This window comes from Polypterus senegalus, chromosome 14 (assembly GCF_016835505.1).
Source record: "Polypterus senegalus isolate Bchr_013 chromosome 14, ASM1683550v1, whole genome shotgun sequence".
Taxonomy (NCBI): Eukaryota; Metazoa; Chordata; class Cladistia; order Polypteriformes; family Polypteridae; genus Polypterus; species Polypterus senegalus.
In genome coordinates, this window is record NC_053167.1 from 3,338,889 (window position 1) to 3,483,067 (window position 144,179).

At 38.4% G+C, this 144,179-nt stretch overlaps 3 protein-coding genes across 7 annotated transcripts in view; 2 read left to right on the plus strand and 1 right to left on the minus strand.

Moving 5' to 3' along the window:
- The first annotated feature begins 9,004 nt into the window (after positions 1-9,004).
- hnf4a (hepatocyte nuclear factor 4, alpha) lies at positions 9,005-72,985 on the plus strand. 2 transcript variants are annotated; one of them, XM_039735703.1, is made up of 10 exons: positions 9,005-9,228; positions 27,791-27,965; positions 29,343-29,437; positions 54,203-54,309; positions 54,772-54,927; positions 60,789-60,876; positions 61,074-61,226; positions 64,649-64,948; positions 69,561-69,683; positions 72,076-72,985. In XM_039735703.1, exons 1-10 carry the CDS (start codon positions 9,114-9,116, stop codon positions 72,213-72,215), a joined length of 1,452 nt encoding a protein of 483 aa, XP_039591637.1. In that variant the 5' UTR covers positions 9,005-9,113; the 3' UTR covers positions 72,216-72,985. The 2 variants fall into 2 exon arrangements, with proteins under 2 accessions (XP_039591637.1, XP_039591638.1); XM_039735704.1 differs by having other exon boundaries at positions 64,649-64,885.
- A 13,311-nt stretch (positions 72,986-86,296) lies between these two features.
- On the plus strand, positions 86,297-110,382 carry ttpal (tocopherol (alpha) transfer protein-like). Of its 3 annotated transcripts, none has more exons than XM_039735671.1 (6): positions 86,297-86,383; positions 89,934-90,035; positions 91,250-91,703; positions 100,484-100,677; positions 102,404-102,514; positions 109,906-110,382. In XM_039735671.1, exons 2-6 carry the CDS (start codon positions 90,018-90,020, stop codon positions 110,182-110,184), a joined length of 1,056 nt encoding a protein of 351 aa, XP_039591605.1. In that variant the 5' UTR covers positions 86,297-86,383; positions 89,934-90,017; the 3' UTR covers positions 110,185-110,382. The 3 variants fall into 3 exon arrangements, with proteins under 3 accessions (XP_039591605.1, XP_039591607.1, XP_039591606.1); XM_039735672.1 differs by lacking the exon at positions 86,297-86,383 and adding an exon at positions 86,390-86,557; XM_039735673.1 differs by lacking the exon at positions 89,934-90,035.
- An 11,999-nt stretch (positions 110,383-122,381) lies between these two features.
- LOC120514783 (serine incorporator 3-like) overlaps positions 122,382-144,179 on the minus strand; it is a 102,676-nt gene continuing 80,878 nt past the window's right edge. For both annotated transcript variants that reach the window (XM_039735339.1, XM_039735337.1), the window contains exons 9-10: positions 143,799-144,026; positions 122,382-123,263 (exon numbers count right to left, since the gene is read on the minus strand). In XM_039735339.1, the coding sequence (XP_039591273.1) occupies positions 123,125-123,263; positions 143,799-144,026 (367 nt within the window). In that variant the 3' untranslated portion in view covers positions 122,382-123,124. The remainder of the gene's footprint in view (positions 123,264-143,798; positions 144,027-144,179) is intronic.

Below are 144,179 nucleotides of genomic sequence, written 5' to 3' on the forward strand. Positions count from 1 at the left end.
AAGTCGACTAGGGCATTTTACGCTATCGATGTTCTAGTTCAAATCAATCCAGCAATAGAGGTTTTCCTTTAATTTTTGGAAAACCTCATTCTTTAATCGATTTTTGCTTGAGCTTTCTGTAGGTCATTTGGCTCCTGTATGTTCTGGCGAGTGGATGGGGGTGGTACCCAGCCAGGACGCCCAGGAGGACCAGAGGAGGGCTTACGCCTCCTCCAGACCATGAGGGGTGACTGCCCTGGTGGCTTTGGGGACCATGGGAGCAGAGCTTGGAAGCTCAACCCTATAGGGGCCCGTGGTCACCGCCAAGGGGCGCCCCAATGCCTGAGGAGTCCTGGCCCTCAGCACTTCCGCCACACCCGGAGGTGATGTGGGGAAGTAGACCAGGGACACCCGGAGTGCTTCCGGGTGCGCAGCCGGTACTTCTACCACACTGGGGAGTGCCGGCGGAAGCTAATCGGGCGGCACCTGAAGCACGTCTGGGTGTGGATAAAAAGTGCCGCCTCCCTCCATACGATGGCTGGAGTCGGTGGGAAGAAGGCAAGAGCTCTGAGGAGAGGAATGGAGGCGGGCCAGAGAGGAAAGCATTGTGTGAGAGGCCTGGACTTTGAGGGAGTTTTGGGTTGTGTGCTTCACTTTGTACATAGGAATTATAAATAAACGTGCGTGGGTTTGAACCAACGATGTCCACCTGTCTGTGTCCGGGCTGTGTTCCACAATGTAAATGGCAAGGTGCTACACAGCAGACTGGGAGCTGATGTTTGGTGCCTTGATCCCAGTCTGAGATCTAGATCCACACTAAAATGAATACATTTGAAATTACATCTTTTAAATTTTTGTTACAATCCCTCCACACTGAAAACAACCACTAAAAATATTTTCAAATGTGTGTAAATTTGAAAATGACAGGTCTCACATAACAGTGTGAATGGGAAAAAAGGAGATTTTTGAAATTACGGACAATACTGTCATGTGATCAGACACTGACTTTGGTTTTGACACACGTGGTATATTCTTTACTGTCCACATTGTCCTTTCACAGGTAATGTGTCTTGAAACACTCAAATGTTCGCTCTATTTATTTCAACAGGACTTTTTGTGCACTGTATATTTTGCAAGACTTTATCAATCTTATAATCGTTTGTAACCTTAAAAAGCGGTTGAACTTTATTGTCTGTCCTCACAAAGCAGTTCAGTTTGTTTTTTCTTTGTTCTTTCAGCATTTTGCTTCACTTTGGATTAGCTCCTTAACTACACAAATATCACTTTTGTCTGATAATCCACAGATATTCAATAAGAAACATTTCTCGTGTTTCAGTGTGGATGTTAAACTTCTCCAAAAACCATATAAAAATGCTAGTATAGACAAAACATTTTACAAATGAAAACAGTGTTTTCAAATGTATTCATGTTAGAGCACTCTAAGCCTTAATCTGCAATCTCTCTTTTTGTAAGACTTCTTCTTCTCTTAGGTCAGCTATGTCTGTCACATCTCTGTCCTTGGTTTGCACAAGCGTGAATGATTATACTGTACATAATCTGGAGAGAGTGAGGTGCAGTTGGTGTTTGGAGAATATTCTCAATTGTATTTTTAAAAATACTAATTTATTGCATTAATGTCCTTGCTTCTGGTTAGGTTTCTTTTAGGAAAATCACAAAAAAGGAACATAAATTACTCATAGTGTAGAGTTAATGCTTATTTTTGAGTTAGTGCTTGGAACAATGCATGTGCCAACTATTACCTAAAAGCTGTGTGAGGGTGTTGGGCTTAAAAATTGCTTTCAGTTGCATTATTTTTCCTTTTACGTAAGCCTTCATCTCATTATATGAAGTTTCCATTGATTTTCAGTAGTAGGCTTTATTTACGTGACCTTAGAGCATTTGGGGTAATTGTGATGCATTTTAGGGTTCTGGATTATTAAAAAATATATTTTCTTTACTGAAAGTTTAATGCACAAAAACAAATGGTGAGCTATGGTACTAGATGATTAGTTCTAGTAGATTCCTAAATATCTGGCCCTCAAAAGGTACTTCTGTAGCACTCCATAAAATCATTTATATATGCAATATCTAATATATCTGTATATATAGTATTATATATCTAAAGTCACTGTTCATTTTTTAAAATATGACATTCAGCATATTTCCCGTACAAATACTCCTGAAAATGCAGCATTATGCACAGTAGTGAGCACAGAAAACCCTCCCTTATTGTTCCCAGGCAATTGAGTCTTCCTATCTTCTTCAAATGCATCTGAGTATACACAGGTAGAAATATACGCAAAATTGACTCCATCTCCGAAGCACCTGTAAAGCTGGATTTACACTTGACTCTCAGAATGCTAATGCACACGCATCATGGCTGCCACGCATTCCTAGCTCTCTTTTGATGCGTCCTCTGAGCACAGAGTCAGAAATTAACACAATATGTGTGCCAGTTGCAGTACCAGGAAAAATTTGTCGGGCGCATTTGGTTCAATGTGATGTCAGCCAAAAGCCAAAAAGTGCTTACGCACAGAAAAATCCAGATGCAGGAATCTGTACGTACTCCAACTTCCGCGTTCTTCCGCTCCATAAATCCCGGTCAGCATGAAAAGTAACGCTCGTGCATGCGTGTGCTGTCCCGCCCCAGTTCCTCCCAGAATTATGCCTCTTTGAATATTCAAATCAATATAAATCGCCCTTAAGCTCAGCGTTCTGTGAAAAGGCAATAGGAAAAGCACGGGGGAAAATATAAGAATTTCAGCGAATACCAAGAGGAGGCAAAGGAAAAACATACTATTTGTTGATTTAAACAATGGTATAATCAACAAAAGGAAGTTGATCGAGTGACATAGCGTGTCGGAGAAACTCGAAAGCTCAAGTTCACAAAGTCACACAGTGCCAAAATATGCTCTATGTGTGTGAATCACTATGTGCTTCCGTTCTTTCTCTTTTTCCGACAGGACACAGAATCCATTACATTCATGATATTATAGCTCTCTAAATAATTAAAATACTGAGATTTACAGTACAGGCCAAAAGTTTGGACACACCTCCTCATTCAATGTGTTTTCTTTATTTTCATGACCATTTACAGCACTCCATCACTCTCCTTCTTGGTCAAATAGCCCTTACACAGCCTGGAGGTGTGTTTGGGGTCATTGTCCTATTAAAAAATAAATGATCGTCCAACTAACCTGACTTCTGCACAACACAACTGCTGGTCCCAACCTCATTGATAAAGCAAGAAATTCCACTAAATAACCCTGATAAGGCACACCTGTGAAGTGAAAACCATTTCAGGTGACTACCTGTTGAAGTTCATCGAGAGAATGCCAAGAGTGTGCAAAGCAGTAATCAGAGCAAAGGGTGGCTATTTTGAAGAAACTAGAATATAAAACATGTTTTCAGTTATTTCACCTCTTTTTGTTAAGTACATAACTCCACATGTGTTCATTCATAGTTTTGATGCCTTCAGTGAGAATCTACCGATGTAAATGGTCATGAAAATAAAGAAAACACATTGAATGAGGAGGTGTGTCCAAACTTTTCGCCTGTACTGTATATGTGATATCATTTTCATGATGATTGGAGTGAAAACATGTTATTAAACATGGGAACACGATGGCTCAGTGATTGTTCATGTCTCACACAAGATGCTGCTGCGCCATGCACGACCTTCAATGAAATAATTTATTGCAGCAGTACTGTCTCTTTCAAACGTACTAACCTGCAATTCCTGTTCTTACTTTTATTTCCCCAAATACCCAATCGCCACACATTCAGCTCTGTAATAGACATTAAGCCATTTGTAAGCTTACAACGATGATTCTTCAAAACTTTTAAGGAACATTGAAATATCTTCATAGTATGTGTTTAATTATTCTATCCGTCTATCCTTCCAGTGTCGCGCCAGCCTCAGCAAATATACAGCGTGCAAGGCAGGAACAATATATGAACTTGCTAGCGCTGCAGCACCGTGTCCTGACATGTTTAATTATTAACAATACAGATTATTTAAATGAAGTTAAACTTTTATCTGTATAATATAATCAACATATTTTGCTGCATTTGATCATAAAAATGATATTGTCATCATATGTAAATACGCGCTTTATGAAGTGGTGCAGGATATGCAATATTATAACTGTAGTGCAAGTTTACAGTGGGGTGATTGTACTTATAAGTACAAACAGTTCTACAAGAAGCAATTGATTCAGTGCCCTTATAGTTCTTGGGATGAAACTGTTTCTGAACCGCGATGTCCGTACAGGAAAGGCTTTGAAATGTTTTGCCATGGCTTTGGCAGTGTGTGCTTGATGCTGTATACTGATAATTCTCTTTCCGATCAGCTGCTGCTGTGATTCCCCACTCAGATACAGTGATATAAATACTCCGAGTGGTGCAGTGAGAGTAATATAGAAAAAGATGATCCGCTGTGGCAACCCTTAAAGGGAGCAGCTGATAGAAGAAAAAGAAGAAGATGGTGCAGTGAGAGTAACAATGCTAAAGACGTTATGGTATTTGGAATACTATTGCTGTTCCCTGGACCATTATATTGTTACAAGTTAATTACAATCAGATGCATTACACTAATAAACAATATGCGGTTAGTTTCAGTGTATTTATAAGGCCGCATCAGAAATGCGGTTCTAAGAAATAAAGGGTAACCACACAGGAACAGTAGCACTGCATTGACGCTGGGTGCCGCCAGTCTGCAAAACCGAGCGGAGAACTTGAGTATGAGGTACCGTGGAAAAGTGTGTGGCTTTATGCCAAGTGTAGGTTTTATACATCACGATTTGAACGTGGAAACGTTCTTACGCAACATTTCTGTGCGTATGCATCGTTTATGCATGAGTCCCCAGCTCTTTGAAACTGGATGTGGAAATCTGCAAAACGAAAAGAAAGCAAATTTGAGACAGATAAATTAGTGCAAAGCTGAAAATGCCTGAGAAAAGAAGTGGGGATTCGGCTGTTTCAAGATAACGTAGTGTGACGGCAAGCTGTATCACAGCTCCAACAGAATCACTATGTATGCTTCGATATTTGATGAATGGTTTGATGCAGTGAAGCAAATTATCAGATTTAAATGCTGGCATGTGAATGCATTCATGGTACTTTTCTTCATCCATTTCTCGCATAGGTAATGCAAGCATTGCGTATTCCCTGTTGTAATAACGTGATATGTTTAAAGGTCTAACATACCATCATCATCTGTGTCACCGTCTTTTTTTTTTTTTTTTTGCACCTTCACGACAGCATCAGAATTCAAAAAATTTTATCTTTAACATCTTTCTTCGATCAACTCACAACACAGCGAAACCAGACATTGTTTTCTCACTCTGAAGATTTCTCATCCTGCCACCTGTATGTCCCATGTTAAGAAAATCCCCAGCCTAATAACATTTATTTATATAGCACATTTTCATACGAATAATGTAGGTCTAAGTGCTTTACATGATGAAGAAAGAGAAAAAAGACAAAATAAATAATTAAAATTAAGACAGCAATCATTACGAAGAGCATAATAAGGTGGGCATTGTACTACCAGTACAAACACAACACATATCACATGGTTCAACAAAATGTCTGCAAGTAATAGAAAATGATTTTACTTTTTTCTTTTTCATTAGAGACCTTTATTTAATTACAAAATAATAGACAGATGAATGCAGAATTAACTTATGAAGAATACATGATCCGATGAGCATCAATGTATGTTAAAAAGGTGTTTCAATGCACAAAAAACAATTGGAAAATGCTCATGAGTTAACAACCATCTATGTTTAAGGACAGTTGTGAATTAAAATCTTATGGGTCATTAGATTCACCCTTCCCCACATACTGAAACAGAACTTCAAGATTTTTAAGTGTTATGTTTATGAGATTACAACTTTTTACCCTCATTTTATTCTGATAATCTGGATGTACGCATACACTTCTACTCTCAGTTTGGTTTTCACAGTAATTAAAAGAAATTTGTGAGAGAGTAAATCCATTTTTAGTGTGTGTAAAATAACTGCTAAGTGCTCGCCTTACCTAATGGGACCCTTATTCAAAAAACAATGGGGTGATTTTGGGCGCTACATTTGCCTCCTCATTTTCAGGCATTTTAAGCAACTGCTGGGTAGTGTAGATTGGATGGCAAGACACAATTAGCCAGGCTAAGTGTGTGTGACCAGTAAAGGGCAACATGGTGTGACTGTGTCAACGAACAAACTGAGACATCATTAACTGCCGTGCTTGACCAGATTTGTTTTTACTTGAAGTGCTTACCTCAATAGAAATGAATATCCAAACATACAACTGTGCATGCAACCCTTGCTTTATCTAATTCAGGGTGGCAGGGAAGTTGAAGCCAGTCACAGCAACACTGAGCAGAAGACAGAAGAAAGCCTTTGCGAGGCCCACTCACACACTTATCGACACCAAACCTAACCTAACCAAAATGTGTTTGGTGCTGTGGAAGGAAAATCAGAGTGCCTGGAGATAAACCTACACAAAGAAGAGGAGAACATGCAAACGCCACACAGACAATGACTGCACATGGTCCTCAAACGCAGGAAGCAGCACCCACCAGAATACTATGCTTCAATTAACATAAATTCATTTAAATGAGTTTTTAATTTGCAATTATCTTTTAAACATGTTCTTGACATATACTACTTTCAACACTTCACTTTATGTTAATTCATAGCAAGTTTTACTTTATGTCATTCATTAAAACCAAACTTTACTTTAAATATGGCACTTTTCGATTGTTGCACCGATTTTATCTACAAAAGCCATTACAAATTCTTAGTACATGGAAAGAAAAAGTTTAATATTGGCATATGAAAGCAACTAAAAAGACAACATGAATAAACATAATTGCGTAAGCAGAGAGCACATGATATCAATTGTTGCTCTTTGAGGGCTGCTGTGTCTGCCAACTTTCAGCTACATCATTAATCAGAAAACTTGCTCCTTTTTGTCAAACTTTTACTCCACTTCATTACAGAGAAAGACACTCAGACTGAGGGGCACAACCAAGGGGCAGTAAAAGCAGAAATTCTAAAGGAGCACCAGGACAGAAAGATATTTGGTTAGTAGAAGTTGAACAAGAAACCTCCAAGCTGCAAAGTAGTAGCTGAGGACAAACTATCATCTTATTGAATTGATCAAGCAGAACACAGTCAACCACTTTAAACATGGATGAGGACATGCAGGGAGCTCTGAGGCTTAGAATCTTGGGTGTTCTTAGTCCAATGTTGTTTGTCCCAGATCTTACACCTAAAGCAACTCCAAGAAAAGATTTAAGGGCTTTGTAAGTTGCTTTGGTGTATTAAGTCCAAAATCAAGTGGTGAGTTGTGCAAAGGTTCACTGGTATGGAGGAACAAGGCCAGGCATACTGAGGGAACACTTTCTATCTATCTATCTATCTATCTATCTATCTATCTATCTATCTGTCTATCTATCTATCTATCTATCTATCTATCTATCTATCTATCTATCTATCTGTCTTGCCTACTATACTAAAATATCTATCTATCTATTAAAAAGAGGGAGAAAGAAGGAAAAAAATGTAAGGGCAAGCTTTTCCCCTCTGACTGACAATGTATGGTCTGGTGGACCAATGTCTGACAGATTTATGTTTTGTTTACTTTGATATTTTGTGCTTTCCCTATTGTCACCCCCTTTTGTGTTTCCTTTGTATTAATGAAAGATTTTTGTATTTTTAATCAAGCAATACAGAACCATACCACACCATGATATTTTCTAAGCCCACTAAATCCTGAGTGGGATCTTGGAAGCTGTAGCTGTCTGACAGTGTTACACATTGCTGAATGCATGCATACATTCTCAAATCTCATTAATACATTTCAGGGTCTCTGGGACTAGATCACTTCCTTTCTTCACTGGATCATTCCTGGACAGTCCATTGCTAACCACTCACATTCTGGAGTGACTAATTTAATTTTTTTTTTCCCAGGAAATGTTTGTTTTTGGCCTTTGCACCAACTTATCATATCGTTCTGAAACACACGAAATTCAGTTAAGGTCACAAGAAGCACTTGGTACAAGGCAGGAAACAGTTTGCCAGTCCATTGCAGAGCACACACACACACACACACACACACACGTACACATCTACATACACACACACACACACAATCACAAAGCAGCCAGTTTGAAATCACCAGAATCAGAACCCACTCAAGTTAAAGTAAAACATGTAAAGTCCACAGAGATAACATGGAGGATTTTAACCCACGATGCTGGGTTCTTGAATCAGCTCTAACCACGGCGTCACTCGTTTTTGGCTAATAATAGCTTTGTGTGTGTAAATGTTTTCTTTTTTTTTTCTCAAAACTTACATCTTGAGACTGGTCACAGTGTGAGTCAACTTATCAACTTCATGGCTATTAAACTTTAATAAAAGAAATCTAAAAGATGAAAATAACACATACTGCGAATATAAACTTAAAAGCCTCTGAAGATATTACCTGCTAATCTGACAGTTTTGAAAGACTTTTCATATTATTATTGGATTTAAATCAAGAAAACAAACCTAAAAAAACTGTAAAAATCTATTACAAAGTGGTTGTTGCTGGACAATTGTGTATTGGATAAAATGCTCACAAGGTAGGCCATCAAAAAGTAAAATTAGGGCTGCATTTAACATCCCTGGAAAGCTTATCCAACATTCAGTGTTTCTGCTTTGGCTGGTGTGCTTTTGTGGGAAAAGGAACAAGGTGGGATGAATTTGTAACCACTGTCCCTGTTTGTTCAAAAACTTGGATTACTTTGACAAATATTAAACATTCAGTAGCTGATATCAGCAAACAAGGCATTACTGAACTACATGTCATTAAAACAATAAACATCAAAAAAAAAAAAAAACTCTGTTCTGCTATCTCTCAAAAACAAGCTGATGTACCAAACTGAGGCAGGGTTAAATATTAACAAGCAGATCCCTCCACCTCTAAAGATTATAGGCCTAAGAACCAGCTGATCTCCTGAGTCAGAATTCAGTGGACAGCCTGTCCGCACAGTCAGGTCCAGAGAGAGTGAAAAAGAGACACCTGAAGCAGCTGACTACTGCCGCCTCCATAAGAGACAGCTCCAAACTGAGTGTGCCGACGGGATAATGCGTCTCTCAAAGGCCCTGATTGACATGGACATGCCAGATTACAGCGAAGCCTTAGACCCTGCGTATACGACTCTGGAGTTTGAAAACATGCAAGTGCTTGCAATGGGCAGCGGTGAGTGGGTCATACTGCATGAACTTTTCGTTTTTTATACCTAGTAAGATCAAGAGGTTTTTTGATTGTTTCCGTTATGCCCCTGCTGTTTCCCTCCACAGATAGTTAGATAAATAGATAGATATATAGATACACCTGCTGCTGCTTCACATCTAAAGCTTGAACATGGGGTTGGAACTTGATTACTTTGCAATTTTGAGTTGGAATTAGATTTTTTTTTCAGATAGATAAATAACAAAGATGTACAAATTAGGTTGATTGGCAACTCCATATTGGCCTAGAATGAATGAGGGTTGAGGATGTGTGTGAATGTGTCCATTGATGGGTTGGCATCTGATTCAAGGCTGGATCCTACCTTACACCTACTGGTACGATCTAAGATAGATAGATAGATAGATAGATAGAGCGTGCCTCCTAAAACCATCACAGATTTCACTCATATTTCTATTTCGCGGGTTGAATTCTGGTCATTACCTGCATGTTTTCTCCGTGTCTATGTCGTTTATCCTCTGGGTATTCCTATTTTTCTTCTTGAATCTCAAATCAGTGTGTTAGGTTAATTTGCTTTTCTAAATTGTCCATGCGCAGTATGATGAAGATAGTGTATGAGTATGCCCTGAAATCCACTAGCACCCTCTTTAGGGTTGGTTTCTGCCTAGGCACCAGCTCCCCTTGACTTCAAAAATGGATTAAGATGGATTTGTATGATGGATTGGTGGATGTGAAAATTTAAAGTTGCCACATCATTACAGCTTGTGGTGTGCAGAGAAAGTTTTCGACTTTCATTTCTAAAACTGACTAAAGGACAACACTAAAATCCTAAGTACTGTAATGCCAACCTGACCCTGTCATCTTTTTGAGGAGCCCCACATGTATTATTATTTCATATAAACCAGACACTTTTACTTGATTTTAAAATTTGATGGTCATTTCTAAAGCTACAGTTACAAGTAAATACATTTTACTTAAATGCCTTGCATATTGGCTTCTTTAGCAATCAGACATCGATTATCAGCTGCTTTTGTGGTTTATGTATTTTATTACTAAAAACATGCTTCAGTGTATGATTTTTTTTACTGCAACTTATTTAATATAACATAAATTTCCTAATTTCACTCCTAAATTGTGCTTTTCAATTGCATTTTCGTGGACTTCGTGTAGCATCCTTTTGTCTCCATTGTCTTGGGTGGGCCACTATACGGTGTTACCACAGACTGGCCCTGGCACATTCAAATGCATTTATATGGCAGTCAGCTGAAACCCCAGACCAATGATCTCCATTTAACTAATTCTGTGACTTGTAAAACCAAAGGGCTGCACCAGTGATGATTGGTGTCATATTAAAGTATATGAATTACGTAATGCGATTGATAATTTTGTGCTTTATATTTGTATTTAATTTAGTCTATTTTGCAGATATCCATTTTCACTTGAAATGAAATAGTCTTTATCTGTTGATCAATGTCAAAAAGACATATTTATTCCACTGTAATTCAAAGCTGTATAAAAATCACATTTAAAAATGCAAAAAGAAGGTAAAAACTTTTCATAGGCACTGCAAGTGACAGGCAGTAAGCAGTCTGCCTAGTAAATGAAAAGCTTTGTCACAAAATTTTCTTCACCACCACAGTTCTGTGCAACATCTGTTAAACTGCCACAGGACAAATTAATTGCCTTGGTCAATCTCACAGTTACCTCTGCTTCCATTTGTGAAGATGACTCTGAGGTACTTAAATTCCTCTGTATGAGGAATTCACCTTTAGGGTACAAGCCAGTCATTTCTGAGAGAGAACCATAACGGGGTTGCTAATTCTCATCCTACATTCATTCAAATGATCACTGTAGGTCACAGTCTCGTGAGACCATGAGGATAACGTTATCTGCAAGCAGCAGAGCTACAAGGTTCCAGTTCTTAGATGCACCTTGATAACCTGTCCATGAAAATCAAAACTTTAATAGCAGACAATCACAGTCTTAGTAGAGTTCGGTGCTCACACTTAATACCAAGCAAAAGACCGGATGGCATGCAACTGCTACTCCACAACTCCATATTATTGTGGCACCTTCACCAGGATAACACAGGGTACACAGTCATACACTTTACCAAATTCAGACAGCACATATACACTGAACTGACAAATTCTTGTGACCCCTCTGTGCATAGACAGAGATTGAACAATAGGAAATTAGAACAACTGTGATGAAAATAGGCCGTTCGTTCTAACAAATTCATCCATGCTATTCAACTAGATTGTCCAAAATAACATCAACTTGAGATATGAAAGTTCCTAAAGTTCTACTCTCCACTGCAGCTCATCTGTAATTTATTCATTGTGTTTATGTTTCATTTGCATGGAGAAAAATTGTAACATTTCTGTCAAATATGCACTCAAGTTTCCAATTGTGTCCCAGTGTTCTTGTAGTTGTTCTGCCACTCTGTATCCCTCACCTGTGATCAAAGATAGAGAGAGGTACAGATTTGGGGGTGAATGGGGTATTTTTATGGTGTCTGAGACTCTAGGCTTGCCACACCATTTGATAGTTTGGGCCCATAGCTTGTGTCATCAGGACCTGTAGGATATATCGAGTTTATTCCAGTTTTGTTTATTACAGAATTTGTGCTTTGCCTTTGATGGACCCTTTTAAGATTCTGTTATTTAATTAAACAAGCACCTATATTTACTATCTTTGACTGTAGTGGCACCTTCTATATGCATTTAGGTTCTGGTTTCTAGTAGCACCAGCCTTTTTGGTCCATTACTTAAGGATTTAGTTGACCCTGTCCCTTCTGCCGTACAGTCTAACCCATCATCATTCTTAGCCTTCCTTTTGACTTCTTTCCTTATAGTAAGGTATCCAGACTTATTTGGTATTGACCCTCCTTGAAAGTAAAGCCCTCTCCAGATGTATAAATGTTCTTCCTTCCTCAGTCTTATTTAGCACTCCATTGTTAGTTCAACATATCATTTGCAGGAGTTTCCCATGAACACCTCCCGTCTTTTGATGTCTTCTTTACTATACAGTTCAAAACTCATACTGCAGTCATATCACCTTTTTAATTTTTTTATGTCTGATTTTTGGAGAAAAAAAGATGGTTATAAACGTGACAAATGTGCAAGTCTTAAAATAGTTTCCACTCATAATCTGAACTCCATCTTTATGTGGTATAGGTTTGCAGAGAGACGCAGCTTATCATGGCAGCAAGTGGTTCAAGAAAACAGCTGGTCCTGGTTGGGACATCAGAGCATTACTCACAAAGTGATTTAGTTTTAGGCAATATAGAATTGCCAGTTAACCTTAAGGAACCTTAGTTCATAAGGAGGTGAATATGCAGACTCTGTCTGAATAGGGACTGGGTGGGGATTTCAAAAGAAATCCCACTCTGCAACTGCGGTAATGTTGACTTAATCAAGGAACACTAACGCTGTGGCAGCTTTAATTTTCAATTGATGGACAACAAGTACTGAAATCAGCTTCAATTACTTGACATCCAGTATAAATGATGATGTCTAATTAAGCCACCATTAGTATTTACACATCTGTTCAACATGCCATTCAAGAAGCAATATTCAACTTTTCTCAATTTTTTTTAGACTTATGACTTTGATGATTTATTAGATCTTCAGATTTTACTAATAGATATACAATACTTAAATGAACATATAACATTCAGTTTCGAGAATCTTCTTCTACTTTCCGCTGCTCCTGTTAGGTGTTGCCAGAGAGGATCATCTTTTTCCATCTCTTCCTGTCTTCTTCATTTTGTTCTGTTACACCCATCACCTGCATGTTCTCTCTCACCACATCCATAAACCTTCTCTTTGGCCTTCCTCTTTTCTTTTTGCCTGGCACATCTATCCTTAGCATCTCTTGACTTTGATTCCCAACCATCCAACCTCATTTCTAATCTTGTCCATCCTTGTCATACCCAATGCAAATCTTAGCATTTTTAACTCTGCCACCTCCAGCTCTGTTTCCTGCTTTCTGGTCAGTACCACCATCACCAACCCATATAACATAGCTGGTCTCACTACCGTCCTGTAGACTTTCACTTTCTCTCTTGATGATACCCATCTGTCACAAATCACTCCTGACACTCTTCTCCACCCGCTCCACCCTGCCTTCACTCTCTTCTTCACCTCTCTTCCACACTGACTGTTACTCTGTACTCCTGAACTCATCCACCTTCACCAACTCTACTCCTTGCATCCTCACCATTCCACTGACCTCCTTCTCATTTACACACATGTATTCTGTCTTATTCCTATGGACCTTCATCCCTCTCCTCTCTAGAGCAGATCTCCACCTCTCCAGGGTCTCCTCAACCTGCTCCCTTCTCTCGTTACAGAACACAATATCATCAGCAAACATGGGGACTCCTGTCCTGTCCATCACCATTGCATATAAAAAAGGGCTCAAAGATCCCTGATGTAATCCTATCTTCACTTAGAATTTTCAACTTTGAAGTTCCAAGAATAATATTATTTATTTTGTAATGGAAAGTCATCCAGCATAGAAGGTAATCTTCCTCTTTGTTTGCAGGTTCTGGTTGCACCACCTGTAACTACAATGCTTCCAGTTAAATGTGACAGATTGCTGTGAACACATTTCAGCCCCTCATTTAATGTTAAACTGCTTCTGATGTTTAATGTCATGATGAACACATAGACCGAGGATTATTGGTTATAAGATGGAGATTATTAAATGACTCAAGAATTGTAATGAGAATGAGACCAGTTCGAAACCAAAACAGGATCATGATCAGGCAACTAAAACAAAAAGGCAAGGCCAAAGGCAGTAGTTGAAGGAAGGAGTTCAATAAACCAAAACAAAGTCTGACACTATGGCCTATTTGTTTTAAAGCTAATTATCTCTAGGAAGACATTCAGAGAATTTATCCAACCAAAAGAAAAAGTGCCACAGAACTGACATCAAATTTATACCATCACAAATGTAACCAAATATAAATATATACATTATATCCTGTACCATATCTTTCTTGTCTGATAATTTCTGCCATAGTTACTGAAAGAATATATATATATATATATATATATATATATATATATATATATATATATATATATATATATATAGTAACAAGAAAGAGTCCAAGACATCATAAAGGGTTTGGGGCAGCCACCCATATATTGTTTATCCCGGCTGCAAAAGTTGAAATAAGTAGCACGATATGCACAGAACAGAGTCCAAAACAGAACTGATCACAATAGACAAAGATGGCGACTGTAAAGGCCTGTATAGGAAGTGACATCATCAAAAGGGCCGGAATCAGAAGTGATGTCGTCTGGACCAGAAGTGACGTCAGCAAAGGGCCCGGTGCCGGAAGTGATGTCCACAAAGGGGCCGGCTCCAGAAGTGATGTCTTCTGAGGTGCTGAAACCTTGAAGGATTTCCCGGGAAAGGCCTGTAGGGAACTGAGAAAGATAGTCAGCGCATTCCACCACACCCTGGTCGGATGTTTTATTACAATTACTCAGACCCTTCAGCTGCCTCCTACTCGCACTAAATATATATAGTGATAACGGCGCTATATAGGCACCCGACCCGACACAGACTGGACACAGAGGCACACGTAAAATAAACAAACTATTTATTTTTTCTTCACCTGTGGGCGCACATCTTCCCTGTGTCCCACAGGCAATACACAGTCCCAAGCACAAACACCAAGTACACCAAGCAAAACTCTTTTTCTTCCTCCACCACTCCTTGTAGGCAACCTCGTCCTCCTCCTCCTGACTCTGGCTATTGAGAGGTGGCCACCGGCCCCTTTTATAGTCCACCCGGAAGTGCTCCAGGTGGTTGATCACCAAGTTCCGGTTGCACTTTCGGGTGTGGCAAATATACTGCCCATAAGGGCTCAGGACTCCCAGCTGCAGCACCCCCTGACGGCACCTGCAGGACCCAATAGGGCTGCACCCAACTCCAATTCACATGGAGCCCTGCGGGAAACCGAGGCACTGCTCCAACCCAGGGGGGGCGGCCATCTAGCGTCCAGCGGGAGGTATTGCACCATCCATGGCTGTTCCCCGTGAGCATATAAAAAAAGGGGTGTCGCAGCCGGCCATACGCCACTATATATATATATACACCAGTTCAAATGTGTCCTGCATTTCTAAAGTACTACACATTCCCAGGGAGCAAGCACCCCCTGCTGGAGAAAACATCCTATGATGTAATTGATGCAACAATCACAGTCACATGACACATCCTACCACTTCATGTAAATTAAACAATGAGATGGGAACAAAAAACAAATGAAATAAAGCAAAACAATTAGAAAACTTCCAAAACAGAACATACAAAGTAAAAACCATAAAATAATAAAAAATAAATGTATAAAATGTATTCATCATCATTGCAATTAGTAGTTGAAAAATTTTCTACTCACTACAGATCATGGAAAATATCTGTCTTTAGGTTAAGTGTTTGAATTAGACTCAGCTGGATTGGAATTTATCTTTCTCCTGATGTCAAGACAATTTCCTCTTCAAGGTAAAAAAGCAAATGATCTGCACGATTTTAAGGCAAAGATTTTTAAAGGAAATTGAGAAGAGCAGTCAGATACAGCACAGCTGCTATATACTAAACAAAAATGTCCTTAATATAAAACAAAGTTTTTACATTATTAATGATCACAGCTAAGCATGTAAGCATCAACTCAACAGCATCACAGCAACATTGACAGCAATCACGTTAAATTAAAAAAAAAAAAAAACATAAATAAGTAAAATAAAAAATAAATCAAATGCTACAAAACAGCTTTTACATCCTAACAGTCTGGGCCTGTCTAATGGACAATATGTTGTATATTTTAGATTGTCATTTTGCTATATGACATATTTGTGTTTTAGCTTTATCTGATAGACCTGTCACCTTTAGAATTTTCAGACAGAAGGCAGAAGGCGTGTCAATTTTCAGTGATTGTGGATCATTTAGCAAAGTGCTGTCATTACACATGACAGGTGTCTGATGTTCTTATTTAGTTTACTAATTATTTTTCATCTAAACAGTTTTCAAATAGCCTGAAACATTCCATTTATTCGTCAGTAGAACATTTCTTACCAACCGGTAGAGTACTTTTTGGTAAATTCTTCTTAGTGGTTCCTGTCAGTTTTATTTCTAATGGTATAGTGGTGAACCTTAACTTTAGCCGTAGGCTTTCTAATCCAAGACTATTGTTTGGCAGGGATCTGCATTTTTATTGATTCTTCCATGCTATGTTTCTAGAGAGGGTTTTTGACAGGTTATCCAATCTTAGAAACAGTTTGTAATCTTTCTTATATTCATTGTTATTAAGGACTTTTTTCCTACATGATTTCTAGGAATAGGTTGTGACGCATTTGGAAATCTGTAAGGAAATGCTTTTAGCCTAAGGATGACAGAAAAGTTCATACTATTTTATAGGACAAAATTGCAATAATTACACCAGATGTGATCAGTTTGGAAACAGCCCAAGAGGACTGAAATATGATGTCAGAATGTATTTTATTGGATAAAAATAAAGTGCACACAAAAAAAAAAAAACATTTCTAACATTGTAGTAGCACTGGACTGCCCCTTTTTCAAGGGCTTACTCTCATTCACATTCTCATTCTCATTCTCACTGTCTCACCTCTCTTTCTTCTACCAACTGAGTGTTTGTTCCTACTACACTTACAACCCTCCACTTGCTTAACATCTGCTGAGAAGAGTATAAAAAGTGTGCAAAATACATTGTGGTAATTAAAAGGTCTTGTTAGTGTTTCCTTGATAGCCTAACACAAAAATCTTATCATCGTACATATTCTAATACTATTGAATACACAATTCACTATAAAGAGTACTCACAATTCAGATGTGCATATTTTAAGTAGGAAAATAACATTACACACAAATGCATAATCTACAATTGAAAGACACACTACTTCGTAATTCTAACTGGCATTACAGAGAATGGCCAATATCTATTACTGTTCTGTCGGGAAACCAACAAAATTTTTAAGATGCAAACCGGAAGAGAGACGAGAAACAGAAATTTGTCAAAACCGGGAGATTGATGAGTGCCAAAACAAAGCCAAAGAGCAGGATGAAAGTTAGAAGGACAAAAGCAAAGTCAGGAACCCAAGTGACAAGAAATATTCATGATATGTTTAGCAAAGTTTTTTAATCTAAAAAAGACAAGACAAACTGGGCTACTTAAACCCACAGCAGATGAAGAATATTTGTGCCACATTCGTCAACAACAGAAGGAGAAATACAATTCAAAAATATAACAGGTACACATTCAGACTTCTGTACCTACTCAATCACTATAATGGTGCTGATGCTTACTTCAACAGTAGGGAATCCTGTGGTTTATTTGTCTGTCTTATGCCATAGATAGAAAATGTCGGAAAAAATGTTTCAATTGGGATGAGGAGATCAAGAAATGAAACTCAAAGTCAAACAAACAAAGAGTTAAGAATAAAAAGAAAACCCAAATGAAAATAAAAAAAATGCTATGTAAGAGCTAAATGCATAATTTAAAACCAGACCAATACTTCTTAACCCAAAAGACATTAAACTGTGCACCAAATCCCTAGCACTATCCAAAACTTTGAATCTGAAATTAGTTACAAAAGGTCTTAACTCTAGTCTTTCAATTCAAATTATACACACTGAGAATTGCATTTTGAATCCACAATCTTGGACAATCTGGCACTGGTGAGCTAATGATGTCTTACATCATGACTTCTGGTTGTCTCATGGTGGCTATGGCAGCTGTTGATAAAAGCAAAATGATTATTCCAAGAATCAAGATGATGGTGTCCATGAATGACAATATCTGAGTGGGAACAACTAAAACATAAAAGTTTAAAAAAGTAACACCTTCAAAATGAAACCAAAAGTAAAACAGGATCCTTATGGAGTCAACCTAATTAAATTTAGCATGTTCCCACACACCTAGATAAAGACCTAAAGAATATAAAAATTTTGAAAAAAAAGAAAAGCCTTGAAAAAATCGTAACATTTTGGTACATTCACATTGTTCTTTTAGAACTTTTTAAAAGCAAATATTTTTTTTTCAGCAGAGAACGTTTTCCTTTCTTCATTTCAGAGTCAGCTTATGCTAAAGTGAACGTCATTAACACCACTCCACCACAGACCGGCACTGAAGCTCTAGTTAGTTCAGAGTAGGGCTCGCAGAAGCATGTCATGTCAAGAGTAAAGCAGGCTAAAACAGAAGGGAACACTCTCGAGTTTTTTCTCAGAATTCATATTTCAGTCTTTTTTCTGGTAAACCCATTAATGGACACTGATTGATTTGTAACACTGTGACAGGTTTTCAAAAAAATTTTTTTCATAATTTCAATTTCGAGTCTCCCTGTGTCGTTATGGGTTTATTAGGGAGTTGCACATGTCACACCTTGGGTGCAAATAAAGGGGATGTTTTACTTCCAAGTGAAGTACACCACTCAATGCTAACATCTTAGAAACCCCAGAACTTCTGTAAATTCAAGGGGCCTTAATTTGTTGAACATCACAGGCAAATCCTGGGAAATATCACAGCACACTGTATCTTTATACCAGGATGGGGGTCCTGTAGTAACCTGAAGATGTTTGTCCTTGCATTATCCCTTTTCCTTTAACAGAAGATCAAGACAACCTAAAGATTAGTTGGTCACTTGTCCTCCAGTGGCCAGGAGGTGTTTCCGTCACCTTATCTGTGGCTTGTACAAAAACAGCAACAACATTCATTTCTATAGCACATTTTTATACACAGAATTTAATTCAAAATGCTTCACAAGATGTCAAGAAAATAGTTACAAAGAAAAATAAATTAAAATAATGTAAGACTAGGGGGCATTGCCCCCTGCTCACTTCACTCACCAATCCCTCCCAGCGCTATGCGCCGTTGTGAAGAGGGGAGCTGAACGCACCCCAAGGACGGTGATACAATGGGAAACATATACAGTGTTTTTTTAACCTCCTCTTTGCTCAATCAGCTGCTGATGCCGTGCCGAGTGATCTGCATTTCGTGCGGTGCTTCCAACGTTTTAAAGCACCTGTCCGTTTCTCTCACTGCCTTGTGTGCAATCTCTTTTTGTTCCATTATTTCTCCTAATAATATTTTCCGTTTATTTCCGGTAATGTGATCTTTACTATTATTTTTTGAGACGTTCGAATTTTCCTACCTCTATTGTCTCTAACCTGCTCTGCATGTGTATCACGGGACTTGCTTCCAAAGGTTGTAAGTATGACGTAACTTGTCCGTCTCGCGTGAAGTGAAAGTGTCTCTCTGTATCTCAAAAGATCTCTGTTTAAAAAAATCTCTCTTCCAACTATCACGTCTCGTCGCAAGATTTTTTTTTATAATAGAGAGATAAAAATGAGTAAATAACAAAAAAGAAACTATTGTACACTTATTTAAGACTAGATGTCCCTCGTGGCTCTGCCCGCGTAGTAGTGAAACAGGACAGCGAGGAGGGTCTTGCCTGCCTGCCTACTTTTGACGTCATGCTTCCCCCTTCCCTTGGCCCGCAGCATCTGTCTCAGATTAGAGCAAATATATCACTCCTTCAAGCGAACTATGATACTTAGCACGATGGGAGAAGTCACAAAATCAACTGGAATGCTCAAGCAAATTCGAGAAAAAAAAACAATCTAAATCAGTTAAGTAATTCTCTCGTTCGCTAGCTAAGTGGATGTAAGATACACCCGAGGCTGACGTGTGAGCGAGGAGAGCCTCGTCCCCATCCTCTCGGCACACTGCGTCTCTCTTGGATTTGCGCAAATAAATCAGTATGGCAAGCGAACTATGATACTTAGCGTGCTGAAAGAAGTCACAATATCAACAAGAATGTTCAAGCAAATTATAGAAAAAATGCCTGATCTAAATCTGTTAAGCAATTCTCTCATGAAAAGTGGACAGACATACAGACAGAGAGACAGACATTGGATTTCATATATATAGAGATATATGTAATTAGATCAGATAAACTTTATTAATCTCATGGGTAAATTTCCATGCAAACATAAAAAACAAGGACACAGGCTCACAGGACAAATAATTATTGAAGAGTTTAATAAATAAATACATACATACATACATAAATAAATAAATGACTGAATGAATGAATTTTAAGCAAAAATTTCAAGATGAACTTACAGAGTATTTTGGCAGGAAACATTGAATTGCCTGACAGCAGTGAGCAGTAAAGACCCTGAGAGGCCCTTCTTAGCACACCATGGTGGAATGAGCCTATGGCTAAAAGTGCTCCAAGACAGCGCCTCCTGGAGGCGATGAAGAAGTGGAGTTCTTATAGAGTGAATTGTTTTTTAAAGTCTTTAAAGAGTACCATGATAAGGTGTGATGACCAGGAGGACAGAAAAACAGAAAAAAAAAAAAAAATTGGGAGAAAAAAAAAAAAACTAAATGTACAGGGGTTTCAAGGTGAAAATTCCAATAACTATTATATTAAGATTCTTGCCACCTGGCATTAAGGTTGAGAATCATCTGTTCCAGTTCCACCCGCCAATTACCTTTTTTTTTCTTCCCTGATATTGGTCCAATGTTCCTAGTGCCTCTGATTGAATATCAACCCAGTGGTACTTGTTTGTGCTTGCATTTTCCCCCGTGCCCACCACACAGAATATTTACTTGTCTTATGTATTTTCATTCAAAACTCATTATTAATTGCCCCAACTTGGCCTAATTTAGACCACATGTCTGATTACTCCACATAGCAAACAAATTCACTTACATGTCCTGTGGTAATCATAAGGCCACATACATTAAGATCTGGCTTGATTCAAAGGCAAAAAATATGCAAAAACCTGAAAGTGAAGAAAATGAACATGACAGGTGTACGTGTAAGTAACTCAATAAAATGAAAATATATTCAAGTGTTTTGTCTATGAAAAGAAGTTCTCCTAACACACGTGATGGAAAAAATGTTGGGGTTACTCTTTTTTAGAAGTAGGTACAACCAACTGACAAATGTTACATCCAGTTCACACTACAATGCTTAGTCGTACTTTTATTTTGAAACAAGTTATTCAAATTCTAGCTTCATGCTGTTCTGTGCCGCTGAGCACCTGCAATGCCTTTGGACTTTAAATCACGTGAGTAGTACTAGGGTGTTGTACTGTGTTAACCATTATGAATGTAGGGAAAAGCCAAGCAAAATGACACCTTTTATTGGCTAACTAAAAAGATTACAATATGCAAGCTTTCGAGGCAACTCAGGCCCTATCTTCAGGAAAGAAGTAATCAATCACGTGAGAAAAACTATTGTTCTCACTTAAACACATAGAAAATGATACTCATTGTTAGGTTGATTAACAATTGTCAAAAATTGTTAAACTGGTGTATGTCTGACTCTATGTTTTCTGCACATCTTTGCTTTTTGGGCTTAGGCAGCACAAAGGATGGAAATTTTCAAATTCATGGAGGAAACTTTTAAGAATGTGTAGGACATCTTTACAGCAGTTGTAAATTGTCCTTCTGGAGTATTTTTTTTTTCCACTGTTTTTTAAGCCGACAGTCTGTCTACACCATTGTGCAACCGGGTAAACTTACTTTTGTAAAACACATTGTGAAAGTTCTGTTCTGACCCCCCAGACTTGAGGCCATGACCTTGGTTACTATTAAATCAACTGTGTCAGGCATCAGTGTGCTTCTATGAAAGGGGCTGTTCAAAGTAAACTTTTTTTGGCAGTGAAAATAATGATAAAATAATAATAATACATTTTATTTATTTGTAAGGGCCTTTCTAAACACTCAAGGACACCGAACAACAGATAAAACACAGATTATAAACAAAGCTAAAATACAAAAATTAAAATCAGACAGAGCAATTGTAATCAAAGAGAAAAAGCAGTCTTAAACAAATGAGTTTTAAGTTTAGATTTTAAAAGTGAAAATGATTCAATATTTCTAAGCTCAGATGGTAGCGAGTTCCAGTGGTAAGATGGACGAAGGGGACAATCAAGTGGATGGAGGAAGAGGATGTAAGGGTATGGGAGGTAATGTCAACATGGAGGAGGTCAGATAGATATGGAGGGGCAAGGCTGTGGAGAGCCTTAAAAGTTAACAGAAGGATTTTGAATTGAATGCGGAACTTAACTGGAAGCCAATGAAGCTGCTGCCAAACGGGAGTGATATGGTGAATAGAGGGGGTCCTAGTAATGAGGCGGGCAGCTGAATTCTGGACCAGTCGAAGCTTATAAGGAGATTTGCAAGAAAGACCAAAGAAAAGGGAATTGCAATAATCCAAACGAGAAGTGACAAGGCTATGAACAAGGATAGCAGTTGTGTGGGGAGTGAGGGAGGAGTGAATATGATTAATATTACACAAGTGGAAATATGGAGATCGGGAGATGTTATTGATGTGGGACTGAAAGGATAAGGTAGTGTCAAGGGTGACACCCAGACTCTTAACCTGTGGGGAAGGGGAGACAGAGAAATTATGAATAACAAATGAAAAATTATCAGTTTTGGATAATGTTGATTTTGTAGATAGATAGATAGATAGATAGATAGATAGATAGATAGATAGATAGATAGATAGATAGATAGATAGATAGATACTTTATTAATCCCAAGGGGAAATTCACATAATCCAGCAGCAGTATACTGATACAAAAAAAAATATTAAATTAAAGAGTAATAAAAACGCATGTAAAAACAGGCAATAACTTTGAATAATGTTAGCATTTACTCCCCCGGGTGGAATTGAAGAGTCGCATAGTGTGGGGGAGGAACGATCTCCTCAGTCTGTCAGTGGAGCAGGACAGTGACAAAAGTCTGTCACTGAAGCTGCTCCTCTGCCTGGAGATGATCCTGTTCAGTGGATGCAGTGGATTCTTCATGATTGACAGGAGCCTGCTCAGTGCCCGTCGCTCTGCTACAGATGTCAAACTGTCCAGCTCTGTGTCTACAATAGAGCCTGCCTTCCTCACCAGTTTGTCCAGGCGTGAGACGTCCTTCATCTTTATGCTGCCTCCCCAGCACACCACCGCGTGGAAGAGGGCACTCGCCACAACCGTCTGGTAGAACATCTGCAGCATCTTATTGCAGATGTTGAAGGACGCCAACCTTCTAAGGAAGTATAGTCGGCTCTGACCTTTCTTACACAGAGCATCAGTATTGGCAGTCCAGTCCAATTTGTCATCCAGCTGCACTGCCAGGTATTTATAGGTCTGCACCCTCTGCACAGTCACCTCTGATGATCACGGGGTCCATGATGGGCCTGGGCCTCCTAAAATCCACCACCTGTTCCTGGGTCATGCTGGTGTTCAGGTGTAAGTGGTTTAAGTCGCACCATTTAACAAAGTCTTTGATTAGCTTCCTGTACCAATGAGGAGAACCTCAGTTTTGTCACTATTTAATTTAAGAAAATTTGACGAAAACCAGGATTTGATTTCTGGTATGCAATCAATAAGCAAGGAGGGTGGAAAGGAAACAGTAGGTTTGCTAGTGAGATAGAGCTGGGTGTCATCAGCATACCAGTGGAAGCTAATATTATATTTATGAAAGATATTTCCAAGGGGAAGGAGGTAAATAATGAAAAGGAGGGGCCCCAGGACAAAGCCCACTCAAAATAACAGCGGTGGGTTGGGATGTGAAAGTTTTAAGCTGAACAAACTGAGTGTGGCCTGAGAGGTCGGATCTGAGCCAGTCTAGTGGAGTGTGGGTAATGCCAATCGAAGATAATCTACTGAGAAGAGTCGTGTGACAAATAGTGTCAAGGGCTGCACTCAGATCAAGGAGGATGAGAATAGGAATTAAACCAGAATCAGCTGCCATAAGGAGGTCATTAGTAACTTTTATAAGTGCCATTTCTGTACTGTGGAGGGGACGAAAAGCAGACTGGAACTGTTCATACAGATTATTTTGAGATAGATGAGAATGAAGTTGAATAGCCACTATTTTTTCAAGAATTTTGGAAATGAAGGGTAGATTAGAAATAGTATGTAAATTACTGAAATTAGTCAGATCGGCACCAGTTTTTTTCAGTATTAGGGTTATTGCTGCAGTTTTAAAAGATAAAGGAATAGTACCAGTAGTGTGAGAAGAGTGGATTATAACAGAAATAAGAGGGACCAGAAAGGGGAGACAGGCTTTGACCAGAACTGTAGGGAGGGGGTCCAGTTGACAGGTGGATGGCTTAGACTTACAGACACGATCTGAGATTTCTGAGAAAGTAAGAAGCTGAAAAGAGGAAAATGAGTGAGTTGCTGGGTGAAATTCAAATGCAGTACTGGAGGAATCTGTTCAAAGAGACTTGGTTTTGGTATTGGTTTGTATAAAAAGGGATAATGTGCAAGATTTATTGTGGATTGTATGGCTGAATTAGGCAATGGATTTTAATTTTCACCATTGTTATTTATTGGATATTTAGGTGATGGGTATTCACTTCTCATTTAAACATTTTGCCTTCTCTGTGTTTCACTGGTCTAAAGCATTCTGTCTGCATGATAGAACAGGTCTTACATTATGCTTAGCATACGGTATATCCTACTACTGTTATTTATTTGTGCTCTGTGGAATGTGGGGCCCACAGTTTAATAAAAAGTACCTCACGGCCAGGTCGTCCATTCTCCAGTGTTTATAAATTTTGACTAAATATTTTCAAAAGGTGATTATCACTGCAGCCTCATGAATCCAATTTTCTGCGTTCCAACATCGCATCCACACCGTTATCCCAGAGGTTTTACACATTCTGCCTTTGCTTTTGTGAGTTTTTCTTCATAAAGACATGTGAGTTAGAGTTTAATGGAGGCACTGAACTGGCCCAATGTGATTGAATGTGAGTGTGTAAGAGTGTGTCCTGCTATGGAGTAGGTGATCTGTCTAGCATTACCTCCGGCTCTGTGCTCAGCACTACAGGGAAAAATTCTGGCCAACTGTAGCCCTAAATTGAACAAAGGTTCATGCTTTTTGCTGGATACTGCTGAGAAGCTCCAGTCTCCTGCATCCCTGAATTGGGTTAAGTGGGCTTGTGAATGATCTGCATGCAGCACACAAGTAATGCTCCCCAGACTCCTACATTGCTGCTAATAAATTATGAAATCATTTATGGGGGGTTGCAAGGGCAGCGGGATGTACACATTTCAGGAGAATTGCTCCTTCTCTTTCACATTTCATAGTTGATATTTATTAACAAGCTCACAGGGCTGTACACACACACACACACACACACACACACACACATATATATATATATATATATATATATATATATATATATATATATATATATATATATCCAACACCCATTCTTCTGATATGAAAATGTTGGAGATTTTTATTTTTTCTTTAGGGTAGTGATTTTTTTTTAGATTTAAAGCTAAGCTCACTGATGCTATAGATGATGTAAAATATAAAAAGACTTTAATAGTTCTTTGAAGTTCAAACTCAAAACTTTATGATCACACTTTATAAAGTACATCTACGATAGATAGATAGATAGATAGATAGATAGATAGATAGATAGATAGATAGATAGATAGATAGATAGATAGATAGATAGATAGAAAGAAAGTGTTCCCCCAATATGCCTGGCCTACTTCCTCCATGCCAGTGAACCTTTGCACAACTCACCACTTGACTCTGGACTTAATACTCCAAAGCAACTTACAAGCCCTTAAATCTTTTCTTGGAGTTGCTTTAGGTGTAGGAGTTGGGACAAACAGAATTGGACTAAGAACACCCAAGATTCTAAGCCTCAGAGCTCCCTGCATGTCCTCATCCATGTTTAAAGTGGTTGACTTTGTTCTGCTTGATCAATTCAATAAGATGATAGTTTGTCCTCAGCTACTACCTTGGAGTTGAAGGTTTCTTGTTCATCTTCTACTAACCAAATATCTTTCTGTCCTGGTGCTCCTTTAGAATTTCTGCTTTTACTGCCCCTTGGTTGTGCCCCTCAGTCTGAGTGTCTTTCTCTGTAATGAAGTGGAGTAAAAGTTTGACAAAAAGGAGCAAGTTTTCTGATTAATGATGTACCTGACAGTTGGCAGACACAGCAGCCACTCAAAGAGCAACAATTGACATCATGTGTTCTCTGCTTATGCAATTATGTTTATTCATATTGTCTTTTTAGCTGCTTTCATATGCAAATTTTAAACTTTTTCTTTCCATGTACCAAGAATTTGTAATGGCTTTTGTAGATAAAATAGGTGCAACAATCGAAAAGTGGCATATTTAAAGTAAAGTTTGGTTTTAATGAATGACATAAAGTAAAACTTGCTATGAATTAACATAAAGTGAAGTGTTGAAAGTAGTATATGTCAAGAACATGTTTAAAAGATAATTGCAAATTAAAAATTCATTTAAATGAATTTATGTTAATGGAAGCATAGTACTCTGGTGGGGGCTGCTCCCCGCGGTCGAAGTGATCATAAGGGGCTACGGACTAACCACATACTCCAATTAATGAAGACAAATTAAGAAAAACGTTAAGACAAAATGACTGATGTCTCACATCTGGGGCAGCCTAACCTTGCCAGTGTCCTGTTACTTGAGCTTAGACAGCAAATAATTCTCTCCAATTGGGGACCCACTTCTGAACAATATGCACTTATTTAATTATTTCTTCACTTATTTATTTCAGTGACATTGCATGCAACATGAAATACACAGTGAAATTAAAAGTGTCAAATTCATCCATCAAGGTTTAGAGGGTGGAATCTAATGAGAGCTATCTTATGATTGGTGAATCGTCACTGAAGAGCTGTGACTGTGGTCATCTACGGCAGATACAAGTTAAGGAAATGTTTCCAGAATTACTGCATGAAGCGGCTATGTTAATTTGAGATGTTCTGAATTCATCATTGGGAGTTTGCATCTGAAGTGCCTGCTGTAAATATGGCTCTAGGTTGTCAAAGATTCATGTCTACTCTACTGACGATTTACCAGTGAAAACACAATACTCTGTAGAGCCCACTATCTCAATTTTGACGGGTGATAATAAGAGTTTTTCATTTCATTATGCATTTCACATTGAATGCAGCACCTCTGAGCTAACTAAATGAAGTAATAAATAAATACATGAAAAAGTCAACCACATACATATTTCATGAAACATTTAACTGTTTATGCTCACATATCATTGTGTATGTATGTATTTATTTATTGTCATATTTTACATTTATTTATTTATTTATTACTCAAATGTTCAAGCCTCAGTGCCTCAGTCTCTATTTCTGCCAGAGTCATGTGACAGACCGATCCACCAATTGGGAAACATTGCATCTAAACTGTTCTGCCATAGCTTTGTGTTAGTGATGTGCCTAGGGGTACAGTAGTGTTTGTTGTAAAAAGGCACTGTAAAAAATAAATGTTTATGCACACTTGAAAAGTATAGTAAATAAAAGATGTTTTGGACTTCCGTTGAGCTTGTGCATTTTGGAGCAGCAGGCTTAAACACCTTAAAACACTTTTAGTTAAGTCACAGTAAACGATGAACTTCCTCAGGTCTTAGTGCCCATAATTCTACATTTTAACTAAATGTTTTATCCCTTGTTCAAAATAATATAAGATGAATTACACAAATTTTGTTCTTTTTTTTACTTCCAGATTCCTCACCCACCGAAAGTTCTAATATGAATACCTCCAGTCTCCTGGGCACAGGCTCTTTGTGCGCCATTTGTGGGGACCGCGCAACAGGAAAGCATTATGGTGCCTCCAGCTGTGACGGGTGCAAGGGCTTCTTTCGAAGGAGTGTAAGAAAAAACCACATGTACTCCTGCAGGTGAGCATAAGGGAGATCTTATACTGTCACTTAAAACTGAGGGCTGCACGGTGACAGGGTGGTCTCACAGTTACAGAGGTCTCAGTTCAAATCTTGCCAACATAAAAAAAACACCAAAGATGTGCATATCCTCAACTAAGATAAGGCGGTCACAAGGGAGGGTGGTTGGCATTGCCAACTTTATTGGTACTGAAATGTTCTATGGAGAAAACACTTATGTGCATAATGGTGTAATGTAGTGTTTCTTCATGTGGAAAATATGTAGCATGTATCATACTTAACAGACATACTGCACCACTAATGTAAAGAAGAGACAAAAATAAAATTGATTTTGCCAATATGGTATTGATTACATAATTTACACAACTGCAGAAAAGAACACAGGTAAACACAGAACGAGGCTTAAGAGAATAGAATTTCTTATTTTCCACCCAAAAACAAAGCTTTAAAAAACTGAGTTTTATGTTTCACGATTGCAAAATCATTTGAGAAATTAATTTTAGCGTCGGTTTCACAAACCTGTGTGTGAATGAATATTTGATGTTTCATTCCTAACTGGCTTAGCATTATTTCAATTAAGAAGAACTGATTAAAATGACACTCAACAATGTACCAGATCCTGCACATCAAACAAAAGCTTGTATGTTAAGTGAATTTTACAAGTATAATTAATGACTTTGCAGCTGCAAAAGCTTGCAAGTGGATTCTGTAGAACTTACTTGAGTTAGGTAGGGCCTGTTATTTATTATATTTGCTTTATATGAATTTGTTTGTTCATAATTGTTACAAAATATGCACTTAAAATAGTATTTTGCAATTTATTTATTTATTTTCTTTGGTCTTTTTGCAAGTATTTGCAATTTTTTTGTATTTGGCTTGAAATGGTACAAAATACACATTTAAAGTTATGTTAGTTACAATTTACTTAAATGGTTATGAGGCTAAAGTGCAGCCCATTAGGACAGTACTGTCCTGGGCCCTGACAAGTATAATGACACCCATGGGTGGGAGTGCTTTAGAATGGAATTGTGCCCAATCCAGCTTTGGTTATTGGAAAACCTGTGACCCTGAATTTGATTAGGAGAGTTTAAAATGAGAGGGATGGATCTGTGATTTAGTACTCTTATAGTTCTCCAGCCAGTGTATTATCATTTGCAAGTTACTTTGGACAAGAACGTTTTTTTTCAAAAATATATGCCATTTTAAATACACCAATATTTAATTAACTTGGAAAGTTACATTGTAACAGTTGGTGTCAAAAGAAGGGCATTTACAACACTCCTACCCAGATGCCAAATTAGGTCAAAATATATAAAAAATATTTTTAGAGTCCTTGAAACAGCAATGTAATTAAGGGATTTTTTCTCAATGTTTTAGGTTTAATCGACAATGTATTGTGGACAAAGACAAGAGAAACCAATGTCGGTATTGTCGACTAAAGAAATGCTTTCGGGCCGGAATGAAAAAAGAAGGTAAGCATCAGTGGTAACTTTTATGTCTTACTAGCATAACTGAAATCCCTGCCGTTCCCCGGGAGGAAAATAAAGTGTTTTTTTTTTTAATTGTTTGAGAAAAATATAATTAAATAAAATAAAAAAAAACACAACTTAAAATTAAAATAAATTAGCAAACAATGAAGACTCACTAATGTGCTTGTCTTGTATGTATGTTATCATCCAGTTGACACTCGGAACCGGCCAACTCTATTTAATTTCAAAAGCAACAGGGCGCCTGGTGCACAAACATAAAGAATGCTGGCAGTCACCTCCAGTTCGCCCTCTGGTGGTCTTTCTGAGTGTCAACTGGATGATAACATGCATACAAGACTGCAAGATCACCTCCCACCCTACCCAGAAGGGGGTGGGTTAGGGTTGATTTCACCCTACAGTATTTGTAGTCGACCAATGAGAAGCATGTGTACCAAGTTTGATGAAAATCGCTCTAGCCGTTCGGAAGTGATGCTGGAACATCATGCATACATACACACACATACTGTACATTGACTTTTATATACAGTATATATATCTATATATATATATATATAGAGAGAGAGAGAGAGAGATTCTTTCCCTTTGATATATAAGAGTAAATACTGTCCACTGGAGTATGTGCGGATGTTGTACAGCATCACTTATACTTCATTTCAAGTTGCTTGAATAAATTCAGTTAAATAAAACAATATTTGTAATGTTTCTGTCTATAAGAAGTTCCTCACTCCCCAGCTGAAGTATCTTTGTATTAGTCTTCATATTCTTGCTACTTAATTTGGTAGACTTTGAAATGAGATGTGTGGAGACAAAGCTAGAACATGAAGTGGACAAACCAATACATAATTCTCAAATCATACATTTCATTGTGAAACTGCTGGTATCGCCAATATTGCCTACTGTGTTTCTATGTGCTCACTTTCAAGAAACATTCACTAATTCATTTTCTATACTTGCCTATTCCAATACAGAGTGGTAACAGGGCAAAAACATGAGGATCATTCGTTGCAATTGTCTACAAGGCCTGTAAAGTTTATGCAGCCTTTGAATTTTACTAACTTAGATGCAGTATCGCCCTGCGGTGGGCTGGCGCCCTGCCCGGGGTTTGTTTCCTGCCTTGTGCTCTGTGTCAGCTGAGATTGGCTCCAGCGGACCCCCGTGACCCTGTGGTTGGGATATAGTGGGTTGGATAATGGATGGATGGATGGATAGATGCAGTATGCTTACCAAAATCATTTATGGGGAACATTTCCCTATTGGAAATCACTCTCTTACTTTCAATTCATTTCTTGAATTTGTTTTTAATCTATCTTAGTCGCTCAATGCAGAGAATCAGCCTTCACCAGATACCAGGACAAACATTGGACACTTTTATGAACACAGTTACATTAACTCATACAAAGCCAAATTACAGTTGCCAAGCATGGTCGGACGTCTGCATAGGCTGACCTGGGTTGCATTACAGTGCCCTGTAGGATACAAGGGTCCTGAAATTACCCAAGTTGCATGAAAAAATATTTGTTCTTTGTTTTTCAAAGTAATATTCCTTCCACTAGGCTGGATAATCCAGTCCTCTTAATTGCAGACTGTTATTCCCAAGTAAATACATCTCCAGTGAAGTGCAGTGGAAAGCAGCTATCCAACAGCACTTGCAGCAGCAGAGCGAGTCAAAAATGGGCTTTGGGAATGGAAGGTGTGTGCAAAAGGAATTGATTTGTGATGCTATAATAATGACAGTTGTTCAGTAATGACCAGAGACATCTTTACAAGTTCTTGTTCTAGTCAAATTGAAACATACAAAGCTGATGATTTTGCATGAACTTTAAACTCTGACACCATTTCTGAATTTGCTTGGTGGAATGAGAACTCTGGGCAACTTTCAGCATTGCTGTGTATTGATCTGTAAGGTGACAGGCAGATGTTTCAGGTACAGATGATCCCTAACAGAATTTTAGGCTGTTCATGTTAGGTGTAAATGAGTGCATTTTCATGCTGTGAAGGACAGCCGGGTCCCATGCCCAGCAGGGATGCCCCTGCTGCTTATGTTCCAGGGGAGCCACCATGGGCAGTCCAGTACCTCCCCCAGGACGCTTGGTGGCAGCCTCCCTGGCCGACGGCGATTCCCCAACCACCCGCAGGGCTCCATGGGAGATGGAGTCCTCCACAGCCTGGTTGGGGGCTCGAATGACTGCTAGGGGGAGCTGCATGGACTCAGCAGCCTGGCTGGATGATTCTTTAGCCCCTCCCGGAGGTGCAAACAGAACCAGGTGGTCAAGCACCTGGAACTCTTCCGGGTAGGTTATAAAAAGGGCCAGCCACCACCACTCAAGGAGCCAGAGTCGGGAGGAGGAGGACTAAGCTTGAGGAGGAGTGGTGGAACAGGAGAAAGAGAGTGTTTTGGTGGTATTTGTGCTTTGGGACTGTGTTGGGCTGTGTGGCACAGGGAAGACGTGTCCCAAAGCTGAAGAGAAAAATAAAACTTTGTTATCACTTTGTACGTGCCTCTGCGTCAGTCTGTGCCGGATCGGGCGCTATATAGCGCCTTATTACAATGCACACATGTAATCAGGTTAAGGCAGAAACCTGGTTCCTGAATAATCCACATTTAAATACGTTCTCCTTTGGCAAAACCCTCTGACGTCATGAAACTGCACAAAAAAAAAGTTAAATGTCATCATCAGCCACTGTGAATCTGAAAATCAGCATAACACCTGTGATGATTTTTTTGATTTATATGTTTAGTCATGTTTAGGAAATATGTTTAGTCAAATTACTGGACTGCATGTGGCAAACTCTTTTTTACTTGGCTATGTGATTGAGCCCTGCAAAGGACCAGTATGTGTGCTTCTTGCCTAATACTTAGTGATGTTGGAATAACAACAAAGCAAGTATTTTTATTTCAGTAAGATATACGTTAGGTTAGTCATTACTTTAGAAAGTGATCGCACCATGTAACGGATGCTGCTGTTAGTGTGTTACCCTACTGCTGTTAGTACTGTGATGCTGAGTTTAGCACTGTACGTTCAACTCATCAACATAAATTTAGCGATTTCTGAAACATTGAGACAGATTTTTTCAGCCAAGTGAAGGAATAAAACGATCACCTGAACATTTGCCTCAGGAAATGTATTTTGTGGATGCTTCTACCCATGTCTGTTGAAAGTGTGTGGAAAGCAAATACATGCCCAGGCTTACTGAGTGCTACGGATGTGCACAGACTATAAAATCCTTAACAGTAACCCGGTTATGGGTTTACTTGGCCACATAATCAGATTGTTCATAGTGAAATCTACCTCTGATAATCAGATTTCTCAGAGGCCAATAACCCGATTTCTGAGGTTTTACATGGCATTTTGGAAATTAGGTTTCTGTGACTAATTAGGTTATTGAAGTTCAGATAAATGCTGTAATTGTGACTGAGCCCAATGCTTGCTCTGATAAGCTCCAACTTCCCTACAACCCTCCTCTGGATAAGTGGGTTAGGAAAATGGATAGATGGACATGTATAACCATCCCTAAAGAAAAAAATTCAAAATACTCCAAGTGTGAAAAAAGTTGTCTAATTTGCTGAACATACACAAATGTTACACTATATGTATATTTTCTAACTTGCTTTCTTTAATATTTCACCATTTATACAGCTGTTTTCTTCCTTAATTGTTTGCAAACAGTGACAATCAACAAAAACTGAACCAGACACAGGTACTAATGTATGCTGAAGAAGAGTATTGACCTGTGTACTTATTAACTTATTTAAGCTGCTTAGCGTAAACTCACTTATTCATTAATTTTCCCAATCTTCTTATTTCAAAATAGGTCTGGGACTGCTGGAGTGCATCCCTACAGAACTGGGCACAAGTTAAAAAACACCAGCCCATTGTGAGATTTGCTCATTCACGCTAGGCCACGATAAGGTTTCCAAATAATAAACCACCCACTTCTTTGGGGTATTGGAAGAACTTGGATCCCATAGAATAAACTAATGTACATATACATAGGATATTGTTCAATCCCTACATTGACAGTGTTCAGGTAAACCCACCCTTTAAAATGACCCATGTCCCCAAGGCACTTTCTTACACTGCCAGAGTTGTTTTTGCTAATGACCAAAACCTGTCACCTACAGCCCTGAAGAAATGATACTTAAGCGGGCCCTCTCTCAATCACAAAGTATGTACTGTGGTCTCTGCCCTCCAGTATCTATCTAAATCTGTCAGTTTGTCTGGGGGTCTTCCAGAGGATCCTCTTCTGCAGAGATGCCTTTCAGTCTCTGCTATAGGAGTCGACAGTGTGTCTTCATATAGTCCCTAATTGTCTCTTGTCTTGTCTGGTGCCACATTAATTTCACTAATACCATGGTAATGCTCTTTATTCTTTACACACTGTCGTCATTAGTCAAAGGTTAGAATCCCACTAAAAGCCCTTGAATGAACTAAATGGACCCTCCAGCCTATCATTTATCTAGTTTTTTCCATCCATTCTCTGCATTAAATATATCAGCTTAATTTTCCCACTTTGCTACTAAAAAACATATTATATCAATAACATTTGTATGAAATTTAAGCTTTGATATCCAAGATATCATGATGTCGATATATTGGAAAACAGTTAACTGGAAGAAAATAATTAAGAAAATTAAACATGGCTAACATTTCTCAAATTTAACCTCCCACAGTCCCCTGCTCATTACATCTACATATTCAGCAAAATGATTTTCCTATAGGTCTACCATTTTCATGACCCTCCTTCTTCAAAAATATTTCCAGTTCTTCAAAATGTGCAATTCAGATTAGTAGACAGGCTATACCTGATCCCTAGAAGACCATTCGCTATGGGGCTGGCCTCAGATCCCTCCCTTCATATGTTTAGGTAATGTTGCTACCTTTATGCCTTCTAACTTTTTTTATGGATCTACCTCTATCATTTCAGATATTTTTGTTGCTACACTTTACACCCCTCTGTCTCAATTATGTGAAACAAAAGTCATTTACCCTTGGTGCTGTCAAATCAGTTCTGGCCACCTGTTGTAAACCACTAGACTCTCTTTTTCTTAATGCGTGGATGGCGTCTTTGTTCAATCTGACCCAAATAGAGCTCTTTTAGCAGCTAGGATTAATGGGTCACATGGGACCAACGTTATCAGGTGGTACAGCACCAACTATGAGGTTATCCTTGTTGGTAACTGAACCTGTATTCCATGGGACATGGGGTCTCCTGGGCCAGCAGAACCTCTTTTTTTCTTTAGTCAAATCAGGCATCTTGATCTTCAACAACAAGTGTGTGTACACCTCGAAGGAACAGGGTCAGGTTGAAGGTGGAGAAGCATCACAGGGTTTTTTATTTTATTTTTCCTTTTTATATAACACATATTTTTTTGTTTGATTGGGATAATTGTGTATTTTATGGCTGTATCTGATTGATTCTCAATAAACACTTGACCACAAAAAACTTTTCTCAAAGTTAAACTTATCGATTCATAACCAGGAGAGAAACATATCTCCCATCAAAGCCTTTAACAAGTAGCTTCTCTAGTAAAGTACTTCTGATTTAAACCATCCCATTACTTTTTATTATTGTATACTTGCCCATATTTAGTGTCATCAAGAAAATTGAAGTTTAGATTAGATAATCTGTCATAATCTTGCCAAGGACAAATGCATTCCAATTTAAGAACATTCCAGTTTTAGATATGAGTCAGCATTTTCTCTGACAGAGTAGGCAGGAGGCAATGGAATTAGCTCACCGCAATAACATCATCTTGAGACTATGGTTACTTATTTCTCAATACAGGGTTAGAGAGCCACAATGTCTGATTTTTTTTTGTTTGAAGCCAATCTAAATCTGTTCCTTCAGATCATGTATCTGTTTAACTACCTGTATGGCATGTTTCCTGGCTTTGTAACAACAGTGGAAAAGATAGAGAAGGTGCCGAATAATGAGCCTTTTGCTCAATGGATCTATGCTAGTGATACGAGTTAATATCTAAGTGGGTAACTAAATATTCAACATAAATTTATCCTTTTGCAAACCTTCCAACATTGAAAAGGGCCTGTGGGGCATTGGAGGCTATCAGCACTTAAACATGGGAAGATTTGTCTTTATACTTCTTTCTTTGTGCAAGCAACTGCTTTCTGGGATTGGGGGGATCATTCTCAACATGTCTGGTCTAAATGGGTTTGGTTATCTAGATTGTTAAAGCTGTGTGTAATGATGAAGACTTTTTCACATATATTTTTAGGGTTTTTTTTTGTAATTCTGCTTTGGAGGTTTTTGGGCCTTTTTAATATGTTTTTTAAAAAGTTTCATTTTTGTTCACATCTCGTTCCTTGTTTTTAAGCAACACGCTAGGTTGCATCATGTATGATTGCCGCATCACTTACGTTATTGGAAGTAACGATATAAATAAGGCCACAGTTCCATGGCAATTTATCTCTATGTTGGATACAATCCTTAAACTTTTATTAGCAATAGTTTGCTTCAAAACAAGTAGGCCCTAGTGGCAGGTTTTGTGTCAGTAGTTTGGAATCCTTTCTGTCTTGCCTTTGTGTTTGAATCTTTTGTCTACTTTGGGTCGCACTGTCATCCATATTCATGGCTCATGTAATTCATCCCCTGGTTATTATTCTCGTTCCTCACAATAATCGTTGTACTCAGTGCTTGTTGTACACTGTAGGCCACCAGACAACATCCCCTACCTCATATTCTCTCTCTCTTGTAAGTTTAATAGCCATTTTCTAGATTTGCCCAGGCTGTCCAGTTGCCTCTCCAGTTTTGATGGCTTTAAAACAGAAGGTTCTATGGTGGGATGCCCTTCCTGATGACAACCTCCTTTAGTTGCCTTTTACAATATGCAGAAGGAATGATAAGATTATTCTAACCACTGTACATACTGTATAGTTTTATTTATTATGATTAATTTTAACTTCAAAGTAAATTTACTAGAAAAACAAAGGGGCGTTGAATGAAGCTGTGCCCCCCCATAACCCAACTATATAGTTCATTATAGAAAAACTCACTTAAGCTGATCATTAGAAGCCAAAATAAATAGATGCAAAAATAATAACAAGAAAGAAAATAAAGGCTGCCCTTTTATTTGCTTCTGCACACGTAGCCCTATAAATGACCTACACCAAGCAAGCAGAACATCTGGACATTAAAACTATAGAATGCACTGTAGCAGGTGCTCAAGAAAGGAATTTTCTGGAGGGAATCAGGTTAAGGATCATAAGACTGATGGATTTGCACGCTAAATTTTCAAATTTGCATTTTTGGACTTATTACACAGAAATGTAAAGGAACTACAGGCTCCATACATCTGTGATGTTTCAGGTAGAAGTCTCTTATTTTTGAAATGGTCCCAAAAAAGTCCTTGGAGCAGACCTCAAGATGTGGCACCTGAACAAGCTGAGTGTGGAATTCAGGTTACTTTTGGATGTACTGTTGTCAGAAGTTACAAGAAACATAAATGGAGACCAGAGGACCTGGTGACCTGGCCAAACGACTAATCAAGCATACAGATGTGCAGCTAATGATCATGTATGTCTGTTCTGTAACCACAAGGGGGCACCAGAGAACCCCAAACCACAGACCCAGTAACACAGCACACACTGAATAAAATAACTAATATTTATTCCACAAAAGCACCTTTACACAATCTTCTCACCAGTTATTAGCCACAATACACAATGAATACTCTATATAAATCAATTTGTCCTCCTTCTCCACTAGTTGAGTGCAGCCTCCCGTCCTCCCAGCTCTGGCTCAACTGAGCCCTTTTATGTTTGACCCGGCAATGCTTCTGGTAGCACGTCATGTCTTGCGGGAAGTGCTTCCAGGTCATTGAAACACCACAACAGCACCCTCTAATGATATCCAGGGACCCTGACAAGTCTGCACTTCCGGACTCCAACTCCAAGCATCCCAACTAGGTTACTATGTGAGGAACACTGCCACCTATTGTATGGGGGTTTGAACTGCTCCTAATTCTTGGCTATTACTGGTCCATCCATTAACTTACACCAGCTGAGTAGAGTTATTTATCCACCAGCCAATTTGTGTGTGTTGTCGTGCTGGTCTCTCGTCGGGGTAGGGGATTCCTCTCTTTTCTGGCCAGGATGCCAGTTCTCCCGCTAAAGCAGTTAAAGTGTTTTGACATGCATAGTCCATTGCTTTGTGCCAAACCAACAGATGATTCTTTATTTTGCCTCAATCTCCAGTTGGTTCAGTTGTGTTTCATATGGAAAACCTTTACACAAGCAAGAGCATAAGAATAAATGCCACATGGGCATGTCATGGACTTCTTCCATTGTTAAAAAACTGTTTTTTTCAGGAAAAATCATCATGGAGGATCCACACCAGCTGTGTTTGTGCACCACCGCATTTGCAATAATTACATGGTTTGTTTACCAAACACACCTCTGTGAACGGAATACTAATTATCTGATAATCAGAAGAGTATTTGAAAATTATGCACTACATTGCATGTTACAGAAAGAACCTGTTTCTACCAGATGAGTCTACAGAAGGTGGCAAGCTCTGGTGTGGGCATGTATTTGTAATTATTCTTTTCCTCTTTCATCATTTTTTATGAATTAATTAAATTAGAGGACTGCAGAGTGGTGCCATTGTTAAGGCTACAGAGTTATGTGTTTAAATTGCATTTTGAACATTTATTTGTATGTTCTAGCCTTGTCTGTGCGGACTTTTTTTGAGGTTTTCCTTTACACTTGAGGATTAGCTTAATTGGCATCTCTAAACTTTAAGAATAATATAGGATTTTAAATTCAATAATGTTATCTGTTAATGAAAAATGTATTTTGAAACTTTTCAGACAAGGAAGACAGAGTTTTCAAGGTAAGGTAGGAATACTCACTAATCATGGCAGCAGAGAAATAAGAATTTCACTGTACTCGGTACGCATGGCAATTATTACCCTATAAAGTATAAACAATAAAGTGCTTCAATTTTATTTAGACACTAGACATATCAAGTGATTTTCTTTTGTATGTATGATGTTCATTCGTTATCCATTAGTCATAATATCTATCTATCATAACATAATGTCTATTTAGTTTATCTGAAATCACACATCCACAATCTGATGGACTTTTTATTTTGGTTAGCAATGTTCATCTTGGACTACTTGATTAACATTTACTAATATCATGATGTTATTCTCTCCTGGCTGAAGAGCAATTGTATCAATAGGACTCCCCACCTGCACACATCACTCATGCGGTGTAAGATTAGGGGGTTTGATCACAGAGGGCACTGCTGTTCATGTTTCGCTACTTCTGAACGTATTTTGATCAACTGGATGAGCCCTAGCAAATTGTTTTTTACCCAATAATTTATCTTATATATAAACGTCTACGTGTGGAAGTGTGTATGTCCGATAGGCCCAGAAGTGACAGGTAGAGACGGGGTAAGGGCTTCACCACCGAGGAAACAGAAGACTCGCTTAGTCGCTAATAACATAAGCGAGGTGAGCATGTCAACAAAACAAAAACCTCAGAAGAAAGACACAGTTGCTTAACCACTAACATCGGCAAAATGGTATCCCTTTTACTTTTCCTCCCACCCCTAATGCAAAGTGATGCGAGCACGTCGGCAAAACGAATCCTCACCTTACCCTTACCTTACATGTCTACATTACAATTTTTTTTCTGATGATTTCAGTACTTTCTAGGAACCTGAGCTTTTTACAGCATGGGCTTACACAGCTAGTAATGTATAATTTTTTATCGTTTTCTAGACTTTCAGATTTTGTGCATTCGTTCTTAATTAATTCACTAATTACTCTATAGAGATAATTTTATTTCTTAGACACAGCTGCAAATGATAACATATTCTGATATACTGTACTGCTACTCTTAACTAGAGAGAGCAGTAACAAATAGATGACTTACCTCTTTCCTAATTTCTGAATAAGTCAGCCTTAATATTAACTATAGAGCAAAGCTCTACAATCTAAATACTAGAAAAGAATGGTCACTTACATGTAATAGAGACACTGGACGTGATGAAAAGTAAAGCCAGGAGAATATGTCACTTGAAAGGGACAGGGCCATACAAGGTGAGCATGGGAGCAGTGTTGACCGGAACAGACCATTCAGCCCAGTATAGCTGACTTTTGCAAAACATCAAACAGTCAAGCTGTGAAAGCCCCCAAAAGACTACTTCTCTACCTTGTAACTTTTTCTTTTCTTCAATATGTGTAAAATTATTTGTATGAAGAAATTCTTTCAAATATTGTATGAAATGTAACCCTTAACCAGCCTCTGTTCTATCATTTTCTCTGTTTAAAGTAACAGATTGAATACATTTTACAAATTTCAGCCTGAAAAAAGAGATGGAAAAAAGGAAAGAGATTAGCTTAAAACAATAAAACATGCAAAATAAACACTGAAAAAATACAAATGTATAAAGTCTTCTTCTGTATGACCCAAGTATATGTTTTTATTGTTTTTTTTTATTGCAATATTGAATATGAAAAAATCTCATCTAAATCTAAATATGTGTGCAGTTTCCAAACTCTGCCCTGCAAGTTAAAGGTTACTTGCCCTTTCTAACTAGGCATGCATGTTGTAAACCTTGAGAGACATTTAAGAGACATTATACATGTGACTAAAGCCTTAATGACATTTAAGAGATTACCAAAATTTCACAAAATGACCATCGATACCAACAAAACAGGATATTTAAAAATCAGGAAAATGAACTGTAGTATCAGTTTCTGACATAGAGCTTCAAGATATGCATGCACCATCCTGAGACTGCAGTGAGCGGAAACTTACACGCCCTGCGGTGGGCTGGCACTCTGCCTAGGGTTTGTTTCCTGCCTTGCGCTGTGTGTTGGCTGGGATTGGCTCCAGCAGACCCCTGTGACCCTGTAGTTAGAATATAGCGGGTTGGATAATAGATGGATGGATATTTCTTACAATTACTAAAGGCAATTTATAAATTAGGCAGTTGGTATGTACTGTATATAAGTCTTATTGTTCATATTTAACAGTCATCTTTTGTGTTATTATTTTGTAATGTGAAAAAAACATTCTCTGATATGAAAATGCTATTCTGATCAAAGTGCAATCTGAGGTAATTGCCTCATCATCTCACCCCATGCGTCAGACCATAACTACACAGCATTATAGATGAAGCTTCAAAAGTGTATTGTATACCTTAAGAACACATTTCCTTGATTTGCTTCAAAACATAGTGCCTTGTAATCCAGTATCCTATTAGCCTTCTTAATGGCTACTACAGTTAGGTCCATAAACATTTGTACAGAGACAACTTTTTTCTAATTTTTGTTCTGTTCATTACCACAATGAATTTTAAATGAAACAAATGAGATGCAGTTGAAGTGCAGACTTTCAGCTTTAATTCAGTGGGTTGAACAAAAAGATTGCATAAAAATGTGAGGCAGCTAAAGCATTTTTTTAACACAATTCCTTCATTTCAGGGGCTCAAAAGTAATTGGACAAATTAAATAACTGGAAATAAAATGTTCATTTCTAATACTTGGTTGAAAACCCTTTGCTGGCAATGACAGCCTGAAATCTTGAACTCCTGGACATCACCAGATGCTGGGTTTCCTCCTTTTTAATGCTCTGCCAGGCCTTTACTGCAGCGGCTTTCAGTTGCTGTTTGTTTGTGGGCCTTTCTGTCGAAGTTTAGTCTTCAACAAGTGAAATGCATGCTCAGTTGGGTTAAGATCAGGTGACTGGCTTGGCCATTCAAGAATTTTCCACTTCTTTGCTTTAATAAACTCCTGGGTTGCTTTGGCTGTATGTTTTGGGTCATTGTCCATCTTTATCATGAAATGCTGCCCAATCAATTTGCATTTAGCTGGATTTGAGCAGACAGTATGTCTCTGAACACCTCAGAATTCATTCGGCTGCTTCTGTCCTGTGTCACATCATCAATAAACACGAGTGTCCCAGTGCCACTGGCAGCCATGCACCCCCAAGCCATCACACTGCATCCACCGTGTTTTACAGATGATGTGGTATGCTTTGGATAATGAGCTGTTCCACGCCTTCTCCATACTTTTTTCTTGCCATCATTCTGGTAGAGGTTGATCTTGGTTTCATCTGTCCAAAGAATGTTTTTCCAGAACTGTGCTGGCTTTTTTAGATGTTCTTTAGCAAAGTCCAATCTAGCCTTTCTATTCTTGAGGCTTATGAGTGGCTTGCACCTTGCAGTGCACCCTCTGTATTTACTTTCATGCAGTCTTCTTTATGGTAGACTTGGATATCGATACGCTGACCCCCTGGAGAGTGTTGTTCACTTGGTTGGCTGTTGTGAAGGGGTTTCTCTTCTCCATGGCAATGATTCTGCGATCATCCACCATTGTTGTCTTCTGTGGACGTCCAGGTCTTTTTGCGTTGCTGAGTTCATCAGTGCTTGCTTTCTTTCTCAGGATGTACCAAACTGTAGATTTTGCCACTCGTAATATTGTAGCAATTTCTTGGATGGGTTATTTCTGTTTTCGCAGCTTAAGGATGGCTTCTTTCACCTGCATGGAGAGCTCCTTTGACCGCATGTTGTCTGTTCACAGCAAAATCTTCCACATGCAAGCACCACACCTCAAATCAACTCCAGGCCTTTTATCTGCTTAATTGATAAGACATAACGACGGACTTGAACACACCTGCCCATGAAATAGCCTTTGAGTCAATTGTCCAATTACTTTTGAGCCCATGAAATGAAGGGATTGTGTTAAAAAAATGCTTTAGTTGCCTCACATTTTTATGCAATCATGTTGTTCAACCCACTGAATTAAAGCTGAAAGTCTGCACTTCAACTGCATCTGAGTTGTTTCATTTAAAATTCATTGTGGTAATGTATAGAACCAAAATTAGAAAAAAGTTGTCTCTGTCCAAATATTTATGGACCTAACTGTATACACTGTCTAGATGTGGACAGAGAATAGTCCACTAGCACGTCTTATGTCCTTATCATAAGGCATACTTTCAACTTTTAAATACCCCATTGGTTGTTCAAAACTAACATTTTAACATCCTATGTGTAATAACATACCTTTATTTACAATTAATTTCATCTGCTATAAGATTATTCAAGTCTTTTTGAACTTAAAGGACTTGATGTTTCAATCTCTGGCAGAGCAGCACTCTTCTTGGCATTAATAATCAGATTGGAGTATGAGGGCAGAATTGGCACATCATTGGGGTCATCAGGTGAGCATCATCCTTCCTTGATGTTTCTTTGACAAGCCCGTGACATATTCCATGTTTCACAAATGGAATTCAATTCTCCCTGAAGAATGCAGAACCACAGGAATGCACAGACATTTGTGAGGTGCACAGGAACACCTGGTGATACTAGAGATTATGAAAGATAATAGAAAGAGGGTAAAACGATTGAAAACTGATTGCATTTTTTCATTTTCTGATTATGATGCAGTTTAAAGGGCATTGCATTATCATTGTTTCTCAAACTGGACACTGTTCCTGATCACTCTATTCTTTTTGTCTACATCATGAAGCATTGCTGCCAAAGTAATGAAAAAGTGGCTGTGAATATATACTTATAGCTCTCTGCTGCACTTAGTGGGTGGAACTGATATTTTCAAGACACACGATGACAGCAAGGACAGCGCAGTGGGTAGCTGTTATGATGTTGTTTCCTATTTGGTATTTTCCTGACCTTTTTGTATATATCTCTTCTCACCCATTTAGGGTTTTTTGCTTATGGAGATTGTTTTTTTGTGTAGCTTTATTATGCTACAATTATTGGGAATTCTGCATTATTTATTTATTAGTGTCTTTTATTATTATCCATGGGCACTGCCATTTCTTATTTTGTTTCCCTAAAATTGCATGTTTAGTGGGTCAAAGGAATATAAGGTTGTCCTAGATATCCATTTCTTATCCAAGATTGCAGATAGTAATAAATCTTTAGCGCTTCCATTCTTTAGGTTTTGCTTTCCTGGTGTAAAACATGAGGAAAGACAGAAAAAGAGCTGGGGATCCACCCTGTATATTATAGACAATTTTAAGCAAAAAAATTATTAGCTCTAGAGAACTGTCCGGGTAAGCGTCCAAATAGGACAGGATAGGAAGAGAAGGTGCTATGCTTTTATAGTTGCAGGGGAGGAAGAAGCGGGTCGGTAAGGTTCAAGCTGGAAGTGAGGTCAGAAGGAGGTGTGGCTAGGAAGGGAGTGCAGGAACTGGAGGAGCTTTATGTTCAGATGATCTGCAGAAGAGGGAGAAGAAAGTTTAGTGCTCTTTGTCAATCCCTGCTTTCATTTTCTGCCCCCAGTTAAGACCTTAGCATGCCACCTAAGCACACGTGTGTGACACGGGCTAATAAAGTAATCTTCTAGACGTTTCGACTTTTATTTGTAGTTCATGTGTTTTTGACAAATTATTGTCCTCTCGGTTCTGATCTTTCATGACTCAAGTTTCACTGTCAGCAAGAACCGTCCTCTAATTAGGAAATTAGTTGGAAGGAAAACCTACAGCCACTGTGGCCCTCCAGGACCGTGATTGAGGACCCCTGCTTTAGCCTGTCAAAAATGATGACTTTTTTGGTACTCAATGACGACTGACTTATTTAAATTTCCTAGATCTGTCCTCTTGAAGTTGTGTGCTGAATTGTAGCCAACATGTAGAAATCACTCAGCCCCTGTTCCATTATAGATTGTAACAACTGTAAAGTATTTGGCAATGGGAGATTTTCATTGTGAACAGGTTGATTGATCAGGAATCTGGCATTTATCTCTGATCCATGTCATGCCATCTGTATGGATGGTACAATTAAGATGCTACCCAGATACATGTAATATCCTTACCATCAGGTTGAGCAAGCCAAGTTCAAAAGGCAATCTGAGGCTATTGCTAGTTTTCCTAATATAATTGGTGCAATTGACTGTACACCTGTTGGAAAAACGGCATCGTCACAGAATGAATTTGCTTTCTTAAACTGAATGTACTTTCATTTAATTTATATACAACTAATATGTGATGCTCAAATGTGTCTGACTAAAGATTTTACACGTCTCAAACCACGTTTACTTTATTTTATCAAATAGTAGTGTGGAAAAAACTTTTCAGAGTCATGTTTCTTGGTAAGTAAGTCTGATTGATAGGATTGCAATTAAGTTTGGTACATTACAAGCAACCTGCAAAATCTTTCATTCAGGTGACAGTGAGTACACCACAAGAGAGGAGATATAAGGCGCTCCTGTACACAATTGAATAAAGAACAAATCATTGGTTCATTAAAAGTTAAGTGGCGGTGTTTGGACTTAACGAATGGCACAATACTGTAAGGCCCTGAAAAATGTGCTGCATTGTGCTGGCTGGTGCTGTACCATACAACACAGTGCAGAAGATCAATGAAATGGCAATATACAGACGTTTGGATGTTGTATATTAAATTAACCTGTAATTGGATTATATTGCAACATTGACATTTACTTGGAAAAATGACAGTATTTTATTTTTTTATAACTTCAAAAAGAATGTTCTTAATATTTCACAGTTCTGCACCTACAATCTTCAATAATTCACACTCTGCACTGGCAGTGGTCTGGGCACTACAGGATGGTATAATGCTTCTGTTCTTTCCACACAGCTGCTCCAACTCTTGTTTTTTTCTTTTCTTTGTAATTCCTGCAGAGAGACCAGCATGATCCAGAGTAGCACCTCAAGTTCACTTCACTTAAGTTTCATTTTCTGCCTTTTTTCCTCCATTCTTCCATGGTCTGTAGTAAAGAGTTCGTACAGAAACATAGGTACATTTACATGGTAATATTTCATGTATATTCAAAAAAGGCATCTTTATGCCTTATGGTTACTGACATGCAGTGAATGGGAGTAGCAAAATGCGTGTGCCCATAGGCATAAAAACTATTTGAGATTTATAAAGGAATCTGGTGTGGTTCTTATGCTTTCATGGCTTCATTCTGTATTAAGCCATCTTAAAATTGTGTACCAAGGTCGTTCAACCTTTTTCTTGTGGGGACACTAAGGAGGCAAACTTTTTCCTTCTCTTTATGTAGGTTGAGTTTGCCCTGGAAATTTTGTGAACAAAATGGGCATGGCTTACAGGGGTTTGCTTCCCCTTTCTAACAGTCTTTATTGTGCCATTCAAGAGCTTTTATGATTGAAGGGGCAGAAGAGAAAGTAATGCTGGCAACTGGGATTTTTTAGAGAGAGAAAACATCCTATAGTTTCACTGCTGCTCTGTGGAAAGAAGCTTTGTGGGCAGCATCTAGTCCATGGGGTACTAGTGGATTAGCTCTGTTTAATGCTATAATCAAAAAATAACATCAGACACTGAAATTCTACACTTGTAGTTGATGTGCTGTAAGTGACAGTAAATGTTATGTCAGCATCACAAGGAAATCAATCTCTTTCCTTCAAATCATCAAATTGTTGGTACTGTGTCTCTTTGGAGAATCCTTGGGTACTGCTAGTTTGACTTTGTTTCACGGAGTTCAGAATGAGGCACATTTACCTACATTGTGAGGGAGCGTCAGTTACGGCACTATGGTCATGTGGCGCGATTCCCCAAGGGTGATCCGGCTCACAGGATCCTCATTATTGAGGAACCAAGTGGCTGGACCAGGCCAAGGGGATGCCTGCATAACACCTGGCTGGGGCAGATGGGTGGGACTGGACTGCGTGTCTGCCTGTGGGGTTGCCAACCAGGATCCCGAGCTGACTTTACAAATCAGAAATGTATGTACGAGGTCCGACACAAAAATAACCAGACTGGGGTTGGGGCTTTCCTGGAAAACAGTCTGGAGGTCAGCTGGACGTGAATCATAGAACTATAACCCCTCTTACACGCCCTCTCAAACCGCCGACCGGCTAGGTATATCCTGTGAATAGCCCAGCCAGTATTTGCACAACAATCGCTACACGATTTGCCACGATAATGTCACGTGAAAAAATCAAACAGTGAGACATACAAGACAATGCTCCCGCGCACAATGCTTTTTCCGTAAAGCAGTTTTTGACTGACAAAAACATTCCTGTCCTCGATCATCCTCCCTATTCTCCCAGTTTAGCTCCCTGTGATTTTTACTTGTTCCCTAAAATCAAAAGTGACCTGAAGAAACACATTATTATTCTTCAATGGATGAAGTGAAGCTTGTTGATGAGCCTCAAGCAAGAAGACTTCCAGCACTGTTTCAATCAATGGCAGATACGTGTGGAACGGTGTAGAGATCAGGAGGGAGAGTATATAGAAGGTGACAATGTTTAGAATGCTGTAATTCATCAATAAATATTTCTTTTTTTACCAATCCAGTTATTTTTGTGTCTCACCTCATATGCTGTGATTTGCTAAAGTAACCCTGAATCAGCTGTTAAAGTGACAGAAAAAATAAATACTTTGAAGGAAACAAGTGAACTTTAAAGGCAGCATCACTTCACGTATTTACATAAATATAAGACATTTAGCTACATACCCACCCACCCATTCATTCATTCATTCATCTACTATTGTAACCCTCTTTCTAACCATTCATCTGCATTCCTACCCTGTTTAATTTAATACAAACCTGCCTATGGCATGAACTAACTCTAACTCTCACCAGGTATGAACTAACTCTACTAGTTCATTGTAGGTAAGTAAAAGAAAAACAAGTACAAGTTATTATCTGCCAATGTGAAATACATTGACCTAGAACATTTGCCATTTTGTGAAAACCTGAAGTTTTGCAATGAAAATTCCAAAATATGATGAAATGCATAACTAGGCCTCAAAGAGAGTTGTATTATAATGCTGTAAGTACCTTTGCGTGTCTCAGTGTACTACCTGGGGAACTGGACTTCAATACTGTTATAAGATAGAAAATGTTTTATTGTAAGTGATTACAAGTCACCTCCTGATAAGCGGAGATTAAAGCGAACAGAAAAGCACAGAGAGAAGGAGTCATACTGATATGGATACCTACACTGCCTTGGAAGGCATGCCAAAATCTGTTAATGTTAAATAGAAACTACTTTGGGGTATATGGCCTACTTCTGCTGAGCAAACATTTCTAAAGCATCACTGTGTGATTAAACAGTGCATCTTTGCTGATAAAAACGCTCTAACCTTGGAAGGCAGTTTTCGGGGTTAGAGTAACTGTTTTTGTTCTGAGGGGCTGGCGTGGCCATCTTTTTTTCTTAAATGTGAAGTGCTTGTTTGTTTTTGCCTCTTTAAACACTTTTAATGCAGACAGTATTCTGGAATTATGTGCTTGTGTGTGTGTTCATGTGTGTTTTGTGCTTTAAATGATTTTTAGGCTAATGAATTTGCAAAGTATCTCAATATATAAATGCAGTTATAGAAGCCTTTTTTTTATAACCGCAATTCAAACATTCGCCTAATATATTGTAAAGTGTCATGTTATTCTCTAATCCTGACCAGTGTTGTTGTATGGGCTGGAGCCAATTCCTGCCAGCATAGGGCACAAGACAGGAACAAATCCTGGACAGGGCACCATTCCATCACAGGGTAAATACACACATACCACTACACACAAAACACACACACAGTAGTGCCAATTCAGCATCACCAGTTCACCTCATCTGCATGTACAGTGGGAGGATCCAAAGGAAACTCACACAGGCACAGGGGGAACATGCATGGACCCAGGACACGTGTCTTGTTCTCTTTACTGTGAAGTAGCAGCTCTACTACTGTGCTGTCATTCCACCCAAGGGTGAATATGGTTAGGCTACATACACATAGAGCACACATACACATACAAGAGAGGACCAGCTGTAACTGTAATGCGAGTTGACGGCCAAAAGAGAACTGTCATACTTTGAGGGAAATGTAGTAATTATTCTGTGGGCACTGTCTCCAGTAGGGGATGCTCCAGACCCACAGCCACACCAATCACAGGTTCAAAAGAGTTTTATTTAAGCATTGTGCTGACCAAGTTTCCTCTACAAAGGCACGATTCTTCTTATTCTTCCAATTCTTCCCAGGCAAGTAATTTCTTCCTCCTCCTCCTCTTCTCCCAATCCAGCTCATCAGGGTGGGGCAGAGCGGTTTCTGTTACACCACCCCCAGAAGTACTTCTAGTGCCCCAATTAAAGCCCTCTCCTGGCACCTCCCCCTGGCGGTACCCAAGAAGCCCAGCAGGGGACTCCCAGAGAGTCCTACAGGTGTGCACATAAGAGGCTCAGCAGAGGGATGCTGCCATCTGGCATATTGGGAGAGCAAATGGCCCTGTGTCCATCCATTATGTCATCCCAACCATGTAAACTGAACAGCAACCATTCCAGCAAGATAATTGATAATCTACCCCAGTCAGGATAACAGCACATCACTGCGGTCCCATTACTACTTTAAGATAAGAAAGAGGTTATGGGGGATGACTAAAAAACCAGGAAAGTTGCCCCAGACAAATATTTGACAGTGTCTCTCTTCAAACACTAATGGAAAACAATCTTAAGGTAGCTCCATAAAAAGATTAGAAGGAATGATGGGAGGCTGTTAAAAACCTCTGGTTTCAAAACAACCAAACAGTAATTTCTTAAAAATGAGAAAGATTTATTTGCAAACCATAAATATTTTCAAAAAGGTACACAAAAAGCAATAAGAAGCAAAGGGAGTGCTCAAAGGCATCCCATAAATAAAAAATGACAGTCTAAAATCCAAAAAAGACCAATTTAAAGTCACATTTTATTCATCACATACAAAATACTATATACATGGAGTACAATATATAGTTAAATGCTGAGATAAATTTCTAATAATATGCAAAATAAATAAAAAACAAACAAAAATGCCCAACAAAAAGAAAATATACTTAAGCCAGGGTTGAGATCTTGATTGAAACAAACTATGTGGGTCCCTGATATGTGATCAGGAGAGTCTTATGTTCTGTTCTGTTCAGGAGAACAAGCAGTAAGTTAGAAACTAGGGGTGCCGTATCATTAACACACAGATTGAGAATCAGGAGTGAAGGAATGTCCAGATTTGCTAGAAAGAGCTCTAGGGAGATGGTGTCAGGACTTCCAGAGAGTATCCTGTTACCAAGGAATTGACCCAGAAGTAACTCCATGTGTTATGGTTTTGCTTGTTATTTTCAGTTTATTCTCTTTGTCTTTGTAAATCATTTTGTTTCACATTATTTAATTGTTTCTGGCTATGTATCTTCATTTGCGCTAATCACTTTGTAATTTCCATTCTTTGGTTTCAATTTTGTGTTTCATTTTGTTTCTTACTCTCTCCTTGTTATGCGGAGCCTCTCAATGCTGCAGGCGTTCAGCTGCCACTTAAGCCCATATTGAAGTTTTTTTTCTGGCCACATGTGAATGAGTTGTTTTTTTATCCACGTCTACTCTAAAAATCCTGATTTGCAATACTGGAAAATTAGTATTTCTTTGATTTTTTTTAATTGCTCCTAGCCTTTTGTATGATATGGGTTTAAAGTTTGTGTGGCCTTTTGAATTACTTTGGGCTTTTTATACCATTTTGTTTTCTCATCATAGAATTTTTTGTATTTTGATCTTTTGGATTGTTTGGCTTCATATTTATCTAAAGGTCTCATATTTTTCTTTTCCATAGTAGTTTTTGTATTTTGGTTTTTTATATTTAACAACAGCAACAGTGGGGGCTGGGTGGTCTTATAGCCTTGGGACCCCTGCAGAGTTTGTTTTTTTGTTTGGCCATCTGACCTTACTTTATTCTTTGTTAATTTGTACTGCTTAATATTATTTTTATATTTGTTTCTTTCTTTTTTCTTTCTTCATCTAGTAAAGCACTTTGAGCTACATCATTTGTATGAAAACGTGCTATAGAAATAAATGTCGTTATTTTTATATTCCTTGGCCTTCTCCTGTTAATATTTGTATTTTAGCCTTTTATGTGTTAAAGTATAAAATTTAATTTAATGTTTTACATATTAAATATGATTGTGTATTTTAGATTTATTAGATGTTTGTTATATGTGATTTTGTAAATTATGCTGTTAATCATGATTTTGAAATTATGTGTTAAATATTTATATTGTTTCGATTATTTGTGTCATGAACTAGGAGTCCTAAAGTATCTGGGGTATTTCCCATGAAACCCCAGTTAAATCTTAAAAAAAATTAAAAGTTTGTTCTCGCAAAAGTTTGTTAATAACAATAATACAGTGGTACCTTGAGATACTAGTTAAATTCATTCCGTGACCGAGCTCGTAAGTCAAAATGCTCGTAATTTAAATCAGTTTCCCCATTGAAATTAATTGAAATGAGATTAATTCGTTCCAGTCCCCAAAAAACCACCCCAAATTTTTGCTAAATGCTTTCAGCATAAGAAAAATGTTTTTATAATGAACAAATATTGTATACAAACAAAATAAAACCTAATACATAAAAGAGAATCTAAAGAAATAAACAGATGTTGGCGGAGCCGATTAGCGCATTGTATTATTTTATTCTTTCACTTCACTTTTGCTTAACTTAATTTTGTTCTTCACTAGTTTTTTTCTTTTTTGCCACGCTTTCGTCACTTTCATTCGCAGGGCGTTTCAATAGAAACCTATCCGAGGAGCTTTGTTTAGTCCTCCCCTTTAGAATGTTTCTGAAATTAGTTAGGCAAATGTCATTAAATAGCATGACCAGTTGCAACTTTTTCAGGGTGTTTCTTTTCAATAAAGTCCGAAACTTTTTCCCACATTGCCAACACTTCCTTTATCTCACTTGAAGAGATAACCTCCTCTGCGATACCGTTCTCCTGCAGAACCTCTGTATGTTGCTGCGTCTGTAGTTCCGTCAACTCCTCTGTCGTCAGTTCCTCGGAATGTGCGGCGACAAGCTCTTTGATGGCTCGTAATTTCGAATTTTGGCAACAAATCGACCCAGTGACGGCTCGTATCTCAAAATACTTGTACGTTGGGGCACTCGTATCTCAAGGTACCACTGTAATAATAATATATTTTATTTATATAGCACCTTTCCCATGTTCAAGGCATTTCACAGAGTTTAAGATAGAACGGCAGGGTATACAATATATAGCATTGTACTAAACCAGATAACTAAATAAAGAAGAGTAAGATAGTAAGATAGATTGTTACATTGTGAATCTCTGAAGATCACAAAAGGCATAAAGAAGTTGATAAGCAACACATGGCAAGCAAACAAAGTCCCAATACAGAATCCAAATCATAGTTAAAACACAGAACACATTCAAAATATCCAAAAAAGCCCAAGCACAGAAAAGTCACAGTAACCCACCAAACACTCCAAGGCACATTTGAAATGAATTGTAAGAAACTGTGGGAGACCCTCCATGTTTCAGTTTCAGGTGATGATTTGCAGGGGGCCCCGACTCTTGGGGACCACCCACAAAACACATGGAAAATACAATCTTAGATACAGATATGTAAAACATAAAGAGTACCACACATTATAAACCAAAGAAACAGTAACACAAAAAAATGAATCAAAAATATATAACAAAAACACAAAACAAACATTTGAACCCCAGCTAGAGAAAGAACACAAGCTGCGATATGACAACTTATTGTATTTTTAATATGTTTAGCTATGTGTCCTGTTCCCTTAAAATAGAGTGACAGAAGGGGCCACCATAATGTCATTACTGAGGGACCACCTGCTGCCTTTATTTTCAGGTGGTGGAGTTGAGTCCATCAGAGATTAATTGAAGCTGGTGAAATAAAGATTAGCACAAGAATGGTATAGGCTTTTTTGGGATCTGTGAATTTTTGCTACTGTTTATTGAACTTTGCTGTAGGATTGTGAACATGTTTGTCTTGGATTGCCTTTTTAGGTAAATCCTTTTTACCCATATTTTGACGTTTTCCGTTTTTTGTTCTGTTTATGATAGACATAAAACTAATTCTGTATTTTTAAAGATAGTTTATTGTTGTAATTTAAACCAAAGGATTTGTGGTAGATTTGTAGATTTCAGAAATTTAAAACATAATTTTCAACTTTTAAAGCCTAATCCCTATTTTGAGTTCATGCAGGCCTTGAAGTCTGCCTGTTTAATTTAGGGCCAGGCTGCCCAGGGTAAGGCCTACTTTGGTCTGAAAAGTGAGGCCATTGTCTGGCTTTTTTGTGTATTTTTTTGGCCTGCACCCCCTTTCACCATCTTGTGTCACTACCTTTAGAATTTTATATATCTTGGTATTTATCTTTTTTGAATATTGCTTTTCACTCCATTTGTGAAATTTTATTAATTTTAATAAATGTTTTCTGCTTTTGGTAATTTGGTAATATGCTTCTTAAGTTTCATTCTAGTCATTTTGGGGATTCATGGGATTTCCTTTTTGCCTTTTATATAATTCATAACATTACTGGGGTAGAGTAGTGGGTCTCGAGTTCAGTCCTGGTTCACTCCTGGCACTGTGGCTGCAGGTTTTTTGTTCCAATCAAATGAATTACTTTACTTCCAGACGATCTCAATGTTTAATTAGCTCAATTTTTTCTCCCATTCTGCATTCAGAGAGTTACAGTAGAGTGAGATTTTCACATTTATGAAATTTACAAATATTTGTATTTTTGCCAAACTTTAAAAGCATAATTCTGTTTTGCATTGTTCTTATTAATCTATGTATCTTTTCTGTAATGTATGCTACTGTAATTTTAACTTAATAAATAACAAATGACAAAGAGCAAAGTAGACATGGGCCAACAGCTACCTTGGTTGCGCTAAATAGTAAATAATGAGTTTTTAACCAGAGCATCTAGAAAGGTGGAATAAAAAGCATGTTGATGATCATAATGATCTTAAAAGACAAGACAAAAAATGCTAAAATATTTCCTTGTAACATAAATAAAGACTTGCTATATCCCAATTAAAGTTTAGAAAACACACCTTTTTAATTTCTGGATTTCTACCAAAATGATAGAACTTGGGAAATAACAGTTTGCTTCGCAGTCCAATATTGAAGTCATATTAACAGCAAAGGGTTCTTATTGATAAAAACCTGCAGCCACATTAGGCCAACAGGGTTGAACTTTAGAACGACTACTGTAGAGTTTGGTGCTGAGTTATGCTAAGTGCTTAACTGTAAGAGAGTTAGTGTGGCCAAAGAATGCTTTGAGAAACAGAGCATTTTTTGTATATTGTTGGGAAAGTGCTTTGGTGCTTGAAGAACAGTATTATGCATAGTGGGCCACTGGTTGATGCCACCCCATTTTGTATGCAGGGTCCCAAATCAGTTTAGTGAGTTTAGTGAGGCACAGAGTGGTAGCCATGGTTTCCTTTCTGCTTGTTCTATTCCTTTCCTTTCTGTTGTTTCTCTCACTTTGCTGTCACTAAACATTTTTTCATCCGTTCTGATCTTTTGCATAATACACTAATTATTTTTTATAGAGAACTTATAAATTTGAATCTGAAATTTCCTGGGGTGGCACGATGGTACAATGATAAGCTTTACTGTATAATGGATTCCGCAGACTGGATTTAGATCCTGTGACTGTTTGTTCAGCTCTGCATGTTATTCTGTGTCCATAAGGACTTTTATTTGGTTTCCTCACACATTCCAAACATATTCATATTGGGTTAATTAGTGAGTCTCATTTAGCCTCAGGGTGGGATATTCCTAGCATGTTCGTGATCATGCCAAGGTGGATTCCAGTCCTATGCCCTGCACCTGGCAGGACAGCCTCAGGTTCAGTATTCGGTATTCTCAGTATGTTCTATACTATGAAAATCCACTGTATTTATAAAATATTTATAATAATGCAGACAAGGAATGTACAAGAGCTTCCTTCTTGGTAAGAATACTAATTGTATACTGGCTTTTTCTCACAGCTGTTCAAAATGAACGAGACAGAATAAGCACCAGAAGATCTAGTTATGAAGACAGTGGTTTGCCATCAATCAACGTGCTTATTCAGGCAGAAGTTCTGTCAAGACAGGTACTGCAAAAATCAACTTAATCGAGACATCGTTTGTGAAAGACTCAATGCTGAAGTGCTAATGAACCTGCAATTATTCAACCATTTACCTTCTTAACTGCCTATCCCAGTCAGAATAGCAGCTGGAAAATGCCGACTGTAGTTGGATACTTGAATAACAGTTGTAAATCAATCAAGTAAAGTGCACACATACAGATGTTTATACATTTAAGATATGTTAGTGTTATGCTATTGTGGTGTTTTTATTTAATTTCAAGCCTACTTTAGTAATTATGTACATATTATATCCCTTTATTGGCAGTGGCTTATGGAAAATTAATTTCTACTCTTATATTTTTTTACTTTTCATTTTGTTTTGAATCAGTTAAAAATGTGTAGTCTTTTTTGTTTATTATGCACTGACATTTTGGAATGGATATAGGTATATTATATCACAATTTCATATATTTGCTCTTATTGCAGATCTCTTCTCCGGTTCCAGTGCTAAATGGAGACATTCGAGCAAAGAAGATCGCCAGCATCATTGATGTCTGTGAATCAATGAAACAGCAGTTACTTGTCTTGGTAGAGTGGGCAAAATACATCCCTGCATTTTGTGAACTGCCTTTAGATGATCAGGTAGGCTAAATACTTACTGTATAAAGATGGAGCAAATTCTGCTGTCTGATATGCCAAATTATAAAAGGACAAAATCATTTTACAATACTACTAGGAGGTTACCCCTTGCTCGCTTTGCTCCCCAACCCCCCTGGCTTGCACTACACGCCAGCCACTTCATGTCTCTGCCATTCGCGTTGTGAAGAGATGGGCTGAACGCACCCCAAGGAGATGCGGTCGCTCCTCCGAAACCCCCTCTTCAACTGTTATACAATGGGAAACAAATACAGGTTTTTTTTTACCTCCTCTTTGCTCGATCAGCTACTGGATTTCTGCTGCTGCCGTGCCACATGATCTGCATCTCGCGCGACACTTCGAACATTTAAAAGCCTGTACAGTAGCTGTCCTACTCTTTGTCTTTTATTTCTGGTCCCGGGCATGTTTAAATCTCTTGGCACAAAGTTCTTGATATTTTTTAGTTTATAATTTAAAAACAAAATAAGATTCTAAAAAACTAACAACATCACATTAAAGTTTGATAAATTCTGAAAAGAATGATACCAAACATATAAATGTAGGTTTTAAAATAAGCCAAATTTAAAATGTGACAAAAATCGTGATATAAAAATGTCACATAAAATCGTTGCACTTTTAGGCTTAGGATTTTATATATAGAGAGTATATATATATATATATATATATATATATATATATATATATATATATATATATATATATATATCTAATTGATAATGTTAGTATTCACACCTAAACAGATCAAGAACATTTGACAGGATTAGTCTTTTATTAAAACTGATGTAAGGGGTAGAGCACATTATGTGCTTAATTTGATTATTTGAGGGTCATTTATTATGTTCACCATTATGTTTTAGGTGCCTGCATTGCTGCACAGTTAATCAAGGGTGAAGAGAGGGAAGTGCTGTAAAGGAATTATTTTACAAGTAAATCCCATAATAAAGCATATTTGATTGTTAAATTTTAAATTTAAAAGTATTTCTGTCTTCACAATATAGATTTACTTTTTATTAAGGAATTTTTAAGGAAATGTTAAAGGCAAGCATATAGGATTCTACTTGGGAGTCAATATGGTTTAATCGTAATATGCCAATTGTAAAGAAAAAAAAAACATCAAAACAAGTGCATTTTATCTCTGTGCTTTGGATGGTATTTTATTACAGTGCGGCTCCATATAAACTAAAACCTGTTTGTGATTTTGCTCTTTTCTGTGTATTTAAAAGGCCGACTTGTTTCTTCATAATTCTCCTAACCATTCTTTAACTTTTGGTTGATTTTTTTCTTTCCGCTTGGCACAACATTTCATCAGTCTTAAAACTTAAAGAAGTCAGAAACCATTGAATCATTAACACCTATTAGGCAGAACTGGTAACTAATTTCTAGATAATGTAATCTACAATGTGGCCTGATGAATCTGTAAGCGCATCCATCCATCCATTCAGTTCAGGGCCATGGGGCCAGAGAATAAGGAGCAGCTTGATGAGCAATGCAAGGACCAAGCCCAGGATGGGGTGCCAGTTGATCGTATGTAACAGTCACTCAGACAGAAATGTGGCATAAAATCAGTACATGATTTCCTCACATAAAGTTGTAATTTTCACATGCCAGTAATTTATAATGGAAATGGAAGAATTGTGAATTTTTGAATAAATACATTTTCCTTCATCTATTATGCATCGCCACTGTAGACCAAAATCTACTGGAGCAATCGAAATCAGTCGGCCTCTCGCATTTCACAATCCTTATAAGCGCACCAAGTTGCATTTGGATGGAGTGATTCATTTTTGAGTTAAGGTATCCTCACATTCACATCCAGACACACAGAGAAAGTAGTGAAACGTGTAGTCAAAAGTCTGACCCTGCCACAATACTTTCCCTATATTTATATACTGGGAGAATGAAAATACAATACTTATAGAATAAAGCAATACAAAGAAAGGGAGAACATGCAAACATCACACGTGAGTTACCAGGCTGAGAATGAATTATATGTAACCGTGGCTGTGACACTGTTTTGTTTTCTGCGTTAAACTAATTCTTGAAATGGCTCTTTACTTAGTATTGTGGTTCTTAACTGGAATCATCACATTCTTGTACTTGTGCTTCTGATAATGGCTGCCACCACCCAAAGTTAATACCACTTCCAGTATGCAACAGCAGTGTATCTAAAACTATTAATTGACAAACTACTGCATACAGAATGTCTTACATGCGTTATAAGCATCAGACATTTTAAACAATACACTAAATATTCTGACAGATGTGTGAGTAAAATGTAAGCAAAAACTACTTTTGATTAAACAATTAATTAGTATTAAATGGTGCAGAGCCTTTAGATGTTTTGCCTTTGGGCACATTAGATCCTGATAACGAGCTTCAAAATAAAGTTACCTAATTAACAGAGGCATCCCCTATATAAAAATATCAGTGGCGTTCCAAATTATCTCCAAATAAAACATATGATTATACAAAACATGAAGGAGGGATGAAAAAAAAACATAAAATTTCAAAAAATTTAATAGAAAGCACTTGCCAGCCAAATGTGCCCGAGTGACTTTTTAATTGACTTTCTCCAGTCACCTCCATCTTGTAGCTTTTATTTCATCCTACTCAGGTCACCTTGCCTTTCAACCCACACTATAGTTACTTCTGGGTCATTATCTGAATTCCTTCAGGGTTAAGGATGAATCTACGTGGCACTGTACAGTCACAGCACACTGCGGTGGTCCCAAAAAACACTGCACTCCTGAATCCTAACTCATTAAAATGCAAGGCTCCCACAAGAGTTATTAGGCTAACTGTTCATGTTTATTAGTAACAGTGGGACAGCTGCCCCTTGGGGGGGCTAATCTGTTGCCAGTAAGCATCCAGGATGAATATTCTAGACCTTTTGGTGGTTTGCCTGGTGCTCATATAAAAATTTCCACTGAACCGCCCTTTTCACTGACGATGCTCACCCTTCCACTGTACTACGCCACACCATCCTAGAGCTACTGTATGTCTGCCATTGCCATCGCCATCCAGTAGTAAATGTTATGTATTAGGATACTAGGATAGTAAGAAAGTGATGCCTACATGTACATTTACTTATTTGACTGACGCCTTTATCCAAGGTAACTTACAATATTTATCATATAACTGGTTACATTTCTTTTTTGTTTTCCAGTTAGAGCACAAGCAGGTAAAGTGACTTGCTCATGCTCACACAGTGCTCACACGGGTAAGGCTACCAGACATCATGCAATCATATATTTCTTGCCCATTTCTGGTGTCCAGGTTTAATTTTCATCCTGTTTTGTCCTATATTTTTATTATTATTATTATTATTATTATTACTACTACTAGCCATGTGCGCCCAACTGCATTGCGCGTGTTAAAGTTGTCTGTGAAGGGCTCCCTGTTTAAATGCGGCTGCCAGTCGTGAACTGGGCCCTTCGTCGCACAGCATTATGATTTTTTATAAGGGAAACAAAATTACAAAAGAAAACCCTTGGACATTGATTCGATAGGAACGGCCTACTCAGAATCACTGTCCGAATAGTAATTACGTGATGGTGTAGGAGCATTTCTGCTTCTGTCCGTTCACAGTCTGTCTCGTTTTCACGACGCTATCGTGTTCTCTCATGATGTCTTCTCAACCTTTCTCCAATCTCGCAGGTTGCTTTGTGGCAATCCAAAGAGTAAGGCAATATACACGGAGCAATTGTTGTTTAAGGGGGGGCACATAGGTATCCAGGCTTTTAAAAGCATAAATAGGGATCACTTCACTGACATGTGAGCAAGCCACGGTACAACTGTGAGACACGCAGCACTCGCCGGCTACAAAGTAACAATAATAATTTCCGGAACGTGCTGTTACGTTGTCATTCATTTTACCCACTGTCTTTCTTTCATTCATATGTTACGTAGGCACGTACCTTTTATCTTCGGCAATCTCATTTTCTAACCAGGCCTCAGGAGCTAACCAGCGTAACACTGTCCACCACCCCTTTCGTTATTCCGGCACATTGTTGACATCCGTGAGTAACAACAACGTACTAAACTGGAAGGTGGTCTACGCATGCGTGGAATTTGTGGACAAACAAAGATGAAGATCTAAATGAAGATCTCTTTAGTTAATTTAAGGCACAACAATTTGTTTAGTTGGAATGTCTGTGTTTTGAGGTGTGATTGGAGGACTACAGTCTTCAGTAGTATAAGCCAGGAGGAGATTCTTAATGCAATGCCTATGTTTTAGCTGTCTCTCTACTGCCATCTAGTGCTTCTTCTTCTAATTCATTCGCAGACAAACAAAGATCAAGATCCAAATGAAGATTATATATAGAGATTATTATTACCACGCTTATTTTAACTTCACCTGTTAGTTGTCTGGTACAAATCTTGTAATCGATATTTAACCCACTTCCTATTGTGCAAATGACTTGAAATTCTGCACACTTGCTCACTTTTGATGACAATCAATAATCCGTTGCACTAATTGATCAATTAATCCATGTTAACTAAGAAATTAAATTTTTATATGAAGAATAGTTAAAGATTTCACCAATAGATGGTGCTAGTAACAGATAGAAATATTAAAGGAAGTGTTATAATATTGATTACAAAATTATACTAAAACAAACCCAAGACTAAAAAGTTGAAAATAATGTATGTATAAAAAATTCTTTTTAAAAACAACACTTATATTAAGTTAAAATGTTTACTAAAAAGTAATAAATAAGTCTCTCACACATCACTCATAAAATAAAAGGTGGGCGCTTTTGCTAAGATTTTAAGAAGCATGGGCCCACCTTTTATTTTACGAGTGATGTATGAGAAACTTATTTTTTACTTTCTAGTACACATTTTAACTTAATATAACCGTAGTTTTTAAAAAGGATTATTTTATATATATAGTTTCTCATTTCATCGACAGACCAGTAGAAATAATTGTAGAAATAGCACTTTGGAGTGGAGTTCCTATCAATTCTGATTACAACAGGCGATATCAGACCAATCAGATACTCTGTATTAATGCAGTGAAGCTTATGAACTGCATAAATACGACATCAGGGATCTTAGTTCTGTGATGGCCTGCTTTAGCCATTTGCTTCATCCATCAATATGACTGCACGTTTAATGCAAAACTTCAGAGAGAGTTTAAATTTCTGAAACAAAGATGTATTTGTTTCTGAGCACAACAAACAGATATTCCTAATATGTGGAGTTAGATGTTCTATTTCTTGTGGAGGATGCAGAAGTATTTCTCAGCCTATCAATGCCAAAAAACAAAAACACCAAAAAAAAAGTAAGCATGCCAGACAGGCCAGGACTTGAAGCAGATATAATTTATGTAAATGTATGGCTATTTGCATATCATGCAGCAGCAGCGTAAACAAAATAAAATCTGAGGGACTCCTTAGGGATTTGTAATTTACTATAATTGAGTTATCATATGCAAGCAGTTTCAAAGTGGCATTATAAGATGCCAGTTCCCCCAAAGCAAGTGTATAAGGCATTGTTTAAAGTACACCAGTAACAAAGTACCTTATTTTAGGAGTGTCTTTGAAGGCTGTGTTTGTTTGTCTTTATTCTTTAGAGATGTGCTGTGTATGTGAAGTGGGAACATGTTTATATACAGTAAAACCGTGATACCTTCATAATAGCCCCCCAGTCATCTTGTCAATGGGAAGTACATTGCAGTGCAAACTCAAGCAGACAAAAGCAGCTGATCAGCATACAGTATACTGTGGATAAAACTCAATAGAATTTTGTATGTTACAAAAAAAGAGTACAATAAACAGTTTTCATCCCCACACGATCATAATATGACAATAACATAACCAGGTTGTTTTTATGCATTACAGGTGGCTTTATTACGTGCTCATGCTGGGGAACATTTATTGCTTGGTGCTACAAAGAGGTCTATGATGTTCAAGGATATTCTTTTATTAGGTAAGATAAACTGAAGGTCTGAAAAGAAAAAACGTTTTTTTTCACTTGTGTCTTTAAATAAAGTAATAATTTGTAATAAAAAAAATGCTATGGAAAAAACATTGAGGAGCTAACTCCGGATCAGCATTATGTACTAAGTAGACACATTCCAGATTTGGGCTTTTCTTATTTGTTTGTTTATTTTTTTTTCCTCAAAGGAAATGATCACATCATTCCACGCAACTGCCCAGAGTTAGAAGTGGGCCGGGTGACAGTAAGAATCCTTGATGAATTAGTGCTGCCATTCCAAGAGCTACAGATAGATGATAATGAATATGCTTGCCTAAAAGCTATTGTTTTCTTTGACCCAGGTATATATTTATTTATTTATTTATTTATTTTGCATATACAACAGTGGAGAATTTTAAATGTAAATATTTAAAGCAGATTTTTTATGGTAGATAACAGACACCTGAAGAATTAAAGTTTCAAAAGGCTTTTTCAGTGGTTTTGTTTCTAAAATTGTTTGACAAATGTATGATTCACTTGCTCTGTGCAAAAACAAAGCTAACACCCTAAAAGGTTTCAGCAGGAGACAACATATAGCAATGTGCGTCATCTGGAAACCCTGTAATCATACTGAGGAACTTAAGCAAAATATGTTGAAAATGATTTGAATACTAATTTTCAATGTGAGGAAAGTAGGTTTATAAGTATGAGACACAGCCTTGAATAATTTAATAATTGTAATGTCATTTAAAGATACCTGATTACTATTGTGACACTACAATAATAAACATTACACCACAACAGAATCTGGATTTGACTCCCAGCCTAACTTGTGTGCTCTTTGTGTGTCTGTTGTGGCTCTTCTGTGGGAATTCTGGGTTCCCCCAACATCCCAAAGAACAGCTCTAAAATGTCATTAAATGAGTCAGCACAGACACCTACATGAGTGTGCTCTAAGTTGGCTTGGTTTCAGTCTAACTGTCTGGTTACTAGGTAGCCATGCAGTGAATCTAAGGGGTTCATAAAATGGAAAGATGAATGGATGAAAAATAGTTTTGATAATCCTTTCTCTCCTTATTCCTTAATGCTCTTGCAACACCTCCTTCCCATCAACTAATTTTGTGTCTTTAAGGAGCAAACTTGTGTTTCGTTTAATGCTAAGGCCATGTCACATTAGATGACTTTTTGGTCGTAGCCTTCGATTACATACTCTTAGCGAGTCAGAGGCAAGTCTGTGGTACACTTCCATGAATTCAGTCTTCTAGTCTGACATACCCAGCAACTTACTCCAACTATTCCACAACTCGCTCTGAGAAAATCCAACAGGTCTGGTTTTGTCTTTAGTCATAGTGGTGGATGACAGTTGACAAATAATGTATGCTCACCTGAAAGTTCAGTTTATATAGTGAAGCAACAAGGAATGAGTAACTCTGTTGTTCTGTACCTCACAAACAAAATAGAACTTCACCTGTCTGATGTCTTGTCTTTTACATACCATGATAGAATAGAAAAAAAGAACAAAAAAAGACAAAGACTGCAGCTGAACTTGCCATACATGCTAACCTTCATACTTTGGCTTGGTCATTATGAGTGACTTTTGAGTAGCCTTATAGCCTAAGGGTAAAAGCAGCCCCCGTTTCTATTGGTGTAAGTAATAATGTGTACGGTTTGCTAGAATGGAGGAAAGGGAAAGTATCTGTGCAGGATGGTTGTAGTCTTTAAAAATGCTGCTTTCTTTTCCAAGACAGAGTATGCTTTGTAGATGCTGGATAAAAGGGGGGAAGTGAGTAACATTTAAAAGCTATGTGATTTGGTTTAGGTCCTGACCTGAGTAGATGGAGGAGTTCAGTTAATAGATGGAAAAGAAACTTTTCTTGCTTCAAAAAGGACTGATGAATTAATCCATTTCTCTTTGTCTCTCTGAATGAAGTTTATTCCTTCCATTCATTTCAATTCAATTCAATTTTCTTGCCACAAAACAATTCTTTTTATATTAGTATGTGTCGATTGTTTTTTTCTGTATTTATTTAGTTCAACCTTAAACAAGCAATGGATATAATTGAAAGGGCAACCTCAAAGTTTTTCCTTCATTGATTTTCTTTAACCTTTTACCAAATTGAAGATATCACTGGCAGCCTCCATTCTTGTTACTGAATTACTTTCAAGGTAAATAACATTACATTACAGCCCTACACTGCCATCTAGTGTCTCATTTTAAGATTCTCACAAAATCAGGTGTACATATTTTTGAACATCAGTAGTCTCTAGTATTTAATACCTCAGAAAGACTTCCATTCTTACAGCTGTTCACAATAACTGAGCTAAAGAACAATAATTTAATTTATTACTGGTGTTAGCAAACATGATCATAAAGTATATACAGTAGCTGTCGCCTGACATTCATCAGCAAAACTTTATCTCAAGAAAAGATGTCTTCCCATCCCAATAACATATGACAAGTCAATTAAATAATTTCAGTGCAGTATGTAATATCCATTCGTCTGTTATCAGATCCACTACAGTAAATTTATTGCAGTCTAGAATAATTTGATGAATCTAATTGAAGAAGATTGTATCATGGGTCAAGGTGAAATCATTGCCATGTTATAACTATAATTACCTCTTATATTCTGAGTACATTATTTTAGCTTACAGTAAATCATACACCCATTCTCATGTTCTAGGTGTCTGTTGCAACAACAATAACAACAGAAGTGTCTCTGGCTGATAAATGCTACAGATGGGGTGTTGCTTAAATATTATAGAAGACATATTAAATAAAGGACAGACAAAGGTTCAAAGTCCAACTAAATCAATGTCTAAATTGCTGTTTATGTGGTGGTCCCAGATTCTCCCTGTGTCTGTGTGGCTTTTCTGCAGGCACTCTGGTTTACTCTCACATCCCAATGACTTTAAATTGGCACCATATCTGTTTGGGCATGTGCAAGAGTGTCCTCTTTAATGGACAGAGGTGGGTCCTGCACTGTGCACAATGCCACATACAGGGGTATGGCCTCTGGCACCCATGTCATGGATTGGGATAGATAGATAGAGAGATAGAGAGATAGAGAGTTGTGCTTGAAAGTTTGTGAACCCTTTAGAATTTTCTATATTTCTGCATAAATATGACCTAAAACATCATCAGATTTTCACTCAAGTCCTAAAAGTAGATAAAGAGAAACCATTTAAACAAATGAGACAAAAATATTATATTTGGTCATTTATTTATTGAGGAAAATGATCGAATATTACATATTCGTGAGTGACAAATGTATCACAACTGTAGATAGATAGATAGACTTATTATGGGTTACATATATATTCAGTTGCTTGTTGCTCTCACTACAATAACTTGTCATCTGAAGGACCAAGCTTGCAGGTTCCCTTTTGAGACTCTTAAATCCTCCTTTGCTGTACTAGAATTAGAATCCTGCACAACCATCTTATCTGAAGATTAGGTTAGGATGCCTCCATTAAATTACTCTTAGTATCTCAAATGATCCACCTTTCATCCATCCATCCATTTTCTAAACCCACCTGTTGTTTCTTCCTTATATCATAGAGTTCTGCCTGTAATGCCCTTAGAAACTTAATCTACCATTCTACTGCTGGGAGCTGTCACATAAATTCACAATACATTGTTGTTTTGTTTTCCTTCATCAGAAATATATTACAGTATCTGAATGTACAGTATATAATTTTAATGACAAAGGATAGAAAGTTTCTTAACAGCATGCTGATTAGGTATACAATAACCTTTGTTTTCTCTTTTGCTCTATTATAGATGCCAAAGGTCTCAGTGACCCAGCGAAAATCAAACGTATGCGGTACCAAGTGCAAGTCAGCCTTGAGGACTATATCAATGACCGGCAATATGATTCACGGGGAAGGTTTGGGGAGCTTCTCCTTCTACTGCCAACTTTGCAGAGTATTACTTGGCAGATGATTGAACAAATTCAGTTTGTAAAGCTCTTCGGAATGGCCAAAATTGACAACTTGCTGCAAGAGATGTTACTAGGAGGTAGGAGCAGCAGATATGATGAACAGAGAATTCTGGGCGAGTTCAAATTTAAAACAAGTCAGGGTTAGTTATCAAGTTTCTTTTACATTAGACAGACAGACACAAGAGACACGCTGTATTCAATAGATAGATAGATAGATATGGGAAAGGTGCTATACAAATAAAATACATTATTATTATTATTATTATTATTATTATTATTATTATAAATAAATAGATAAGAGAAAGACAGTGAAAACCAGTGAGACCAAACCTGAAATGACAACACTTGCATTCATTTCAATTTCTGAATAGAAGATTGCTGGGATGTGAAAACTGCAATGTGTATTATATTAGTTAGTAATGATTACATTCTGAAGTTTTATATGCACTGACTGTTGTTATTTTGGTCAAGTTCTTGGCATTGCTGCCTCATAGATCCTGAGCCTATATATGTCAAACTGGCAATTGAAGAAAGTACCATGTCCTAATAAATTCAATCTTCTTTATCTTCTTTCAGCTGCTCCCGTTAGGGTTCACCCCAGTGGATCATCTTCTTCTATACTTTTCTGTCCTCCATAGTAAAACACAAATACAGTAAAACCCCACAACTGCATAAATTGAGAAATGAGGTGATCATCATTTTCGTGTTTTCCACATGTGATCACAAAAATCGCAGTCATTAGTTTGGTCATACGGAGACTGTACTCTCTAAAGTCAAACCAACGGTCCAGCAACGGATTTTGCTGACATGTGGCATAAAACTGCAGGCACTCACAAACCGTGTTCTAAACATCCTGTGCTATGGCAGCAGTGAGGTGTACCTGACCTATGAGTAATAACCTTATAGCTATCGAAATGACCTTTGTTTAATATTCTAACCAATAAACCTGTACAGTCTGTTATCAGGCCTAAATACACCAGACAACTACAGAAGTTTTTATCTTTCAGAGACATCTGTCCTGTTTATTTCCTCGTAGATTCAGGCATAATATCATCAAAATTCAAGTTATGAGTAACTTGACTCTTTATGGCTATTAGAGAGAGTAACTTCAAATATTTAGTTTATTTTAATTTTCGTGAGGGCCCCCTGTACTTTATACCTCTGGGCCTGGGCCTAACAGGCCTACTCTGACATCCAGGTATGTTATCATCTCTCCAGAGCAGGTTTGAAAGATGGATAAAGTCATTATTATTTCTGTTCTTGATTAAATTATTCTTGATTGAAAAAGGTAGTAATATATTAATTTCAAACCAACACAGTGGTTAGTGCTGCTATGTCATGGCTCCAGTGTCCTGCTTTTAATCCTGCTCCTGGTGATTGTCTGGTGTTTGGTTACTCTTCTAATGCTTCCAAGTACTCCAGCTTTTCTCCAAATCCTAAAGACAAGCAGGTTAGGTGAATTTTAAGTTAGCCCTGTGTGTGTGCCTTCCCATAGTCAAGGACTGTCCTTGCAATCCTCCAAAAAACATCCTTGTCTGTAAGGGGCTGCTATTTATTCTCTCCTCTGAAAATCTCTAGCTGCATTCTTGAATCTTTCTGGTCTTGTAGATTGTAACGCAAACTTCCCAAGGCTCCCAATACATCTTAGTGTATGTGCAGCACTCTGTGTGTCAATCAGGCATCCACTTATTCTCATCTTCAGGGCAATCAGTTCACTGCTACAATAATGTAATATTTCCATGACACAATGTCACAATTTATTATTTAAAAATACTCTTTTGTTAATTATACTGTGATACAATGCTATGGTCCTACAAGTTGGAGCAGCCACAGAGCGTCTGCTGCTGAAGGTGTGCAGCCAAGCTTGATTTTTGTTTCTTAAACTTAGTTTTGTAGAAGCATTTAAAGATCATTTTATAAGCATGCGTTACAGTCACCAAACTTAAAAAGTCAACTTTTACACGGTAAAATTATAAGATGATAATATTATAGTATATATCGGAATTTTAGATTTTAGCTGGTTAAAAAAAAAAAAGGTTTATGGGGATTTCTACTACAGTACACATGCAGAAATAATAAATTTGCTTTTGTTATGAGAGTCATATACTTGTTATTCTATACACAATTAAAATAAAGTTCTTAAGTCTGCACCTGACTTTCTTTTTATTTTTTAAAAAAGAAGCAGCTTATCTCTGTAAACAAATACATTTTAAACAGTTAAGCAGCCACTTTTTAACATATTAAAGACTGTGTTTACGCTAAAATACAGGAACATAAAAGGAGCAAATGGAATTTCACTTAAACTAAATAATATTTTTATAAACATTAGTAACTAATAATTTTAATCATCATTTACATTCTGCATCTTGAAATTATGAGAAATGAAATACATTATTTTTATGAATTTTTTTTTTTTTTGTTTAACCCTTTTGTCACTGAAATGTAACAGGAGTTTGCTTGACTCCACCTTCTGTGCCTCAATTCCTGACTAATTTAAATATTAATTAAGCAAAAGTATTAAACGTCAACTATAAATACGCAGCATTGAATTTCTAGATATTTAGCCTTATAGAAAATATTTTGAAAATTTGAAGCTTACTTATAATATAACTCAACTGCTTAGTAGAAAAGTCATCAACTCTGCTGATTGAAGTTAAGCTACTCATTAACTTTTCAGGACAAAGGTTATCATATAGTGGCCGTCTGTGAAGTTGCTGGTGTCCAGTTAATGAATAGATAGAACAGCACACCCAGCTATCTGTGGGGTTGCGGCGAAGACTTTATGTATCGGTCATTGGCCCTGGCTAAGGGAGCAGCAGGATTTTACATCTAGGTCATTGGCCGTGCTTTAGTCAAACTTTCTCTGATGGCCAAATATAATCAGTTTGATCGTACAATACGATTTTAAAATTGCTTCATCAATCTGCAGCAATGAGGTTTGACTAATGACATATTTCAGTTTTTGATTTTTAATAAATTTGCAAACCTTTCTGAAAATGTTTTCACTTTGTCATTATGGATTATTAAGTGTAGATTGATTGGCAAAAATAGCAATTTCTAATGAAAATTAAATCAATAACACAACGAAGTGTGCAGAAAGTGAAAGGGTCTGAATTCTTTTTGAATCCAGCCTAATATCTTCAAGCCAATTTATTAATTTTTAAAAGGCAAAGAGTCAGATAAACATCATAAAATGTAGTCGTAGTCATTTTCTAACTTTGTGGAATGTGAATGTGAGGACATTCAGTTCTCAATGTGGGTGTGGAGTATTTTATTATTTTCAGCATGTGTGCATGCTTCATACAGGGTTTTGGAGACAGGAGTCTATTAGTGCAGAATAGAAATGTGACTACTCATGATTTTATCAGTGTGTTACGATGCGGGTTCTTACTCCAATCTCCCTTATGGGAGCTCTTGAACCCGACACCATTGGTAATGTAACCTGATGAGCTGGACAGTGAGGACTCAACAAAGCAAAGGGATGGCACAAAAAGGTGCAAATGCTTTTATTAAACAACAGAACCAAAAACAGTGTTCAAAATAAATAGTGCAGTGTTTCAAAAAGTCAATAAATAAATAATCCATTAAAAACCAGTGAAAAGGTGGAGGTTAAAATCCAATGAATAAATCCACAAAAATGAAGTTATAATACTATGGCTGGAAGCAGTCCTTTAAAATAAAGCCCGGTACCTTATTCTACCTGGCGGTTCCCCTGCTTCTCCCATCCAGGCTATGCACCAGGGGAGTCGCCCTACCTGCAGCTGACCTCCTGCTCCTCCAAAGCGCTCAGCAGGAGTGACCGCTACTAGCTGCCCCTAAGTGTCGGCCTAAAACTCCCAAGGGGCTCTTCTCCCAGCTGCCTGCTCTCTCTAGCGAACCTACCTTCACCTGCTCACTCATTCACGCTTGCACACACCGGCTTTCAGCTTCCTTTCCTCTCCCCTCCACACTTGCGCTTCTCCTATTTATAATGGGGATGTGGAACAGGTGCAGCAATTAGCAGCTCCTGGCATCAATTACAGATACGGACGATTCCGCACCTGTGCACTTAAGTGAGGAAATGCCCACATCACGTAGCATCCCAGAACTGCTCTGGCCACACTACCATGCCTCCTCTTTAAGCCATTGGTGCGACCATTATTTATTAAAACCTGGGCTTTTCTTTTGAGCCATGGACCCGCTATACCACACATTGTGAAAGAATAACATGATAAGGAGTTGATATTTTAATATTACATTGAAACTTTGTTATCTTGTAGAATAAAAAAAAAAACATTTTAAAGAGCAAAAATTCACTGTGGAATGAATTAAATGAACAGACTAAAACAATCAAGTGTCACACATAGTTAGAATAAATCACAAGGCAAGAGTCCATGGGTGTGATTCTAGTCCACTGCAGGGAACACTCTCATACATACCCACATTCACATGTATTTCCTGCAGTGTCCCAAGATCTATTACCTCGGCCATCTAAACTAACACACTAAACAACCACAAGTAGTGTCTGTCTCATTTTGTGTGACTATTGAGAGACAGACACTGGACTACCAAAGTGGCCAATTTACCTTACCTACATGTGCTTTAGATAAGAGAGGAAACTAGAGTAAAGTGATTAAACAACATGGTAAAAATGTACAGGCTCCATATTGTTAGGAATATTGCTTTAGAATTGTTAGGTTATGCAATATTGTACTGTGTTTATACAGTAACTATGTCCATATTAATTTAAATCTCCTCTGATTTCTTCCAAAGGTACAGCAAATGAAGCTCCTCACACCCCACACACATTGCATCCTCATCTGGTTCAAGAGCATTTGAGCAGTAATGTTATAGTAACCAACACCATGCCAGCCCAGATTCATAATGGACAAATATGTAAGTATTTTATAAATTAAAATGCACACTTTGTTAGGATAAATCATTTTATACTCAGAAAGCCATACGCTCTATCTATCTATCTATCTATCTATCTATCTATCTATCTATCTATCTATCTATCTATCTATCTATCTATCTATCTAAATTAAGTCTGAAGACCCTTCATTTTCATAGGTATTATAAAATAACAGTCTTCCATTATTAATGTTTTAAATATGTAAGATTTAGTAGTTTAGGAAAGCTGTTCATTTCAATGTTTCAGGTTTGAGTCTTTTACTGAAATGATTAGTGTTACACTATGTTCTTTACATATTGTTTTTTTTATCCAAAAAGATCTGTGAGTCTTCGTCTCCTCATTGTTAACAGGCACAACCATTATTTTTTCTATTTTTTTTATTGAGGACACTTTTAAAAATAGCTTATGCTGCACAGTTTAAAAATAAAACTGTTACTTTATTTTGACTTGGTGACTCATAAAGTAGAGCCAGTGTCTAAAATGCAGTTGGATTTCAGTCTTTTTGTAAGGCAACTTCACACACCAGAAATGGGGATCTTCACATTGAGCTCTTATGTTTCACCCTTTTGGTTTTCACATATTTCACAAATCTCTGGGCTCACAAAGGACATTGGAAACAGAACAAGCTAAAAATGGAATTTTTAAGACAAATTAAATAATTCAGGGACAACCAATTTTGACAATTAAACATTTTGAGGATGGAACACATATAAGAGCAGACAAGAGTAATAACACTAGAGTCTTCTTGTAAAAATGTGAGGACGAAACAGTGACAGAACAAGGATTTTGAACTTTGCAGGCTTCGCATCAAGCAGCTCCCATCCCTCCTCTCCACATCATAATGCACACAGCACAAACTAATTCCAAAGATTTAACATATTATAAACTAGGGGGCTCTGCTCCCTGCTCGCCTTCTCTCTCCAACCCCCAGACGGGCTCTACATGCTAGCCACTTCGTGGATCTGCCACGCGCGTATGGGGAAGCGAATGTACAATTTAAACAGATTGTTATTTTCAAGGGAATTGTTACATATGCATAATAGAACTATTTTACATTACAGCGAGTAATTAACCATAGTAAAAAATAGTAAAACATAATAAATTGAAAGAAAATTATGTTTCATGTTGCGTTAGAGGTATTCATTAAGTTATACGTTTTCGTTCTGTTTGACTTTGAAATCAACACGCAAATACTTTTTAAACTTACACTTTTAGTGTAAAATTTTAGTAAAAACTATTTTTGAATTAACTTTTCATCAGTAGCGCATTGAATTTGATTCCGTGTTTGGACTTACATCATGACAACACAACGTTTAACTGCTTGTGAGTGAATATCGTTTCTTTCTCTTTAATAAATAAACCAAATTTTTCTAACATTTGTCCCTGTGGTTTGTTATTTGTCATTTCAAAAGCTATGCCAACGGGAAACTGTAAACATTTTAATACGAATGGCATATCAAGATCTCCTTTGGTGTCTAATGTTATGTGTGGAAGATTTACTACATTACCTTTCTTGTCGCCTGTTAAAATTTTACATGTCAGAATTGTTGAACCAATTTTGAATACAACTAATCTTGTCCTATTACATAGCCCATCACTCAGACATAAATTACACAATCACATTATGATACATCCTTCTTTCAACAGTAATTTAGCCGGTGGAAGACCAGATGATGTTAACGGTTGTAGATATTCTATGGGATATTGTAAATTGATGTTTTCATCTTCTGCAACATCACCACCAACTGTTTGAACATAGTCTATTGATACGCATTTAACCAATTTGCCATGTAACTGATCGACAATTTTCGTGTTAATATGTTTCACTTCATTGTTTCTCAGTGCTAGAATTGCTCGTGTATTCATTTTTGCTGTTGATAACCCTTAGGGATGAAATTCTTCAATAAGATTTGGACATAATAAGTCTTTTTTTTATTGGGAACTTAAAGTGAGGAAAACATAAAAATTTATAAGAGCTGAAAGCACAAGAACTGTGTCTGACAAAAGCATTCACACGAATGAGAGGTGAGAGGACCGTAGTTGAAAATGGTTGAGAGAAGGGCAGGACTTGAAAAAATCTCTTGGCAAAAGTCTCATCCCATGCGACTTGATAAGAGCCGTTATGACATCAGAGTTTTGAGTGCTGAGTCTCAATGAGGCTACTAAGTTGGCACTGTGAACACTGGGGCATTCCATTAATTTTTTTGGGAGGGCATAGGATGGAGGGTATAGAAGAAAAATTCTGAACACTGAACTTTAAATTTCCCAATAAAATTTATAACAGGCTCAGGTTTTCTCCATCCTCCTCTCATATCAAATAAAAAAACTGCAAATGTTTGTATTTCATTAACCAGCCCTTTTTCTCTTTTCCAGCTACACCTGAAACTCCATTGCCATCTCCACCTACAGGATCCAGCTCAGATCAGTACAAAATGACAGGGGTCATTGCCACTGTACCGAAACAGTCCACATCTATTCCTCATTCTGCCATAACTAAACAAGAAGTGATTTAACTACCAAACCGGACCTGGTGCTTGCATAAACATGGCAAATATAATCAGTATTTTTTAAAGTTAGACACAAAAGTTGTATAAATAATTTATGTGACAAGAGACATTTTGTAAAAATACTAAAGAAAAAATATTTATCTGTTCCTACTGTAGAATCATAACTCAGGAGCTCACATTGATAGTATGAAATAAACTTTTTTTATGAGACTTTAAATTGTTAAAGCAAAAGCTTGAATGGATGTAATTGGAAAAAATAGAAAGTCTTAGATTTCCAAGACTTTCAAAGGTATGTTGTATTATATCACTTTTCCTTGTAAAAGGGAAAGTAACACTTGTGAACGTATTTCAAATGAAAGCTCTTTTTAAAAATTGTAATGATGTCAAGAAAAACTGCAAGTAAACCTGCTATAAAGTTTAGTTTTTTTATACTTCATATCAGCTTTAATCCAACAGATTCTAGAGTATAAAGTAATATTATACTTGTATAATGCAAATCTGCCTTTTCCATTTTGTTTGTGTTCAACTGTTAATAACAACTGTCCAATATTGCCATTATCCAGAACAGCAAGTTTCTCGAAAGGGAGAATACTTTTTATATTATTATTATTATTTTTTAAATAATCATAAATGCTTTCTTATCTCAAGCAGTTTCAGTTCATATTGAAAACTTGCTAGAATAATTTTACCAAGTAGTAAAGTTTAATAAACGCTAATTAAACTCTTCTAAACGTACAATAAAAATGTAATGATTCAAATTATGTAATAAAAGAACAGTCCTTTTTAACACTTTTTAAAAAAAGTGTCTGTGTTTCCTTAATGAGCAATCATACATTGTTTGAACAGACTGGCTCCATATCCAGATCTGCCTTGTACTTGATGACTCCAACATCTTGCACCTTCTTTGCAAAAATAACTGTACTTGCAAAATGAGTGAACAAACGAATGAAAGAATGGACTGATATGCATAATATATTGTGATGCCTGATGAAACTTTCCATCCAGATTTAGTTTGTGCCAATTTGGCTCCTCTCTCTTTTGCCTGTGTATTAGAAGAGGCCACTTGGGAAATCTACCAGAATCCAGCACGTGGTTGGTTCCTTCACCTTAAAACTGATGTTATCCAGCTAGAATCCAACATCATACATCTCCCATATTAGAAAAACTGAATTTGAAAAATTAATGAATACATTGTATTTAAAGCACTTCTGTAAAAGGCCTGGGGTCAAGAAAAGTTCTATCTATCTATCTATCTATCTATCTATCTATCTATCTATCTATCTATCTATCTATCTATCTATCTATCTATCTATCTATCTATCATATAGTGCCTTTCAAATCTAACTATCTATCTATCTATGACCCTTTACTTTTGCAACAATTGATGGACTAGCGTCTTGTCAAGGGATTGTCCTTATCTTATTCCATGTGCTTGCCAAAATAGGTTACAGCTTACCCGTGAACCTACTTAGCATAAAGCAAGGTTAGAAGATGGGTGGATGCATTGTACATCATATGTTTTGTCCCATCTTAGACTGTTAAAAGTATATCCTGGACTGACTTTAATTATCAGGAATGCTTTCATCCTTTGGCTGTATGTTTTGCCAAGAGCCTGTTTTCAAATCATTTTCAAAACACAATTTTCACATTCTCATTGAACAGTAACAGGGTCAATATAAACCCTCATCCTTTAATAGTCCTAATGTTAACACATCAATGAATGAACATTCCGAAACTGTCATAACATTGTGTAAATTTTTGGGTTTTGTCTGACTTGCCAACTGCAGTTGCTGATCTCATTGTTAGACCAGGTCAACTGAACAGCGCCACCCGTCACATCAATGGACTGAGTGCTGACCTTCTAGCATAGTCGTGATTGTTCCTTTTGCTGACAGCAAATAACGTGATGGCTGACGGAGCCTTTGATGTAGACAAGGTTAACAGTTATGCTGAGCTCAACCACAATCTCTTGTCTTTTTTTTCTCTTTTCCATTCTCTTCCATTCTTCGCACAAAATCAGACAGACAAGCTTCTCTTCTGTTAGTGAGGCCCATAACACCTGAATTCCTCCGCACTGTGTTCTATGCATTGTACTTACGAATGAGAATTCATTGGTTGTCAGCGCTCATGCACACAAGCACAACATAATGACTAAAGGCAAACTGTTTGACTTTATCAGTGAGAGTCACAAACTATTCGTATTGAGTTGCTGGGAATGCCATATTACACGACGGCTTCAGAGGAATGTGTGTCACCGACTTCCTGACTTGCAAAGATTTTGTAAATGAAGGCTAGGAAAATCACAGGAAATGGCACATAATATGACATAACTTTAACAAAATAATGTAGACTACATTGCTTACTCTTTGTATCATTGCACAATTTGAAGAACTCTAACCTTCCTGCTGCATCACAAAAGGAAATTTATGCCCTTTATTACTTAAAATTAGGTAAAAAATGTATATCACGTGAATCAATTTTTTAAATATATGACCAACATTAACTAATGCTCTATAATAATCAGTGAACAGGGTCAAATACAGCAAGCTTTTTACCATTTTTAGTTTTTCTGACTGACAACTCTTAACTGTGTGCTTTCCCATTCTTGTTTTCTATACTTTAATAGGTAGAAAATATCTGAATATGACTCATGGCTGGGAAACATACTACTGTATTTGCCTTTGTGAATTTTGGATATGTTATATTAACACTTTACAATCAATAAAATAAAATGAATACAATATAGTTTTATCTATGTAATGCATTTCATTACAAAGCTGCTTATGAAGCATGGAAGCATCAGGCAACAAAAGAAGAGTCCAGCACAAGACTGTTAGCCAATCCATTCTATGGCAATGTTTTCCCTCAAAAATCCTGTTTTATTAAACTACATAATCTTTATCGATTTAATATTTCTATATATTTTCTGAATTTTGTGCAGTACTATGAAGATAACAAATTGTTCTGGTTTTCTGACAATGCTACTACTCCTACTATGATTACTAAACCTGAACAGTGATGGAAGTTAAGAAGGGTAAGCACAAATTCTGAGCGTGAGCTATTAAAAGAATCACCATCAAACTAAATACATTTTAATTTTTAACCATAATCCCCATGATACTAATGTTGGTTATAACATTCACAAAGATTTTCTGTAGCACTCAGATAAAAATTTTTCCCTTCCTTTCACAGTTTTTCCTGTAGCTGGCTTGGTCATTAGCATAGTGTGTCCCATGGAGGTAGTCACATGGCTAGTCACATGGGGCAAGGTCTGGAGAACAGGTGGGTGTGGCATCAATTTGTATCCACAGTTTTTCTGGGCAGTCTATTTACAACCATTCATTTTGAGTGAAGCACAATGAGAAGGAAGAGAGACAGTCATCAGTTCTTCTCAGACTAACTGACATAAACACCAAAGGAAATAGTGTAATTTCAATCAGTTATGTGGACCTTTTGAGGACCACATATAATCAATATAGGGCAGGGGTCACCATCTCCGGTCCTGGAGGACCACCGTGGCTGCAGGTTTTCATTCTAACCCTTTTCTTAATTAGTGACCTGGTTTTGCTGCTAATTAACTTCTTTTGAATTCATTTTAATTGACTTGCTCTTGAAGATTTAGACCCCATTAATGGTTTCTTTTTCCTTAATTAACCACCAAAGAATGAGATACAAAACGAATGAAAACATAACCAGCAAACTGTGCCCATCATACAATATCTGAAAATAAGGAAAGATGAAGGTCTCGGGAATGCAGATCTGCTCAGGTCCACAAAACATTTGAACAGCGGTCTTAGAAAAGAGAAAATCAAAAATTTCAGAAATGTCTGATGTTGCACCATGAGAGCAGCAACAAGCCATGGAATTTAAGAATGGGTTTAATTAACGAGAATCGGCGCCTAATTAAGCAACTGGTTGGACTGAAATTTGTTGGAGTTTGAGGCCCTGACTTATTTGGTTTTCTGGCGGCTCACTCTCTTCAAGTTTCATTTCTGTTTGGGTGCCGTTTAAAGAAAGGAATGAAACAATTCAGAGGAACGAGGAAGAAATTCAGCAGAACAAATCTTTAGACAAATCAACTAAAATGAATTCAAAAGAAGTTAAGTAGCAGCAAAATCAGGCCACTAATTAAGAAAAGGGTTAGAATGAAAACCTGCAGCTACAGTGGTCCTCCAGGACCTGAGTGGGCGACCCCTGATATAGGGTACAGCCTCATCTTAATAAAAAATCAAGTACAAGGTTTTTCGAACACAGGCCCAGACCTTGAACTTCTCTAGTGTTGGAGAATTACCATACCCCCAGTGTTATAATTGTTGTTTGGATTCAAGGTCATACTGGTGTATCCAAGTTTTATCCAAAGTTACTGTATGAAACGATTCTTCATTTTCTCCCAGTCTGAATACATTAGCTAGAGATTCTCAGGGCAAGGAATAGTGATTCTTATTGACTACAAAGCAAAACCTAATCAAATATTATCTTTACTTTTCCTTCCAGACTAATTTAATGTTTCTATTCCTATTTTGATTGTGACAACAAGCAGCCCGCCATTCGATTGCTTGCAGCATCACATTACTGATACTTCTCTGCTTTGGTACATGACATAAAGAAAACTATTTAAACATATTAATGTTTACAAGGCATTCAGTCCAGATGGAATTTAAAGTTGTGTTTGCAAACTCTGCAGCAAATGATTAACTGATGTGTTCAGTGACATCTTAAATATTTCACTGAGAAAATCTGTGGTCCCTGCCTGCTTTAAAAGGACAACATCATTGCATCTAGGAAAGCAAAAGTGAACTGTTTAACTGACAAAAGACCGGTGGCACTCATTCCAATCCTGATGAAGTGCTTAGAAAGACTGGTGCTGGAACACATTAAAAACAACATTCCAGATTATCGTGATCACCAGTTGTTTACATATTCTTACTACCACTTCACAGAGAATGCCATATCTCTTGCATTTTATACACATTCGAAGAATAATACAAACTGTTATGCCAGAGTAGATGTTAAAGATAACAGCTCAACATTTAACATTGTTGTATCATGAAAGCAGGCCACCAAACTCCTAAATTTAGAACTCAGCACACCCCTCTGCATTTGGATTTCCCAATCAACAGATCTTAGTATGTGTGGACTGACAGCATCACATCCTCCATGCTGACCTTCAACACAGGCATATCACATGGTAGTGTGCTGGGCCTCCTTTTGTTCATCTTCTTTACCTCTGATGGTGTGGACAGACACAGCTTAAACTCCATCATTAAATCTGCAGATGACACCACCATTATAGGCCTGACCAGCGAAAATCAAGAGACAGCTTACAGAAAAGAGGTCTACCTGCTGACTCAGTGGTGCCATTACAACAATCTCACCCTTAATTAAAGTCTGCAAAACCAACGAGCTGGTCATAGACTTCAGAAAGCAGAAGGCAGACTATATTTCTGTCTATAGGGGAGGTGATGCTGTTGAAAGAGTTTTAAATCTCTGGGAGTGACTATAACTGATAAACTGTGGTGAGCACAAAACATTTTATCTTTTGTCAAAAAGGTTCACCGGCACCTCTACTTCCTCAGATGTCTAAGGGTAGTTTGCATTTCTCCATCTGTTGTAACAAACTTCTACAGGTGCAGAGTAGAGTTCATCCTCACAGGCAGCATAACATCCTGGTAAAGGCAACACCGAATATTACTAGCATCGAGATGCCTTCTGTTCAGGACACTTACAATTCTAACTGCCTTAGAAAGACAAATAGGATTACTAAAAACCTCAGCCATCTTGCAAAGCCACTTTTCTTACTTTTCCTATCTGGCATATGATGCTGGACCACCGGCCCTCACACCAGATATCCATATATACATATATATTGTCAGTGTCACATGGGTTGGACGGGCATCCCAACCAGAAAAGGAGATGGTTCCTTACCCGGACAGGGGGCTCTGAACAGGCAGAAAGGCACCCTGGCCAAGGGAAGAGGAAGGAGCCAGACCCAGGAGAGATGGCCAGAAGGGATGAATGGACAGCCCATCAGTTGTGAAAGATGCAACATGAGAAGTTATTCCCCTAGGACATGAGTTGCCAGCAGCCATCCGTATCTGTGCTTAGCTGGAAACCAGCAGGGAATGCTGGGAGATGTAGTCCCGTAACACAGCCCTGTTGGGGACATTGGGTGTTGCCGGGGTTGTTGTCAGGAGATGCACTCCCCGATTTATGGGACTTCTGCATGACTTTGAAGTACTTTAATTGGGCAGTCGCCCTGGCACCGGAGGTACTCCCAGGTCCTCAATCAAAGGGACCGCACTCCCTTGTCCAAGCAAGTCGGAGCTGGGAGGATGTGCAGCAACACTCAACTGGAGGAGGGCAATGCAGTGGTGAGAGAAATTGTGAGGAGAGGTATTGTGGAGAGAAATTACTTGTGCTTTTGTAACAACTTTGTGGAGGTATGTTTAATAAACACTTATTTATTTGAACCTGGGACTCTGTGTGATTGTGTTCGGGGATTTGGGGCTCGCTGACACCCCTGGTTTCTATCACAATATATATAACATACATATACACAAAACCAATTAAATTCTTTCCTCTCCTTCCGCTTCCAGTTGAGTATTGCCTACTGCCATTTGACTCTGATTCCTTGAGGTAAGGCTGTAGGCTGTTTTTATGATGGACCCGGAAAGGTTTCCAGTGACTAGGCATGACAAGTAGGAAGCACTTTCAGGTTGTTTGGGAACCAGGGCAGTCCTTCCCTGGCAGCACCCAATAGTGCCACCCAAGGACCCCGACAAAACTTCACTTCCAGACTCTAATTCCCATGAATGTCTGCAGGTGTTCAAGCTGGGACGCCACTGCCACCTAACATATGGGGGGTGGAACTGCTCCCGGCCTCCAGCTTCTGCTTGTTGATCCTCCAGCACCTTCCATCATGGTAAGTTAGAGTATCATGCTGTTGTCCAGTCTAGAATTCCCATCTGTCCTCTATGGCATTCACAATATACAGTGAGCATATATATTGTTGCTGGGGAAAAATTATAATGCAGGATAAGATAAGATGTTTGGGATGCCAACTAGGATTAATTGTGTAATTAAAATGAAACTGCTGAAAAACAATGATAATTAAGTACTTTAATAGGTAGTTCTAAATAAAGATTGATCCTCCCAGACGGACTGTGGAAAAAAAAGTGTATTGGGCTGGAATCATCACAGAAGCCAAGTCCACATCAAAATGCGATGCCATCCTCTGTGGCTGCTCTGCCTTTATATGCTGTGGACCAGACGGTGAAGGGACTTCTTTTGGTATGGTGCCCTCAAGGGGTGGCTTCTCTAGGCTGTGAGGGAAGAAGAAGACAATTCTGCTATACTGTGTATATATTGTAAATGAAGCACAGCACAAAGATGAAGATTTGGGGCAGCCTCAGGCAAATCCTGTATATTATAAGACAAAATAAAACACATGAATTTAATGTGTGATGCGAGAAACATCTTTCCAGACATGAGTCCATCATTAGACTGAAGAAAGATGGAGGTGGTTCCAGTTATGAAGGCGGTGATGCAGAGGCGGCATGTCCGGGAGCCCCAGAATCATGAGTGATGCCATTTGCCCTTGCTTTCTAGATCTGCGGGAGGAAGGAGAGGAGAAGCCTTTAAAGGCAGCACCAACATGTGGGTTGGGTTGGAATTGTAAGTTGACAAGCTCTAAAATGATCTCCTAAGCACGTGTGTGTGACTATATATATACACAAGGGATGGCCAAAATTATGCTAATATTTGAATTGCAGAAACAATTTATTCACTAAACATACTTCATATGTGCAAGATGATTTGCAGAAATGTTTCAGCCTGTTTGCCATCATTTCCAACACACAAAAACCAACAAGCAACAGTACCATTTAAAGCCTGGACACACATTTTGCGGGGAATAGATGATACCACAGTCTGTATTCTGTCCTTCAGGTCATTGATATCACAAACTTTCCTGCTATACATGTGCTCCTTCACCATAACCAGAAATCACAGGGTGTCAAATTAGGGGAGTCTGAAGGCTATGGCAATGCACCTCCACGGCCTATCCATCTACCTGTGAAAAGTGTGCTTGAGATTAAAATAATCCATTAGTGTTAACATAATTTTGACTCACCCTGTATATACTAGCTGTCCGCTGCGGCTCTGCCTGCGTAGTAGTGAAACAGGACAAACTTTAAAAATCAATAAACAAACAGGTATCGCTTGCTAAACGGAGGCAAGGTACCTCTAAAACGTGGTAAGAGGTAGACCAAATCAAATGTAGGGTGGCGCGTGAGTGAGGAGGGCCCCGTCTGGTTCTTCACTCCTGACGTCACGCTTTCCGTCCCCTCGGCCCACAGCCTCTGTCTCGGAATAGTGCAAATAAATTTCTCCCGCAAGTGAACTCTGATACTTAGCACGATGAGAGAAGTCACAAAATCAACCGGAATCTAAATCTAAATCCGTTAAGTAGCTCTCTCGTGAAAAGCGGACAGACATACAGGCAGACAAATACTGGATTTTATATACAATATATAGAGATGAAGCAGCAGGGAACACATGGTGCTGCTGAAAACCTGGTGGCATATTAGCGGTGTACTGAAGCAATCAATAGTTCTTTTCAGGGCCACACCAGTGGTCTGGCAAAATGTGGCTGAAACCATTCACCGTCTATTGCAAATCCTTGATGATTACTATGAAAAATTATACAGTATATATTTGAATGCTTTGTATACTTTTTATTTATTTACTTATTTTTTATTGTTTTGTATTGTATTTCATTTTACTATGTATACATAACAATAATCGTAATTTGACATGAAACAAACAATATACTATGGTATCTCACATGGGGAGGAATGACAAGCGGGTACACACATACAAGAGCTGAGTTTAGCTTTGAAAAGAACTGTTTATTTAATAAAACCAAACGTTACCTTAAAGATCCTAACCAGCACTCACTCTTTCAGCGTCAGGAGATTCTGTAAAGATGACAAAAAAAAGGAAAAAAAAAACATACCCTTTTGAATGCTGACTCTGTTGACACTCTCTTTCTTGGTCCAATCTCAATGATTGTGTTACTCCACTGCCTACCAAAAAGCTTCAAAGTAGCCTCTTCAGCCTACCTGCACTCCTCTCCAAACTCTGGAAAAATCGCTCCTTTATCCATCGGACACCTATCTGCCCAGCTGGCAAGGCATTGCCCGTTAGATGCTGAAAACGTGTAATTCATATATTTTAGTACTTGGGAGCTCATCTTTGGCTATTTAGAAAACTAGGATCTATACTTTTTATTTACCTTTTACAATTCTTATCTTGTGTTGTTCGGTAAAAACATTCTGTTGCATATTTTGAAAAGTATAAGTTGGGGAAGAGGATTATGTCTGGTTAGCAAGACTTGTTTATTAACAAAATAATAATTAACCTTGCTGTAGTTATTGTGTTAATGTCAAATGTCGCCTAACATAAGTGCATAATGTGCAAAGGTTTTTGAGAAACTATTAACTAACAAGACAAATTAGACGTTATTTACAGTTTATTACAAATCAAAAATAATTACAAAATGGGTATTTAAACAGGTGTTCAAGTTGTACCTTATATATTGCTTTAAGGAAACTAATGTAAAATTCATATTGGCTGTAAAAGGACAATATAAAGTTGCCTTTAGAAATAATCATTTTATATAAGGATTTTGCAAAACATAATGGATTTAACTGGTGTTATATATCATCTTGCAGTAAGAAAAGATCAAGATTCTTTTTTGGCATTTTACAAAATGTCTCTGTCACATCAACTATTTATAGTAACTTTTTGTCTAAAAAAATTATCATTGCAACATAATACAACCATGAATCTAACTTGGTAATTAAATTACTTCTTTTTTTGTTAAAATGAGGAATAAAGAATAGATGTGGACTATTTGGATGCTGTAACAATAACCACTTATGCCATTCTGTACTGTTTTAAACTGGATCCTGAAGGTGGAGATAGTAATGAGTTTTAGAATTACTGGAATGGAGAAATAAGGGCTAATTTAAGAAATACGAAAATTTTCAGCCTTAACGTTTGTTATATTAATACTGATAGTAATTCTGTCCTTCACTTCTTTTTTGCCATGCTAGTCTTTCAAGCTCACACTTTTACAAGCAAACTTAATTCTTGTATAGTGTTAGTGCTCTTGTTCACTCTTGTATGTGTGTCATCCTCAAACTCTTTGCTTGCCGATGCTGGTTTTCTCTGAAGTTTTGCATTTATCTGTAACAATTCTACAGTTACTGTGTTCTGTTTTCAATGTTCCATGTAAGCCCATAGGTTTGTCAAATAGCTGGATATCCAAAAGATGAAACATTAAGAGCTGAAAGTGAAGACCTAAATTTCTGGTGTTGGGAGGTTGCTAAGCAAAGACACTGAACTCTGCATTGAAATGTAATCTGAATCTTAGTTATTGACTATACTCCATGTGCCACCAAGCCAAAATACACTAACAGTTTTATTTTCTTAAATGTGCAGCATTAGAAATTTTTAAAAACATTTTCATTGTCAAAACATAAAGAAATCAGCTATTATTCTTACCAATAATCAACAGCTAGTTAAATAGGTTTGCAGTTTAAAGAAAACAAATAATTTTCTTACAATTCCAAGAGCTTTACATAAACAGTGGGAAACCACTTGATGCTCTCACATGGATGAAGTGATGGCAGCCATTATTGTGCTGCTACAGACACCACACATTACCTATTAGGTGGCAAAGTAGTCCTGGGAATCCACTGTGGCTGCAGGTTTTTATTTCAACAATCTTTAGGTTTTGTTTTTTTTACTCCAAGCCGAATAATGTTTTTCTTTCAAAGTTTCTGTCTATTGAGATCAATGTACGAATTACAAAGCTAAATTTAGTATTTATTTATTAAAATATACTAGGCAGTTATATACAGATAGTGTACATTTTTGTCTGCTTTTTAACAACATTTTCATTCTGATTTTAATTCTCCTATCCCAGGTGTTTTGGTTATTTAATCTGTTATTTACTAATTTGTGGGTCTGACATTGAGAAAGTTGCCTCATTTTATCATTCAGTGTTGTTTGCCTGGGTGGCTGCTCTGCTTGTTTTTAAATTGTCATTAAGGGGGCAAACAACTGTACACAGAAAAATGATGAAAATAATAGGAAAACAACAAAAGAGAGTTAAAAATTGATGAAAATAATAGGAAAACAACAAAAGAGAGTTAAGTATTTAAAGCTATACCAAAACCAGAAAGATTACTAAACATTGTAAATGTAAATATCATACTGCTCTGCTTTTCTGAATGCAGAATACAAGAAAAGAAAAAAAAGACCTTCTAATTAAATTAGAACAATTATTATCAGTTGTTATCACTGGTTGTGAATCTGGTTGGAACAAAAGCCTGCAGCGACAGTGGGTCACCAGGACTGAGTTTTGGAACTACTGCCATAGATGGTCTCCAATCCAAGTACTGGCTGGACAGGTGGATGACTTGAGATGAGGCACAGGTAGTATGGCTGCTGACAACATAGTGTAACTATGACTAAAACTTGCAATTATTCGCTTTCCTAAAATACATAATGTTAATTCTGAATATTTCAAAACGTTAATAATAGAATACTATTTTATAAAATATATGGAAATTGCTTGTGTAGATAGATAGATAGATAGATAGATAGATAGATAGATAGATAGATAGATAGATAGATAGATAGATAGATAGATAGATAGATTTTTGAGGAAATACAATTATGTATAAAACATGAGTATATGGTATGTATTTTATATGTTTAACCAAAACAAGATTAACTACCAATTGTAAGTCACGGTTGTGCAGATTGAAAAGGTAACTACTGTATATAGTTGCAGGATATGGCCCAGTCTTTGGAATGCTCTGGTTGACTAAAACGCGATGGTTTGCCAGGTCCTGAACAAAAAATTCCAGCAAAAGACAGCTTAAAATCTGCCTAGTAGTGCCAAGAAAACAGCCCAGCAGATGATGTAAATTAATTAACGGATCACAAATCAGACGGCGAGTCCCCCTGAGAGATTTGGGAGAGGTAGAATAGCTCCTGGTTTTAGAAGGGAGTGGCGATAGAATAGGCACAGACTTGCCAAATAGAAATTTTAACTTATTTTTAACTCCCGGTTATCGGTCAGGGTTGTGAAGATTGGCAAGATTACTGTACAGTACATGGCATTGGAGTCAGCGCCACCTACTGTAGAGATATATAAGTACAGTATATGGAAAAAAGCAAAGCTAGAATGATGAGGGAGGTTTCAAAAATAGCCACAAATACCTGGTTATTTTGATAAAAAAGGCAATTTTTCCTAATGGACCCAAAAATTGCAGATTGGGTGGAAAACCACTAACCTGGCAACATGGCAAAGAAAACATTTGGTTATGTTGAAATGATTGATGAGCGGCTCCATCAATGAATTGTTGGGTAAAATGATGATTGACAGAAAGTCTTGTTAGTGACTTTGGTTCCCCCCACTTTGCATAGGAATTATTATAAAGTTACTCAAGATATTAACTATTGTATGTACTGTAGGAGGAGCACCGCAGTCATTTTCATTGACTATAGTCATTTGCGACTAAAGTTGTGCGTAACCACACCACTCTCTTCACTTTCTTACTCATAGACATAGAATTACTAGACGCTGCATGACCAGCGGCATTGTACGTCAACGTCACCGCCATATTCAGAGTGGCACTGCTGTGGAGTGAAGTAATGGATAAAGATGTCTCATGCATGTGCTGCTTGGGATTGTACAAACCGCTGTACGCTCCAAACCAGATCCCGGGGGATTACATTTCATAGGTAAGGCTGAACAATTGTTTTGTTTATATTTGGCCATTAGAAAATCACATTTTATAATTTTAGCACTCAAGGTCACCTTACAATAAAATTAAACAACATTAGTAAAATTAAAACAAGAGAATGATAAATCAAAAAGCAATAATTAGCAAACAAACAAAGATAACTTGCAGTGACAGTGCAAAATTCACAATTGGTATGCCAGTTTGAAAAGATACGTTTTGAGGGCAGTTTTAAAATGTGTTATTGAATCGAGCTGACGTATATGAGAGCGAAGAGAATTCTGGAGTTGCGGAGCACTATGAGAGATGCTCGAGCTCCAATAGAACAGAGTGTGATGTGTGGTACAGAAAGTAGAGCTGCAGATGAGGATCTGAGTGAGTGAGAGGAGTGTAAGTCTAGGAGATCAGTGAGGTTGTGGAGAGCTTTAAATGTTAAGAGCGGGATTTTGTATTGTATTCTGTAGTTAACAGGGAGCCAGTGAAGTTGAGAGAGAATAGGTGTAATATGTTCAGTTGATTTAGAACAGGTTATTATCCTGGCAGCAGAATTTTAAAGAAGTTGCAAGCGATGGATATGTTTTTGTGGGATGCCAGATAGAATAGCATTACAGTAATCTATACATGAGGTAACTAGGGCATTAACCAATACATCAGTACTGTGTTGCGTAAGAACAGGACGAAGTCTAAAAATGTTTCGGAGATGGAAGAAGGCAGTCCGAAAAATGTTACTTATATGGGAGGAATTATTTAATAATAATAATGATTATTATTTAATAATTGCCATTATTACTGTATAAATGGATATAAACAATTGCATCTAAACAGTTCGCCAAAATCTGTTGTATGTAAATGATACTGTTTTAAACGTTATTGTTTTTTCATCAGAAAACCCGGTTTCCACGTCTACCTGTTTTAGTTTAAATGTCACTTTTGCCACTCGCAATATGGCGGACGCGCTGTCTGGAAGCTCACTTGAGCACGTAAATGCATAGCTTTGTTAACTTAGCCTGCCTTAGCTAAAGTTAAAATTATAAAAAATGAAATGTAATCTTCCGGGATCTGGTTTGGAGCGTACAGCGGTTTGTACAATCCCAAGCAGCACATGCGTAAGGCATCTTTATCCATTACTTCACTCCACAGCAGTGCCACTCCGAATATGGCGGCGACGTTGACGTACGATGCTGCTGGTCATGCGACGTCTAGTAATTCTATGTCTATGTTCTTACTCACGTCACTCTGTAGCACGTGACCGGCCACGTCACGCTCGTGTTCTCTCCCTCCCAACCCGGAAATAAGAACGATAGTCCAGTGTTGTGGAATCTTTGTGTCTGTGGTCGGCACCAGGATGTTGAGGTAATTTTTGAAAGTGGTTTTAAAGGTGCAGCTGAAATGGCAGTGAGAACAACCGCAATAAACAACTTCATATTTTTAACCGATTGCTTTGTTATCCTTTTTCGATAATGTTTTTCGGCATAATTCAGGACTAACTTACATATTATGCTTTGTATAGGTGACTTTAAGTTGTAGGTAAGTACTCTTAATTTTTTGTTGCTCACAACAGTATTATTATTGTGTGGAATTCTAGGTTCGTTTGTGTAAATGAATATCTTTTCAGAATTACAATTTTTAAATGTGCTCGCAAACAGATTCAAATTATCGAGCAAAGCCGGGCCCGAGTCATTTCTCAACAGTACCTGGTGACTTTAATCGCGTTGATAGGCGTACACCTCGTACGAGCCGGAGCGTCTGGAGTAACCCTTGGTTTATGTTTTTTAAAATGGTTAACGTGTCTGACACATTTTTCGGGCTGTTTTGAGTAATACACCCCTTGTTGTACGTTTTGCAATGTTGTGCATATTTACGCAGTGACAAAAAACAGTGACAGGCAAAACCTTGTCGAAAAGGTGGTAATCTGGCACTGTAACAAATTCGATGGGCGGTATTAATCATTAGACTGTTGGTAAAGCAGTAAATAACTTGAGAGTTGCAAATTGTTGCTTATTGGAATTTTCTATTGTTCAGAGTCATACTGTGACAAAGTTGACGTTCACCTTGTAGTCGTCTCATTTGGAGACCGATGGGAAGAACTGAGAAAATGACTTATTTATTAAACCTGTCAAGAAATATCTCGATTTAACTGGTAAAAAACAATTTGCTTTTAAGCCAACAGTCAAACAGAAGAAAAAATATTTTTACTGTACATAACGGAAGAGAATCCAAAAGGAAATGGCTAGGGCTTGAATAAGCATCTTGATAAACAATGCATGAACTTCTCAAGCCAGAATGGTAGATCTGTAAGGCAGCAGTGCCCTTAATGTCTCGTGATATAAATACGATTTTTTACGCGTTCCCCCACATGCCTGCATGTTTCTTTTTCACAACACATGCCAAGGACATATGTGTTAAGTTGATTGGTGATTCTGGGTGGGCCAAACGTTCGCGTGTGCGTGCGCTGACGTCTGGTTTTTACTGTGCGTCTGATGCTGCTGGGATAGATTCCTACATACTGGGATTAGATGGAGCAATTTTGATAATATTGTCTTGTGTTTTATAAACAGCATGAAATAGCATCCATTTAAATATAGTATTTTTCACGCTAGATTTAGCAATTTTTCTTTTAGAAGAAAACACTGGACCTGGAGGGTGGTATTTGAAAGCATCCGATGTTCAGAATCTTGTAGTACAAAGTTATCCAAAGGTTACGATAGTCGCATATTACCCAAGATACTACGTTAGATCTGTCAGAGTGGGGCATAAAACAATGTCCAAGTAAAAAATAGTAAAATGATACATTAGTAAAGGCGTCTGCAGCAGAGTGATTGAAGGTGCTTTGCTGAAAAGTTTTGAAGAAAACCCACAAGAAAACACAGATACCTGTAAACTAGCATGAGAATTATTTGCATAAAATTTAATTTGTACCGTACAATTTTAGTGCATCATTAGAGAAATCTCACATAAAATGTAAATATAATAATCCACATCCAACACACACACACACACTTCAGAAATTCAGGCTTGGGTGATAAGAGAGCTGCTGCTGTCAATAATACACTCGTAGGTGACAGTAACATGTAATGAGATCTTCTCTGTTGTATCGCCGGTTTACATTTAAAACTTTAACATTTGATTAGAGCACGTCCAGCTTGTTGTGTCCACCTAAGGAATTCCACAGAATGATGTATTAGTAATGTTGCTATGTATACCTCTATTGTAGGATAGATAGTAGTAATATTACTACAGTGAGTGTGGGGGAAAAAAAGCTAATAATTCCATCTAATAACAGCTCAGCCTCAGTAAAACAAAATGTGGAAGAGATTTTAAATTTTAGCTGTTGGCAGACAATCAGTAATCTTCATGTTACTCTTATTTTGACAGCCACAATCCCATGGTGCTTTATGTTATGGAAGTATATTGCAATTGTAAAATATTACATTCTCCAGCCTGTTTAATCTGTTTCATGGTTGTGTGGGGCAGGATCCCATCCTGGCAACATTGAAGAAAAGGCAGGAAGCAATGTTCAGAGTAGAACAATGTACATCTGAATTATGAATGCAAGTCTAGATTTGCTCTAGTATTTGTATATAACCTTAACAAGTTGCCCATTTTGGTCTTAGTTTTCAAATTAATTTATTTGATATTACCTCTCTCTAAGGTCCCACATATGAAATTTTCAAAAGAAATTTACAAACGAACATTCATTCTAGGCAAGTCAAAGACTAGAAAGACATGCGAAAACTCAAAGCTTGGTGTAATCCATTGTAATGTGAAGTATTTAACAGTAAGAAAAACTGAACATTCAACGTAAATAGCAAGTTAGTAATTTGTTTTTCATGGTTAATTGTAGCAGTTACTTGTGAATGTTAGATCGTTTGTCCAGAAAAATGTTTGTGTAGAGCTATTTAGGCATTTTATAAAGTTTCAGTTGTCCCTTGAGTATAAATGATGCTCATTTTTTTGTTTAGTTCCAAGCTTGTGAGATTAAAGAAAGAAAAAAATGAGTTACTTGATGTTGGATACTTGTGCTTAAAGGCTGAGGTTTGGTTTTGCTGTAACTATTTGGATATCGCATGATATTTGATTGAGCTGCCATTTGCTGTAATAGTTGTTTAAGTCATTTGTGTTAGATGCATAGATTCTTTTTTCCCCCTCTTTTTTTCTGGCTTTGTTCTGTTCATTCAGGTTTTTATAACAATGTGTGTACAGTATTATGTCCATATTGTGCTTGCAGGGTTTGAGGTTTGGACTTTTACTGGGCCACTGAAGGGCATACTCAATTTTGTTTTTGAATCACTCCATTGTTCCTTTTAGACTATTGAAGGGTTATTCTTCTCCCAAGCTTAAAAAATGAACAGGCTGACTTAAGCTACATTGAAATTCTTGCATAGTCTCTGATGATAAAACACATCCCCATATCATGTTATTGCTAATGCATTTTTTTTCATAAATAGGTATTTTTAGAACATAGAATTTTGAATCTCCCCCTCAAAATTTCTCTAAATTTTAGCCTAAATATAGATTTAATTTATTCTCATGGTTTGTGTTGAAATTAAAGACCGCAACTGAACAATTTTTTGTGAGTAATGCATTCTGTTTTGGTGCTGTTGACATAGTTTACCGGTGAATATTTTCTCCCAACGTGGCCTCTGAATTCTGTAGGTCTTTCAAGGTGAATGTTGGCATCTCAGTAGATTCTACTGCTGGGCTGAATGCTAATTTTTTTAATAGATATTCAATTTTTTTTTAACATTATGTGGGTAGCATGATGCATATTCCTTTTCCTTGGTTTGTGAAATAAAGTTAATTGAAGTTGTCTCTAAACAGTTTGATAAAAGTATGTATGTTTTTGTAAGCTTTACATTTTTTATTTACTTTTGCCTTTATTTTTATTCTTTTTTACTTTTAGGTTGAATGTAGGACAAGTATGTTCTAAATAGACTGGCATTTTTAATCCAGTTATTGTGACCATAAATTCTTCCATGATGGACATATGGGGGCAAATGGGAAGGTAAATTACGTCATCTTTAGAGCTTGTGAAAACTTATAGCTTTGCAGGAATCTGAATGTTTATGCAAGCAGCATATTTCAGTATTCAGCAGAGAAAAGTCTGCTGACAAATTTTTATCCTTTATATGTGATTTTTGCAATAAAATAAATAAAATCTGGTTACTTTTACAGGGCATTTTCTCTATGCTTTAATTGTTTACCAGTTGTTTGCACTGCTTTTGTTGTAGCTGAAATATATATCGTAATCAGTAAAATGTGCAATGAAACTAGGGATTCACTACATTTTGCACACAAACTTACCCTTATTTGTCTTTTTTGCATGTATCAGTTCTTCTAAATGATGATTATATATATATATATATTGATATATATATAGTAAAAGAACGAGTCTCAACACTTTCAAAAGGTTTGGGGCAGCCACCCGTATATTGTTCCTAGCTGCAAAGGATCATTTTGGGTACAACAATGCTGTTTATTCGAGTTCCATATTGAACTGTTTAAGTTAGCCAAGATGGAGGCTATTATGTCTTGTAACCTGGACGTGACGTCAGTCTGGGTGCCGGGACAGGAAGTGACGTCAGGTCAGGTAGGTGTTCCCGTATTTGATCTGCAGAAATAACAGAGAAAGGTTTAGAGCACCCCGCCACCCCCTGGCCTGGCGGGTAATTACCTTCACTTGGTCCCTTCTGCTCACTCCTAGTCCCACGTGTGTGACTATATATATTATATTATATTTTAAGAAGTGTAGTATAGGTTCTCAAACTTTCAAAAAGTGCTGTAAATATACTTATATGTATAACTGTACATATGCTAGATTAAAAATTTGTTTAGAAACAACAATATTTATTTATATAGGACGTTTTCATACAAATGATGTAGCTCAAGAGAAAAAAAACAAAATCTGCAGGGGTACTGAGGCCACAAGACCACCCAGCCCCCTCTAGGCATTCTACCTACCATAAATGACCTCAATCAGTCCTCATGGTTTTCAGGCTTCACATGGAAGAACTTGATGGTGATGGTCATGTGGACTTCTGACCTTTAATCCTTAATGTAGGAACCACATGGTGCTTTGATCAGGTGGTGGTGGCAGCACAGATCCCCACCACAGAAAACTGGGAAAAGAACAGCAAAGAAAGTAGGGGTTAGTACAGATTTGGTAGCCACCATGAATGATATTTTCAGAATATATCTAATCTTTCTTTTCTGTTGTAGAGAATTAAGCTGATGGAAGAAGAACAATGCTTGACTAACAATGGACTATTTAGAGATCCTGCCATGGAAAGCCACGACTTTTCCTCATCTAGAAATAACTACACATGTACATTAACACCCGAGCTCATTGCCAAAGCAAGAGAGGAGCTCCAAGAAAAACCAGAATGGAGACTTCGAGATGTTCAGGCTTTACGTGACATGATCCTTAAAGAACACCCACATCTTAGAACTCGCATTGATGATTCTTTCCTTTTGCGATTTCTTCGTGCCAGAAAGTTTGATTATGACAGATCTCTGAAACTTCTTGTGAATTATTATGCAAGCCGCCGCAGTTGGCCTGAAGTGTTCAAAAATCTTAGACCATCAAATGTGAAACATGTATTGGATTCTGGCTTCTTAACCGTCCTTTCGCAGCCTGATCCTGATGGGCGATTTGTTTTGTGTCTTCGACCAGGTAACTTTTTTTTGGTCTTTTGTTAAAAATATTCAAGGTTAATTAAGTGCTTAATTGTATTTCAATCAATTTATGCAATTTAACCTCAATTAATTACAATAAGCATTTTTGAAAGGTCTGAAGCTTTTACTTAGTAAGTAAATGGAGCATGCCAAGCAATGCAGTGCTTTAGCTACTTAGTTATTATCTGTGGCTAAAAGAAATTAATTGGATAATTTATTTTGTTTTAGATGCAAACTGTTGGATACATCTAGTCTTTCCAAATCTCGTTGTATTATTGTGGTATAGCGGGTCCACAGCTCACGTCAAGAGGCCAGTTTTAAATAATCGCATTGCTTGCAGCTTAGCAAGGGGGTGTGGTGGTTAAGTGGCTGAAGCAGTTCCAGGGGAATTCGTGGTGTGGGCGTAAACCGTCCACATCCATAATTGTTCCCAGGAGCTGCTGATTGCTACAGCTGCCACATCCTCTTCATAAATAGAAGTGCGGGGCGGTTTGGAGGAGAGAAAAAGAAACAGAGGTTGCGGGAGGGAGGAAGAAAGCAGGAAGCTGGTAAGAGAACTGGTGTGAGCGAGAGAGCAATATTGAGTGTGTGCTCACAGGCAGGCAAGCAGCTGGACAGTGAGCCCCAGTAGTGGTGTTTGGCCGACACTCGGTAGGGCAGAAGGAAATGGTCGCTCCAGCTGGGCGATCAAGAGCTGGAGTGACCAGAAGTAGGATGGCTGGCCACGTAAAGCCGAGAAGAGAGTCGGGAGGCTTGGGCAGTGAATTCCCTGACGTGAGTGTCCTGGTCGCCAGGGAAGCCAAGTCTTGGTCTGGAGAGTGTGCGACCGAAGCCAGGAATCGGGAGGCCTCCAGACCAGTGGAACCGGAAAGTAGAAAGGTCAGCTGCTTGCTCCATTTGTTATGCCTCACTGCTGCGCTCACTGACGGGTTCAAGGGTTCCCGGAGGCAAGATGGGAGCATGCAGTGAACCCTCATCATCACAATTATGTTTTGTTATACTATACTGTTAGTATTAGAAGCTGCTGATATTTCTAGGATTCACAAAACATTTATTTTTTGATATATGAAACGCACCGTTCACAACATAATTCTAAATGTCGACAGCAAGAAATAATTAACTTTAGTTAGTCAAGATCAGTCAACAATTCTTGTATGAATAATTGGCAGACAGGCACATCTACCGTATGTTTCATTCTGGGATCGTAAGGGCTTCAAACTGAATAAAAGCCAAGTATTAACAGTTTTGTTTCATTAGGTCATTTTGAATGAGAACTTTAGAAAAATTAGTTTATACTGCATTTCAGAAAGATATTTGGCTAAACTATTTTTGGTATATCAGTGTAACTAACCTATTGCTTTCCACTACAGGATCTGTGTACCTCATTTGTGTTTGGCTTGGCTGAAATATTCAGTGTAGGAAAGCACAAATAACCAAAACAAACAAAGAAATTCTCTGCTTAAGCTAAATTTCACAGAGACTGAGAAAATATAATATGTCAAAGAAAAATTGTTTATGAAGTTGTAGCCTATCAACCATCTATCCTTGCTGTCTCGTTTTACACCCTGATGTTAAGTATGTGCTGTTTGTAGATTCCTCACAATTCTGTTTGTTAGGTTTACTTGGTCAAAAACATCGAGTGCCTTAATTATAACAGTGCTCAAAATGCCTGTAGTGCTAAATGTGTCTGTTAATTAATGCCATTGGTAGTTTTAATCCACGCAAAGGGAATGCTTCATTAAATGGAGAAAAAAGGAATTCTGGATCAATAATGTGGTTTGTTCATCCCAGTAAATATATTTTAGCTATGTAAATGCGCAAATACACCAGTAAACCACTGTTAAAACCACTGATGGGTGAAGTGAATAACATTGATTATCTCTTAACAATGGCATCCGTCAAGAAATGGGATATACTGTAATAGGAAATTAGTGAATAGTCAGTTTTTGAAGGTGATGTGTTGGAAGCAGGGGAGATGGGCAAGTGTGAGGATCTGAGTGACTTTGCCAAGTCCAAATTGTTATTACTAGATGACTGGGTCGGAGCATCTCCAGAATGGCAATGGAAGAACGTGGCCTGCTCTGATGAATCTCCTTTTTGTTTCGATCATGTGGACGGCTGGGTGTGCGTGTGTTGTTTATATCTGGGGAAGAGATGGCAGCAGGATGCACTATGGGAAGGGTGCATGCTGTCCTAGGCAGTGTGACGCTGTGAGCAATGTTCTGCTGGGAAACTTGGGTCCTGGCATTAATGAGGATATTACTTTGACTCATACCACCTGCCAAAATATTGTGTCAGACCATGTACACCTCTTTATGGTAATGGTAATACCTGATGCCAGTGGCTTCTTTCAGCAGGGTGCAGACATTGTTCAGGAATGGTTTGATGAACATTACAAGCAGTCAATCCGAGCATCTGTGGGATGTATTGGTAAAACATGTCCAATCAGTGGAACCCCACCTCACAACTTAAAGGGTCTAGTCCTAAAGTCTTGTGGAGTCCATGTCGCGATGTGTCAGTGTTGTTTTGGTGGCACAAGGGTGGCATGTACTGTATTAGGCTGGTGGTTTTAATGTTGTGACTGATTGGTGTTTATGTATTCCTATATACAGCCTTTTTGAAGATGGAAAATTAGAGTTTAGTGTTCAGCCAGAATACCTCTTTACACTGTCAACAAAGTCTGATTCATGTATGAGGGATTTCCAGAAAAAAAGGTCACAAGTGCCCTGGAGGATGCAGGGCATTTTTTTTCGAAGGTTGGCATACCTGCGTGTAGGGGGGTCCTAACGGTTATAATAAGCCGGGACCGCGTCAGTCAGTTGTGAAATGTCATCACAGCAAGCAAGTTCGTCAACCTCTGCTAAGGCCGTTTGCTCCACCTACCGCCGATGCAAGATTTGTTCGGTCATCAAGTTCCTCACTTTGCGTCGCGAATCCGCAGCCGAGATCCATCGTCAGCTTGTGGAAACCAAACTGAAAGAATTCTTGGGTGGGGAACGTTTTTCCAACGATGAGGAGGTGAAGGAGACAGTGGAGAAGTGGCTTTCGGAGGTGGAGCGGAGTGTATTCGACGAGGGTATAAAAAAGCTGGTGCCTAGGTTGAATAAGTGCATCGAAGTTGACGGCGATTATGTTGAGAAATAAACACATATTTTGGAACATACCCTGTAAATTTGGTTGAAATATATTCATTTTTAGATTTTTAACAGCTGTTGTAACCTTTTTTTCTGGATATCCCTCGAAGTTGCACTTTTCAAAGAGATGAAAGGGCTTATGTAAATTAGCCATTTATTAATTAAAATTATACTGATTTGTTTTTTTAATATTTTGAACAATAACTGAAAATAAGATTAAGTGGTTTCATAAACCTTTCAGGTAGAATATAGACCAGCTAGTATTTAATGTAAAGGCTGCTGATCACCTATACATTTAATCTGCAGTATTTAGTGATGTCTGTGACACTTGATCCATGACTGCATTCATCTTTATTACTTTACCTGTTGAAGACAGGCAGTATCAAATATTTTTAAAATGTATTTAATATAATATCTCTTGCCCTACATGTACTAGGGCTGTCAAATTAGTCAAAAACAGATTAAAAAAGGACATGTTCAAACTCAAACAGACAAAATAAAATAAAAAAAAAAAAGAATCCTAGTGGTACTCGGGGAACACCGTAGGGTAGTATTATGGCCGTCTGACCTTTTTTTTTCTTTTTTTTTTTTCTTTGATTCGCTTGCAACTTAAAAAAAAAAATCTTTGGTATTTTTGTGAGCGTGACCTGCTTTTATTCAGGTCCTACCACACTATCTTAATTGAGTTTAAGTCAGGACTTTGGCTAGGCCAGCCTAAAACATTCATTTTGTTTCTTCAGAGCCATTCAGTTATAGACAGTAGTAGAAACAATATGATGTTGTATTTTGTGTCTCTGTCCTGCTCTATCAATTCATGGACTGATGACTGGACCGTTGAAGTGCAGAATTCATGGTTCTTTCAGTAACTGCAAGTCTTCCAGTCCCTGAGGAAGCAAAGCATTCCTACACATCAAGCTACTGTCTGCATGTTTCACTGTAGAGACAGTACACAACATAAATGAGTACACCTTACTCTGAACATATCTCTGTCAAAAACGGACCATTACAATTCCCTGCAAAATTTAAATAACACCAAAAGATATGTCCTCAATATCAATATAATAAGTAAATTAGACAGCATTGCATTAATCAAGAATGGTAAAAATGAGTACATCCTTGAGTAAAATTATACAAATATGAGGTATTATAGTACTTAGTTTGTATTAACTTACTTTTTAGTACTGCATTGATCCTTCATAACATTGAATATACAAGTTTACATCATGATCAATGTTTATCCTGTTCCATTCCCGGAGAATGAGCTCCTTGAGTGCTTTGATTTTTAATGGGGAATTCTACACTAACTTGTGTTTTCAAAATTTTCCACAAGTGCTCGGTGAGGTTAACGTCAGGCAAGTCCAGCATGTTCACTTTGTGCTTCCTTAAGAATTTGGTAGTGGCCTTGTAAGAATGATTGGGTTCATTATTATGTTGACAAATTACCCATCAACCAAGGTTTTAAGAGAAGACAGCATCTTTTCTTTAAAGATTTTGCAATACAGTAATCCCTCGCTATATCGCGCTTTGACTTTCGCGGTTTCACTCTATCGCGGATTTTAAATGTAAGCACATCTAAACATATATCACAGATTTTTCGCTGGTTCACGCTTTCTGCGGACAATGGGTCTTTAATTTAGGTTACATGCTTCCTCAGTTTGATTGCCCAGTTGATTTCATACAAGGGACGCTATTGGCGGATGGCTTAAAAGCTACCCAATCAGAGCATGTATTGCATATTAACTAAAACTCTTCAATGCTATAAGATATGCTTCCCGTGCGGTGCTTGTTTGCTTCTCTCTATCTTTCTCGCTCTCTCTGCCTGACGGAGGGGGTGTGAGCAGAGGGGCTGTTTGCACAAAGGACACGGATGCTCCTCTACAAAATGCCGCTTTATCGCGGTGCTTCTGTATACTTAAAAGCATGTATTGATTTTTTGATTGTTTGCTTTTCTTTGCGAGCGCTCTCTCTGACATTCTCTGCTCCTGACACGCTCCTTTATGATGGCGCTCCTTTGAAGATAAGATATGTTTGCTTTCTTTTAATTGTGAGAAAGAACTGTCATCTCTGTCTTGTCATGGAGCACAGTTTAAACGTTTGACTAAAGGGTGTTATTTCATGTCTAGAGGGCTCTAATAATGTTAACAGGGTGGGAGAGTTTATAAGGGCTTAAAATATATAAAAATAACCACACAAACATATGGTTTCTACTTCGCGGATTTTCACCTATCGCGGGGGGGTCTGGAACGCAACCCCGCGATCGAGGAGGGATTACTGTATGTTTATGAATTCATGATGCTTTCAATGAACCACATTTATTCCACACCTTCAGGACTCAGACATCCCTATGCAAGAGCTCTGCCACTGTGATGTTTTACCTATGAGAACCATACACTTCTCACTATACACCCCAAATACAACGACATACATTTTGGCCACTTATCACATCCAAAAACATTGATTTTAGTCTAAAACGACTGTGGACTGTGTCTTTAGCTTTCTTAATAGGGGTCTTTGCAAAGGCTGAAACAGGCTGCCTTGTGCTTTGGTATCAACAGTGGTTTCCTGAAAGTACAACAACCCTCCACCTCTGAGGAGTGTGAGTCTTACTGTATGCAAAACAGTCACTCCTGTTTGGCTTTACATAACATTTTGCCAGCTTTGAGGCTTTTTTTTCCTCTGTTAGGAAAAGACTCCTCACAAAATGATGGCCTGGAAAATTTCATGGTGTTTGCTACAAATCTATACTTTTTGAATTTGTGCATCAGTTTTGCTATTGTATTTGGCTTAATAAGGGTGATATGCTAATGTTATTGTACCCTTGTCCTCTTTTGTGTAATGAAATAATTTACCTTTATTAAGTCTATAGGCAATAATTTAGGAGTGATTTGATGGGAAAGTACAACTCTTAAGCTGAACTGGCTACCCCAACTAGCCTTAACAAACCAATTTTATTTATTTATTTATTTATTTATTAACAATATGGCTTTTTATCATTGCAAAAAAGTAATACTTTTCTAATCAGTATTGGTATGTTTGGTTTCATTGGTAACTGATAAACCAGTGTTGCTGACACACTACCATCATATTATAGGAATCCAAAGCTTTTACTTGTGAAGAGATAACTGGATTAGTTAGGGTTAGATTTCAGAAGTGGTGTACTCGTTCATGCTGTTTACTGTATGATATACTTACTGTCGCATGCTGTCTTAGTTTTATGCCAGACATTCTTTAGACTTGTCTGTCCATTCAGAATTATTTGATAACCAGTAACCGTGCACTGCACAATAAACATGCAGTGAACACACTTGATTTGAGCATTCCTAGTTTTCATCCTGTTTTTCTGTACGTTTAGCATTTGTTTGCTCAGAGGTTGATGCACTTACTGCTTCCTGAGCAGCTCTTCTTTTCTCCACCCTAGCGTCCCCCTTCTTTCGTCGGCATCTTTTGCGTTTAAAACTGATTAAGTCAGTGTTTTGTGTTGCAATTACTTAGTACGTTTTCTTTATTTTTCACTTACACTGGCACTTAAGTCTTCAATTCGCCTAAAGAATGATTTTAAAATAGGTAGGGGAAGTGACAGCAATGGTGGTAGGGATGAGAACGGCGCCACTATGCATGCATCGCATGGCCACCCTGCTGGCTGCTGGCGAAAGTTGATTCTACAATAAAATAAAAAGAGGAATATCCTTGGAGGTCAATCATCATCCCGAAAGCGGATAGTAGACATCACGTAGTATATGTGTACCAAATTTCAGGTCAATAGGACCAACAAATGGACAGCCATGGTAGCGTATTATATATAAAGATGCTTGGGTATCATCCAGGTTGGTCTTTGCAAATACAAGACAAACACAATTTTATTTTTGTATAGCAGAGAGTCCCACTTTGCTACTCTCCCATGAATCAATTTTTCACTCAATGTCTTTCTTACTATAGAGTAACGAACACTGAACTTGGCTGAGGCTAGACAGACCTACAGTTCTTTGTGTTTTTTAGAGATCCTTTGACTGCTTGAACGAGTTGTCACTGTGCATTTGGGGTAATTTAGGCAAGTCAGCCTTTCCTGGGAAGATTCAACACTTTACCAGATGTTCTCCATTTGGAGATAATGGCTCCTACTTTGGTGCAGTGAAGTCCTATATCTTTATACATGACCTTGTAGTACTGTATCTTTCCTCATTGGTAATTTTCCTCATTTCTTCTGCAATTATCTTTGACCAAGGCAGTGTGTTCATCTAGAAACCTTGGGGTGACAACTTTAAGGATCAAAATAGGTGAGGTTAAGATTCAATAGGGCTGGCTGTAATTGGATGTACCTGTGTTCAGTTATCTGACTCTAGCTATTAATAACCTCGTCTGCTCTTTAAGTAAGCACAGTAAGGGGGGTGATTACCTTTTCATAATTCCTAGTGAATAATAAGCAGCTTTGTTGTTGTATAGAAAATATCTGCAAATGACAAGAGTTGGACCTTAGTAATTATTGTTTACTATTTATCCGTAAATAATGTCTACTCATTTTATGTTGTGATTAAAAAATTCAGGTGCTAGTAGAAATAGCTTTAATAAAAATATATTGATTATTATTGAAATGGTCTGTTCACTTAAAACCACAGGCAGTGTACCAGGACTAGCATGCATATCCCTCTATTATAAAAATAATTCTTGAGAGGAAGACTAGGTAAACGAGACGTACTGTGATCTTCTCAGAAGACAATTTGACATCCTGCGAGGCAAGACCGTGAGACAACATTTAAAACATGTTCACAGACATCTAACGTAGCAGTTGTTGAAATGCTTTTGGCAGACAGACATCATGTGCTCCCGGCTCTTAAAACAATGACAAGCAGAACACGCAGCTCACAGCAGCAGCAAGCCAGCAGATGATCCGACCGCTTCTCCTTGGTGTGCATTCAGTCCCAACCCCTTAACCAACACCAACACCACAATGCAAGCAGCAGAGATGCAAAGTGGCAAGAGAGCAGCTTTTAAATGGGCAGGCTTGTAAATGATCGACGCGCAGCACTACAATAAAACACGCAGCTCGCCAGCGGCAGCAGCCGAAAGACAGCAGCTGATCCGACGGCATCTCCTTAGCGTGCGTTCAGCAGACCCCCCCTTCACAACGCGAGCAGTGTTATACATCCTGCGAGAAAGAGAAAGAGGAAATAAAGGAAAAGTATTGTTTTTACAAAACTTTTAAAGTAAAAGTGAAAATAATGCATATGTAACAATTCCTATGAAAATAGCAATCTCTTTAAATTGTATATCCGATACAAGTGAGCAAAGAGAGCAGGGGCCGAAGCCCCCTAGTATATATAAAGGTTGACAACCACTGCACTAAAGAATTTATATTTTTAAAAATGCCTTTATATTCTCAGGTGTTGGCCTTTTTTTGTAAAAATTAATTAAAAAATACTTTATCGTCTGAGTGAATTTGTTTATGCTTATGTGTGCCCGGCAATAGACTGCTACCTGTCTAGTGCTGTCCCCAGAATCTTGAATTGGATTAAGTCAACTTGAAAATGTGTACAGAGATGCATTTTGTGTGACTGCTTTACAAATTAAAATTGTTGTATTAGTATACAAAGTCTAAGACTTTGAATTATACTTACCTACGTTCTAAAATTCTACTTGCTTTTTGCAGGGAAGTGGAGACCAAATGATTACCCATTTGTAGATAATATTCGTGCTATGTACTTGACTTTGGAGAAGTTAATTCAGTCAGAAGAGACTCAGGTCAATGGGATTGTTATTCTTGCAGATTACAATGGTGTTGGTCTGTCACAAGCATCCCATCTGGGGCCTTTTCTAGCCAAAAAAGTGGTAGGCATTCTCCAGGTAAGTCATGCTTTAAAATTTCTGTACATGCTTTTTGCCTCAAATATGTGTTTCTGTGTGGTGCATGGGAATCAGTAGTGTTGTTGTGCAATTTTCTGGTTTCACAGTAAAGATCGTATGTAAAGAAAAACCACGGGACAGCCAAATATTCTGATTATTACTTCAAATGAACAGGACTGTTTTGAATATACAGTGCCCTCCATAATGTTTGCGACAAAAACACATTTTTCCTTGGTTTACCCCTCCGCTCCACAGTTTAAAATTGCAAATCAAACAATTCAGAGATGATTAAAGTGTGCATTGCAGACTTTCATTTCAGGGTATTTCCAAACATTTAGCACCATGTGGAAATTATAACACATTTTATATATGGTTCCCACATGTCAGGGCACCATAATGTTTGGGACAATTGGCTTCACAGATGTTTGTGATTACTCAGGTGTGTTTCACTGCTTTATTAGTGTAGGCATAAGAAACTTTTGTCTGCTTCTATCTTTTGGAGTCTGTAATTGCCATTGTTCAACACGAGGACAAGATCTGTGCCAATGAAAGTCAAAGAACCCATTATGATTCTTAAAAACAAGAATGAAACCTTTCAAGACACTGGTAAAGCCTTAGGTAAGAACCAAAGTCAGCAGTCTGGAATAATATTAAGACGAAAGAACACACTGGTGAGCTCAGTAATCACAAAGGAACTGGTAGGCCATGGAAGACCTCCATTGCTGATGACAGAAGAATCCTTACTATGGTAAAGAAAAAGCCCCAAACACCTGTCTGACAGATATGACAGTCTTCAAGAGGAAGATGTGACGACTATCCACTAAAAACTTGATGAACAGAAATACAGAGGCCACACTGCAAGATGCAAACCACTAGTTAACCACAAAAACAGGATGGTGAAATTAGAATTTATGAAAAAGGAGTTTAAAGAATTCTGGAAAAAGTCTTGTGGACAGACAAGACAAAGTTAAACCTCATCAGAGTTATGGCAAGAGCAAAGTGTGGAGACGAAAAGTAACTGTCCCAAGATCCAAATCAGAACCACCTCATCAGTTAAACATGGTGATGGGGGTGTTATGGCTTGGCTTCATTGATTATGGAACTGATTACGGCAGTCGCACAACAAATTCTAAGGTGGATAGAAATGTCATACCTGCTTAAATTCCATTAAATGCCTTCAAACTTACTGGATGGCTATTGACTGGCCTCAGGTCTGTTTTGTCACTCTTCTCCTTGTAACTACACAAGAAATTGGCTCAAATCCATTAACCAGGAAAGAGCTTTTACAAACTGACTTGTAAAGGGGTATAGTAATTAGAATGATTGTGGTTTAACATTTTCCAATTCTAAGTTTTAGTAAAGTTCTAAATAACTATTTGGGTGGGCATTTCAGGAATAGATTATAAATGTAAAAAGTACCTTAGAGCTGTTTTTCTTATATTTATATAAAAGAAGCTTTCAGTTGGACAGGCAAGTGCAGCTTTGTAGGTTTATATCAGATATCAGAAAATGACAGCTATGCATCCATTTTGGTGGTGAAAAACTGTTTATTTATCTTGTGTATATTTCCTTAAATGAAATTAAGAAAAAAAGCTTAATTGTCTGTATGTTATAAATTACATAAATATATTAAAAGTAAACAATAAATTCATTATAAAATATAAAAAAACAAAAGTTTTAAACCATATCATATTCTTGTCCGTTTTACTAGTTTCTTATATTTCAGGATGGATTTCCAATTCGAATAAAAGCTGTAAATGTTATTAATGAGCCTAGAATATTCAAGGGAGTATTTGCCATTATTAAGCCATTTCTGAAAGAAAAGATGGCTCAGAGGGTAAGTTGACTTCATTTGATCACATGGCAGTTTCTATGCAGTAAACTGGTCTGTTTGGTTTGGCCAGTTTTTTTTCTAGAGCGGCATCGGTTTGTTTGTCCATTTGTGTTGCACATTGGAAATGCATGGCATGCTGTACTCTACGTCACAAAGTTGATGGCTCATTTCCCATCTATGTAAATTTAAAGAAACCTAAGCAGTGGTACTGTGTACTTTGTGATGGTTTTCCTCTGTTCAACTTTATAAAAATTAAGGTTGATTGCTTTGTTATCTCCATGAGTATAAAGGAAAGCTTTTTTATGAAAATAAGTCAAATAAGTTCAATTTTAGGGATTTCAGTGTGTTTTTTAGTTTCTATATAAAGTAATAATATACAGTATTGATTTTTTGAATTTACACAATGCAGTATTTAGCATGCAGTATGTCATCATAATTTAATGTTTTGATCATGTGCCTGTGGAAGTGATGTAACTTGACATTATGGCTTTGTGTTTCAGTGCACAGCATTTTTCACTTCTTTACATTTTGACCCTGTTAATGTGGTCACAGTAGTAAATAAAAGAAAATATAATAAAGTTAAAATCTGTAAACACCCTAATACATTCAAGTGTAAAAAATATATTTATGAGACTGCTTCATCTGTTTAAATTAAAGATTAAAAAAAGTTTGTAACGGCCGACCCCTTATTCCCAGCCGGCAGCTACACCTCCAAGACCTGTGGCCTGGATAATTTACTGAGAAACCTTTCCTGTCAAGCCGTACTCCTACACAGATAAACTTTCTCCACAATCGACGGTTTGAAATGCAAAGACACATAGGCAGAATGTAAAATTAAACCGGAATAAATGTATTAAATGAGATAAGACACGCCACAAGACAAATGCACACCCAAATATTCCTCCACCCCAACAATCCCAAAGCAAAACTGAAAATATATATACAAATCCCCTCCCTTGTCCACGTAACATATAACACACACCACACAAACGACAAATGACTAGCAAACGGAATGATCGTGAACTTGAGTCCGAACATGAATAAATGTCCTGAATACGGATACTGATTAGCGGCAATTGTAGTGTTTGTATTTCCCGGCGTTTGGAACAACCTCACCGCGATTCCTCGGCGTGTGGCGAATGATGATTCGACCCCGGGGTCTTCAGCGGCAAGCAGGTTGAAAGGCAGTCCGGATGAATGAAAACAAACTGGATCCAAGCGCAATGAAATGAATCGGCAGGCAGTTGTAGTCGTGAATGCGATATTGGTTCTCCTCTTTCTCTCTCTCTCGTGCTGGTTCTCCCTTCGTCTCCTTCTCTTCTCCTTAAATAATCCGTGACGGCAGTAATTGATTGATTTGATACACAGGTGCTTTCCAGATTAGTGGTTGTGAACTCCTCCCATCATCCGTCCTCCTTTACGGGGACAACATTAACTGATACACATACACGCAGTCAATGGGACAATGAAACGAGACACACACAGAACTGACATTTAAACACTAACTATGTGGCACCGCTACATTCCCCCCCCCCAACCTTGGACAAGGGAGGGCCGGCACGGCTTGAGGTTGGCCACATGGATGGTGTCTAACTTGGAGGCAGCGCCGATACCCCTTTGGATCTGGAAATTGACTGGACCTGTTTGATGAATGATTTTAGCTGGACCTAACCATTTAGGCGCTAGCTTGGCGGAGAATTTTCTGCTGGCATCTGAGAGATGGTGAGCTCTAATCCAGACCAAATCACCCGGCTGGAAGTGCGCTTCCCTCCGCCGGGCATTATACAGCTTGGCGTGTCTGGATGTCGAACTCACCAACCTCCCTTGGATTCTCCGCCGTAAACCCTCTACCTTAACCAAATTATTGTAACTGGTGGTTTCTGGACTAGGGGTGCTGGGAAGGAGTCGGTCGAGTGGGCCCTTAAGCTGTCTGCCCAGCGCAACCAAAGCAGGCGTCTCACCTGTGGCTTCATGCACCGCGTGTTCAGGGCAAACCGGAGCTCGGGAGCCATTTATCCCAGTCCTGATGGCGTTCACCCACATAGGAGGCGATCATGTTCTTCAGGGTCCGTTCACTCGCTCCGCCATGTTGGCCTGGGGATGGTAAGCGGTGGTGAGGTTTTTCTTCACTCCCAGGCTGCATAAAGTTCATCCAATATGGAGCTTGTGAACTGCGGACCCGATCCGAGATGATGTTTCTTGGCACCCCCCAGCGGGTGAAGATTTCATTTTTCAGGATGGAGCATATTTTGTTAGCCCTTGCATCGGCTAACGCAAACAGCTCCACCCACTTCGAAAAATAGTCTACTACTACCATCAGGACGGTCTTCCTCGAGCTGGTGATAGGAAATGGCCCCATTAGGTCGACTCCCAAAGTCTCTCCTGGTCCATCTGCGATTGTCGATTGAAGTAATCCCGCCGGTTTACCAGGTGGGTTTTTTCAGTTGTTGGCAGGTCACACGTCTTCACGTGGTGGCACACGTCTTTCCGGACAGACGGCCACCACGCAACCCCCAGAATCTTTAATAAAGTTTTTGTCCTTCCAAGGTGACCACCTAAAGGACTGTCATGGTAGTGCTTCAGAAAGTCGGGACGAGCTCTTCCGGGACCACAAGTTGATGTTGCAGACCCCCAAGGGTGGATGGAATAGTCCTGTACAAGACCCCCTGGAGGTCCACAAAGTGTACCCGGTCAGTCCGCTGTTGCTCCAGCCCTTCCCTGATGTTCTGGCAGAATGGACTGGTAGCTTGTGCTTGGGCCAGGTCTTCAAGGCTCCTTGGCAGAGGGAGGATCATCTTTTTCGCCTCTGCCAAACACACCATCCCCGACGGCTCCGATACCCTAGACAGTGCATCCGGCACGATGTTACCACAGCCCTTCCGGTAAGTCACCCTGAACGTAAAATTCTGGAGGCGGAGGACCCACCTGGTCAGACGGGAGGAGGTCTTCGGGTGATTGAACACCCAGGTCAGAGCGTGATGGTCGGTGTACACTTCAATTCAACCCTCCAGATAATGTCTCCATTTCTCCACAGCCCACACGACAGCCAAGCACTCCTTTCAGCTGTCGAGTAGTTCAGCTCAGCGGCGCAAAACTCGTGAGGCGTACGCGATGACATGTTCAGCCTGGTTAATTCTCTGAGTGAGCACGGCGCCGAGCCCCAGGTTGCTGGCATCAGTTTGTACCTGGAAGGTGAGCTGTGGATCTGGTTGGGCCAGAACGGGTGGCTCTTGTAGGTGGCTCTTTAGTCGCTCGACCGCGTCCTGGCATTCTGTGGTCCACTCCCACGGGACATCTTTTTTTCTAAGCTGGTTCAAGGGAGCCGCTATATCTGCCATCCTGGGAATAAACTTATGGTACCACCCACTAACCCAAGAAAACGCTGCAACGACTTCAAATCTGTGGGCGGGGTACTCCCGGATGGCCAAGGTCTTCGGGGTCTACAGCGCCCCCTCCGATGAAAGAATGTGCCCGAGGAAGCGTATGTGGGGTTGAATGAAGGTACACTTCTTCGTGTTCAGCGTAAGGTGCGCTTGATGTAATCGCTGGAAGATGGTGTCTAAATCCCGGAGATGTTGATTTATAGAAGGGGAGTAAACGATGACGTCGTCGATATACACGAAGCAGATCTTGCCTATCAACCCCCTCAGAACCTGCTCCATGAGCCGCTGGAAAGTGGCCCCAGCATTTTAAGCCCAAAAGGCATGACATTGAACTGGAACAGGCCTTCAGGGGTGATGACTGCCGTCTTCTTCTTCCTCCCCTCGCCCATCGGCACCTGCCAATAGCCACTGCGGAGATCTAATGTGCTGAACACTGCAGCTCCATGCAGTGACTCCAGGATTTCATGAACCAGGGGCATGGGATATGCGTCCAGGCTCGTCTTCTCGTTAACCCCCCTGTAGTCCACACAGAAACGATAGGAATTATCCGACTTCTTCACGAGGACCACAGGGGACGCCCAGGAGGAGGAAGATGGTTCTATTATTCCCTGGCGAGCATCCGATCGAGGTGTTCTTTAATGACGCCTCTTCAGTGGAGAAACCGTAAGCTCGGTGCCTTATAGGGACTTCGTCCAAGGTGTGGACCATGTGGGTCACCCCACGGGCAACTCCTAACTTCTCCGTCCACACCTCGCCCACTTCTTCAGCCCCGGCCTCACTTCTTCAGGTTGTCCCTCCACTGGGGCTGCCTCCGAGGTGCTTGCGCTGCTCCTCACTGCTGCGTAGAATCCAAGAAATTCAGAGCCCAGATCTCTTTGGATTTGTAAATGAATTCGCATATCCCTTCCCCCAGTACCGTATACCCCCTGGGACTGAGATGGATGGTCATCCTCATGGTGGTTAACGAATCCAGCCCAAGGAGTAACGGAACTGACAGGTGCTGGTCCTCCAGGACATACGTATCCATATCCCAGGTGGTGGCGAGTACACTGTACCTCAAGGGGACTCTGCCCAGGGCCTTGTGTTCACTCCCATCCGCCAATACAAATCGGACGGACGGGCAGATGTTAATTTGTCTGTCGGTCGGCTAATCTTCTCCCACTGGCTTGAGCGGATTAAAGTATGATGGCTCCCGTATCCACCACCGCATCCATCTGCCACCCCGCAGCATCACTGGGACGATCAGAAGGGACGTGCTCGCTTGCATAATGGCGAGATCGGCTTCCGACCGCAAGGTTTGGCTCGTTGTGGTTTTAGGGGCTGGGTTTCTCGTGTACTGGCCTGAACTTTGTGCCAGTACGTCTTTGAGTTTCCCAGTCCCGCTCCACTTGGGAGCCTACCCTCACCAAGTCCTCCACCGATCCCACCACCCCTGAGACTCCCAGCTAACCGCGGTTACAGGCATTAAGGACGCGCGGACCACCTCTTCTTCAGCCATAGCCGGCCGCCACTTCAAACACAAAGCCCGGTATTCATAGGCGAAGTCCCGGATGGTTTGTGAAGGTAGTTGCACCATGGACCGCAGCTTGTCCTCCAGTTCGGTCTCGTAGTCTTCCGGAAGAAAGCGCGAGGAAAGATCGACGAAAGGATCCCCAGTCGAAAATAGTCTTCTTGGCCGCCAGCCACCAGCTCCGCACCGTCCCGAGAGGGATGTCCCTATCACCCCAATTAGCTCTTCCGGGGTTAGAGGGTTAACGGCCAGGTACGCCTCCCATCCTCCACAAAGTTCAGGACATCATCGCATTATAGGAGCCCCTAACTTGGGAAAAGACAGGCGCACCCCAGGAACAAATGGCCGATTGAGGTATGCGCCCTCCCGAGATACGACGGCGTTGAATGATGGGGCACGGTCTTATCTTCTGGAGACACCTTTGACTTCCCCTGAAGAGAATCTTGCCAGCGTCGATCCGCCTCTGGAGGCACAACACATTTCCGCCCAGGAGTTGAACTTGCTCGTTGATGTATTCTTTCATTTCCTCCTGGGAGCTGCTGATGCGAGCCCGCAAGGCTGCTTCACGCCAGCGCATTTCGCAACCTCGCGGATCTTCTCCTCCAGCCGGGTCATTTGTTGCGCCAGATCCTCCCACAGAGGCGAGACATTTTCTAGGCCTTCCTCTTCAGGTCCATGGTGATCTTCAGGTACAGCGACTGCAAAGAATCCACCACCTCTCGCACCGCTGAACACGCTCTGACCGTGACGTGCTGCGCTCCGGCTACTCCATCATCACACCGAGGCGAAGCAATGGTGTCGTCCTGCTCGGCACGCCCTAAAGACATATTAATTTGGGAAAGTTTAAAGGCAGACAGTGATCAAATAAATAAAGAATCCTCAGAGAGGGCACCACTTATGTAACGGCCGACCCCTTATTCCCAGCCGGCAGCTACACCTCCAAGACCTGTGGCCTGGATAATTTACTGAGAAACCTTTCCTGTCAAGCCGCACTCCTACACAGATAAACTTTCCCACAATCGACGGTTTGAAATGCAAAGACACATAGCAGAATGTAAAATTAAACAGGAATAAATGTATTAAATGAGATAAGACACGCCACAAGACAAATGCACACCCAAATATTCCTCCACCCCAACAATCCCAAAGCAAAACTGAAAATATATATACAAATCCCCTCCCTTGTCCACGTAACATATAACACACACCACACAAACGACAAATGACTAGCAAACGGAATGATCGTGAACTTGAGTCCGAACGTGAATAAATGTCCTGAATACGGATACTGATTAGCGGCAATTGTAGTGTTTGTATTTCCCGGCGTTTGGAACAACCTCACCGTGATTCCTCGGCGTGTGGCGAATGATGATTCGACCCCGGGGTCTTCAGCGGCAAGCAGGTTGAAAGGCAGTCCGGATGAATGAAAAACAAACTGGGTCCAAGCGCAATGAAATGAATCGGCAAGCAAGTTGTAGTCGTGAATGCGATATTGGTTCTCCTCTTTCTCTCTCTCTCGTGCTGGTTCTCCCTTCGTCTCCTTCTCTTCTCCTTAAATAATCCGTGAATGCAGTAATTGATTGATTTTGACACACGGGTGCTTTCCAGATTAGTGGTTGTGAACTCCTCCCATCATCCGTCCTCCTTTACGGGGACAACATTAACTGATACACATACACGCAGTCAATGGGACAATGAAACGAGACACACACAGAACTGACATTTAAACACTAACTATGTGGCACCGCTACAAGTTGCCTTTTAAACCTGAATTTGAGTTTTTCACTTAGGAAATGTAATAAAGTTAAAATCTCTTAATGCCTTAATACATTAAATTGAGAAAATACAAAATATTTATGAGAACGGCTTCATGTGATTAAACTTAAAGATAAAAAACATATAAACATAAAAAGGCGTCTTTTAAACCTGAATTTTTAAGTTCTTAATTTAAGTTCTAATTATTTGGATACTTGTAGTAAATTCAGAATTACACATTAATGATCTATAACAAGTACAGCAACAAGGTTCAACCCACAACATTTTATATTTAGCTGTTGCTTGTGGGCAGAAAAATAGTAATCCGTGCCGGTGTGTGTTCCTGGTGTCAAATCTCTGTCCATATATAGTGTCTGTGTGAGTGTCCTCTGTGTACTGCAGTTTCTTCCTGAATTTCTACAATGTATAATTTTAGTGTGTACTTTACATTCATTTTTGATTTTTGTTTTTGCCTGGTATGCATGTTTGTATTTGTGCCTTTTATTTAACTGATGTACAATCCAGAGTTATTCTTCATCTTATGCCCAGTACTGCTTATACTAGATAAAATATCAAGAATTGCAGGAGTTTAGTTAGATATTTATTATACGAGACACTTTTTTTTATTTTTTTGCATAATCTTTAATGTTTACATATGTTGTAACATTCAGAAGAAATTATTAACCCAAGATTAGCAATGTACGTATTCAGGTTTTACTCTCAATGATCCCTTCTCTCTATTACAGTTTATTCTTCATGGTTCAGACCTAATCTCTCTTCACCAGCGGCTTCCCCGGGACATTCTTCCTGAAGAGTATGGTGGCACAGCTGGAAAACTGGATCCTTCAGAATGGTGGAGTACCTTGCTGAGTTCAGAAGAGGAGTTTGTTGCTGAGTTCTGCCAGTCATTCCCACTTGGGAACACCGATTCCAATGACCCGTTCATTTTTGAAGGGGAACCTACCCAATCTCATTCTGAGGATTCTTACAGGGGATTAAGGTCACAGCTATATTACTGTTACTGACAGCCCAGCTTTATTTTGTGCTGTTCTCAAAAGTGTTTATATTTTGCGGTAACTCACTTGAATCTCATATACCCAGATAAAACCAGTGAAGGGTATTGATAACTGTTTGTTTTACTGGGAGTTTTGGACCGCATGGTACACAAATTGGCAATGCTTTAAAAGAAAAGATGAATAAACATTATGTAAATTGTCCCAGTATTTAAGGACTCTCTGTAAGCACTTTTTTTTTTTTAAAGTAAGAGAAAAGTCACAGATCTTGTATGGATTAGTTGAAGTTCAGACTTGTATATTGCATTGCTTTGCACATCATGTTATTTTTAGTGGTTTATAAAAGAGAGAGAGCAAATTCAACAACAAATTAACTTGTGAAAGTGTATGCATTGGTTTCATTAAAACTAATAAGGCACAGATTAGTAGTGTAAAAAAATCACAATACTTAAGACCATCTAAACATCCATCCATCCATCCATTATCCAACCCGCTACATCCTAACTACAGGGTCACGAGGGTCTGCTGGAGCCAATCCCAGCCAACACAGGGCACAAGGCAGGAAACAAACCCCGGGCAGGGCGCACACACTAGAGACCATTTAGGATCGCCAATCCACCTGACCTGCATGTCTTTGGACTGTGGGAGGAAACTGGAGTACCCGGAGGAAACCCACGCAGACATGGGGAGAAAATACAAACTCCACGCAAGGAGGACCCGGGAAGCGAACCTGGGTCTCCTAACTGCGAGGCAGCAGCACTACCACTGCACCACCATGCCGCCCACCATCTAAACATTCATTAAAAATTTTTAGAACATGTGATTGGCTTTTATAAGCTAGGACTAGTATATTTGCACAGTAAAATTTACCATTGTTGTGCTGCTTAAGTGATGACCATTTTTCTTTTCTTACAAAGAATTTTTTAAACTAGGACACTTAGACCTTAGTTTACTGCTATAGTTTTATTCCACCATTCTGGTATTTGTGTGTGTGTGTTCACTCAGTATAAACCGAAACTACTAGAGGGAAGGTATTTTTTTATTTTTTCAAATATACAGTAGCATATTGTCATGTAAAAAATTATGTATTATCATTGAGATGTTTTATCTTTTTAACATATGTGGATGTATCAAGGTTTACTCTTCATTTAAACAGTATCTTAGATAAAGGTGATCTAAGAAATGTCATGACCCATTTATATTTTGTAGTCCAGTGTATAAATAAAATAAACCTGGGGACAAATAGTTGTATCTATAAATTCAAATTTCACTTGTGTTCAAAGTAAGCATACCCCTATATTTATCATTACCTCAAACACCCAAAATTAGAATCCAGTAATATGATTAGAACATCTTTTAGAGAAGATGTTGACTGAACCCGTCAGACATTTAATTTAGTTTGCTGCTTGTTGTTCAAGTGTGAGGTACCACCATGCCGAGATGGAAATGAACCTTTGAGCCTGAGAGCAGAACACAAAATTGTAAAAGAAATCCAAGGACCCCACAATTTTCATCACTGGACCTGTGATCCAATTGTATCACCTTTTTATCTAAAAATACCACTTAAGTAAAGATAAAATCTATGTGTCCACACATATTAAAAAAGAAAAAACATTCTTAATTTAGTAAGTAGTTATACTTAATTTACCACATGATTGTATATAATCGTAATTTGCTAACCAAAGATAAGTTGTTCAGAATGTTGGATCATTAAATGATGGAGTATTGTTTCTTTTAAATCTGGCAAAAAAAAAATAACAAAAACGGAAGCTTGCGGGTCGTCTGTTTGCGAGTCTGTTTGACCTGTGAAGCTCTTTGACACGGCTGATCGTGGTGGGGTGTAATGGTGCTATTAGATACTGGGAGGAATGGAGGAGGGGGGTCTTGGGTGACCTTGTGGTTGGTGTCTTCCTGGCAGAGGACAGAAGTGAAAACGTATCAGGCTGCCGTTGTACAACTGGCATCAAACCCTGAAAAGGACAAACAACTGTATGCTTGTGTGTGTGACAATATAATGTTTTTTTTATTATTTACATTTAAGTAGTTTGCATATTAAAGTATTCTGTACAAATGTTGAAATGTTTATGATTTCATTACCCTTAATGTAATTCTGAACTGTCTCATGTTATTGCAGTGTGCACATAAAGCTCCAGCATTTTAATGCTGTGATAGGTGGTGAAAGCGGACATTTGACTTCAGACATCGTAATCATATCTTTGTTGTCTTTCTAATACTATACATAGCATAGGACTCTTTTCTCTCTGCAAGTGATGCTGCGTCCATGCTTTGGATCTCCTACACTGGGTAATAACCACTCTGTTCCTTTAGCTCAACTGTGTACGTGCGCTGAGGTTCTCCCATGTTATTCTAAACTCTGTGATATCTTACAAATATTTGGGGACATGTACATTATCAATAAGAAACGCCTCTACGGGGACATCACTCAAACCTCTGGAATTTCTTTATTGTTGGTTATTTTATATAACCACATCTTGGACAATGGTAATTGGACCTTGATAATTTTGATCACCATCAAGAGTTTTGTGTGTACTTTATTATTATATTCTTATGTGGACAGTTCTTCTTTTAGGTACTTTGTTTACCTTTATACTTTTGTAATTTTATGTATTATCTTTATTTCATTAGTTTGCTTTGGTTGGCTGTTTATTAATTAAGCACAATTGTCTCATTCATTGTTCTTGTATACTACTATCACTAGAGTTTGACTGTGATTAATTAGTTGTAACCATTGTTTATTATTTAGGGATCATTTCTAACCTTAAATTTGACCCTGCAGTTTGCGAATTTTTTTTTTTGTTTGAAAGTTGAATTTTCACTGTGAAGTCCTTGTTTAATCAAACTAGTCCTCAGTTTTATAAAAGAAAATAAATTTCATGTATTTAATTTTAAAGGAACTAATACCTGCAATAGAAAAAAATATATATAGGTGAGTTATAGTTAACTCCTGCACAAAAGCTGCTGAATTGTTTCATTTAATGAGTAGCGCTAGTACAATGCATTCTTTAGCATCTATGGCAGAAAACAGGGTGTTCTTGAGCCTCTAATCAAACTTATGCATCTGCTTCTTTTTAATCTATAGGTGGTCCAGATCTAATTATGCAATTTTCATTACGCTATAACTTAAGTTTATTACATAGAAAATCACCAGAAAAATCGAGAAGTGTGCAAACTGACAGCATGAAGAATCGTCTTTGCGCCGAACCAGAATCGTCCCCGCATAAATCAAAGACATCCAGGCAATCTGGATCTGCAAAATTAGATCTGGACCACCCTGTATTATTTGATAGTCATGCAAATGTTAGTTTTCATTCATTCAAAGAATCCTAGACACATGAAATAAAGTAGCAAGTACTGTGGTGAAAAGTAGGACTTTATTGACCTTCAGAACTCGACTTGATGCTGTTTTGGATGACATGGCTGAATAGGGTCAATGCCTGTTCTTGTCACAATTGATATAATATTTGGTGGAATATTTGTGATCATTATTATGCTAAAAGACCTGATTTATATAGATTTTTTGCTATACTTGGAATGTTTAGATGCTATGTTTACCTTATCAAAACATTTTGCAATATTGCTTAAATGTGGATTCCTTCAGTGCAGGTCCATGAGCAAGATGGTCCCAAACTGCCATACCTCTATTTTTATTGCAAGGATCCTGTTATTTTGATGGTTGGGTGTTGCCGAACATATTTTTGTTAATGCAGAAATTAAAATTTTACAATTGTCTGAACAGAGTACCCTTTTATAAAAAATCTACTGTTTGTCGGGTGGTGTATTTTATATCATTGCTTGCATCATATTACTGAGCTATGAAAGTGGATAGCAGCCACAGTGAAAGAGGCCTGTAGATGCCATTTTTGGTCCTATTTTCTCCATTAGGAATCCAAAACGTTTGATAGGGTTTTATAGTCCTATAGAACTCCTTATTAAGGTCATAGGAGGTCACTTGTCTCTAACCCATATGAGTTGAACCAAATGACTTGATCTCTTACTTTTACTAGGGGGCTGTGCCTCCTGCTTGCTTCGCTCGCCCAACCCCCTTGGGGCGGTCGCGTTGGAGGTGGAGCTGAACACACATTAAGGAGATGAGGTTGGATCAGCTGCTGTCTTGCTGCTGCCGAGCTGCGTGTCGATCATTTAAAAGCTTGTGCAGCAGCTGTCCTTTTGTCTCACGGGTCGTTAAAGTGTCTCAGAGAAAATCGCATATCGTCTCCTTCCAGGCCTTCCAAGATTATTTTTTTTTATAATAGATATAGTAGAGGAGATGGCCTTTCGGACATTGTCCTGGCGATAGGCCTTTTCATGGGCTAACTTTGTGAGCTGCTGTTTGAGCCTCTCCTTATACTTGCCTTACTAAATAACCTAACAGCGTTTGTAGTTCATGTTCATGTACATCTCAGTGCTGGTAAAACTTTATTTTTGATAGGAGTTGACAAACTTTATAGTGGCAATAGCCCTGCTGAATTTAACCAAATGATTGGTTTGCAGCTTCTAGTTTTACGTTCTAATGTATTCTGTGAGTCAGTTTTTAGTATCTTTCCACGCGGCATCGTTGGCTTTAGCTTTTCTAATTCCTCTAAGCAAAGTGAGGTTTTACTTAACCTGTGCTCTCATGTTAGTAAATGATGGCATTTGAAACAAAATAGCAAGTGTCTGGCATGCAATAGGCCTGCACCTATCCTGATGATAAGGCAGGAACCCATCCTGGAAGGGCACCAGTTCATCCCAGGGTTCATCCACATGTCACATTATCTACTTGTATGCACATAACATGCAAAACACATGCGGTCTTTGCTAAAATGTTGTTAAATGAATAACTTCAGGCAAAGGAAGTAGTTCACAAGCAAAAAGTCTTCACAAAGAATTGTGCTTTGGTATTGAGGAGCCTGTCTCAGCCCCTCATTCATTGCTCAATAATCCTTTCAGCAGTTGCCTCTTTTAATAATAGTTTAGCAAAAAAATCACATTTTTGAAAAGTGGTAACCGTACGACTGAATGACTTGACACGTGCATTGGATTTACATGAGTAACAGGAGAACTTTTTGTTTTTTTATGGACATTTTTAAATACCGTTTGCTGTTGTGCAGTGTTGGTCACCATAGACACCTATTCCAACAAAAACTTGACCTCCATTCTCCAGTGGCATACGTCCAGTTAAAAACAGACATTGGTTGATGGTGGTCACCTGCAGCCATAGTGGTCCATGGGCATGATCTTGAGAGCCAATTATTTACACCTTTATTTAGCACACAAGTAAGCAAGACCCCGACTTCAATTTCAAATTGGCACCCAATGAAATCTACAGCTGTCTCTGCAGAAATGTACTGTGTGCAATAACTTAAATGTTTCTTAAAGATTACATATGCAGAACAAAACGTCATTTACTTACAGAACCCTAAAGACGCTGATGAACTTAAAAGTTCTGTTGTGAAAACCGACTCACTATGAGTCATTGTCTGGGTATTCTTTTTTTTTTTTGTATTTTGTTTCTGCAGGAATATTCACAATGCAATAACATTTTTTTAAAGTAATTTCCAGTTTTTGAATGTTTAAAAGAAAATAAAATTTATGAATTGATCATAATAGCTTTTGTTTGTCATGTCTTCTTGTTGATGTGGTGACAGTGCTTATGTAAAATGGCCGAGCTGAGGATCAGCTCATATAGGTAATGTAGTTTCACGGGAATTGTAGAGCAGACACACGAGGAGCTCCTTCCATCTCATTTTCTGCTTGTATCATTTATACGAGTTATACTCCTATGAGCAAAGCCGCCTTCCTGCCACATGAGTGATTGGTAAAATGTGGACAGCTTCCAACGATGGTCCAAATTGTACAGATGGTGGTGAAAATAACATAATAGAGGAGAAATCGACTGGCGGAAGATGATACACCAGGCAAGGAGGAGGATGATAAAATCCTCGAGGACCAGGACTACGCTTTGGCTTCACATCCAGCAGCTGTCGACCTAGTGCCTGATAAAAACATGTCTGTCGGAGATGAGATCCTCCAGCTGGTTTGGTATTCACCATTTTGCAGCCTCCGACAGAGACATTTGCTTTTTCTATAAGGTAAGATGTCCAGCAGACTCGCGTTATTATGTATTGTAGCATCAGCACCGAGCACCACAATGGTTGGATTCTCTGCTCTTTCCATGGCTCTTTGAGGTGACTCGCTATCCTTAAAAGGACTGCCTGCCTTTTGCCACACTAGTTGGAAAAGTCCGTTTGATTTTGCAGAGTTGCCATTTCTATAGGTGCTCCTATTGCTATTGATGATATAATGTCAGCTCATTCTTTAGGTGATTCATACCTGGCTGATGTAACTTCTCCAGCTGCAGTATTAAGCTTACATACAGTACATATTCACCTGTAAGGTTCAATGACTAGTTATTGAAATTCAGATTTTGTTTTATTTATTTATTTTTTTTTTAAGTAGCTTAATGTAATCACATATTTGTCCCATCTAAGTTCATAGTAGACACGTTTTTAATACATCCGGATCTTGCCTTCCTAATTGTGGAAGTAGCTTGAAACCCCTCACTTTTTTAGCTCTTGAATTTTGACAGTGTTTTGAATAAGGCAAATTATGTTGTTTAGTGCAAGTCTGGGCACATCTTGAAACGATTGGGTGGAAAAACGTCATAGCAAGTCTGTTTTGATACTAATGCCGCAAGTTAGCAGCTGGCTGATGCAGAATCCAGAAGAGAGTGTGCATACAGCCTTTTTAAGTCTGAAATACATGGAACACCAGGCCACTCAAAACTAATGGTACTTTATGTATAAACATATCTCAAGGTTGAAATCTTAATCAGCTGTATTTCTAAAAACAATGGCCTGCTTGGCTTTTTCACAGTACACACTGTCCTTGACTTTCATTAGCAAATGAAAAGCAGGGCCAGGCTACAGCATGCAAAACCAAGTTTAGGTTTAAGGCTATTTTTTCCATTATCCTTAATACCATGAGCTGTATTTTTACTTATTCGTGTGTTGTACCATGTTATCCATTATGAATGTAATGAGAAGTCAAGCAAAATGACACCTTGTATTGGCTAACTAAAAGCATCAAAATATGCAGGCGTTTGAGGCAACTCGGGCCCTTTCTTCAGGTAAAATGTAATCATTACACTTGATCACTTGAGTACATCTTGACTGAAGAAGGGGCATGTTTTGCCTCGAAAGCTTGCATATTGTAATCATTTTAGTTAGCCAATAAAAGGTGCCACTTTGCTTGACTTCTCACTACTTAGTGTGTAAAAGTCATTTTATGTTAATTAAAATACCATAGGGGTTATCGTTCAATCTGCGTCTTTTGTTGAGGCACAGTGGGGTAGTAGTTAGCATTTCTGCCTCACGGCTCGCATCACATTTCTGCCCACAATAATTGGTCCAGTTGGCAGACACTTCCTTAGCCCTCGGGGACACACAAGATCTTTGCACCATTATAACCCACCCAAAAATGGTTCAGTTTTTCCTTACTCATTGATTTCGGCAATTTACGCTGAACTTGCCAATGCGATGAAGTTCATGAACATCGACCAAGTTTTGCCAGAATTGTGTCGAAGTTCACTCTGTGCAGTTTGTGCATTCCCAAGTGTGACATGCTTAAATGTTGAACACTATTACAATATTATAACTGAATCTATTGAATAGAACAAGGCTGCAATAAAACCAAAGCCAATATTGTGTTACATACTGTATTTAGGTTTCATGGCTACGTGTTTAGTGAGTTTTTGAATTAAAGATGAGTACTTCGTGAAAATCTTTTATTGGTGTGTAAACAATTTTGACTCGTAGTGTTTGCACCTTGGGATTTGTGTACTAAATGTGTTCCAGCTTTGCCGACTTGAGTAAATTATATTAAAGGGATTTGTGTGTAGAGTTTTACACAAGAAGTGAAACGAATCGGAGGGGAATAGTGTTTATAGTTTCTGGAAATGAGTTTGCATTTTCGTAGATGGTGGTATTATGGTTTGGGATTTTCAGTTAGCAAGTTTGGTAATAGTGTGCATCAAGCAATTGAGAAAAACTAATTTGGAATTCTGGCGTCAACCAAGCAGCAGTGGGCATTAGGCAGGAACGCCACCGGACAAGGCACAGGTCCACTGCAAAGGCCATTTTAGAATCCTAATGAGCCAAACCTGTGGAAGGGAAAACCTGACTATCCTATAAAGAATCTGTGCTGCCCAATTACAACAATCATTTATGTATTTTTTTTTTTAGGTTTTTTAAAACGAGATATAAAAAACAAACAGCATGTTCATTTTCAATTTTTTTTAATAAAATGTTATTTTTGTAACATTCATATAAATATAAAAGATGGCATTTAGCAATTAACTTATGTAAATAATACAGTGCAGGGCTTAAAAAGTATTGGTCCTTTGGTACACCAATTCCACATTTCTTTTCCCAAAAATCTGCTTAGTCTTCATCAATAATTTCTTAGATTCAAAGCAGTGCTCTCTGAAAATAAATTCACAAAATATGTTCATCTTTACTGTCGTAAGGTGTTATCATTAAAGCACATGTGATAAAATGTAGCAAATTCTAAATGTTGAAATTAGAGAGATTCTCTGTAAGGCATCATCTTTGGATTATTGAAAACTGCTCTAGTGAATGAAATGTGAAACAATGTACTGAAGTATAATAAAGTACCATTTTTAAAATAATGATCTTTGTGTTGAAAACTATGGCTTATTAGAATGTACATTCTGAAATTCATGTCCAGCATATTTATGAGAAAAAGTCAGAAATCAAACAGTGGGCACGGCCAGTGGCCACTGGTAAACACAATATATACATGATGTCTGTTAGTGCATCTATCACACAAAAATGTCAGTATGTTTCATTTGACTAACAAAGATTAGAAATTGCGAGAAGCCGATTACAGAAAGTTTTCCTCAACTGTAAAGACATTTCTTGCAACTTGCAAACATCAATTGCACTTGGGTAGCTGACAGAAAACATTAAACATGCTTCTGTACTTTACAGCTTAGGTGGACTGATTTTTCTATCTTTTAAATCACCCTATGTTGTTTGTAGTAATGGTTGAGAAAAAATTCAATGTCATGTTTTAAGGAAGAATGAAGATAACACATTTCACGACAGGTGAAGCATAAATGGTGATCCAAATAGAACAGCAGAAAATATCAAACCATTGTGGAAAAAGTCTCAGATTAGTCATATCGAAAAATCCCAGTGTTGGGTATCCATTTGTATGCTCACAATGTCCCAAATGTGTGTTTTTTTTTTTTCTTCTTCTGAAATATTGTTAAATAACTAGCTGTGTAAACCCATGCTGTAAAAATCCCGGGCTCCTAGAAACCATAGATTCTGGCACTTCAATCAGTCGCATCGGTTGTGCATTAGCGGTTAAGGTTCTCTCTTTTTGGAGGTTTTGCCAACGTGCTCACCTCCATTGTCTATCAGCAGCTAAGCGAGTTTCTGTCATTCCTCGGCAGTTTCACTTTGGCAACAGAGTAGCTTTCTTTGAGCTTCATGCTGTAGCCTCGCACTTCCACGCGTAGACGTTTATATATAAGATAACTATCAGGAGGGGTGTGGATACCTGGAGAAGCTGGCAATAGAAGCAGCTCCTGAGAGAGTTGAAAGTGGTGCTACAAATATGGTTCTTCTGACATGTATTCCTACTGTTAAGAGCTCATCCTCCTAGGTGTAATGCCTGGTGTTGAGAATCTGGTTTGGACCCAGGCCTTAGGTCAGCTCTCAGAGCTGAGGGAAAGTATGGCAGACGAGTTGCCACTGGCCCTGTGTGAGGTGTGTGGAGCTACAGAGAAAACCAACTGTCTTCAATGGCCAGTTAATACTAGCATTGCACAGTTAATGTCTCTCTTTTTCTTACACCCCGGGCTGTTACAATGATTTTAAACACATATACCAATGTGCAGTAGCATTAGTTCTTGTTAGTGCAGAGGAAATTTTTTTATTGCCCAGAGGGGACTGGGCGGTCTCATGGTCTGGAATCCCTACAGATTTTATTTTTTCCTCCAGCCGTCTGGAGTGTTTTTGTTTTTTCTGTCCCCCCTGGCCATTGAACCTTATTCTTATTCGATGTTAATTAATGTTGATTTATTTTGTTTTATAATTGTCTTTCATTTTTCTATTCTTTATTATGTAAAGCACTTTGAGCTACTGTTTGTATGAAAATGTGCTATATAAATAAATGTTGTTGTTGTTATTATTATTACTGCAAGGCTTTATAGACCCGACTGCCTTAAATTTAAAAGTTAAAATTGACTAACATCATGTCAACAAAAATGACATTAAGGATACAATGATTTATGGCAGGGGTCGGCAACCTTTCAGCGGTGTCGTGCCAAACCTTATGTTACAATGTTATTCTGCATGCCGACATAATTCTACCAATTTTGTTATATATAGTATAAAAATTGGTCCAGTTATAATGGACTTCAAAAGTATATATTATATTCTTTTGAAACCCATTATTACCAGATCTTATATTATTGGTCATTCAATATTTTAAAAAACATAAGATCATATGTGAAAAGGAATGTTTTGTCAATTTTTTTTATAACTACATTTGGTGCCTTTTATTTTTGGTTCCAATTATTTGACTAAAATAAGTAGTTTTGTTTCTTAAAGCCAGAAACGGCCCTTTTTATAGCTTCACTTTTCTCAAAGTTTTTAAACGTGGACTGATGTTTAGTCTGATAATGTCTTTGTATACTTGACATACGACACCTGATACTTTCACTGCATAACGCACACATTTTAATGTACCACAGCCTGCACCGAACACGTTTGCCTTTACGTGTAAGTCGCATTTACAAAACAGAGGTGGGGACACGGAAAGCAAACGCATGCGCTATAATTGAAATATAGAACAAGAGGTTTGTTTTAACATACCACATCCTGCACTGAACACATGGTTTCCATTTACATGCGAGTCGCATACACCAAACGTAGGTGAGAGTCCGAACGCGTGCACTGTAATTAAAATTATTATTTTTTACTATATTTCAATTCCGGTGCCATTGAAAATCGTTCCGCGTGTAGGTTGCCGACCCCCGATTTATGGAATTGTTTACTGCTAAGAAATGCACGCACCAGCTCTCCAGCTAAAACAGATCTGCCAGTATTAGGTGAGAATGTTCTGGTTAATTAAGATAAGTCAGTCTGAGGTTAGACACAAACAAATGGATCCTTATTTTATTTGGTCCACTAATGAGGTAGTCCAGTAAATTTCAGTTTGATTTAGAGAATTTTTTTTTAAAACTAGGGTGCTCCACCCTCTGCTCGCTTCGCTCACCAACCCCCGGGTTTGGTTTACCGGATATACAATTTAAAGAGATTGTTATTTTCATGGGAATTGTTACATATGCATTATTTTCACTTTTACTTTAAAACTTTTGTAAAAACAATATTTGCCTTTATTTCCAGCCCTGGGCGTGGTTAAATCACTTTCTCGCAGGACGTATAATGCTGCTCACATTGTGGCGGGGGCGGCTGAACGCACGCTAAGGAGAAGTGGTTCGGATCATCTTCTGGCTTGTTGCTGCAGGTGAGCTGCATATTCTGCTTGTCGCGTTGCACATCGATAATTTAAAAGCCTGTACAGCAGCTGTTCTTTTGCCAGTTTGCATCTCTGCCACTCATGTTGTGAAGGGGGGCTTAACGCACACTAAGGAGAAGTGCATGAGCATGCCCGGGCATGGTTAAATCTCTTTCTCACGAGACGTATAACGCTGCTCGTGTGGTGGGGCGGGGGGCTTGCGGCTGAATGCACGTTATGAAGAAGCGGTTGGATCATCTGCTGGGTTGTTGTTGCTGGTGCACTGCGCGTCAATCATTTAAAAGCCTATACAAAAAGCTGTCCTTTTGTCACTTCGCATCTCTGTCACTCGTGTTGTGGGGGGTTTCTGAACAGACACTAAGGAGAAGCGGTCGGTTCATCTGCTGGCTTGCTGCGTGTTCTGCTTGTTGTTTTAAGAGCTGGGAGCACATGAAGTGTCTCTGCCAAATGCATTCCAACAACTGCTAGTTTAGATGTCCGCGAACTTGTTTTAAATGTTGTCCCACTGCCTTGTCTCGCGTGATGTTAAAGTGTCTCTCGCAGCACGTCAAATTGTCTTCCGAGAAGATCACGTCTCGTCTCCCTCCCAAGATTTATTTTTTTTTATAATGGAGAGATTTTTCTTATGGCCTGTTTATGTATAAAAAATGCTTTTAATTGATTGCTCAGAATTGTTATCTGATGCTGTCCTTAAATACAGCTGTTACATTGATTTTTATCAAAATGACTTTAGCCTTTTTTTTTTTTTTTTTTAAGAAAGTTGAGATGCCTCTACAGTGGTAAATAAGTCCTCAGTTTTTCTAAGAATATGACACACTAATGACAAATTGATGTCTTATTCTTTTGCCCCAAAGACATTCTTCTCCATTCCTGACCAAATGGAGCTGCACCTGGCGACCACTGGCCCTTCTGTTCATCATTTGAAAGGTTGATCAAAATTATAAAGGCAACAGAGCGGGTAAAGGATAAGCCCGTGGTAGGATACACTGGTCTAGTATGATGGAGCGAACATCACAATTTTCTCCGAATAAACAACAACAGATTGCTGGTCTCCTGTTTCTGCATTATTTTCTACTGTAAATGTGATTTTGTCCAAGTGACAGCTGACACACATGTAGGGCAGAGAGTCACTTGTTAATAATTTTGCAAGTTGAGCCAGGTATTACCCTGTGTTAAATGAAGGGAGAAAACTGCACAAAATAGACTACAGGATTGTCTTGATAGAAGGTATGAAAGTCAGTAAAATGTGTTTGGTATTTACATGAATGGCAGAGCTGTGTAAAAACATTAGAAATCTAGGAAAAATTGGTCAGATTGCCTTTGGCCTATATGTTTATGGTAGTTTTGTTTAAGCAAAGCAGGCAAAAATAAAGCAGATCTAGCTGAAATCCCGAGTGGGGCACACAAGCGGTGCAATCATTGTCCATATATAAAGAAGCAGGCACAGCCAACTTGATGCTATCTTCACCCACACGACAGGCTCTTTACTGGTCATCGTTGTGTAGTTTGCAGAAGGGCTGTAAATAGAAGAAAAAAGCAATATGTATTTAGGAACACAAGTAATTAAGAAAGGGCACATTGGTAAACCATTTCATAACAAACTTTTGTTTAAAATGTGCCACACTACAAGAAATAACCCAATGTAATGCAGCACACTTCATTTTTCCATTCTTCTCACGGACCAATCATCCTTCATCAAAGCAAGCTATCGTGAGGTTCAAGAATTGCACATTTTATATTGGCATGTCCTTTAGTGTACAAAGCTAAGAAATAAGTAATTTTAATGAAAACATGTTTTATTCGATTATGTTTTATTAGTTGTATTCACTAGGAAAGTTCTTTTGGCATAGAACACCAAGTACCACATTAATATTTTGGCTGTGCCATAAACAGATCTCATATAATAGCAGCTCCTCAATAACAACAGTAATTCAAGTGAAAGGTGATTTCATTATAGCTTCATCATACAGGGCGATTCACTCGAAAGAGGCCCCGAATAATCTGTAATAACTCTCCCTAGGACAAAGCAATCTGAACGAAACAACATGCAATGTGCTTCTCAGTAAATGGAGCTTTGAATAACCTGGGATGGACCTGAGTCACAGCGATGAGGTAGGCGCCGGTATTCTAAAGAAACATCCTACCCATCGAAATGATCTACTCACTGATACTACGCATGCGCAGACCAAAATTACGCAACTTAGCATTACTACATTAATGCATTTATTACAGTTTACTGCATAGGTATTTACTGTCAACATTTTATAAGTTGTATATTTTGCATGTGTGACTTTTAATCTTGTACAGGCCATTGTATCCATGCACGAGTAATGACCGTCTTATAAAATCTTTGCATCAGGCTGTGTCTCCGTCGGGCATTAAATGATGCATATAGAATAAATTGAGAAATGTTAACATTTCCATAAATTTGATAGACGACTTCTAAATACAACATGTTAAATGATGACATGGTATAACGTTATAAGTTTAATGTTACGACTTACAATAAATTACGGTAGGATACTTCGACAAAGTAGGACAAATCGTCAGAACACCGGAACAGCCGTTGTGACATTTAACCTTCATTTGCAACTTCTGGGTGCATACCGCTCGTACCCCTTCACTTAGTCACTCATCTTCTCATCAGGATAGTGGTGTACCGTACTGAGCAGTTTAAGCGATGCCAGAATCAACTGGATGATGATCGTGAGTTAATGGAAGGTTACTTCCAGCAACATGGATCAATGTGACACACATCGGCAAGGAACATGGCAGACACTGAATTCTTCTTCAGCAACTGGGTAATTTCAAAGGGGCTTTGGCCATCACGGTCGCCAGATCTGACACACCACCAGACTTCTTCCTTCTTGGGTATATTCAAAGAAAAAGTTTATTGGAACAAGGACTGTGGAAGATTTGAAAGAAAACATCCAACGTGAAATTGCTGCTATTGCCGATACTTTCGCGAACATGGAGCGCCATGTCAGAATATGTCTGGCAGAAAATGGAAACCACTTCCAGCATTGCATGTAATGTAATTGACTACACGTACATCAAGGTATTGCGTATTTTTGGGGTTCAGATTGCTTCATCCTAACGGGAGTTACAACAGAATATTCAGGGCCTCTTTCGAGTGAATCTCCTGAACAATGCTACAAAAATAATAAAAAAAAAAAAGTCTCAGGATTCTCAATGTGAACACTGATGTGGAAGATGCAGCAAAACAGAAGAGGGTGGATGACCAAGAAATGGATTTTACTGTACTTTGAAAAGAGATGAGACAAGAGAACATCAACAACAATATAACAAGCAAAAGGCCCATCAAGGAATGGGGGTTGTAATTTGCTAAACTAAAAACATGATATCAAGCAAACAAGGATTCAGCCCCTGGAAATAAGCTTGGGATATAGTTTCAGTTTAGCCTTACTTACAGTGATAGCAACATTCAGTGGAAACAATGGAGGTTTGGTCGGTGTGGCGTAATGGGGGACCAACACAAAAATCACACAACACTCAAAAATAGCTATGCCTGCTTTAACTAAATTTTATATTTACATTATTGTTCATATAATTTAAAATCTAGGCTTCATGGAGTTTCATGAATTTCATTGGGAAGTGACAACAGGAGGGGCAAAAACACCAAGAAACAGGCATTACCCCAAAACAGACGAGTAGATGTTACTTGTAATATAAATGCTAAATTTCGTGAACAAGACCTAACATACAAGATTTACGGTGTTTCAAATGCTTCATCACGCATTGGGGAACAAAACAAAAAACAGTAGCTTTGCCCATTTTAGCAATCAAGCAATGAAGTTCAGCAGTGTGGAATTAAACATCAATTCCAGAAACCACACCAGGAAATACAAAGAAGTGGAATTCATTGCCCAAACCTAGCAAGGAGTTACTTCAATTATGAAATCCAGCCGTACAGAAAAAGAACACATTTCGACACATGAGAGCAGAGAAACTGATAGAGCGGTAATGGAGATGACAGATGGGACACTTGCATTTCAGCCAGCAATGACAAAAGTGTCAACATTAAAAAAAAAAAAAAACATAACCCATTATATAAATATACCCGGGTAACACCACGTACTTCAGCTAATCTATACTAATAAAAGGCAAAGCCCTCACTCACTCACTCACTCACTCACTCACTCATCACTAATTCTCCAACTTCCCGTGTGGGTGGAAGGCTGAAATTTGGCAGGTTCATTCCTTACAGCTTCCTTACAAAAGTAGGGCAGGTTTTATATCAAAATTCTACGCGTAATGGTCATAACTGGAAGCAGTTTTTCTCCATTTACTGTAATGGAGATGAGCTTCAACGCCGTGGGGGAGTTTCGTGTGACATCATCACGCCTCCCACGTAATCACGCAGTACATAGAAAACCAGGAAGACCTGAAAAAAGCGCTGAAGAAAACATGCATTATATAATTGAGAAGACAGCGAAACAATAAGAAGCGAGTGAGTGACATATACAACCATATTCATGAGTTCTGCTACTTCGGAAACAAAGCACGATGTAAACCTACACTTTAAAGTAAGTTCATAGACAGGCTGCCGCTGGCGTTTGTAATTTAGTGCCTGCCCATATAAGGCCGTCCGTCAGCGGCAATCCAATAGCAAACTGCCACGGGTAAATATTCACGGGTGAAGGACTGTGCTTATGGAGAGGAAGATGAGATGGCCATGGTGGTGTTTGACACAAACTCAGCGAAACTGCGAGAGAAAGTTTTAAGTGCCAGGACTAAGGTAACATTAAATACAGCCATGGACATAGCAGGAGATGGCACCAGCACAGCTGGGAACCTTCGATGCATGTACACCGAGTGGCTCACGTGAACTGACGCAGTGCACAGATAAAGGCAACAGTTCCAAAGAGCGCTGAACAAAAACCGAATTACACAATTGAAAAGGCAGCAAAATATATGAAGCGTCTGATAAGCATATTCATAAATCCAACTACTGCGGAAACAAAGCACACGTTGGAAAAAGTTAATGTCCCGCTAAAGGAAGACAGTGTAAAAAAAACCTGTGCATGCAATGTGTCAGGTCTCAGATAAAGAAGAAGACGAGCTGTTTATTGATGCAGTAAGAAATGAATCGATGAATGAAACCTGTCATCTTTACAACGATTGACAAACACGGAATGTAACTTGAACACAACACATCCTACAAATACGAACCTGATTGAAAGAAATAATGATAATCAAATCCTTGATGACAGCAACACTCAGTAACACTCACAAAACAAATACTGTATATTGACAGTCATGTTACGTTATTTTTAAAATGTTCCTTTTCTTTTTCTAGCTTTTTAACACACTACTTCTCGCTGCGATCGCTGGCACCACCTTAGTTTGAGAAGAAGTCTGAAAAAATATGAGGTTAACACAGAACCAATTCAAGCTTTATGAATAATCGATTCGCCATCAATAATTGTTTTGGTAAAGCCATCCTCCTTCCATTTTATAATTTTTCCGCCAATAGCCATGATTAAATGAACGGTAAATAAAGTAAGAGCAAAGCGAGGGTGACTTATTTAGGCAGGCATATATATGACAGCAACACTCATGACAATGTCAATCATGTTACGTTATTATTAAAATGTTTCCTTTTCTTTTTCATTACTTCTTTAACACACTACTTCTCCGCTGCGAGGCGCGGGTATTTTGCTATATATATAATATATGAATGTCCTCCAAAGAGCGCTGAGACTTTTGATATCATGAACGTGTCTGCAAAAACTGTGGTCTCCTGCCCAGCAAAAGTTGAGCAGCCAGCGCGCGTGCATAGCTGTGCCGGCCTTTGAGACGCTGACTGCGCTTCTGCCTTAAGTCAAAGTGAGCACTTTTAATTTTTTTCATCCTCCCCCTGCGCTATAGCCCAGACAAGTGCAAACACGGGACCCCTTTTCTACACCACGGAAAAATAATATTAAGGAGATTCACACTTTCTTTTTGCACGTATACGATTATGAGATCCTCACCTCGGATTATGAAGACACGCACGAGTGGAGGACTGACAGTGTCATCACAGCTGATTAACGGCCGGGACGTCTCACCAGTCTACACAAGACCCAACGCAACTGTCCCCAAAAGGAGATCATAACGTCAGCGAACACATCTCTCTATACTATATAAAAGAAAAGGCAACTTTCCTTTCTTTACACCTTTTATCCCAAACCAAAGCCTTTCTCTTAACAGTGCAGAGGACACAAAACTAATTTTCTTTAATTGCCGGTAAGGCACATTACCAGAGGCACAAATTTGAACGTTCACATAGAAAATGTAATTTCTATACCACAGCCGTCGTGTAGCGCCTTTCAAAAGGGATCTACTACCGAGAGATGATCCATATACATTTTAGCTGCTGTTAGTTACTTACCTGTTGTGTTACACCGTCTTTAAAATGTAGTTTACCTGAAACCACTCCAGTAGTGCTCAATGTACCTGTACTTCTTAAAACGTTGTTTTACTGTTTAATAACTTATAGACTATATTTTATTATTTTTCCCTTGCACACAGTGACCAAAGCTATACACACACATATAGACACATACAAACATACACACAAGTATATGTATGTGTATATATATATATATATATATATATATATATATATATATATATATATATATACACACACACACACACATGCATACATACATACAGTACATACACACATATATATAATTTGTGCGTGTGTATGTATGTATGTATGTGTGTGTATATATGATGTAGAAGGGTATGTATATATATATATGTAGATATGTATATAGATATGTAGATATGAAGATATGTATGTATGTATGTATGTATGTATGTATGTATGTATGTATGTATGTATGTATGTATGTATGTATGTGTGTGTGTGTATATATATGACAGCAGCAATCCAAGCTGTGAGAAAACACTAAAAAGGAGGCGTGTCAGACGTTGTGGTACATTTTCTGATGCAGGTAGACGAAAAAAACTTTGTGACGCTGCCAAATACACAAAACAATTACTTTGACAATCATGTTACATTATTTTTAAAATGTTTCCTTTTCTTTTCATAACTTCTTTAACACATGACATCGCTGTAAGCGGGTATTTTGCTATATATATATATATATATATATATATATATATATATATATATCACAGCGACACTCATAACAGTGACAAAACAATTACATTGACAATCATGTTACGTTATTTTCAAAATGTTTCCTTTTCTTTCTCTTTCCTTCTTTAACACACTACTTCTCCGCTGCCAAGCGCGGGTATGTATGTGTATGTATGTGTATATATATATATATATTATATATATAATATATATATATATAAATATATATAATATATATAAATATATATAATATATATATATATATATATATATATATATATATAGATATAGATAGATAGATAGATCTAGATATATATATATATATATAGATAGGTAGATCTAGATATATATATATATATATAGATAGATAGATAGATAGATAGATATATATATATATATATATATATATATATATATATATATATATATATATATATATATATATATATATAGATAGATAGATATGAGAACAACACTCATATCAATGACAAAACAATTACATTAACAATCAAGTTACGTTATTTTTCAAATTTTTCCTTTTCTTTTCACCTTCTTTAACACACTACTCTCGCTGGCGGGTATTCTGCTAGTCTATACTAATAAAAGGCAAAGCCCTCACTCACTCACTCACTCACTCACTCACTCACTAATTCTCCAACTTGCCGTGTAGGTAGAAGGCTGAAATTTGGCAGGTTCATTCCTTACAGCTTACTTACAAAAGTTGGGCAGGTTTCATTTCGAAATTCTATGCATAAGGGTCATAACTGGAAGCTATTTTTCCCCATATAATGTAATGGAGTCTTGAGTTGGAGATGGCCGTGGGGGGCGGAGTTTCGTGTGACATCATCACGCCTCCTATGTAAGTACGTAGAGAACAAGGAAGAACTCCAAGCACAAAACACCATTTCACAATTGAGAAGGCAGAAAAACATTATGAAGCAAATGATGCATATGCGGAAACAAAGCACGGCATGAACCGTAAGTTTATATTAAATTAATTTCATAGACAGGTTGCCACTAGCGTTTGTAATTTAGTGCCTGCCCATATAAGGCCGTCCATCAGTACAAACACTACCGGTAAATGTTCACGGGTGAAGGACTGTGCTTATGCAGAGGAAGATGAGATGGTCAGGGTGGTGTTTGGCACAAACTCATTGAAACTGCGAGAGAAACTTTTAATTGCCGGGTCTTAGCTGACATTACACGAGATGGCACCAGCACAGCTGTGAACCTTCGATGCAAGAACACCAAGTGGCTCACGTGAACTGACGCAATGCGCAGACAAAAAGCAACAGTTCCAAAGAGTGCTGAGCAAAAACCGAATTACACAATTGAGAAGGCAGCAAAAAAATATGAAGCGTCTTATACATACAATCATATTCATAAGTGCAGCTACTGCGGAAACAAAGCACACGGTGGAAAAAGTGAATGTCCTGCTAAAGGAAGACAGTGTAAAAAAAAAAAAAACCCATGCATGCAGTTTGTCACATCACAGATAAAAAGGAAGACGAGCTGTTTATTGATGCAGTAAGGAACTAATCGATGAATGAAACCTCTTATCTTTACAACGATTGACAAACACGGAATGTAACTTGAACACATCCTACAAATACGAGCCTGATTGAAAGAAATAATGATAATCAAATCCTTGATGACAGCAACATTCAGTAACACTCACAAAACAATTACTGTATATTGACAATCATGTTACGTTATTTTTAAAATGTTCCCTTTTCTTTTTCTACCTTTTTTAACACACTACTTCTCCGCTGCGATACGCGGGTATATATATATGTGTATATATATATATATAACCCGATCTACATACTCGAATAATGGATACTTTATTCGCCATCAGTGATTGTTTTGGTAAAGCCATACTCAGTGTATTCATTAGATGAACGGTAAAAAAGTAAGGGCAAGGGGAGGATGACTTATTGAGGCATGCAGGCTGTAGTCTTGCGTCAACTCTATCTGAATTGCGATCACATTTGAAAAATATATCTTTTCAAGTTCTATTTAGTCCATATGTGTCAAACTCAAGGGCCGGGCCACATCCGCCCGCGTGTAATTATATCCAGCCCGCGAGATCATTTTATATACTGTATTATTGTTATTAAAGCCCGGGTATATGAAGCGCTGGTAACACAATAAACTACAGATCCCATAATGCAGCGCTTCAGCTGCCTTGCCGAACAGTTACCGCATTAATCAAGTCTACCTTAAGATGCTGCAAGTTATTGCGAAGCTAGCTCACACGATGCTGAAAAGAAAAGTTGATTCTGAAAATAGAGCCTTTAAAAACCGATGGGAGGCTGAGTATATGTTTACTGAACCCGTGTGTCTCATTTGTGGAGCTAATGTGGCTGTAATTACAGAATTTAATCTAAGACGGCACTATAAAACAAAACATCAGGGTAACCTGAAAGACCTGAATGCAATGCAGAAGATACAGAAAGCAGAAGAATTAAATAAGAATCTGACACTTCAGCGGACGTTTTTACCGTGCACAATCACAAAGTGATTTCAATTGAGACTGCTTTTATGGGAGACACAACCACTTGCCCCACTTTCCCTGTTACCAAGTAATGTTAAACCAAGTCGTCACTACGGTGTTCCCAAATACGCACTTTGATGATAAACTGAGCGCACTGAGTTTGCACGGCGCTTTGGTGACTTTGAAGAACAAAAAAAGTCCGTCTACATGCGGCTCGAACCTTGTGCATGTTTGGTAGCACATATCTGTGTGAGAAGCTCTTCTCAGTGATAAAGACTAACAAAACAGCACACAGGAGTCGCCTCACTGATGAGCACCTGCAATCCATCCTGAGAATCTCCACAACACAGAACCTCACACCAAACAGAAACGAACCTGTTGCCAAAAAAAGATGCCAGGCGTCCAGCTCTAAAATGACATATGAGCAAAGACAACTGAATGATTTGATTTGTTATTGCTGAAAGGAACACATTTTATTTATATTTCTAGGTTTTAGAACTTGAACAAATACGATAGTTCATAATATCCACGCAGACTTGCACGTAAGAGCGGGTGTCATCTGTTTTAACAAACAGCGTATTGCACTGATACGAAATAGCTGTGTGTGTATATATGTAGATATGTATGTATATGTATATATATGTTTATATATGTGTGTGTGTATGTATATATATATGTATTTGTGTGTATATATGTGTGTGTATGTATGTGTGTATGTATATGTATGTGTATATGTATAGATATGTATATATATATATGTTTGTGTGTGTGTGTAAATATATATACAGTATATATATTTATATTTATATATATATATATATATATATATATATATATGACAACAACACTCATCACTCACAACAGTGACAAAACAATTACATTGACAATCATGTTACGTTATTTTCAAAATGTTTCCTTTTCTTTTTCATTGCTTCTTTAACACACTACTTCTCGCTGCGAAGCGGTATTTTGCTAGTATATATATATATATATATATATATATATATATATATATATATATATGCCAGCAACACTCATGACAATGACAAAACAATTACATTGTCAATCATGTTACGTTATTATTAAAATGTTTCCTTTTCTTTTTACTTCTCCGCTGCCAATCGCAGGTATTTTGCTATATATATTTAAATAATATAAATAGATAGATATGACAACGACACTCGTATCAATGACAAAACAATTACATTAACAATCATCTTACGTTATTTTTAAAATGTTTGCTTTTCTTTTTCATAACTTCTTTAACACACTACTTCTCCGCTGCGAAGCGCGGGTATTCTTCTAGTCAGAAATAAAATCCAAAAATGATATATCCTTCCTGCTGGCATTTTGAACCTACTTGAAACACCAAAAGGAAAATAAAGGATTGTGAAGCGAGATATCTACAATCCAACAAGCTGATGCAAGAACAGATGTGTATCTGCCGTAAATACAAATGTCTTGACAGTAAGCATCGGGAATGGGAACATTTACTCAGTAACAGGGCACCACTGCCAACAACAACATGGTCTCAGCCATTAACCTGTGCACAAAACAGTGGTGCCAATGTGGCAAAGTATCATCCAAGATGATGCTGAAATTATGTCACAAGTAAAACTAATCAAAATCATGAATGCCTCAGAAATATATGGTACAAATTCAGACTGGAGCTAAATGAATTATAGAATGACTAAAACATAAGAGTAATAAACAGAAAGTACAAATCAGTCCTGAATAAGATATTCCTCAACAAGAAAGTACAAATCAGTCCTGAATAAGATATTCCTCAACAAGACCCACACTGATTAACTTGCCAAATTAACAATACAGAAACAATAAATTATTTTTAAGTTCTATTTAGAATAATAGCTAATCTGATATTTTTCACCATTTTTTAATAGCAGCGACGTGATTAGTTAGGCATATGACTACCAGACTGTGCAGACAAAATTCGCATACGAGTGGATCGTTACACCTCACCTTTTACGCATATCACTTTAATAAATTTATATTTCAACAGAACCCTCTCTTTTAAACTCTCTACTTCCAGTGAGGATGTTTATTAACCATCTTGAACTAACAGCACCATCTACAGTATAATTAACACACAGCACTGTACTTCATTCCTTCATTGGGGCCAATGCCATAAGTTCATTGAATAAATCAAATGAAATCCCAACTACTCCTCAGAATTATAGACTAGTCTGTGATGTAAAATAGACTGTTCCTTTTTACGGTTTCACAGTTTAGAACTTTGCAATTTCTCCAATTCAGGAAGTGCTTTACTTTTTTTTTTAATTTGAGCACTGAAGTGCTTTCTGCTTAAGATCAGCTGCAAATAAACAGATGGTCTATGACTCACCCAAACATGACCTAAATACCTTATGGCAGATGGTGTACCACAAAACTAGCTACGGAGGAGATGTTTTTGAAAACTAAATGAGAAAAATGCTGACTGAATGGTAGAGAAAAAGATTGCTAAGGCAGTGACTACAACATTGAGAGAGATGTGGATTAATCAAATTAACCCTGCAGAGCTGGTAAATCATAAAATGCTACTGAGTTCGGCTGTCCAAAGGCAGGGTTTTAAACTTTAAATGTTAAGCTTTCACTATAACATGAAAATTATATAGTTTTTCACAACCTATTTATTATCTGCATTTCTATGCCATTCATTCTAAAGTGTTTGATGAGTGAACTGTCCATGCAGCCCAGTAGGTCTTCTACCTGGGATATCAGACAGGCAAATTGTACTCACCTTTAAAATAATCTGCACCTCTACAGTGCCATCTTATAGTACTAGTTTTAAAGTTCTAATGCACTTACTCTAATAACATAGTAATCAACTTCTCCAATCAATCTTTTCTATTATTGGGATGCAAAAGATAGTTGTCTGTCTCAACAGTACCATGCATTAGGCAGGAATCAGACTTCCTACAGTATACTGGTGTGCATAGACATGTCTTTAACTGTACTTGACTGTGTTTAATGTCCAGAAAGGGCCCGATGGTCTAGGTCAACAGGACTTTTACTTTGTCTTTTCCCTAACAACCATAAGCCTTCAAAGATTTAATTTTTATTTAGTTTCCATTTTTTTTTATTCCTTTCCACATTTATTATGTACCAGTAACGGCGTACTGCACAATAACGTGCAGTGAATACACTTGGCTTGTGCATTCCTAGTTTTCATCCTGTTTCTCTGTATGCTTATCATTCTTTTGCTCAGAGGTTGATGCACTTGCTGCTTCCTGAGCAGCTCTTCTTTTCTCCACCCTAGCGGCCCGCTGCTTTTCTTCTTTCGTCTGCATCTTTTCGCATTAAAGCTGATTAAGTTAGTTTTTGTGTTGCAATTACTTAGTATGTTTTCTTTAATTTTTCACTTAAGCTGGCACTTAAGTCTTCAATCTGCCTCAAGAATGATTAGCGAAGGTGGTAGGGAATGAGAACGGTGCCCATACGCACGCGCCACACTGCTGCGCTCTGCCGACAGCTGATTCTACAATAAAATAAAATAAAAATAAAAAGAGTAATAAAATTCATCACCCAAAAAGTGGATAGTAGATGTCGCGTGGTATATGTGTACCAAATTTCGAGTCAATAGGTGAAACGATTTTTCGAGCTACAGGTGATTTAAAATCATGGACAGACAAACAAACAGCCACGGGTGCGTATTATATAAGAAGATTTCTGTAATTCTATCAACTTATGAAATGTATGTAAGGGGCTCCTAGCTGGCAAGATGGGCAGGATCTGGAGCACTAACAGGATGATTCAAAGCAGCCAGAGACACACCCAGGTTCAGCAACTGTACACAGATCAGTCACAATATTAAAATCTCCTGCCTGATATTGAGTAGGCCGCCTGTCCATGCCTGGATGAATCAGAGCTGTTTTGGTGGCAAAACTCCACAAGACCTCTGAAGGTGTCCTGTGGTATCTTGCAGCAAGACGATAACAGCATATACAAGTCCTGTATTACTGTATATGAGGTGGGGCCTCCATGGATTGGACTTTTTTCTAGGAAACCCCACAATTACTGGATTAAATTGATACTTGGGGAATTTGGAGGCTAAGTTAACATTTTGAACTCTTCAAGAAATACCATTGTCCTGAAGGTGTGTTATGTGATCTGCAACAATCTTTAGGTTTTGTTATGTGTCACAGCAACATCCACATGAATGCCAGAAAGCAAGGTTTCCCAGCAGAACATTGCCCAGAGCATCACACTGCCTCCATCGACTTGTGATCTTCTCATGGCGCATCCTGCTACCATCTCTTCCCCAGGTAAAACAATATACATGCACCCAGCCACCCACATCTCTCTATTATAAAAAAAAATCTTGGAAAGAGACAAGACATGATTGTCTCAGAGACACTTTCACATCCCGCAAGATAAGTCTTCGTGCCAAGCGATGTAACCATGCCCGGGGCTGGAAGCCCTGCGAGATAAGAGCTTATACAAAGAGATTTAGAAAGGTCCTACATGGTTATGTCAGACACATTTCTTGTAGACAGAAAGAAACGATATTAACTCATGGGCAGTTATACAGTAAGTTGCGTTGACACAATGTAATTCCAAACACGGAATCAAAATTCAATGCGATATTGATGAAAAGGTAAAAGCGAAAAGAGATCAAATATATGGACATAGGTGATATGACATAAGTGCGCCACGCGAAATGCAGATCATGCGGCACGGCAGCAACAGCAGCCGATCGATAAAAGAGGAGGTAAAAAAAAAAAAACTGTATGTGTTTCCCATTGTATCACCGTTTACAAGGGGGTGTCGGAGCAGCGATTGTGTCTCCTTGGGGTGCGTTCAGCCATCCTCTTCACAACGCAAGCGGCAGAGATGCTAAGTGGTTGGTGCGTAGCACCGGCGGGGTTGGGGTTAGGTGGGCAAACAAAGCCCCGCAGTGATCTAAAAATAAAATGTGAAGATGCTTTCAGTGGTGGACAGGGATCAGCATGGGCACACTGACCAGTCTGTGGCTACAGCCCCATTCACAGCAAGCTGTGCGCTGTGTGTTCTGACACCTTTCTATTATGGCCAGCATTGAGTTTTTTAAAATAATTTGTGCTACAGTAGCTCTTGGTAGGTACTAACCACTTGCATACCAGGAACACCCCAGAAAACCTGACATTTTGGAAATCCTCTAACCCAGTGGTCTAGCCATCACAGTTTGAGCCTTGTCATAGTTACTCAGATCCTTATGTATTCCCATTTTTATGCTTCCAACACATCATCTTCAAGAACTGACTGCTGCCTTGACAAGTGCCATTGTAACAAAATAATCTATATTATTCACTTTTAACGTTGTGGCTGATCGGTACAGTATATCCCCTTTACAGTATGTGATCCTGATGTCCTGGAAAGACAACAGGCAGAACCAGAAGTACAAGTGAAAAACCAATCCTGGGTGGAGTGTGTAATCTAGCTAAGTAAAGGTTCCAGGTAAGGAAACAACATACCATAGTCCTCTTTAATGGAGAGTATTGGCAGGAAACAAAGTAAAAACCTCCAGCTCCTTAGATGACTGATGGGGTGACACAGCAAAACAAAATGGCAAAAACAAACCTCAAAATAAATGAAAACCTTACTACGACTTCACTGGTCATCCCCAAAAAACACAAACACCCCAGACCTGCACTGCTCATTCTGGATTATTTTAGCAAAAAAGCATGTGCTTTGCTTTACTAGAAAATATAACTGGGGAGCTGGTATGTGGATTATGTTTTTTTCCTCTTATAGCCTCCTCCATAAAGCTTATTAGAGAATTCCAGAAAATGATATGGAAGCTAACGAAAGCTCATCTTAGTGGACAAGCCACACAATTTAGTATGTAGTTCAAAAAAAAAAAACAGGCAGCAGAGTTTTATCCATTTACAGTGGTGCTTGAAAGTTTGTGAACCCTTTAGAATTTTCAATATTTCTGCATAAATATGACCTAAAACATTATCAGATTTTCACTCAAGTCCTAAAAGTAGATGAAGAGAAACCAGTTAAACAAATGAGACAAAATTATTATACGTGGTCATTTATTTATTGAGGAAAATGATTGAATATTACATATTTGTGAGTGGCAAAAGTATGTGAACCTTTGCTTTCAGTATCTGGTGTGACCCCCCTTTGCAGCAATAACTGCAACTAAACATTTCTGGTAACTTTTTTGATCATTCCTGCACACCGGCTTGGAGGAATTTTAGCCCATTCCTCCGTAAAGAACAGCTTCAACTCTCGGATGTTGGTGGGTTTCCTCACATTAACTGCTCGCTTCAGGTCCTTCCACAACATTTCGATTGGATTAAGGTCAGGACTTTGACTTGGCCATTCCAAAACATTAACTTTATTCTTCTTTAACCATTCTTTGGTAGAACGACTTGTGTGTTTAGGGTTGTTGTCTTGCTGCACGACCCACCTTCTCTTGAGATTCAGTTCATGGACAGATGTCCTGACATTTTCCTTTAGAATTCTGATATAATTCAGAATTCATTGTTCCATCAATGAAGGCAAGCCCTCCTGGCCCAGATGCACCAAAACAGGCCCAAACCATGATCCTACCACCACCATGTTTCACAGATGAGATAAGGTTCTTATGCAGGAATGCAGTGTTTTCCTTTATCCAAACATAACGCTGTTCATTTAAACCAGAAAGTTCTATTTTGGTGTCATCTGTCCACAAAACATTCTTCCAATATTTGCCTTCTGGTTTGTCCTCGTGATCTTTAGCAAACTGCAGACGAGCAGCAACTTTCTTTAGAGAGCAGTGGCTTTCTCCTTGCAACCCTGCCATGCACACCATTGTTATTCAGTGTTCTCCTGATGGTGGACTCGTGAACATGAACATTAGCCGATGTGAGAGAGGCCTTCAGTTGCTTGGAAGTTACCCTGGGGTCCTTTGTGACCTCGCCGACTATTACACGCCTTGGTCTTGGAGTGATCTTTGTTGGTCGACCACTCTTAGGGAGGGTAACAATGGTCTTGAATTTCCTCCATTTGTACACAATCTGTCTGACTGTGGATTGGTGGAGTTCAAACTCTTTAGAGTTGGTTTTGTAACCTTTTCCAGCCTGATGAGCATCAACAACTCTTTTTCTAAGGTCCTCAGAAATCTCCTTTGTTCGTGTCATGATACACTTCCACAAACGTGTTGTGAAGAGCAGACTTTGATAGATCCTGTTCTTTAAATAACACAGGGTGCCCACTCACACTTGATTGTCATCCCATTGATTGAAAACACCCGACTCGAATTTCACCTTCAAACCAACTGCTAATCCTAGAGGTTCACATACTTTTGCCGCTCACAAATATGCAATATTCAATCATTTTCCTCAATAAATAAATGACTAAGTCTAATATTTTGGTCTCATTTGTTTTAATGGTTTCTCTTTATCTACTTTTAGGACTTGAGTGAAAATCCGATGATGTTTTAGGTCATATTTTATGCAGAAATATAGAAAATTCTAAAGGGTTCACAAACTTTCAAGCACCACTGTACCTAATGTATTTTCCATTCATCTTATATTGCTTTTTCATACGTTTGTTCACTTCTCATTTGTTAGTTAAGCAAGTGACCATGGCATCTGTAATGCCAATGAGGACAGCCTAACTAAAATGGTGAATTCTGCATACATGTTGCACTCTTTAAAATACTGATGTGTTTTTTCTGCTTTCCGGTAATGGTATAATGTAGAAAAAAGGCATTGTAAAATAAAATACTGAGAAATAAAAAAGGAAACCTGGTAAAGAGGTCTCAGAAAAACTCAGACCAGCAACTTTAAGTGGTCAGATTTTACTTCCCTTGCTGTTTAGCAGATTAACCTAATTAACAAATTCACATGTAGCTCCAGCTTCAGGCCCAAGTTGCAGTCTTTGACTGAAACTTAACATCAAATGCATAACCCAGCCACGGTCCCAGTCTCTCTCTCTGTCTTTCTTGTATGCCACATCTACATCTTATGTTATTGTAAGAAATAAACAATAAAAGTTGAACAACAATCTTGCTAATATATCCAGATGCGGAGAATGCCTTGGTTGAGTGGTGTAGGGGATGTCCCGCATCCACTGCAACACCTCACAAGACTTGACTTAAAGGAACCCCCCTATTAGATTTACACAATGCCAGCTGCAAAAGAACATATTGATTTTTGAAAAAGGGAGGAGTTTTTCAAAGCTAAAAAATGGAAACTTCTTGAATGGCCAAGCTAGTCACCAGATTAAAATCCATGAGAGCATGCTTCCAATAAACTAAAGACAAAACTTAAGGGGATAAGACCCCGAAACAAGCAGGAGATGAAGATGGCTGCATCAGAGCCATGGCAAAGTATTACTGGTGATGTCTATGAATTGCTGACTTCACACAGAGAATATGCAACAAAGTATTAAAAATGATGATTTAATATATTTGCCATTGCTGTTTCCCAAACATTATGTTGCCATGAAATGTGGGACCATGTACAAAAAGTGTTAATACCCATAAATGAAAGTTTGCAATGTGCACTTTAAAATTATTTGACTTGTAATTTTAAACTGTGGAGCAGAGGGGTAAATCAAGGAAATGTGTCTTTGTCTCAAACAGAATGAAGGGTACTGTAAATATACAGGGGTGGGCAAAAGTAGATTTATAGTTATTAGTATGTGAAACACAGAGTTTATTCTTGTATTAGTATTTATTTATTTATTATTGTTATTATTTATTTGCATTATTTGTCTTCAAAGAACTCTGTGCCAAGTGTGCTTGAGTGTAACAAGTAGACTACAAGAATGTGTAAATAACGAAGGCTGGCAATTTGAGCACTTCTGAGATTATACCCAAGTACCCTGTGCCACTGTGGTATTGTTTTAAGTTAATAAAGCTGTTGAGTTAATAAAGCTATTGTAATAATCAAAACCTGCATGTCTTTTTTCTTTTGAACAATAATTGTAAACATACTTTTATGTACACTACTGGTAAAAAGTTTTAGAACACCTCAGTTTTTCCAGTTTTTCTTCAAATTTAATCAAGTGAAATGCAATGAATGAGCATCTGTTCCAACTCTTTAAGACAGATGGAGTGTTTTTAAGAAATTAACAGAAGTTGGGACACCTGTGAAAACTGTTTGCTTCAGCTTGCAAGGCATATTTTAGTTTAATTACTGCAGAACATCTTTAGATTGTAACCTATTAGTTGTTCCCTGAAGAAGGCCTATTTGTAATATTCTGGAATGTCATTTTTTGAGGTTTTGGTAACCCTAAAACTTTAAATTTAAACCTCTGACAGTATACTGCTTACCTTTTCACCATTTTAGGTCATTCATTGTGGCTTCAGCCTCACTACAAACCAAGAGTGAGGGAGCTACCTACAACCACACGCTCATTCAGGAAGTGGTCCCCTGAGGCAGAGCAGGCTCTGAGAAACTGCTTTGGAACTATGGACTGGGATATTCTGCAGGGGTCACATAGTGAGAACATTGAGAAGGTTGTTGACTGCACTACTGACTACATCAACTTCTGTATGGACATTGTAGTTCCAGTAAGAACAGTACGCTGCTATGCCAACAACAAGCCATGGATTACAAGTGACATCAAGGGCCTTTTGAACCAGAAGAAAAGGGCTTTTAAAGGCGGTGATCAGCATGAGCTCAAGCGCGTGCAGAAGGAACTCCGAGTCCAGCTCAGGGCGGCGAAGGAGCCATACAGGAGAAAGTTGGAGCAGAGGTTGCAGAATAACAGCATGAAAGAAGTGTGGGATGGGATGAAGATCATCACTGGCTGCAGCTCGAAGCGGGGTGCCATCATCGAGAGAGATGTGGAGAGAGCAAACCTGATGAACAACTTCTTTAACAGGTTTGACCACCCTAATTCACTCTCACCTCGGAGTACTGCACCCTCCACCCATCCTTCTGCTGATACCAGCATAGGAGAGAGTATCCCCACCACCCACAATTACAGCAGCCCAGGTAAGCAGAGAGCTGAGGAGACTTCATGCCAGCAAAGCAGTGGGTCCAGATGGAGTATCGCCACAAGTGCTGAAGGCCTGTGCGTTGGAACTGGGAGTCCTCTACAGCACATCTTCAACCTGAGCTTGGAACAGGGGAGAGTCTCAAAGCTTTGGAAAACATCTTGCATCAACCCAGTCCCAAAGATATCACGTCCTAATGAGCTGAATGACTTCCGGCCTGTCGCTCTGATGTCACATGTGATGAAGACTATGGAGCGGCTGCTGCTTCACCACCTGAGGCGTACCAGGAGAAGGCGGGAGCGGAGGATGCCATCACCTACATGCTACACCGATCCCTCTCCCACTTAGGCAGAGGCAGTGGTGCTGTAAGAATTAGGTTTCTGGACTTCTCTAGTGCCTTCAACACCATCCAACCTCTGCTCCTTAGGGACAAGCTGACAGAGATGGGAGTAGATTCATACCTGGTGGCATGGATCGCAGACTATTTTACAGACAGACCTCAGTATGTGCGTCTTGGGAACTGCAGGTCTGGCATTATGGTTAGCAACACAGGAGCACTGCAGGGGACTGTGCTTTCTCCGGTCCTGTTCAGCCTATATACATCAGACTTCCAATACGATTCAGAGTCCTGCCAAAAGTCCGCTGATGACACTGCTATCGTGGGCTGCATCAGGAGTGGGCAGGGGGAGGAATATAGGAACCTAATCAAGGACTTTGTTAAATGGTGCGACTCAAACCACCTGCAACTGAACACTAGCAAAACCAAGGAGCTGGTGGTGGATTTTAGGAGGACCAGGCCCCTCGTGGACCCTGTGATCATCAGAGGTGACTGTACAGAGGGTACAGACCTATAAATACCTGGGAGTGCAGCTGGATGATAAATTGGACTGGACTGCCAATACTGGTGCTCTGTGCAAGAGAAGACAGAGGCGACTATACTTCCTTAGAAGGCTGGCGTCTTTCAACATCTACAATAAGATGCTGCAGATGTTCTGTTAGACGGTTGTGGCGAGCGCCCTCTTCTATGCGGTGGTGTGCTGAGGTGGCAGCATAAAGAAGAGGGATGCCTCATGCCTGGACAAACTGCTGAGGAAGGCAGGCTATATTGTAGGGACGGAGCTGGACAGTTTGACATCCGTGGCAGTGTGACGGGCGCAGAGCAGGCTCCTGTCAATCATGGAAAATCCACTGCATCCACTGAACAGGATCATCTCCAGACAGAGGAGTAGCTTCAGCGACAGACTGCTGTCACCGTCCTGCTCCACTGACAGACTGAGGAGATTGTTCCTCCCCCACACTATGCGACTCTTCAATTCCACCCGGTGGTGTAAACGTTAACATTATACAAAATTATTGTCTGCTTTACCTGCATTTTTATCGCTCTTTAATTTAATATTGTTTTTTATCAGTATGCTGCTGCTGGAGTATATGAATTTCCCCTTGGGATTAATAAAGTATCTATCTATGTATAATTGCATTTCAACTAATTAAGTCTGAAGAAAAACTGAGGTGTTCTGACTGGTTATAGAATATATATATCTACTCTATGTATATGAAATCCTAAGCCTAAAAGTGCAACGATTTTGTGCAACAATTTTATGTGACTTTTTTGTCACACTTTAAATTGGCTTATTTTAACACCTATTTATATATGTTTGGTATCATTCTTTTCAGAATTTATCAAACTTTATTGTGATGTTGTTAGATTTTCAGATTCTTATTTTGTTTTTAAATTATAAACTAAAAAATATCAAGAACTCGCATCCCGTGAGATAAGACTTTGTGCCAAGAGATTTAACCACGCCTGGGGCCGGATATAAAAGACAAAGAGTAGGACAGCTGGCTGTACAGGCTTTTAAATGTTTGAAGCGCCGTGTGAGATGCAGATCACGCGGCACGACAGCAGCAAGCCAGCAGCTGATCGAGCAAAGAGAAGGTTAAAAAAAAATATATATTTGTTTCCCATTGTATCACCGTTTAAGAGGGGGTTTCGGAGGAGCGACCACATCTCCTTGGGGTGAGTTCAGCCCCCCTCTTCACAACTTGAGCAGCTGTCACCTCATAACTGGAAAAAGCTGGCAATAATGAAAATGTAGTACTACTGTTATTTTTTGGTTGTCTTGGAACAAGAAGCAGGATGTTTTCACTTAACTAGGAATTTTTAAACAAAAGGCATGATTCCCACAACCCCTGAGATATGTACAATTTTAGTAGTTTGGGAAAATAGCAGAAGGATAAAAATTCAACAGAAAAACACAATTAATGTGTCTCTAGCAGATATGATCAGTTTAACAGAAATAATAAAAGCAGCACTTTTCTGGGTTTCACGATGTTTTGTCATCCAATAAGAACAATTTAAAAATAATAAACACTGTATTATATCTGAAACAATGTTGTCTTTAGAAAAATGACATTAGATGCTTTTAGAGTCAAGGCAGAACAATATCTGTGTATTCACAACTTAAAATATGCACACTGTGCACAACAACAGTACTAACCTGTACCAGTTGGTTATGGTCATCATTATGTAAAGGGATGCCAGACACATCATAATATGGAAGGCTGTGTAGCTGTACTGAACACCTTGCTTTTCATTGTCCTCAACACGCTTTGGATCATCTCTGCTACCCAAGCCTTCAGCTTCTATTGAGGTGTCATTTAGGACGACTGCTTCAGAAGCAAAGATTGCCAACTTGCTGATTTTAGATTTGTTTGATGATGTAATGCTGCAGAGAAAAAAAATAAATAAAAGAATAAAATGTAAAAGTATTATATAAAAAAGTATTTTAACAAGAATGACATATTTACAACCCAAATTTATTTATTTTTTCTTTTAAAGGTTTTTTAGTTGAAATTACATAATTTTACATTTTAGTTTT

Excerpts from the sequence above, each read along its gene's own strand:
- hnf4a (XM_039735703.1), top strand. The coding sequence starts at position 9,114 with ATGCGTCTCTCAAAGGCCCTGATTGACATGGACATGCCAGATTACAGC. Across the intron at positions 9,229-27,790 it reads AGTGCTTGCAATGGGCAGCG|ATTCCTCACCCACCGAAAGT; the intron begins GTGAGTGGGTCA and ends TTTTACTTCCAG. Across the intron at positions 69,684-72,075 it reads GATTCATAATGGACAAATAT|CTACACCTGAAACTCCATTG; the intron begins GTAAGTATTTTA and ends TCTCTTTTCCAG.
- ttpal (XM_039735671.1), top strand. Across the intron at positions 91,704-100,483 it reads TGTTTTGTGTCTTCGACCAG|GGAAGTGGAGACCAAATGAT; the intron begins GTAACTTTTTTT and ends TGCTTTTTGCAG. Across the intron at positions 100,678-102,403 it reads AAGTGGTAGGCATTCTCCAG|GATGGATTTCCAATTCGAAT; the intron begins GTAAGTCATGCT and ends CTTATATTTCAG.